At 42.4% G+C, this 144,179-nt stretch overlaps 9 protein-coding genes and 1 long non-coding RNA gene across 10 annotated transcripts; 5 read left to right on the plus strand and 5 right to left on the minus strand.

Moving 5' to 3' along the window:
• On the minus strand, positions 11,291-12,545 carry LOC110436747. Its single transcript, XR_002454571.1, has 3 exons — positions 12,264-12,545; positions 11,589-11,673; positions 11,291-11,515 (listed from the first exon to the last, which is right to left on the minus strand). It is a non-coding gene; the product is annotated as an uncharacterized LOC110436747 (long non-coding RNA).
• On the plus strand, positions 17,297-20,843 carry LOC8071053 (nudix hydrolase 15, mitochondrial). Its single transcript, XM_002444213.2, has 4 exons — positions 17,297-17,633; positions 19,271-19,413; positions 20,097-20,216; positions 20,313-20,843. The coding sequence occupies exons 1-4, from the start codon at positions 17,387-17,389 to the stop codon at positions 20,553-20,555; spliced, it is 753 nt and encodes a 250-aa protein (XP_002444258.1). The 5' UTR covers positions 17,297-17,386; the 3' UTR covers positions 20,556-20,843.
• Positions 21,887-24,683, minus strand: LOC8069996. Its single transcript, XM_021465657.1, has 4 exons — positions 24,407-24,683; positions 22,710-24,281; positions 22,507-22,625; positions 21,887-22,414 (listed from the first exon to the last, which is right to left on the minus strand). Exons 1-4 carry the CDS (start codon positions 24,681-24,683, stop codon positions 21,887-21,889), a joined length of 2,496 nt encoding a protein of 831 aa, XP_021321332.1.
• On the plus strand, positions 25,882-31,016 carry LOC8071054 (nudix hydrolase 15, mitochondrial). The gene is made up of 4 exons (XM_002444214.2): positions 25,882-26,246; positions 28,508-28,650; positions 29,982-30,101; positions 30,470-31,016. The coding sequence occupies exons 1-4, from the start codon at positions 26,006-26,008 to the stop codon at positions 30,689-30,691; spliced, it is 726 nt and encodes a 241-aa protein (XP_002444259.1). The 5' UTR covers positions 25,882-26,005; the 3' UTR covers positions 30,692-31,016.
• LOC8069997 lies at positions 32,684-36,208 on the minus strand. The gene is made up of 6 exons (XM_021465349.1): positions 35,773-36,208; positions 34,721-35,585; positions 33,759-34,139; positions 33,475-33,679; positions 33,221-33,380; positions 32,684-33,128 (listed from the first exon to the last, which is right to left on the minus strand). Exons 2-5 carry the CDS (start codon positions 34,935-34,937, stop codon positions 33,305-33,307), a joined length of 879 nt encoding a protein of 292 aa, XP_021321024.1. The 5' UTR covers positions 34,938-35,585; positions 35,773-36,208; the 3' UTR covers positions 32,684-33,128; positions 33,221-33,304.
• Positions 40,046-40,831, plus strand: LOC8071055 (fasciclin-like arabinogalactan protein 15). Its single transcript, XM_002444215.2, has one exon. It carries the CDS (start codon positions 40,046-40,048, stop codon positions 40,829-40,831), a length of 786 nt encoding a protein of 261 aa, XP_002444260.2.
• On the minus strand, positions 44,348-47,785 carry LOC8069999 (receptor-like protein kinase HSL1). The gene is made up of 2 exons (XM_002445389.2): positions 45,119-47,785; positions 44,348-45,038 (listed from the first exon to the last, which is right to left on the minus strand). The coding sequence occupies exons 1-2, from the start codon at positions 47,757-47,759 to the stop codon at positions 44,671-44,673; spliced, it is 3,009 nt and encodes a 1,002-aa protein (XP_002445434.2). The 5' UTR covers positions 47,760-47,785; the 3' UTR covers positions 44,348-44,670.
• Positions 73,642-75,280, minus strand: LOC8070001 (protein FAR-RED IMPAIRED RESPONSE 1). The gene is made up of 3 exons (XM_021465658.1): positions 75,077-75,280; positions 74,858-74,938; positions 73,642-74,757 (listed from the first exon to the last, which is right to left on the minus strand). The coding sequence occupies exons 1-3, from the start codon at positions 75,278-75,280 to the stop codon at positions 73,642-73,644; spliced, it is 1,401 nt and encodes a 466-aa protein (XP_021321333.1).
• On the plus strand, positions 78,683-80,425 carry LOC8071057. Its single transcript, XM_002444219.2, has one exon. The coding sequence runs from the start codon at positions 78,888-78,890 to the stop codon at positions 80,262-80,264; it is 1,377 nt and encodes a 458-aa protein (XP_002444264.1). The 5' UTR covers positions 78,683-78,887; the 3' UTR covers positions 80,265-80,425.
• LOC110437272 (translation initiation factor IF-2-like) lies at positions 100,359-107,697 on the plus strand. The gene is made up of 2 exons (XM_021465659.1): positions 100,359-100,494; positions 107,237-107,697. The coding sequence occupies exons 1-2, from the start codon at positions 100,359-100,361 to the stop codon at positions 107,695-107,697; spliced, it is 597 nt and encodes a 198-aa protein (XP_021321334.1).

Here is a 144,179-nt window from a genome sequence, read left to right on the forward strand (position 1 = left end):
TTTGTCTATTTCTGCAGGGGGTTATCAGAAAATATGGAGAGAAGGCCCACATATCATGTTTACAACGAGATAATTACGTGCCGCGCAATTTTCCTTAATCTACAAGAGTCCAGAAGCCACAGGAACGAACGGGAGACCGGACGGGCTCGAGGGCAGGGCGCCCGCCCTCCCCCCTTGGGCGCCTGCCCTGGCCTCGGGGCCAATCAGGTTCAACTTCACGAATTATGCTCAACCGACCTAAAGGATCAAGGAAAACCGTGCGATCAATGTCGGTTTGATCCGACGGACAAATTCACTTGAGGGGACTATATAAGCAAGGCCTCTCCACCCCAGGGGAGAGAGGAGAAATCATTATCAGAGGAAGCCATCAAAGTTAGGGTTTTAGAACTTCTCTCCCACAGAGAATTAGAATTAGCTACTCCCTAATCCTTCAAGTTCTATATGATTGATTAGATAGAATTAGAGAAGTAGAGCCTAGTGCTCTGGATTCGGATCTTCATCAATAAAGATTGGTATTATTTCATATCTTTCTCTACAACTTTATTCTAATTGCATTATGTCTCTATTTATTATGTTCTTAGTTTGCTCTTGTTCTATATTTGATATTGTTATGATTGATAATGAGTTTATGTATAAGTTTGCAAAGCGCTTAGCTCTTGACGCGCGGGAGTTAAGTGGTAGATCACATGTGGGCGTGGTGCTTAGATGTTATTTACCTGCAAATGTATCCTATTGGCCGGGTCGTGTGGTAGTTCACGATAGTGACAGCTTCGTTGATTTTTATATAGTCCACCCTCCGTTGATAGGACAGGCAGAATTTGTATTGCGGAGTAAGTCTTGCGATGTTCTGATTTACTTTAGCAATGTTCCTTATACATAAATGAAGAGTCTTTTATGCTATATATGATCTTGTAGATAACTAGAGTAGATTATGACTTAGTTGATAGTAGATAACTTAGAATCCATTCTCTAGCTAATCTGACGTCACCTTACATATATGAGGAGTAGTCTATTTTCTAATCGCTGTGTTATTTACCCATGAGCTTATATTTCATTATCATTATTATTATGGCTTACCCCCTACCAAAGTAAGTGACTGTGTGACGAGTTCCTCATTAGTAATCATGTTCTTGCAAGTTTATCTCTAGTCTATGCCTTGATAGATTTTATCCTTATCTTCATCTCCACTGTCCTCTTAAGCAAACTTATAAATAACGATACCCGAAATACTTTCCTGGTGAAATGCTACAATGAGGTATTTTATCTGTGCGCTTGCGAATAGAATAGATTAGTTTCTAGAGAGCCTTTACATTCATAAATACCTTAGTACACTCTAGTGCCATGCTGGGGATGACAACCTAGTATTCAAGTGGTGTTAGCCAGTGTCAACAGCAGGCCAATCCTTCCTTGTGCCATCTCATTTCTGATGATGTGGTCTCCCTCATATATAATCTCTGTAGCCGAGGAATTAGTGGGAAACACCGTAAGATCTTACGTGGAACACACTTCTTTGTTGTACTACCAATGTCACTAGTATCGTCACTCTTTGCAGTACCATCATCCTTCCACCTAGACTCACCACATGTTGGCATATATCTAGTTTTTCATTTTCCTTCCAAAGTAGTACACAGTCATTCTCACAAGCGTGTATCTTTTCATAGTCCAGACCTAGGTCTTGAACTACCCTCTGAACTTTCTCCAATGTGTTTGGGACACAGTTGCCTTCGGGTAGCACAAGTGAGAACAAACTTAGTATGCTCCTCAAGGCAGTGTTACTAATACCATGCATGCACTTAATCTGAAACAATCTCACAATAAAAGAAACCTTGGTAGCCTCCTTGCAACCTGGATACAATTCCTGTCTTGCCTCCTCTAATAATTTATAGAATTTCTTAGCACGCTCATTTGGCTCTTCATCCGGACCTTGGATGATGTTTCCATGTATAGTCACCCTTATTAATGTTCCAATCAGCTCAGTCCCACGATCAACATCATCACCTCCTCCTTCATCGTCCTCTACTAATCCTCCAAGATTAGATGGTCCGCCTTCATCACTTGGACGTTCCCCTTTGGATATGCAACTTTCATCAAACCAAAAGTGAAGAATATGTCGATGAACGTCACGTTGTGTTTTGTAAACCATGCATCGACATTTAGCACATGGACATAGAGCAGTTGATGTGCCACTGAATGTGGTTTCAATAAATTTCTGGAATTTTTCTTGCCAAAACAGAGTAGACCTATCCATGCGCATCCAACTTCTATCATGAGGCTGAGACATTATATTATGCTTCAATTCCAATTAAATTCCTGCATGATGATTAATTCAAATAGAGATATACATAAGTACAATGCACAATATTCCATTCATTGAGTAATTAATCTATAGATGTACATAAGTACAATTCACAAATTTGGTTGCTTTGTTGATCAGCTGCTGCTGATATGTAATTGGCTAGCCTCTGTTTCAGGTTAGACTTTGAAAGAGGGAATTTGAAAGAGGGAATGCAGCAACTTTTCTGCAGGTAATAGACTTATTAAAGCAACTACAATTTGGGCCATGTTTGATTTTTAAAATGAATTAAATTGCTGCCTTGTAGATGGACAAGGTGCTGCTAGCCATGAGTTCCAACCCCTTGGTATAAATTGGGAAGCCATTGGGGACGAGAACCTTACCACAGCCAAGGTATTCAATGTATTGCCTCTGGTTAAACAGTGTAATTAGTTACTTATTGGCTACAATTCTTTGGAAGGTTGTTTTTTGATATCTCAGATAGATTTTTGGTCATTAATCATCGAGCATCTCACGGGACATCCAAACATGTTGCCATGGTCGGTGGTCAGTAACAAGTTGTGCTCTCAAGTAAAACATTAAGCGCACAGTCTGCATGCTCATGGATGAGGATCCAGGTACAGTACTCACTACTTAGCTAGCCATCTCCGATTTCGACAAATAGCAAACTGATGATATGTGCAGGTTTACATCACAAACTGTATAAGCTGAAAAGTATCTTGCATTCTACTACATACACAGTTCAAACAATAGATCTGGAATATCTGTGATTCTTGCAACTAGGATAACATAGCAAAGGACTAGGATGCTATATTGGAACTGCCTGTTGTGGAATCATCAAGGGTATTTAAAGAAGAAGCTCATTCAGATTTAGTTTGATTGATGTTGTGTTGTGGTTCAAATGTTAACCTTCAGAGAAGGGATAATTATTTTCATAGGAGTGATGACCTAGGGACATCTTGTATTTTCTGTAGATGTAACCAGAATATTATCCAATTACCTAGTAAGTAATTATGTAAGTTTTTGGAAAAAAAGAAATCTTGAATAATTGAATGCGGCTAACCTGGGCAAGGTCTTCACTATTTGAAAATATGTTATTCACTGTTCGAAAACGAGAGGACAGCCAGCCTCTCTTTGTTGTCTCGCCAAGTTTGTCGATGAGAGCTGTGTGCCGCCTGTTGTTGATCTGCACCTTGAACAGGAAGCCGAACGGGATCAAAGTTGAAGGACTTGATTGATCTCCTTTATATGAGTTGTCTACGTGACCAGGAGAGCCGGCCGGCCGTACGTGATCAGGAGAGCCGGACGTACGTGATCAAGAGTGCCCTGGTTACGTACGTGACACCATCCAAAACAAAAAGCCCTACCAAAACAAAAAAACCTACCTTTTTTGACTCCCTCTCGTTATAGGCTTGCAAAAAATTTGGATTGCCCCGGCCAAAAGTGGGCTCGCCAGGCTCAACCGTACAGGAGTCAACAGAGCTCAAACCGTAATGGGAGCCCGGCAAGCCACTTTAGGCCCAGCAGGCCCAAGATAGGAGCAGAGAGTTCAGTGTGGTAATCGTGACAAGGAGTTCGACTTGCCTCGCTTGCTTGAGCTTTTAAGTGCAGTATCGCCTCCTAGACTCACCGAGGTGGTACTAAAAAGGGGAGGCATTCACCAGTCGCGAAATGAGGTTTGCAAAACTCTTAACCCGACATAGCATGCCGTGCTGTTCCCCTTCCCCACCCATGCCCCCACCCACACTCCCACTAGCAAACTGCGCGGCGCGGCGGCGGTGACGGACACGGCAGTGACGGACGCAGCGGTGACGGTGATTACGGTGGCGGCGGCTGCGTCGGCACTGAAGATGGTAAGCCTAAAGCATCGGCACAACTCTCGGACCCAAGCGCAGAACACGCGTGGTCAGTTCGCCCCCAAGCAGATTGTCATCGACATCTACTCCGACTCGTCCTCTGACTCGGACTCCGACCCCGTCTTCAACCTCAAGCCGGCGACAAAGACAACCACGGAGAAGAAGATGGTAGGATTAAATCATGAGTACCATTTTTGGGATTTAGGGTTACTAACTAGAAACGAAGATGCGGTCGTTGCCGCGCCTGCCCCCAAGCATGTCTCCTAGGAATATGCAGTTCCTGCATATGGTTAAATCATCAGTAGGAGTATGCAGTTCCTGCATCGCCAGTCAAAGTTTGTGAAAACTTTGCCTTGAAATTCAAAAGACTTGCTAACTCGTATGGTCCACAATCAGACTACTTGTGTAGAAAGGAATCAGAGAATAAAAAATTCTATATGCAAATTACTAGGTCGAGGGTACTAGCATATATTCTGTAGATCAAGCATTAGAAATTTATCAGCTACGCTGTGTCTGCAAGATCAGAAATATCTGTCTAATCCTTTGAATATTAGTGAGCTGATCAAGCATATGCTGTGTCTGCAAAATCAGAAATTTCTTTGATCTGGATTACAAAGATATAAATACTATATCATTCATGTGCCTGCATATATTCAAATCAACACATACCATAGATTTGGAAATTAATTTCAGCCATTAATTTCAATTTGTAATTTAGTATTTTTAGTTCGAAGTTGCATGTGGCTGTTAATAAATAATTTTGGTCCACCAGATCACCACAGGAGAAGCATCCAGGGCCAAAAGGGCCTCTTCCAACAACTACAAGAAGGTAGCGGTTTCCGGTCTACAGTGTGCCAAAGGGGTGTTAACATTTTGTTCACATTGCACTCTATTCTTTTGCTGCAACAAAATTCAATTGCCATGTAGGCTAATATTAATTGTGGTCTATTCACTAATTTGTGTCCATCAGACCAGCGGGAAATTATCCACATTAGCGGTGTCTGGGGCCAAAAGAGCATCCTCTACTGCCAATAAGGCCCCGGTGTCTGCTATCAAGCGTGCCAAAGGGGGGCCTGCTTTCTCTAAGAAGATGGTAAGATTTCTTCTTGTACAATCTCATTTTTGTGACATAAACATAAGTGATCATTGGAATGAAGAACTGCTTTGTTCACAAATATAAGTGCATTTTTATTTGTAGGTTTCCAATTATGATCCGTATGAGGATGACAGTGGTGACGACTATTCCACCACTTGTTCCTTCACCGATGACAGTGATGTGGAACCCTCCAGCATGGACAGGCTGAAATTTGAAATTGATCTGGCTAAGGCCCATTGCCTTGGCTCCATGGATCACAATGCTAGCAAATTTATCAACGACACAAAGAGTGATGTTGAAAAGAGGTTTGATAAGCTCTACAAGAAGATCCAGAAGTACAAGCTGAAGAAGTAAAGTGCATGTTGATGTGCTACTTCTCTTTTGGTGTAGAATAAATAAATGTTGGTAGTGAAAGGCTTGTTGTGACTTGGTGCATGTTGATGCAGATACTGCACTGCTGGGAATCATCATAACTTTGTCGTTTTAATCTATTAGTTTCAAAGACCTAATGTACTGTTTGGCAACTGAGTTGCCTGTGACATGCCTATGACCTAATGGTGTTTGAAGTTATTATTAGATTACTAATTTTAGTTTGTCATGTGACTTTCCTGTGATATTGCCCTCTACAGCAAGGACATGATGAATCAGCGTCAATTTCAAGTTACTATGTGTGAATTGCAAGTCTGAAATAGTGGTCATCATTTGTAATGGCTGATTGTCAATTGAATGAGCCATTATGTAACTATGTGTGTGTTGTGGTTCTATAAACTAATGTATGTAGGTATATGTGTGTGTGCTATGGTTGTATGAAACAATGGATGCACTAGTATCTGCTGGTGGTTACAATGGAAATATGTGTGTGCTATGGTTGTATGAACCAATGACTGCAGTAATATATTGTCAAAAAAATGACTGCACTAATATCTACTAGTGGTTGCCATGGAAGCCACAATAAAAACCCAGTTCCTGTTAGAAGTCGAACATACTTCAGTAACCTAGTGCTAGATTAGTTTTAAGCTTTAACTCATACTCTTGGGTTCGAACCCCACTTGGAGTATTTTTTTTCATTTTAATTTCAATTATAACATTATCAATAATAACTTAAATCATGCACAATCATGGTGATAATAAATAAATTATAAATCATAAAAGTATTCAATTATAGAAAAATTGAAACTAATTTTGTTAGAAATATATAAATTAGGTTCCACCTTAGGATGGATATGTGGGGAAGAAGCTCCTAGCATCTTTCGGGATGACTTTCGTTTCCTATTATAGCCTTGCAAGATCCAAATAGGATTGTGATAGGCTATGAATGTCGAATGGTTCCACAGGAGTTTCGCCCGCCCCTGAAGCAGTAATGTGTGGGCGCGTTGGAACCATCCCGCTTTGGAAGCTCAATATATCTTCTACACATAAACCGACAAAAGGATCGTCTGTGTGACCATCCATGTGACCTAGCCATTCGCTCCTAGCTTACAGATGCGCCATCGTGCGCCACGTCGGTCAAGGCGTCCAGCATGCGTGGTCATTGATGTGGATTGGCAAATGTAAGAAATATTACAACCAAAGAAAAATCGTTGCAATAGCAACATATTATTGCATCACTTTAGATATTTAGTTGTAATAAGCAGTAACCTATTACAATGGTTGTAAAAAATATTACAACCAAACAAAACTGTGGCAATAGCAACATACTATTGCATCGCCTTAGAAATTAAGTTGCAATACATGGTCTACCTATTGCAATGTTCGTGAGAAATATTGCAACTCAACATAGTCGTGGCAACAGTTTGAAGCAATAGCAACACTAACATATATTGTTGCAAGAGAGCCACATAGTTGCAACACCAACCAATACTAATGCAACATAATGTCATCATGGCAATATTGTGAACCTATAACAACAATTTTCGAAGGGTTGCTATAGGTCCCACCTCTTGCAACCACAATCATAAATATTGCAATGCATAATGTGGTGGCAACACATTCCCTCTATTGCCACTTTTTTGGATAAATGTTGCAAAACACGCCTCTATTACAACACAATTTGTGGTGTTGCAAAGGGTGCCATGTGGCAATAGGGTCAAAATCTAGTAGTGACCCCGCGCCCAGAGTCACTGACGCCTCGGGTCCGCTCGTCAGTCGCCCTTCTCTTCTTCAACCCCGAGTCGGGTGCGGCCTGGACTGTGTCCCGGCTGATCCACCGAATCCGCCCTACAATCTTCTCATAATTCGGCTTGTCCCCCACGCCTATGCTCCTATAAAGCTTCAAGCGCCTTTCCCCGATCTCCTTTTCCCATCCCCGTGGCGTCGGTTTTCCCTAGCCCAGCTTGCAAGCGCCGCCACCACTCCATAGATTGAAGATGAACACGGATCAATGCTTCCTCCACGATTGTGCCCCCCGTAAGCTTGATGTCGGGCTTCATAACGAACTTGCGAAGTCCCCAGACCTCTTTCCCCTTGGTTCTTTGCTCCGGTTTGCTCAATCTTTGTTGCCGAACTATTGCAGAAGCTCGCTGCCCGCCCCATCTTGACGTCGGACCACCCCGAGCTCCCTCTGCCCGTAATAATCGTCTAGGTGAGTTCGTTGACCTCCCTTCTATCTCCCTGCGTTACTCCCGTCGAAAACCGAGGCCGGAAACATTTTCTAGCAAAGCTCTGGCGAGCCCCAGCCATGGCGCCGCCGTCGGTGCCCTCTGTTCCGGCCAGCCAGCCGTCCCCCACTCCCCGATCTAATCTGAGCCGTCCAACTGAGATCCAACGATCCTGATTAGAAAATACCCTTCACTGGGGATTTTTCTTAAAGAGTCCCTACGTTTTATTGAAACCAACCCGCGGTCCAAAGCGCCTCGCAGGAATACGCTTTCTCAGTTTTAAAAACGTATTCCGCACCGGTTTGAACTAAAATACGTTTTCTGACTTTACAAGTTTGCCACTGGAATTAAATAGCTTATAAAATATTCGTTTTGACTCCGTTTTGACCCATTCAAATTGTGTTGGTTTTGTTTTCAAGAGCTCTACATGTTAGTAATATTGTTTACTCAGTTTGAAACTTTTTAATTTCGTAACCCTATTTAATTAATTATTTTTCTATATAAAATCTTAGAAAATTCATAACTTATACGTTTTAATTCCGATTTTCGTGATCTTTACGTCTGTGAGATCGTAGCGATGCGTACAGTTATTTTATAAACTTTTCATATTGTTTTTATATGATTGGTGTACTGTTCTAATTATAACCTTGTTTGCTTTGTGTATGTTGTCTCTGATTGTTGTGTGTTGGTGATCGATGATCGAGTTTAGTGGGTGAGCAATTCGTGGTGATCAAGATCAGAGCCTTGGACAACTAGTAAGACCAGCAGGATCAACAAGAGCATTCGGATTAAGGCAAGTATAGTAATTTGGATTTTATTTCTATGACCATGATCCTGTGACTAGATTAATGTTAAGTAATAAACGATAAAAATGACTTTTTAGCAACTGGATGATTTATGTGTACGTGATCACCCGGGACAACAGTGCAACCATGAGGGCTATAATGGCTCTGGCTTTAGTTAAGTATGAGTAACTTTTCTAGCTTGTTAGCGGTTACCCATGTGATGCAATTGGGGAATAGCAGACCGTGGATTCCTACAGGTGGATCACACGGACTAACTAATGAAACCAAGTGGCCCTAACTTGTTAGACGAATCTTTGAAAGACTTCATAGTGATCCCTGCCGACCTTCCTTGGTAGTGGGTTAAGAGGCTGATCACCTCGGGCGAAAGGGTAAATCATGACTCATGGGTAAAGATGTATGACCTCTGCAGAGTGTTAAAACTAGTATACTAGTCGAGCTCACTATCAGGAGCGGCCTTGGGGACAACTACATTAAGGGTGATGATTCCTATGTGTTAAATATGCTCATTGTTTATTATTTAATGCTTTACATTATTTATGTCACATTGATCATGAGATTGTGGGATCTATACAATCTAGTTGCTATGCTTGTGGAGTTTGATATGGACTCACTCTTGCTATTTCCCCCACACCTCAGGAGAAGTTTTGGGCTTGTGATCAACCAGTCAGTTGGATCGTATAGAGTGAAGTTAATACCCGAAGTTTGGAGTTGTCTATCCGTTGTTTGCTATCAAAGGTTATCTCTTTTATACTAAGTACGTTATATATTTATGCATTGTCTTTTGATATTACCCCTTATTTGTAGCTATATGTGAGATTTGGCTTCTAAGACTCACATATGATGCGTATCTGGTTTTGTTCTTAAAATTGGGTATTACAAACAAGAGAAAGGGTTGTCTGTTAGTCAAAGTTGACGATGAAGCAATTGGAAGACTGTCTGATGTTGAAATACTACAGAGCCCTAATAGTCCATGCAAGAGGAAAAAATACCATCAAACTTCTGTAGCATGCTCTCCTGATGGAGCTATGGACCCATTTTTATTGTGCGGCCTTTCCACATTTGACATGCCAACGACCAAGGAAGATTTGATAGACATGTTGTGTGACTATCTCATGATAATTGATGATGCTGAGACATTGGAGTAAGTTTCTTGTAATTTTGTCCATGCAGTAATATATATTATTCAAATGATCATATTATGGGTCATAACTTATTCTCTTATAGGACCAGTTGGGTACGAAGCTTCCAACCTTACAATATCTCCCTAACCATTCGTCAACTCCAAGCATCACTAAGGATGAATCAACCGATGCCCACGGAATGTTTCAACATGGGTGTGCGGCTACTTGCGTACAATGAGAATAAAAGGTTGACAAGTGCTAATGTGATGGTTTCAAAGCATTACATGGACCTGAGATTCAGTGTGAGTAAACTGTTTTTATTATAATATAAGTATACTCTTGTGCATTTTCTTAATTAAGTAGTATATCCATAGTAAGTCGTCTTTCTCATGTTTCTAAATATATTTGTTTTCTGTAGACAACGTACGAATCTGCGCTAAAGCCACAATCAGAGAAGCTTAATGTTCAAGAGTTGGCTAAATCATTAGAAACTTGGCCATATATGAAATATGATGCCTCACGTTGCAGATTTGTAAGGATATTTCTCTATGATTATTGTGAACCCCTTTTTGAAATTCTAATTCCAATCATTGTGCAGCTTCTTATGCCATGGAAAAGAGGAGGCCTTAACCTTTTTGTGTTCGACCGTGAGGAAAAAACTCTCACTGTGCTTGATCCTACTCCTATTCCTGATTGGTGTAAAGATATGCCATACAAGCGCTATGTGCATAGAATTATCAATGTTTCCAAAAGTTATAGACGTGCAATGGGTGTGGATGTCTTTGCGTGGAAACATATACTCCCAAGTGGCATTCCAGTCATAGAAGATAGGTAACTTCATTTGAACCACCTTTTATTATGCTATATATAGAGAAATGGACCATTAAGTTGAACATTTATTATGCTATAGGGATTTAAATGCCTTCATCCTTCTGCAATACATGTCTGCATGGAACAATGAAAAAATCATGCCAATCTCTACGGTGAGCACAATACTTTTATGTTTGTGGTCATCTCTCTCTCTCTCTCTCTCTCTATATATATATATATATATATATATCCAACTTGTTATGTATGTTTGTCTTGTGCACAGGATGGCCAAAGACTGCGGAAGGAAATTGTGATCAACCTATTGACGTATGATGGGAATTCATGGCAGTGCATGATTTCTCTATCCGTACGAGAATATCTTAGCCGCATCACGGGCATAAGACAATAAAAGAGATAGTTGTGAAAGCCTTATCTATCTATCATGCACTTATTTTGATATTGTTATTAAATCTGACGCTTATTTATTTGAATCTGGCTCGAAACATTATGTTGCTAAGCCAAGTTAAAATTCATTTGTCTTCATTTTGACCTACTACTTTTTTGTACTCTGACCGTGTTAAAAATTTGAGTTCTTAATCTACTATTTTTTCTTACTTTTATTGTGTTGAATTGAATTGAAAATTTTAAGATTCCCATAGCAACGCACAGGCATTTACCTATATCAGAATAATAATGAAAAAGACATGGTGATTCAGGGATTCAGGCAATTAGACAATATTATCATAACATTTAGTAGTAGTACCAATATAAAAGGCATTCAGGCAAGAGGAAATATTTGCAGACTAGCAGTACTGAGGATGCAAGCTAATACAACAGCTGAGCAAGAGAGAGCAGATCCAATCACCCAGTGCTTACCTGCATATGCAGCTGCTCGGCCGGATGGGAGCGTCCGCTGGGAACAGGCCCTGAGAGAACCTGGATTGCTTTTGCTGTGAATGAACATCAAGGCAAATTTTACTTTAACTTTGTTGATGGACATAACAGCTACCTTCAACTGCTCTGTAGATCCAAACCTATCTTTAAAGCTCTGTAGATCCAAACCTATCTTTAACGAGGGTAGCCATATGCTTGTCCTGTCAACAAAAAAGAATGGAACATGATGATGCAGATTATGGATCCTTAATAGAAATAATTTCTAGACTTCAACCATTAAAGGTCCCAAAATGAGAAGAAAATAACTACTTTCTCCGGCCCAAAAAGGCATCACATCTGGAATATCAGCGGAGCCACAAATGCAACTCAAGTTCACCTTTGACTTATGCTCATATTTGAATCTATAATGAGTGTTTAAAGGAACCAAAAAACTAATATTAGTAAGATAACTTTCTTCATATCACACCCAAGTAACTGAATCAGTATCAGCAGATCATTCATAACTCAGTCTCAGGTCAGTCTATATAAAAGTCTCGAGGACTTGCATAATCTCAAGGTCCCGAATGACACTTAATAGAAGGAAAAACTACTTAGGCAATAGCCATTCCCACAGAGCTACTACAAATTATATGTCCTAAAGCCATTGAATAATTGGAATGGCAGGGAGTATAGCCTGTAACAAGGAAGAGAGGTAGAGCCGCACGTGTTTTTTTGGAAGAGAACAGAAATATACAATTAGTCATAATCGTGGTTATTAAGAAATTATTCAAGTGTTGCTTAAGCGTCAGACCGGTCTAGGATCGCCACAGAGGCCCTTCGCCTTGCTCGTATGCGTTCACCCCATCGATTCCACCGTATCCCCCTCAATTCTGCTGCTGGCCCATTCGATTTTGCTTCTAGCCCTGCTTGGCTCTGCTGCAGCTATCTTGATTTCACTGTCTCACACCTGTCAATCCCTTGATTTGGAAGGGGATTGTTAGCAGCACTCGATCTGAGGGGCGCAGAGTGGTTTGGTAAAGGAGGGCAAGCAACAGAAAGTTGGAGAGAGGAAAGTGAGTGAGAGGGGCAGAGGTGCAATTGCGGCGCTGAAGATTGGGAGAGAGGGAATTGGAGACTTCATATACAGGTTCACACCAGGAGGGGAGGGGCACATGGGCTGGTCTAGCACACATTTTACTCCTCCTCCTTACTTTTTTCCTTATTTTTCTTTTTCTCCATCCTCCGAGGCTCTACCCTGCTATTTTGCATTTTACTTCGAGTGGTAAGGCACCACCTCGGCTCACCTCATACCTTAGCTGCTTACGCGTAAGGCAGTATTCAGTCACCATGCCTTGTCTTACCACCTCGATAACCATGGTTCTAACTTCTAACAAAATGGTGTGTGCACCTTCGTCAAGTTACTCTCCAAATTTAAAATGCTTGAATAATTTGGATAGTAGCTAAGACAAAAACATATGAAAATCATATAATGCGGACAAGTGTGCCAATTGGGACAACACATAAATGATCTTAAGAATATGAGATCTAGATTCTTGTTATTTTTTCAGTTAAAGCTTGCCTCTGACTCTAATGAACCCAATTCATGCTACCAGAATATGAATGCATATCACAACTCAATGGTCCTTCCAAGATTTTATAAAACTTCATAAAAACTAATCTACTGTTCATACTTGATGCATGAAATCACACTCCGGCACTTGTTGAAGGGCTGCATACGAGGATGGTTGGAGCTTAGAGTGACCGACAAGAATCACTCATTGCAGCATTACGATGGACATGATTTAATTCTATCATGTAAGGTTATACAACCTGGCAACCAATCTCTTTAAAAGGCTGACTGTTTAGAGAGAAGTGCACAACAGGGGATCACACTTAGGTCTCAATAGCATTTTCTCATTTCTAATTGCTAGATAAAACAATACTCTTCACTTACGCTGAGCAGTTAAGAGACCCTAAATGTGCGGATTTCAAGGTTAAGGAACTATGATGCAGTTCAATTGGAAGGTCTACCCATTGCTAAACAGTAACTAAATTTAGGAGGTCACCTTTACTGTGATGCGATTAGCATAGCGTGGGAGCTTCCCAGTGGTGGCGTCACCGAAGAGTGTCCCCAAGTCGTCATTCGGGCCAAAACTGGACGACTCACTGCCCCTCCTCTTCCTTTTCCCCTTACCCTTCTTCCCCTCCCTCTTGAAATCCTGCTCCGCCTCCGCGCGAGCCTCTGCCATCTCATCCTTGCTCAGGAGGCTGCGTCCCCCTGCGCACCACCCACCCCAAACGCACAACACCACATCAGTGCAAAACAAAATTGACAGGGAGTAGGTAGGGAGAAGGGGGTATTGCGGGACTGCGCAGCTCGACGCTTACCTCTCGGGAAGTCAGCTTCGTCAGGAGCTACATCGAGGAGGGCAGCAGAGACCGGTGCTGCCGACTGCTGCCGCTCTCCGTCGCCATCCCCCTGCTCAGCGGCTGCGTCCTCCTTGCGCTGCCCTATGAACTGATTTTGGTCGGGGCGCAGGTCGGTCTTCCCGCCGGCGCCCTTCCCCTTCTTCCAGTTGCCGCGCGGCGGCGCCACTCGGCGCCCTTCCCTTCGCGCGGTGCCATAGCGGCGAGCGCTCTAACCTCCTAATAGACTCGCCTAGTACTCCCATGACACAACGCGGGCTGCCTGCTCGTCGTCCGCGCAGCTCGCCGTCAGCAACTCGGTACAGAGTCGCCGCCAGGCAGGTAAAGAATGAGGCCGCTGCCTCCGCTGGTGGTTCCTTCTTGGGGGTTAGGGTTTTAGTAAGTCATGGGCTGGGCTAGGGTTTTTCAAAGCTGTGGGCTCAATGTTTAGGACTTTTTTTAAACATGTTTAGGCCATTTGCTGCCTGTCGTAGAGCCGGCCCAAGTTGCGTTGGTCCAAATAGCTGAAGCTCTATTTTTTTCTTCTTTCTTATTATTAGAATAGAAGAATTTCCCTCGAAAAAATAGAATAGGAGAATCGCCTCAAAATGAGTTTAGAGTTTCAGACCCTTATGCATTTTTATCAGGCATTTTATTAGAGCAATCATAGTGGAAGTTTTATGTTTCTGTTTCCAAGACTCTGAGATGTTCAAAACAGTGTAAATAAGTTTCATACTCATGAAACTCATTTCATCCTCTAAAATTTTTATCATCTCTCTGGTGAGACCATACCAGGGCAATCAACATTCAAGCAGCATCTACTCAAGGTGAAAGCTAAACTTAATTCCAAATCATTTAGGTTTCCACATACAAGGCTACTACTTGGTTTATATGATTATAGATTCAAACACCTTGCTATCATGGAACAAGGAGATTGCGATGTTATCACAATATTACAAACCGATGGCCTAGCACAACTCTTTGGATCAGAAGAGTTAGAGTCGAGGACGACTCCTTTTCAAGAGGGGGAGGATGATGAGGACATGCCAACTCATCATATGATGGAACATAATGAGCATTCACCATGCAAAACAAGAGCAGGTGAATTTGTTCCAAACTAAACTTGAGATTGAAATATTTAAGGATGTTATACTACCTAAAATCTTCTACTTATACCTTGATAAGGTTTACACAAGAAGGAGCTACTTCTGTACCAAAGGAGAGAAGATAGTTTTACATAGAAGCTGAACCAACACGCCATCTAGCTAACAGCAAAAACGGACGAGTACAGTGCAGAAATGGACCAGTGCAAGCAATCTTCATAACTTTCGATTTCCAAATGATATGAAGGCCTATGAGGACATTTTTGAAAGCTCATAAAGTCTGCTTTCCAATGCCTCAAGTCTCATCTTATTTGGACGTCGCAATCAAGAGTTATGCTTGGATTAGTCAAGACTGCTCAAAAGGTCAACAGTCTGTCGTGACATAATGTTGGTACAACTTGCCGTGCAAAACTATACCAATCTACAACGTTTCGTGGTGCATGGAATACATTTCTGGAAAGCTCTTGGATTCTAGTTTCACACCCAAGAAATAGTTCGTCATTTGGACTTTTCAATAAAGAGTTATAGTTAGTTTATTAGAAACTGATCTGGAGGCCACTAGTCACGCGAAACCACTTCGGGACTTCATTCCGAGGGGACCTTTCACATTGCCTTCCTTTAGAAATTCCATTTCGTTTTCATCCCCATGTAGCAGGGTTGTTGCTAGTATAAATATCCCCTACCTCTAAGCTATTAGGAACCTTTGATCATTTTGATAAACTACATAATATTGCAGCCGCGCTACTATGTGTCTTACTCAACCTTTGTTCTTCCTTGTTCTTCATGGACTTGTGAAGTGAATCCTCTGGGTTTCCCTACTTCGTGCTCTATGGCTTCCGTTCGGCTGCGCCGTATTGTGTGGATTAGTTCTGGATTATGGTTCTGCGGCCGTTCATTCGGAGATCGAGTCGAAGTCTTCGCGGTTTCGGTGCCTCTCTCCCAGTCGCTTGGTCGCATCCAACCTTTGTCAGGTATAAAGCTAGTTATCCGCTGTTCGCAGCAAGTTATCCTTATTCTTTTGATCTACTGTCGTGAAGATCGGGCCACCCTTGTACCGATTATATCGGTAACCTATCAACTTGGAACATGATGAGTTGGCATGTCCTCATCACTCTCTCTTCATTCTTATATCATGCCAGCTTATTTAATGTATATAAAACTCTCATAATTTCTTTTATTTTTAAAACTGGTATTAGGAAAATACCTCTAACATGTTGGGACGTTTGAGTTATTATTAGTTTTTATTAATATCTATTCCCTCTGTGCCATTAAAAGTGTCGTTTTTCACTTTTAGATTTTATTGTTTGACCGTTCGTCTTATTCAATTTTTTATGCAAATAGTAAAATAAATAAAACATGGTTAAAGTATTTTTATTGACTAAACAAGTAATAACAAAATAAATAATATTTATAACAAATTTTGAATAAGATGAATGGTCAAATAAGAAGAAAAAAAGTCAAAAATGACACTTTTAATGGGACAGAGGTTGTGTTAGAGGATACAATGGGGAGATAATGAAAAAATGGAGAGAGAAGAGAATAAATTAGAAAAGAAAACAAGAAATGAAAATAAGAGGGGTATTTTTTTCTAGCTCAAGCTACATTATCAGAGCAGAACGAATGTGTTGATATGATTAATATACAAAGATGATAAGTCGTTTCCATGAGAATGAGATGGTGTACCGTCATATGTGCTGGTCATAATGCTTGGAAACATTGATCTTACAAATAGACTTTATAATGGTACCAGACTTATTATACAGGGTTCCAAAAAATACTATAGATACAGAAATTGTGTTAGAACATGCTTGAAAGAGATTTTTTCTACTTCATATAGCCTTATGCCCATCGAACGATGAGATGTTGCCATTCCAATTTAAAAGAAAATAGTTTCGATGAATTGATGTTAAATTTGCATGCCAAGAAAATTTTTTAAAAAAGTACATATTGATGAATACATATGACGAATTGATGATTTTTCTTAGAAATTGAGCTTTTTTATTTGCAAGTGGATAAGAATAGTATGTTTGTCTATATATTTTGATGGCACAGAGTTTTTATATTATTGTTGCATTGAAATTTTACTTCTGTAGCAACGCACGGGCATATGCTAGTATAGACAAAAATAAGAACTAGTGATTGGATAATATTTGTCAAATACAAATGAAAGCGCTACAATATTTATTTTGCAAAAAAAAATTGCAACTAAACAAGCCGCAAATATAGCCATCAAAGTCATGTTTTGGAACATGGATTTTTTTTCCGAATTTAGTATTTAAATTTAAATTATACTCACACGGAGTACTTAGAATTTCTGTTAAATTCCGCGGTCGACGGGCACCGTAGTCCAACGAGAAGGTGGTGACCGCCATTGTGCAGACCAAACCCCCTCCGCCACTTCCACCAACTCCCTCCGATCTCGGCCATGGCAAGGGAGGACTGCAGCTCCGGCGCTGAAATGGACGCGCTCGTCCGACGCCTGAGGCTCCACCGGCCGCCCCCTTCCCCCTACGACCCCGAGCCAGACGCGGCCCCCGTCCCCGCCACCGCCGGCGACGGCCAGCTGTTCCGGCCGCGGAGGGCCGCCGTGCTCGTCTGCCTCTTCCGGGGCGACGGCGGCGAGCTCCGCGTCATCCTCACCAAACGCTCGTCCTCCCTCTCCACCCACTCCGGTGAGCAGTTGGCAGTTGATTAGTTTTTATTGTGAATTTCGGCTAAAGAAAATAAGCTAAAGAATTGGGCAAATGTTGTAGGAGTACATGTGAACTTCTTTTTAGAGTTGCAGGGCACAACAACACCTGTCCACATGCATTAAGTAACAGGACAAATAGGTTTTGGTTTAATACTCAATCCTTTCCAAATTATAACGTTTTGGCTTTTCTCGATTCATGATTTTTGCTACGTACTTAGGTATACACTATGTCTAGATGTATAGTGAAAACAGTTGTATCTAGAAAAAGTCAAAATATCTTATAATTTAGAACGGAGGGAGTGACATTGCTCTCAGAGCTCCCCTGGCTTCCAATTTCGGGGACACCCAATTTTGATGTAGCACACACATGGAATCCAAAATCAAAGCTTGTACTAGGTTCAGATTACATAAACATCTCAGAATGTTGAAAATGAACTATCGAAACATGGGCAATTGGAGTACTCTAAACTTCAGGTGTGCAGCTTCAAGCTCACAATGTCATCCTTCAGGTCAGGTTTGATCTCAACAGGCATCTCCTCCCTGTGATCTTTAGCATTCAATGCTCCTTGGCCATCTTCAGCTTGTCCTGGTCCCTCCAGCTCTTATCATATTTCCCAGTGTCAAGTTTCCATGATAAAAAGGTACTGTTCCCCAGCTTGATCCTCTCTGGTCTTGAGCCTATCACCTGCAAACTGGACACGCATGACGTAAGCTTGTCCAGGCAACTCATCTGCAGACCAGAGACCACTTCTTGAGCATTTGTATTAGCTTTCGCCACAGCTGCGACATATTCCTCCACATTCCAGTCTGAAAACACATGTTATTCTCAGTTCCCACAATCCCCACATTATAGCTGAGCTGAACATATTAAAAACTGCATGGTTTTTACTATCAACTAAAGTTTGGCCATAGATTCAAAGCCTACTACACTCTGAATGCTAGTCAGTTCAGCTAGTGAATCCCAGGCTCTCCATGCCACAACACACCCAAATAATAGGTGATGGATGCTCCCAGACTCACTGCAAAATAGGCATCCAGGTCTGAGACATCTCTTCTCTTGGCCAAGTTTTCCCTGGTGAGAAGCTTGTTCATTGACAGAGGCATGTGATAGGCTGAATGGGCCAAACTATCTTTCTTCTGTGCTCAAATTTGCTTCCAATACAATATCTTTTACAATTGGATGATCAAGAATACAAAATGGAGCACAAGCTACTACCTTCATCTCAGACATGAGTGAATTTGTCTTATCTTTCTTTTTAAAGGCAAATGGCAGGTGCCCTGCCTTTCTGTTTTAGTAGAGGAAACATAATGTCTTATGATAGTTTTAGTAGAAGAAGGAAGGACAAAACAGAAATAGAAATGAAATAAAAGAAAAAGAAGTGTCACCAAAAGCCAACAAAGGAACAACGGGAGCTTAGTCACTGATCTGTTGCTATAGAGAACTTTGTCATGTATGTCTGGTTGTCCTAAAGATCTTGCTCAACTCAAATCAGCCCCTACATTTGAGCTTAGCATTCTATGAAAACATGTAGAATATAGGTCAATACTTGATTAAGTTTGCGGGACAACTTTTGTGCATTGGTTTATAACTCAGTTCGCTCCATCTGGGATTTTCAGGTGAAGTTTCATTGCCGGGAGGAAAGGTCGAGGAGGGTGATGCTGATGATGCAGCAACAGCATTAAGGGAGTCAAAGGAGGAGATTGGGCTTGATCCAGCTCTGGTTACAGTGGTTGCCTCTCTTGAACACTTTTTGTCCAAGGTGCATGCCTTTTCCCAACAGAAAATTCTCTCAAATTGGCTGCTCACTGAGTCATGATGCGTCAGTGGAAGAGTTCAAAACTCTCATCCTTTTGCTTTTCAGACTTTGTAAGCAAATGCATGTGCAGCCAAAACAATTTTACTCTGGATTTGCTTATAAATGTCTTGAGGATCATACATAGGTTGTTCTTTCTTTCCAGGCCACATTCAATAATCATTCCTTTTTCTTATAACTTCAGGATAGCAATCATTCTGCATCCAGCAGAAATTTGTATTACTATCCTTCCAGTATCTTGGATAACCATCGTGAGTTCAATTGAATGACTTGCATATCAAGTGATTTACTTATCTAAAATGTGGACAATTGATTTTGTAGTATGGTTTGGACCAAAACTGTGCTTCCATTGTGACATTGGAACTATTAAGCTTATTCAGATGGTGCACTTTGTCATTGCCTTTTAAGCAGTGATGCTATGATCATTTTCTTAGTTCCGGTGGTCTTGTTTAGGATTTGATTGCATTATAGATTTAGGATTTGGCTGCAGTATAGATAGGGAGGGAGAGTAATTTTTCCCCAGCATTTTAGTAAAGTGTACTATCACATTATTTGAAGTGATAAACTTTTGTTCTATAGTAATATAATCTCCGGATTCGTCACTAAAAAAATTCTCATGTCCTTGGCAGCACCTGCTGGTAGTTGTTCCTGTTGTTGGCATACTATTAGACAGACAAGCATTTAAACCTGCTCTTAATATTGCTGAGGTAGACGAAATATTTGATGTACCCCTGGAGATGTTCCTCAAGGTTAGTAACTTTGTGCTCGTACCATGCTAAGATCTGTCGTGTAGTTTCGGGTAATATGTAATTTATCCCATGGCCAATTTGCTATGAATGGCACAGGATGAGAACAGGACATCTGAGGAGCGAGAAAAGATGGGCCAGGCATTCACAGTCCATTACTTCACTTACGAGAAAGGAATCCAGAAGTACTTAATCTGGGGTCTGACAGCCCGCATCTTGATCCATGCTGCTTCAGTTGTATACCAGCGACCGCCGGACTTTACAGAGCGAAGTGCACATTTCAAATTACCAAAGTTCACAAAGGACTGCTCTTCAATGCTAGCAGGACCTGCTAAACACTAGTGCCTAGTACGCTGTTATCTCAACTATATATGTGCTATTTGGAGTACAGGATGTTGCACCAACAGAGTTTATAGAGTCAAAGAGGTGTCCAGATCACTTGATGTGATATTAATTTAGATTCTTTCCGCAATCTTTTACTTAACACATAGTGGCATTTATGTTTAGAACAATGTTCATATATATACCACAAATCGTCCATGTTGACGCTGTTGATGAGGTCGAGCACTTGCTCGGACGGATGCAATTGGATCATATATTCGTATGTATACATCAGATTGTTCTACTGAATCCATTGTTGTACAAGGACCAGAAGTTTCTGACTAAGGTCTTGTTTAGATGCGAAAAGATTTTGGATTTCGTTACTATAGCACTTTCGTTTGTTTATGATAAATATTTTCCAATCATGGACTAACGTAGGATCAAAAGATTCGTCTCACGATTTACAGTTAAACTATACAATTAGTTTTTATTTTTGTCTATATTTAATACTTAATGTATGTGTCGAAAGATTCGATGCGACAGTGAATCTTGAAAACTTTTTTGGTTTTTAGAGTGAACTAAACAAGGCCCAACTTTGATTTACCTGAATACCAGGTGCTATTGGCTGCCTTCGGCTCTGACGGTGTCTTTTTTTTTTTTACTCACTAGTCACTACAACCGAACCATGTGCCTTTCAATTCTCCATGGCCGTGGCTGCGGCTGTTCCTAGCGACAGTTACACGCAATCCGTCTGTCATTTTTACAATAAATTAGTGAGACTCAATGATTTCAGGTCGACTGGTCGAAGCTGGTCGCTCTAGGACCGACCAGGCGATTAATCGAGATTAATCGTCGACCAGGTCGATTAATCGCCCTGGTCGTCCACCTGGTCGTCCAGCTATTTCAGGGCATATATGCCTATATATATACCTCTATATATACTATATAATATACACAATCAAGCCAGCATCAAGACTACATTAGTGTTAGATAGTGAATTACTTGTGGGAGTTGGTTTCTTCTCTTTTCTGCACTGTCCAGAGGTCCATGTTGCTGTCCCAAACTCCATTTCCTTGCTGGCTTGCTGCTGGAAGCCTGGAACACCACAGAAAACCATAATTAGAAGTAATAGGTCAGCAGTCAACATTCTTGATCTTGACATACCTGAACAGCAGCATTGCTGCAGTAGCCAATAGTTAACATTTAGAAGACCATACACCATAGCAGTAGCCACACAACCACCATAAAACATAACCAAAGGTCCAAACTAGTTCGGTACAGAATAAAGTGTTCAACACAAAGTCACAAACTTTGAATTTAAATGGTTCAGCAAAACTAGGCAACTTTTCCATCTAATCAAGCAAATCATTAACCAAATCGAAGCCTCCATGTCCATCTTCATCTCCACCTCCACCTCCAGGTGCAGAACCTTCATCCTCCTCCACTACTGTTGCTGAATCTAATTCTGCATTATCTTCTTGGAGTTCATCGTCATCTTCTTCAATATCTTGGGTCACTGTATTCCTTGCACGCTTCCTGTGCCTAACATAAGTCTGAGTCGTCTGACCCACAGCACGAGCAGCAGCAGCCCTAGGCAGGCCACGTCCCTGTAGACTCTGAGTTGCACCAACAGCTTCATCCACTTGAGCCCAAGTGATATCATTGCCACTGCCACCACCTTCTTGAGCAACTTCACAATTGTCATTGACCCATTCATTTTCCCATTGGAATTCTTCAAGCAAAAGTGGGTTGCTTCTCTTTCCTTTAGAACCTAGCTCTCTAATTTTCCTAAATCTATTTTCCATCTTTCGGTTGTAGCTCACATAAACCAGCTTATTTAGCCTTTGATGCTCTAACCTGTTTCTTTTTTTTGTATGGACCTACACAAAAGACAATGTATATTCACATACCAATATTGCTTGCAACAACAGTACAGTAGCACCTAATTACTTGCAAGAACAGTAGCACTTACAGCTGAAAATTCACTCCAATTACGTTCGCATCCAGATGCACTACAACAAAGGCTAACAATCCTTTTTGCCAAGCATTGGAGCTCATATGTTAGGCCACTATATGCTCTCCACCAGAGAACTACAATTTCCATACCATATCATTAGTTCATTGTTGATTGCTTTCACAAATAGTAGTACATAAGGATCAAGAAGGATTACTTACTAGGATTTTTTCTCTCCCTGTCTCTTATTGCCATTGGCATTGAGAAGGATTCACCTTCAGCCCTCTCATAGTCATCTTCCTGCATGCTTATCTTGTTCTGTTCCTCCTCTTCACTCACCATCTTCCACAAAACTTTATTAAACATGATCCTCAGCCTGTGGGCTTGTCTCCTATCTTTTTCTTTTATGGCAAAAAACTTGTTTGGATTCAAGTATAGGGCTGCTCCATACAGGTCCTGCTCCATTTGGTTTTCCCATCGATTGTCATAGTATTTTAGTACTTCGTTGAGTAGAGTTGGTTTTCCTTTCAAAGATTCCTTAATTGTGGCCTTCGCCACTTCCATGGCTGCCATAATCTCAGGAGCTGCTGGTGTCTCATCTCCATTAGCTATCCTCAGAGCAATAAGAAGTGGTTGTGAAGCTTTTAGGCATAATTCCACTTTGCTCCAAAATGGCGCTGAAAGGATAATGTTCTCAACGCGCCGGCCTTCTTGAGTAGCTGAAAAGCTGAGGTTATGCCATTCATCACAAACCACTAAACTCCTCAATGCATTCTTATGCCTATGCATGCTTGCCAATGTGAGGAATGAAGTGGCAAAGCGAGTTACACCTGGCCTCACAAGATCTCCTCCAATTTTATCTCGCATTAGGTCTAGAACCCTCCCATGCTTGTACACGAATCTGGTCACCTTCTTTGCCATGTTTATGCAAGTGATGAATTCCTTGATCTTCCCAATATCCTCCAGCAACAAATCCAAGCAATGGGCTGCACATGGTGTCCAAAATAGATGAGGGATCCTCTCCATTAAAAGCCTCCCTGCTAGCTTAAAATTGGCTCCATTGTCAGTGACAAGTTGCACCACATGTTCTTTCCCAACCTTATCTATTTGCTTCTCTAACAAGTCAGCCAACATAGGTGCATTTGCTATCTCACTTGAAGCATCAACAGACCCTAGAAAGAAAGTCCCTGCTGGACTGTTAGCAAGGAAATTTATCAGATGGCGATGGCTTGTGTCAGTCCACCCATCAGACATTATGCTGTAGCCATATTCCTTCCAAGCCTGCTCATGCTTCTTCCTCAACTCCGATGTTCTATTCACAGCTTTTTCTAGCAGCGGATTCCTAATCTCATGATATGATGGTGAGCGGTAACCTGGACCGTATTGTCCAATTGACTCTAGCAAGACTTCCCAGCTTCTTGAATTAATCACATTCAATGGAAGGCGATTCTCATAAAAGAAGTCTGCAACATGATCATCAACAATTTGTTTGGCCTCCTTACTTCTCTTTGTGCAGTGCTCAAGTGTAGGTTGAGTTAGCTTGGATTTGTACCTCTCTGAAACTACCTCCTCTGGTGACTTGCAAAGCATGGAACTCACTGGCTTGGACTGTTTTTGAGTTGCAGGTTTTGCTGCAGCAGTAACAGTGAAAGTAGTGATGGGAGCTTGAGCAATCTTCTTCTTGGCTTGTTTACCTTTTGTTCCAGAACTTGGTACTGGTACAGCTGCAGCAGCAACGTCTTCCTCTGCAGCAGGAACATCTTCCTCTTCAACTTCACCATCTTCATCCGCTGCTGCCACAACCACAGTCCTTGAATTTTTTTTATGTAAGCAACCATCTCCCTCTTAACTACTTCTGGACTCTGAGGACAACCAATAGCATCTCCAAACCCCCTAGCAAGGTGTTGCTTAAACCTACTTATTCCAGAAGGGACTACCTTCTTGCAAAAAATGCATTGCACAAAATCTTTCTTGGAAGGATCTGGCCACCACCCATACTGCCATCCTGGATCTTGACTTCTTGCCTTCCTCTTTTTGTCAACAGCTTGAGCAGCAAGGTCTGGAGGTAGTTTTGCTATGGCTCTCTCAATTAGGGAGGGGATATCTATAGCAGATGAGGCTGAGGCAGCAGTAGCAGCACCTGACCCAACAGATTCTGGTTGTGGTTGAACTTCTTCAAGGTCAGGCACAGGCATTATCACTTCCACGTTTGCACATCGTCGATCCACATCTACAGATTACAGAAGCAGAGGGACATCACAAGCACTAGGAAAAGATGGGGGGAGGAGAGCACCGAAAACCACCAGGAGAGGGACATCACAATGACAGCAAGCATCTAGAGTGAGAGATGAGGGGAGGAGGGAAGAAGATGGAGAGGGGAAAAGCTTACCGTCGTCGGAGCTCATGGTGAAGACCAGCAGTGGAAGAGGGAAGACCAGAGAAGTGGAGTTGCAAGGAGAGGAGTCGTGAGGTGACCAGCCTGGAAGAAAATTGCGGCTGCTTCCAGGGGTATCCCCTGCAGCCTCTCTATTCTATCTAAACCCTAAACCCTAACAGGCCAAAAACTTAAAGCCCATTAGCCCAGTCCCAGTTAGAAAAGGCCCAACAGACAGAAACCTGGTCGTCCCTCTTACCTGGTCGTCCGATTAATCACGATTAATCGACGATTAATCGGACGACCAGCTTTCTGGTCGAACTAATCGAGTCGGACCTCCTAATCGAATCCTAGGAGCGACCTGGACGATTAATCGCGATTAATCGCGATTAATCGGACGATCTGAAATCATTGGTGAGACTTTGTTTGGATGTTGTCGGATTCTCATCAATCCACATGTTTGAAGTGGATTTGGGTGGAATTTAGTTCAAGTTTTACTCCAACCCACTTCAATATATAGATTAATGCGAATCCGACTACATTCAAACAATTTTTTACCATGACTCTTTAAGCGAACGAGCAGTTGCTGTTGTTTTCAGCCGTGCAGCGAGCAGAGTCAACGGGGTTGTGCTGGCGTGTTTCGGACCCTTGGGTCTTCATGGGGATGATGTCAGTCTTGGGCCTTGTTTAGTTCTTAAAAGTGAAAAGTTTTCGATACTGTAGCACTTTTGTTTGTTTGTGACAAATATTATCCAATTATGGACTAACTAGGATCAAAAGTTCTTGTGATTTACAGCTAAACTGTGTAATTAGTTTTTATTTTTGTCTATATTTAGGCCTTGTTTGGTTCCACCAACTAAATTTTAGCTAGCTAAACTTTAGTCACTTTAGTAGCTAAAGTTCTAAACACATTGACTAAAAGGGACTAAAATAGTTTAGTTCCATTAGTCACCTAAGAGTAGCTAAGCTAGCTAAAATTTAGCTAGTAGAACCAAACAGGGCCTTAATGTTTTATACATGTACCACAAGATTCGATGCGACAACTTTTTTGGTTTTCAGGGTCAGCCAAACCAAACCGGCAAATCCTCCGGCGACCGCCTGTCTCACCGGGGACCAGCTTCTTCGATCCCGGTTTCCGCCGCCATGGAAGAGGAGGTGGGCCCCGGCGCGGACATGGAGGCGCTCGTCCGCCGTCTGAGGCTCCACCGCCCGGCCCCCTCCCCGTACGAACTCTCAGCCGCGGTGGCCCCTGCCCCTGCTCCTGGCGCCGGCGAGCTGTTCCGGCCACGGAGGGCCGCCGTTCTGGTTTGCCTCTTCCGGGGCGCAGCCGGAGAGCTCCGAGTCATACTCACCAAGCGCTCCTCCTCACTCTCCACCCACTCCGGTGAGCACCTCGCTCTCTTCTTCGTCGCTTGCTTGCTTCTCCGCGAAATCGATCCCGATCTTAGTAACCTTGTTTAGTTCCAAAATTTTTGGCAAAACATGAATAGTACCATTTTCGTTTGTATTTGACAAATATTGTCCAATTATGGCCTAACTACGCTCAAAAGATTCGTCTGTTCAATTTCGACCAAACTGTATAATTAGTTTTTATTTTCGTCTATATTTAATACCTCTAAAGATTCGATGTGACGGGGAATCTGAAAAATTTTGCAAAATTTTCTGGGAACTAAACAAGGCCTAAAAGCGCTAGCGTCCTTAATGGGAAAAATATGTTACTATACCCGATGGGAATTGGTATGGAGCTTAGTTCTGAGCATTGAATTTGGGGTTCAGCCCAAAAATTGGGTGGGCTGGGTTTCCTGCCGAAAATTGGAGCAGAGCCGAGCAGAAATTTCGGGTTGTTTCAACTGATTGGCCCCCTGTTCCAGGCTTCCAGCCTATGTGGTATTAGCTGCTCAGTTATGCTACATTACGGTGTTAGAAAGTTAGATAATAATCTGTGAGGATGCTGTTTGTGATCATGTCCTGTACTTCCAAAAGCATCCAAGGACTACTTTTTTATTTTTTATTTTTTTAAAAAAAGAAGCATCCAAAGACTTGCAAAGTATTCGTGATCATTTCTTGTAATTCAGAATGATAGAGGCAACTGTTTTCTCATTAAATGTCACAAGATGATGCATTAGAAATGGAATCACAGCAATATATATATATATATATATTTTCCAGTGGTTTTTTCATGTATTAGTTAACCTGATCATCACACCACTTAATGAGTTGACTATCCTTAATACGTGCTACAAATAATGGCAATGTATCCCTATGTTTGGGTCTAACCCATAGTTATTAGGACCGGACCGGACATCGAACCGGTGAGACCTTCGGTTCGCTGGTTCACTGGTCCAACCGTTAAGAACCGGTTGAACCGCTGGTTCAATTATTTTGAACCGGATGAATTGAACTGCTCACAAATACTTTGAACCGGTGCAATTTAATGATATACAATGAATAATTAGCAACATATATTTAATCAATGCACACATAAAATGGTAAAACACACAATTATATAACCAATTCTAGAGTTGTTTTACAATATCTGTAAAAATTAAACATGAAAAAAGAACATACGGAGCACTTACAAATTGGTAAAAAAAGAACTTGAATAGTAATTTAAATATTCATCGTTATAAAAACAATCTTAGATGTTGATACTAATTTAAATATTCATCGTGATAAAAAACAATCTTTAGATGCTGAAATAGATTGCACTATTACGAGAAATAATTAAGATGAATATATTATTTGTCTAGTTCAAAGCTCATATTAAAAAGTTATTAAAATTTTGAAATTAAAAGAAAGCGTTGACGTCAGCTGCAGCGCCACCAAAGTCCAGTACGCATGGTCTTTAGCTAGCTAAAATTTACGAGAAATAATTTTAGCTAGCTAAAATTTAGCAAGGGGAACCAAACAGGGCCCAAGTGTCCAGTCCAAATCTCCAATCCAATCGCAAATCACCAGGAGCAGCGGCAACAGTAGATAGGTGGGCCCTGCATGGTCCACCCTCTCCCGCGGCAGGCGCAGCCGCGCAGGTGCACCGTGCACGCACGCCACCAGTCAGCAGCCAGAGGCCAGAGCACGCTGCCGCACACCAGCCTTTCGAGCCGCTCCGGTTTGAATGGAACCGGCCGGTTCAGTGGTTCTATAAAAAACCAGCCAGTTTCACCCGGTTTTTAGCGGTCCAATTGCGTAACTGATCTTTGAAGTGAACCGAACCGGTATAGTCGGTCAGACCACCGGTCCGGTTCGGTCCTAATAACATGGGTCTAACCGTGACATACCAATTAAATACTAAAATTAGGTGCTGCAGATGCTTACTAATTATATCTTCAAGCTACCAGGGCTCCAAGGCCTTATTTCCCTGGTCCAGGACGAGGTTTTCAGGAGTTGTGATTAACAGGTTTTCCCTGAGTGAAACAAAGTTGAGGCAACATTAATCCTGCCACAGCTAACCTTGATTTTTGCTCTGTTCATATTAGGCTTGCAATCACTTTTACATTTGGAAAATCAGGCTCACAAATGGACCCTTACTTTCTAAACCATCAAAACTTGTAGGTAAATATTTGTTGAGGTCATGAACATGACAGGTGACCACTTTTATCCATCCTTTCTTTTTCTGAATTTGTTTTCTCCATCTGTAATTTTCAGGGGAAGTTGCATTACCAGGTGGAAAGGCCGAGGAAGGTGATGCTGATGATGCAGCAACAGCATTAAGGGAGTCAAAAGAGGAGATTGGGCTTGATCCAGCTCTGGTCACAGTCGTTACATCGCTTGAACATGTCTTGTCCAAAGTATACTTCTGTTCTCACTCAAATCCCTATGGAATACTTTCTCACGTTTGGTAAACTATCAACATATCAATGGAGGAGCATAGGGGTTTTCCCTTTTTGTTGTTCAAATGTCAGAACCAAGTGCAGCTAAACTAACTTCACTCGCGATCTTGTTATAGGTTTATTAGAGAATTTCTATAAGCAGATCACAGTTTCTCTGTTAAAAATCTTTTGTGAACAGGACAGCAATCATTTTCCATCACATAGGAGCTCAAATTTTGATCCTTCCAGTGTCCAGGACTATCATCATAAGTTCTACTAGATGAATTGCACAGCAAGTGCTTTACCTATCAGAAATATGAAAATTATGTGTTGTAACATGATGTTAACCAAATTATGCTGCCATTCCTATGTTTCAACTATCCAGCTTGTCAAGACGGTACATATTGTCTTTGTTTTTAAGGAGGCGTGCTCGTATGCATGGCCATCTTCTTAATCATGATGGTCTTGTTTCATGATTAGATTATACTATGTACATGTTAGCCTTATCATTAATCTATCAACGCTTTGTTTCAGATCATGTGATAAATTTGGTCTTTAAAATGTACTTGTCAAATTTCTCTTAAGTCTCAAGATTACAGCGGTGCTTATCCACATCATCACATGATGATAAAATTCATATGAAATTCGTAGAAAATAATCACGCAGTTTTGTCGATCCATATCATTCAGATATAGAGCAGAAGCTAAGTTCCTAAAATTCAGCTGCCGAATTTATAATGTCTAATCAAGTAGGTCAGGATTCAGGTTCTCCTTTCTGTGCAAGACTCGCATACAAAATTTTTGCCACCCCAAAAAAATACATTTATCCCTTGTCTCACTAACATGTGACCCCATATTTAGTGACTCATGAAATGGCATATTTGTACTGAATCCTGAAGTGCCAGTCTTTGATGTAGCTGATGACTGATGCCCCAAACAAATTACGATACCTGACTTAGACTTTAATTCAATAGTAGTAGAGTAGTCGTAGACTCGTACTATTACATACTTGACTGTAAGAGTTCATTTTTAGGATTGATGTCAATTTTTTCCAACTTGAACGATTAATATATAAAAATTACTTCCTCAAAAAAAAATATAAATTAGATAGATTGATAATGTAAGATGCTTGTAGATTCCTCATGAAAATTCGTTACATAACATATAGTCTTGTTTATTTTAGGTATCATATTTTTATAGAGACTGCTAGTTTCACTTCCACCTTCAGCTATCCTCAATGACTTATATATGTGGTTGGAGAGAGCACTTAAGATTCATCATTATAAATACTGTCGTGCATGTCTTTGGCAGCATCTTCTGGTAGTTGTTCCTATTGTTGGCATACTTTCAGACATAAACACATTTAAGCCTGTTCCTAATGCTGCTGAGGTGGACAAAATTTTTGATGTGCCCCTGGAGATGTTCCTCAAGGTCAGTAAATTGGTGTCCTTACCATCCTAACTACAGATTGCATAGGATTACCATATAATTATTGTATTTGACATTGGTAATTTGAAGTGTGTTGCTGGCTTTGCCATGTACCAAGACATTATTAGATTACTGATTCAACATGTTAACCATATCCTCACAAAAAGATGTTAGTCATATGTTCTACCATACTGCTGCAATTTACAATGTTATATGATAACATGTACTGCTGTCTCTTACTTGGCAGAATAGCAAACTATGATGACATAAAGTAATTGGTTCCCAGAAAGACCAAAGGAATCTGTTCCATTTTCTGTGATACCTTGTATTATGCATTCATTCATCCTGTGATCTATTTGTGAATGGTGCAGGATGAGAACCGGACATCTAATGACCTAGAATGGATGGGGCAGGAGTTTACAATCCATCACTTCAGTTATGCGAAGGAGAACGAGAAGTACATGATTTGGGGTCTGACGGCTGGCATCCTGATCCATGCTGCTTCAGTTGTTTACCAGCGACCACCAGACTTTGCAGAGAAAAGGGCACAGTTCAACTTGCCAACGTACTTCAATGCCATGGCCAGAGCCTGAGCACTAATCTCGACAGTACCAGCTCAGCTATATCAATTGTAACATATATACTGCATACAACAGACTATACATTGAATTGAATTGTTGTAGAATCTAATGGAACTTCAAGTCATATGGTTCCAGACGATTCATATTCTTTTTCACAATCTTTCACATGATAAGAGTAATAGCATTAACATTTGGAACAATGTCAGTAACATCAGAGTGCATTGCCGATCGCATCTGTTGGTGCCACCAAACACTTTCTGTATTCTGTAAGTTACATGCTAGTCAGATTGTTCTGCTGAATGCATTGTCTAAAAAGGGTTGCACAGCTTTTCCAACACCTTTCACGTTGCTGATCTTACTGGCACTTTGGCTGGTGAATCTGTCTATGCTGAGGGGCTTTCAGTCTCCTTTTGACTATTTTGCTCACTGCATTCAGAACATGGTGTGCCTTTTTTCAGGTCCCCGTCAATCACACTATTGGTGTTGTGCTTCATGATGTTGATGTGTCACAAATTCTAATGGCCGAACCAAACTTGACCAGATGGCCTTTTTTGCAGGTGGTAACTTTTGTATGAGCTACTCCTATGTTAATTGGGCACACAAAAGCAGATGAACAACATAAAATGGTGCTTGATAATAGTGGCAGTGATAGTGTGTGCTTCTCCTGGTCTGCATGCAGATCGTAGCGGTTCTTTTGTGCAGCCGAAAGCAGAGTATGCGGTAGACACTTTTATCAGTTACGAGTACACCGCTGACAAAAGTTCACATCACATTTCTGTTGCCTTTTTGTTGTGCTGGCTTTGGCCATCATTGTTGCTAGCACACCACACTGGTGTATACATTCTGATTGGTGATGTTTAGACCTCAAGTGACACGTTTAAGCTTGCGTTACAGTGCTTGAGGCTGCTGTCCTTTTCCTTCACAAGTGAACACACACCCCTGTCTCAACCCTCAACGACAAGCTTCACTGTGGATTTCTAGCTCGATTGGCCATGTTTCGCGGGACCCATTTGTCTGAGCATGAATTTAGAGTATCTTCCAATCATAAGCAAACAACCACCGAAAAAGAGGAAGAGCATGCAAGCGCACTTGCTCGGATATTCATCATCTCTGATCTACTGACTACTACTAGTAATTCGCACACCTGTGGCCTTGTTTAGTTGCCAAAAAATTTCGGGAAACACTACTATAGTATTTTTATTTGTATTTGACAAACAATGTCTAATTATAGAGTAATTAGGCTCATAAGATTCGTCTCGCAAATTACAGAAAACTGTACAATTAGTTTTTATTTTTATCTATATTTAATGCAAATTACAGAAAACTGTACAATTAGTTTTTATTTTTATCTATATTTAATGCTTCATACATGTGGCGTAAGATTCAATATGACAGGAAATTTTGAAAAGTTTTTAATTTTTGAGGTGAACTAAACAAGGCTATGTCCTTGTTAAACTTTTGGTTACATCTACTGTGTAGGAGTAGAGAGCAGTAAAGCCACTTTGGCCAGGCAGGCGTGCTCCTGTACGCAGCGTCTAGTCCCATCCAGCTCGTTTCGTTTCGTTTCAGGGTGCCATGCCCCTCTGCTCCTCCCTCATCATCTGAAAAGACGCCGATGGAGCCCTCCCAGAACCACGAGAACAAAACAAGCAACCGGGCGAGAAAAAACTGCTGATGTGTCCTGTAGGACATCGCATCGCACGAAAAAAGGTATATATTTCGACAGGGTCTGGACTGTAAAGCATGTGGAGAGATCGTCCGGCTCCATGCATGAGCACTATAGTTAGTTATTAGGACCGGACTGGAAATCGAACCGGTGAGTCAATAGTTTATTGGTCCAACCGTTTTAAATCGGTTGAACCGCCGGTTCAATTAGTTCAGACCGGTCAAATCGAACCGGTCACAAATACTTTGAACCGGTATATATAAATATGATATAATTAAAAATTGAGCATAGAAACAGTATATATATATATGATATAATTTAATAATTGACATATGGAATGATATAATTTAATTGCACAACTGCAAGGTGCATACATCATGTAAATATAGAATGATATGGTCTCAAATTTAAAATACAAAGTGAGTGATAAACTGATAACATAAGGTTCACACTTCACTTCGCACATAGTTCGCACATCACAGAAATATAGAATCATAGTATTCAGTACTCACTACTGAGTATCAGACAGCTACATAGCCTCACAAGTTCATAACTCAAATATCAAGTGCGTGATAATAAGATAGAAACACATATAGCATGGTACTCAATAAAAGTTCAGTGGATCCCATTCATCTTGAACTGCAGCATCAGCACCACCAGGACTTGCTCTGCCAACATCAAGTGAAATACCACCATAATCAAATGCATCTTCCTGATGCCTTAGGCTTTGGTCCTCCATAATCTCATCGCTTTCCTCCAAGGCATCCAAGTTTAACACCAAATCTGAAATTTTATTTGTCAATTTATATGTGATGGTAATGGCATATAAGCAAAAACTTGTACATATGTTAAATTGATTTCACAAGAGATATTACCATCACTACATTGTATACTCAGTGTAGATAATTCAGTGCGAAAGGCTTCTAGCTCTTCTGAGTTAAGGCGAGGTGGATCATCTTCTAAAATCCAAGCTTCATTCCCTTTCCAATTTCTTCCAAACTTATTGGGTCATAATTTCTAGTAGAGGATTTGGACCTAATGTTTGAAATTTGAATTCAGTGAGATATTTTATTTATGCAAGCAGTTCAAACAAAAAGACAATGAATGTAAGAAACAAGAGAAGGGTTACCTTTGACGCAGTCTTAGGTTACAATGCACATACACAATATCATTAAACCTTTGATGCTCTAGTTTATTTCTCTTTTTAGAGTGCACATGCTCAAAGTAGCTCCAGCTCCTCTCACATCCAGATGCACTACAAGTTTGGCTCAACACACGCAGAGCTAGCTTCTGTAAATTTGGTGCACTGCAGCCATAAGTTTGCCACCACTCATCTGTGTGAAAAAATAGAGTTTAGTGCTGCTGATTTGTGTGAAAAACAGATTTTTAGTGCTGCTGAAATGTGTGACTTACCAGCAAGCATGTAACGGCGATCATTTTTAGCAGTTGAACGTCCAAAATCACCTTCTCCATTTCTAAAAGTCTTAATTTCTCTTGTCAAAGCACTTCTAAGGGCAATATCTTTGCCAGCATATTTCTCTATGACATCAAGAACTCTAGAAGTAGTGAAGTTGTACTTCTCTCTCAGGTCATTGTCATATTGGTTATTAGGATTGAACCAAAAGCCAGCAGCATGAAGATTTTTATCAAAGTGCCTATCCCACCGTGCATCTATGTATTTCAAGAAAGGCTTCACTAGTTCCTTCTTTCTCTGAAATCTCTTCACAATTTCCTCTCTTGAAGCATGGAATGCTCCAAATAGGTAGCCCATTGCAGGTCGCTCATCACTGTCCACTATTCGCAGCACCCGAACTATTGGTTTTGATATTTGACAAATAATAGCACAATCTTTCCAAAATTTTTGATCTAGCACAGCTTTAGTGAACTTTTTGGCTTTTGCTTCCTTATAGTATGCACAAGTTGTCCACTCATTGGAGACAACCATTGCTTGTAGATCAGTCTTGTGCTTATATATGCTTTTAATGCAATAAAATTAGTAGCAAAACGAGTTTGGGCTGGGCGGAGAATCTCATGACCTTTAGTGTACTTCCTCATTAGATACAATGGGAAACAATGGTTGTACACATATTTTGTAATGACTGATGCATGAGCAATGGTACTTTTCACTAAATCCTCCTTACCAAAGTCCGACAATATCAAATTCAAACAATGGGCAGCACAAGGGGACCAATAAATAGATGGAAATTTATCTTCTAACCTTCTACCAGCAGCAACCATGTTTGAGGCATTATCAGTGACAAAATGAACCACATTTTGAGGCCCAACATGATTAACTACATCTTTGAACATTATAAACAAAAAATCTCAAGTTTTGGAGCTATTAGTGACATCAACTGACTTGAGAAAGACAGTACCTTTGGGACAGTAGACCAAGAAGTTGATGAGCGTCCTTCTCTTTCTATCAGTCCATCCATCAGCCATAACAGTACAACCAGTTTCCCTCCAAGTTTGGCGAAATCCATCAACAAACTGCCTAGTCTCTTTAACACATTTTGCAAGAAATGTACCACGCAACTGATTAAAAAGTGGTGCCTTGTATCTAGAACCAAATGCACAAACAACATCAAACATTGGCTGATAAAAAACAGAATTGCTTGCATTAAATGGAATAGATGCATCAAGAAACCATCTTGTCACACACAAATCTGTCTTCTCTTTTACTACTTCTCCTTGAAGAACACTTTGTTGGTTGATCCCCTGGTCCAGTTCTAGGCTTAAAATATTTGCCAATGCTAGGAGTAGCAGTTGGTCTTTTTTTCCCTTTATCTAATGCAGCTGCAACACGACGTGATGGGGCTGCATTAGTATTGGAGACTTCAACAACATCTTCTTCTCCAGGTTCTGGCCCATATTGGTTCTCTTCCTCATATTCTTGTTGAATCTTCTTTTTCTTCGTATTCCAATCTTCAATATTTTGATACATTGCATGCTCTACCTCAGGATCAACCTTTTTACATGCAGCTACATTACCGGGGTATTTGGCCAAATGTTCCTTGAAACGATGGATTCCTCCTCCTTGAAAAGTCATTTCACAGAACATGCATTTGATCTTCTTTTTTCCTCCTTCCATAATCTGTGTACAATATCCCCATGTTGGATCAGTTTTTCTTCTTGTCTTTCCTTCTGTGGAAACCTCTTGGGATGGTGTTGAATTCTGGTTAGTATTATCAGTGCCAACTGGAGCAGAAGTCTGTGAAGAATCCACTATGTTGGAAACAACTGAAAACACAAAAACACAGTAAGACAAGTTATCATTTACCAATAGTCATATGATTGAAATTGTTAAACTTAAATATAAATTAATCAGATCTAGACACTCCTAATATTCTCCAGCACTAATAATACTAACAGAGATCTATAGAAAATCTAAAAATTATAATTTAAAAGCTCAGGCTCAGAAGCTCACCAGTAGCCATGTTCTTGTTATTGCTTCTAGTGGAGCCGTGTAACACTAGCAGTAAAGGAGCAGCAGTAGTGGAGCTGTCATGTTCTTGTTATTGCTCAGAGCCTCAGACGGAAGCCTGGATGACAGGTGCTGGAGCAGGGCCACGACCAGAGGAGCCGCCGCTACCGCCTGCCACACTACAGCTGTACCGCAGTGTCGCTCGGCGCCCGCACAGCTGCAGCCTGCAGCTACTGGTCGCCCAGCCGTCCCTAGCCGGACGCCGGAGCACGATGCGCTGTCGCTCGTCGGAGTGCTGTGAGTGTTGAGCTGACCCGCCCCTAGCCCCCTGCTCTGCTATGTGCCGCCGCTAACCAAGCAAGATGCGTCGCCGCTAGCCAAGCAAGATGCGCCGCCCAGATGCGTGACCCAGTCCATTAGCCCTAAGCCCTAAAGGAGTACATTGAGACACTTTTCCAATAATACCCTTGAATGGATGAGCTTCTCCTCAACACACAGAGGGAATTTTTTGATAACTTAAAAAACCGCCCCGGTTCACACAAAGCTGGCCGGTTCACCTCTTCTGTAAAAAACCAGCCGGTTTAACCGGTTTTTAGCGGTTCGATTGCATGAACGGTCTTTTAAGTGAACCAGACCGGTGAAGGCTCTGGTTCGGTCTTTTAGCGGTCCGACCGCCGGTCCGGTCCGGTTCAAATAACTATGATGAGCACCACCGGTGTCAGGCTCCAAGTGGTATTAGGCGTGTCCTTCGGCATAGAAATTTTGCGTTCTTGTATACCCGCAATTGAGGTCATTCAAAGCTAGTTTTCTAGAGGGAAATATTGGGGGATTATCATGATTAAAGTGCTAAGCTGAGGCCGCATTTGGATTATCATACTAAACTTTGGTCCAATGTACGGTAATGGGCTAAACATAGACTAATAAAACAATTTGAGTGAGTTCTAGACATTAATTAGCCTTTTTCAAGGAAGTGTCGAAGATAGAAGCCTGGTTGTTGATTGTGATACTTGCAAGTGTCCGCCTTGTTTGTTTGAGCTTATCAGCCGAATTTGCTTGCCATTCAGCAGTGTTTTGATTCCATAATAAATCAGTCAACAGTACTTTCTTCTTCTCTATGCTTTTCTTGACGTCATCTCATCATCATCACTATCATTTGAAGCAATAGAATCCCACAGAGCACGACCTTTCTTCTTCTTCTTCTTCTTCTTCTTCTTCTTCTTCTTCTTCTTCTTCCTCTTCTTCTTCTTCTTCTTCTTTCTTCTTCTTCTTCTTGAAAGTCATCTTCTTGCCTTCGTTGTCTTCTTTCTTGTCATTTTCATCATTGTGTGGATAATCGGCAATAAGATGATCTTTGCTTTCACACTTGTAGCATCTTCTTTCTTCCTTACTCTTCTTCTTCTTCTTCTTCTTCTTCCACATAGTATGTGTCTCATCTAGTACTTGGGTGGGCAACTCTTTTCAAGCCACCTCCTCATAATGATAGCGACCAATGTATCAAACCGGGGAGGCAAGCACCTTAGCAACTGGTGGGAGAAATCATCATCATCAACAACCTTGTATCCCAAATTCCTAAGCTCATTCACAATCACATTGAGTCTACTAAACATCTCAACATGAATAGATCCTTTCTTCTCCGTGCTTCCGTCTTCTCTTACGGCGACTGCATCTCATGGACAACTATGGCGTCAGACGGGCTGGGGTCGGCACGAGGGAAGAGGAAACCAAGGATCCATTCATATGAGAAGAGGGAAGGGAAGGCGTTAAATGTAAAAAATCATGCCATGTTGGCATGCTACATCAGCAAGAAACGTCTATGTGGCTGGTATGGACCCTATGCTGCACCACTTAACAAAGTTAGGGACCTAAAAATCTATTTTCAAAGTTGAAAGATCTAAGTGACACATCCTTACGAGTTTGAGGGCCGCTAGCATTTAACTCTATGATTTATATGCACATAATAATTATGGTCCTACCAAATTAGAACACCCTAATATAACTCCCTAATTTTGTCCTCCTCTCTCTTGCATGGCACACTAAGAATTGCACAATAAATGAGTCCTTCCACATTTAGGACAAATGAATATTACTTCGAATTTCCATAATACTTGAAACTCTTGTAAGCGAACACATTATTATTTCTTGGGTCACCTACAATCCTGAATTTTCATGGATATGTCCTCAGTGATGACGATGGCACAGTCCAACCTTGGAACACAGTTCGAATGATATTATACTGTGGACATTACGTAGTAGACTATACAAAAATAGCTTGTACAATTCTCACCTAATATGAACATAGTGTGTAGGGTATGCATATATAAATAAATTTATATAGCGGGAGGTACTTACTTCACATTTGCTTCTAGAAGGCAACGGCTTGTGGCAATCTTGGGCAAGATGAACAAGCTTAACCGCGCTAATTATCACAAGTTGAGTTTGTGACATATACAGACCATGTCTACTCGGCTGACATATTACTAACATAAGTCATTTGGAGAGACATAGGCACCACGAATTGTGATGGAATCCTTGCATATCCTCCCAACAACTTTTTTCTCCTTGTAACAATCCGTGTCACCCGCTGCTTGATGTGCAATGAACAAGATAAAAACTATAGCAAGGATTGACACGAGTTACACTTTTTCATTTTTGGCCACTATATGTTCATGTTTTATGTTCGCGGTTCTAAGATCAATTGTTGCTACGATGTTTTCCTTCAAAGGATAACAATATCTCCTTGTGTATGCCATGCTTCAAACGCACAATGCTATTTATAGAGTCCAAATATCGATGTTTAATTATTACAAATTATTGCCCAAGAATCCAATAACTTGTAGTTCAACATTAAATAAGGAATAGATAGATAGATACTCCATTCGTCCTAAAAAGAATAACGTTTTTTATTTTTAAACATCATGTTTGACCATTTATTTTATTTATTTTTTTCAAATTATAAAATAAATAAATTATTAGTAAAGTATCTCTAATAATAAAATAAGTCTTAACAAAATATATAATATTTATGAAATTTTTTTGAATAAGACGAATAATCAAACAAATAATAAAATAAGTCTTAACAAAATATATAATATTTATGCAAAAAATTTAAATAAGACAAATGATCAAATAAGTCTTAATAAAAATATAATATTTATGCAAAAAATTAAAATAAGACGAATAATCAAACAAGATATCTTAAATTCTAAAACGACATTTTTTGGGACGAAAGGAGTAGATAGATAGATAGATAGATAGATAGATAGATGGATAGATAGACACTCACTTTGTTCTAAAATAGAATTCATTTTCGTTTTTCGAGAAGTCAACTTTTTAAACTCTGACTAATTATATATACAAGAATAATATTTATAATATATAATTAGTATCATTAGATAGCTCGTTAAATATATTATCATAATAAATTTATTTTAAGATATAAATATTATATATATTTTCTATAAATTCAATTAAAGTTAAGAAAATTTAATATCTTATAACGTTATTTATTATGAGATAGAGGGATTAGATAGATAGATAGAGCCACGGCAGCCGCCGAAGCAGCGGCAGCAGTACTCAACAGTAACATGCAGTACTGGAGCCCTACCACCACCAGGGCTTGTTTAGATGCGAAAAGATTTTGGATTTCGCTACTGTAGCACTTTTGTTTGTTTGTGGTAAATATTATCCAATCATGGACTAACTAGGATCAAAAGATTCATCTCACGATTTACAGTTAAACTGTGCAATTAGTTTTTATTTTCGTCTATATTTAATGCTTCATGCATGTGTTGAAAGATTCGATGTGACAGAGAATCTTGAAAACTTTTTGGTTTTTGGGGTGAACTAAACAAGGCCCAGTACTCCTACGTCCTACTGTACACACCTGGCTGGCAGCCGAAGCTCCACGGAAGTGTCACTTGTCTAGCCTGTCCTTTATGTGGGCCTTTTCCCTGTGTGCCATTATAAAAGATGCTCGATTCCCCTGTGCCATTAAAAAGTTCGCTCGTCCCTGTGTGACCAGACACTAATTTCTTTTGTCCTGTGTGCCATTCCGTTGCCTTTCTGTTTGTTTTTGACCGTTTGGGTGCTCTGACGTGTGGGACCGGGCTGAGAAAAAGACCACACTGCCCTTTCGCTGGTGAGAAACAGGAGGAGCGCCTGGGCCTGGGCAAGCTCCATCTGGCTGCTGGAAGGCGGGACGCAAGCGGCGCGCCACGCTAAGCACACGCAATTATTAATATTGCACTGTTGTTATTATTATTTATTATTTATTATAATGAAAACGAAGAAAAGGAAAACGCTTGAGCCCCGGAACCTTCCTTCCCTCCAGTCGCTGCTCCTCTTCCACGTCCTCCCCGCCCGCCTCCACGCCGCCTCCTTCCTCTCCCGACGCCACCACCCCACGCTCGCCGGCGAGCCGCTGGAGCTCGGGCCCGCCGTGTCCCGCGCCGTGACGCGGCCCGACGCGGTAGTGCGCGCGGACGGCGTCATCCACGGCGTGGACCGCCTCCTGGTCCCGCGCTCCGTCCAGGACGCCTTCAACCGCCGCCGCAGCCTCGCGTCGTCCATCTCCGTCGCGCTCCCCACGGGCGCCCCCGAGGTGGACCCGCGCACGCACCGCCTCCTCAAAAAACCCGCCCCGCCGCTGGGTGCCCCGCCGGCGCTCCCTGTCTGGGACGCGATGGCACCCGGCCCATCCATCGCGCCGGCGCCGGCGCCGGGTCCAGGCACCGGGACGCACCGCTTCGACGGGCACGGGCAGGTGAAGGACTTCATCCAGACCCTCCTCCTCTACGGCGGGTACAACGAGCTGGCCGACATCCTCGTGAACCTCACCTCGCTCGCCACCGAGATGGGCCGCCTCGTCTCCGAGGGCTACGTCCTCACCGTGCTGGCCCCCAACGACGAGGCCATGGCGCGGCTCACCACGGACCAGCTCAGCGAGCCGGGGTCGCCGGAGTCCACGATGGCGCCGCCGGACCCCGCGGCGTTGGCCGCGAACGCCCGCGCCGGGAGCCGCACCGCCTTCCCGCCCACTGTCACGCCCGACAGCGCCAGGTAGTAGTAGACGGCGTACGACTGCTTGTCGCCCGCCGCGCTCTTCACCAGGGGCACGTACTGCATGGGCACGGACCACGAGGTAGCTGGCGCTGACCATGAGGACCCCCGACACGAGCGTCCAGAGGCAGGGCCCCATGCCGTAGCGGACGTGCGCGAGCTTGAGCTCCGCGATGGAGATGGAGAGCTGGCCCACGTCGGTGCCGACGAGCTTGAGCTCGGCGATGTAGCGCGGGGTGCGGAGCGGCGCCAGAGGATGAGCACAATGACGAGTTCATTTCAGACAATCCTATACCTATAGACTATAGTCATAGACATATACTAGAGCTAGCACGTACTGGACGCCATTGGAGAAGACGACGGCCGGTAGAGGGATCGGAGTGTGGCAGCACTGCTAGCTTAGCTAGTGCGTCTGTAGGATCAATGGCACCGGTGGTAGTAGAGCTGATGACGACGACGGCCAGGGACCTGCAGCTCGCTGATGACACGGCTGCTGCTACTCACCAGCAAGCACGCGTGCACCAGGTGGGAGACGACGACGAGGAAGGCATCAAGCTGGCCATGGCGGCGGCGCCAGCGGCCGAGGCGTTCGCGGTGCAGGAGCCACCGGCGAACGAGGAGGCCTTGGCGGAGCGGCAGGCGGAGGTGGCCCGGCTCCTGGCCGGGTTCCGGCGGCACCTCGAGGACCGGTCCGCGCACCACCTGGGGTACCCGTACAACCTGGACTTCGACTTCGCCTCGCTGGCGCCGTTCCTGCAGGGCCTCTGCATCAACAACCTCGGCGACCCCTTCGTGGAGAGCAACTACGGCGTGCACTCCCGGCCGCTGGAGGTGGCGGTGCTCGACTGGTTCGCCCGCCTCTGGGACCTCGTCCCCGGCGACTACTGGGGCTACGTCACCAGCTGCGGCACCGAGGAAGTCCGTGAGATGGCACAGAAGAAGTAAGCAATTTCATTTTCTATGGGCATCAGTGTCAAATGGTTTAGCCGTTATCCACCGTCAGAGGCAAAAGGCAACGGAATGGCACACAGGGCAAAAGAAATTAGTGTCTGGTCACACAGGGACGAGCGAACTTTTTAATGGCACAGGAGAATCGAGCATCTTTTATAATGGCACACAGGGAAAAGGCCCCCTTTATGTGGCCCTGTCCTCCATCCCCACGGACTGACCGACCCTCCGTGCTGGTGCTGTTCATCCAATAGGAGCAGCAAGGCCCTCAGGCATACGACCCGGATGCCCGGATGGAAGTAGACTACTTGTAATTAGTGTCCAATTATAAATTAATTAAATTTAAAAATTTATCTCGTAAAATATATAAAAAATATATAATTAATTTTTTTTAGTTTAGATTTAAGGGAACTGCTTCGGTACTTCTCTTTTCTAAAACTTACACAGATCTCAAAGTAGTATATTAAATTAATTATAAATACTATTTTCTTAATTACTTTTCACCTATGTTACGGATGGGCCAGGCCTGTTCGAACCCAGCCCATGTCCAGGCCGCGGCCACATTCGCATTGGCATTATCCGGCGCCGGCGACGAGATTGACCGCTGGTCCGCTGCCGTGTGTAATTGATCCAATAACCTCGCTGCAATCTACTAACTTCCTACTATGATTCTATCCTGCACTCGTAAACACTACTAGTACACTGCTGCTCGAGACTAGTCAAGGCAAAGTTTAGATGCCACACGCCCAGACCTGTTGCGAGGGAACAGAGAGCATTTGGACGATGCCGAGACGACACCGCTCCTCATGTGCGCGTGCAAGTGCAACAACCGCGGCGACAGACGTACAACGCAGCAACGCCCAGATCTCACGATGGCATGAAGTGGAGAATGGGGGTGCTATCTTGCTCGATAATTGGCTAATCTCCCGTCGTCTCCTTCATCGACGAGGAAATGAAACGAGTGGGGGATCTAGGAGCGATTACTTTGGATTTGGGTCAGGGCTAAACTCCCGCTAGGTTTAAACGGGCCAAACCCAGGAGAAAAAAATAATTAAGAAAAAGATAATTGACTAATAGATGGCTTTGAGATCCGTATATTTTTTTTAAAAAGAGAAGTATTGGAGCAAAAGCCTATATTTAATGCTTTATATCTATGTGATGGATCGAAAAACATTTTGGGAGAAAACTAAGGCTTTGTTTAGTTCCGAAAAAATTTCGGATTTCGCTATTATAGCATTTTTGTTTTTATTTGAAGAATATTGTCCAATCGTAAACTAACTAGAATCAAAAGATTCGTCTCACGATTTACACATAAACTGTATAATTAGTTTTTATTTTTATCAATATTTAATGCTTCATGCATGTGCCGCAAGATTTGATGTGACGGAGAATCTTGAAAACTTTTTGGATTTCGGGGTGAACTAAACAAGGCCTAAACAACCCGATCCACACCCACGCATATCCCTACACATCGTCCTATATACTATCATTGGCATCCGTAATCCGGTGTCGGCATCAATTTATTAGCAGGCCAAAAAAAATTAGGTGAGATACATTCCAACCTCCAAACCGCAAAGAATTTTTGTCACGGCTGCGAATGATTGATTGAGCACATTACTATTTGTTTTTCTGCTGTTTCTTTGAATCTCAATTCAGGGCCATGGTCCACTGCTGGCTGGCTCAACACATGGATCTGCAGGCTAAAAGCAAACACACCAACATCTCTCCATCCTTCTTTCGATCTCAACACTGCAGGCAATTCCAATACATATATAATACTTCTGAGAGGAAACATGAATTAGAAGACCACCACAGCTTCTGTACAGTACTGTCCTGTTCTGTTGTTGGCCTTTTTCACTACAACTGAATGTTTCCTGCTGAAGGGCACAAGGGGAAGAAATGCTGCAGCCAAATGCAGAAATGGCAATTGACACCAGTGCTAATCAGTAGCTAATCACACCCAATCCTTGCCATTCACCCCAAAATTCAAAAACTTTTCAAGATTTCTCGTCACATCAAATCGTGCGTTACATGCATGAAGCATTAAATATAGTCAAAAATAAAAACTAATTACACATTTTGTCTGTAAATCACGAGATGAATTTTTTAAGCCTAGTTAGTCTATAATTGAATAATATTTATCACAAACAAACGAAAGTGCTACGTAGCCGAAATTTTTTCATTTCAGCAATTAAACAAGGCCTAAGCCGAAATTGTAACCAATACCTATGGCCTATGGGTGCAAGTGCAGATCAAAGTAAGCTCAAAAGCTGAAGTACATCAGAAGCACTTTTCAGGAATTCAGGACCAGAGACTTGTTTAGTTCACCTGATAATCAAAAAGTTTTCAAAATTCCCCGTCACATCGAATCTTGTAGCACATGCATGAAACATTAAATATAGATGAAAACAAAAACTAATTATACAGTTTAGCTGTAAATCACGAGACCAATCTTTTGATTCTAGTTAGTCCATAATTGGATAATATTTGTCACAAACAAACGAAAGTGCTACAGTACCGAAAACTTTTCACATTTCGGAACTAAACAAGGCCCAGACATGAGCATGGAATATCCTAATGATCCACAAAGTCGAAGTAGGGTCATTTTCAAAACCAAATCTTAGCCATCAGATAGACTAATGTCCCTCTACAAAGTACAGTAAGACGGTACATGATGAGGAGACCCAAGTGAGCTATATATTATAATAAATAATGTGACGAAATGTGAGCCAAGCCCTGAAAAACTCAGGCTTGTGTTGAGTTCGTAGTACTAGATTCTGTACTGATGATATTTGGGAGCTATAGAAGATTGCGAAACGTTGATGCTACGGGAGGTTAGCGATTCACTGTCATTGATCCTTATTTCTGAGACATGGTAGATCTTGTCCGACAATGTCAGACATCAAGAGGCTTCTCCTCGGCGACCTTGGGTGGCTTGCTCTCAATGGCCAGTGGCTGCGGCGCAGCCTCGAGCAGCAGCTTGACGACGGTCCTCATGGATGGCCGGTTGATCGGGAGGCTGGACGTGCAGAGAAGCGCGACGTGGAGCGCCCTCACCATGTCGTCCCTGGACTCGCCGGCGAGCCTCGGGTCCAGCACCGACTCCACGCCGTCCTTCTCGATGCCGCCGTGCACCCACCGCACCAGGTCCTTGTCCCCGAGCTCCGCCCCGACGGGCTTCTTGCCGGTGACCAGCTCCAGCATCACCACGCCGAAGCTGTACACGTCGCTCTTCTCCGTCACGCGCAGGGTGTACGAGTACTCTGATCGCACGCACGCAACAAAATCAACATCAGCACACAAGCAACAAGTCATCAAGAAGGTGAAGTTATGTGTAGCTCACCGGGAGCGATGTAGCCGCAGGAGCCGGCGATGGCCGTGACGGCGGCCGGCCCTTCGCCGATGACCCTGGCGACGCCAAAGTCGGCGACCTTGGCGCCGAGCTGGGCGTCGAGGAGGATGTTGTTGGACTTGACGTCGCGGTGCACGATCGGCGGCGCGCAGTCGTGGTGCAGGTACGCGAGGCCCTCCGCGGCGTCGACCATGACCCGGTGCCGCGCCGCCCAGTCCAGGAGGCTTCCCTTGCCGCCGTGGAGGAGGTCGCCGAGGCTGCCGTTGGGCATGTACTCGTACACCAGCAGCCGGCAGTCGCCGCTGTGGAAGCAGCACCACAGCTTCACGATGTTCCTGTGCCGGATCTTGCCCAGCGTCGCCACCTCCACGTCGAAGCTGTCCTTGGCAGTGCCGTCCGTTGCCTTGCCGCCGCCGCCCCACAGCTTCTTGACAGCGACGGCGACGTCCTCGCCGCCGCGCCTCAGGACGGCCTTGTACACCTTGCCCGCCGCGCCCATGCCGACCACGTTGTCCTCGTCCAGGCAGCTCACGATGTCGTCCTCGTCGAACCCCACCTTGTGGAACGTCGTGAGCACCCACCTGGGCCTGCTGCCGCCGCCGGGCTCCGCGGCGTGTCCACTGTGGCGGCTCCGGTGGCACGTGTAGCAGAACCACCCGACGCCTAGGAGCAGGACGACGCTGGCCGCAGCGAGGATGGAGACGACGGTGCCCACGAGACCTCGACGGGCGGTTCTGGATTGGCCGCCGGTCGGGCACGTGCCGCGGCACAGCGCCGGGTTGCCCACGAAGCTGTCCCTGTACATGGAGCCGGAGAAGAGAGGAGGCAAGATGCCGGTGAGCCGGTTGTTGGATAGGTTGAACAGGCTCAGCTTGAGGTTCTCCAGCTGCACCGGCACATCGCCGGTGAGCTCGTTGTTCGACAGGTCAAGTGAGTTCAGCAAGGGCAGCTCGCCGAGCTCTGGCGGGATGGTTCCAGTGAGGTGGTTGTCGGCGAGGTCCAGCTGCGTCAGCTTCTGCCAGCGTCGAACACCTTGCGGCAGACCGCCGGACAGCGAGTTGTTCCTCAAATCGAGCCGGCCAAGCGTAGAAACCTCTGCTAGCGACGCCGGCAGCGTCCCGGAGAACATGTTGTTCGCGGCCGACAGCTCGAACAGAGCAGGCAGGGCGCCAATCTGCGCCGGCAGCGCGCCAGTGAAGCGGTTGTCGGAGATGAGCAGCTGCGACAGGTTCTTGGCCATGGCGATGGTGGGGTCCACGGTGCCGGACAGCATGTTCCCGGCGAGCTCCAGGAGGTACAGGTGCGGCAGGGCCCACAGGCCCTGCGGCACGGATCCGGACAGCCGGTTGTTCGGCAGTCGCACCCTCGTCAGTGTCCGGCATTGCCCGAGCTCTGCCGGGATGGGACCGACCAGCTCGTTGTTCAGTATCAAGAGCTGCTCCAGCTTCCCGGCGTCGCACAGAGCCGCTGGAATAAGGCCGGAGATCTGGTTGTCCGACAGGTCCAGGAACTCGAGCGGGCAGTTCTTCCCGAACTCCGGCGGCAGCTCCCCGACAAGACGGTTGCTGAACAGCCTCAGGTCTGCCAACGCAGGCGCCTGCCCCAACGTCGCGGGCAAGCGGCCGGAGAGTTGGTTCTGGTACAGGTGCAGGCTCTCCAGCCTGGGCGCGAGGAACACGTCCGCCGGTATCTCGCCGGAGAGGCGGTTCATGGAGGCGTCGAAGAACCGCAGCTTCTTGAGCGCCCCCAGCCCCTCCGGCACGCTCCCGGTGAGCCGATTCGAGTAGAGCTCGATCTGCATGGCGTTCTCCATCCTCCGGATGCTCGACGGGATCTCGCCGGTGAGGTTGTTCGTGGAGAGGTCGAGGTTGACGAGGCTGCCGAGCCTCCCGATCGACGGCGGGATCTCCCCGACGAGGCCGCACCCGGCGAGCCACAGCAGGCGGAGCCGCGTGGGGCGCGAGACGTCCTCCGGCAGCGGCGACGGCGCGAAGGGGTTGTACGCGAGGAGGACCTCCTCGAGCGCGGTGACGTTGAACAAGAACCCCGGGAATGCGCCGGAGAGGCCGTTGCCGGCGAGGCTGAGCGTGGCGAGGGAAGGGAACCCGGCGCCGTAGGCTGCTGGTACCTGGCCCGAGAACGCGTTGCCGGCGAGGTCGAGGTGCGTGAGCGACGGCAGCGCGGCGAGGCAGGACGGCAAGGGCCCGGTCAGGGAGTTGTAGGAGAGGTCGAGATGGACGAGCGACCCCAGCGAGCAGAGCGGCGGCGGGAACGCGCCGGCAAGGGAGAGGTTGGAGAGGAGGAGCGAGGCGACGACGGCCGGGTGTGCATCGGAGAAGGAGGAGCGGTTGGAGGAGCAGAGGAGGTGCGGCCAGCGGCAGGGCGACTTGGAGAGTCGCGGGTCGTCCCAGGCGACGAGCGCGGACGCGGGGTCAGAGAGGGAGGACTTGGCGGCGAGCAGCGCGGTGAAATCTGCGGGGAGCGCGGCTGCGGCGGCGGCGGCGAGGGGGAGGAGGCAGAGCAGGCGGAGGAGGAGCAGGGGAGTCATGGGGGTGGTGTGGAGGGAGACTCTGGAGAGTGGAGCGGCGGGCGATGTGGAGTGGAACGAGTGGGGTTTCCGCCTAACTGTCATCAAAGGGGTGTGGGGTTTTAGTTCGGCTCCCCTATGACTCGGCAGTTCGGCTCGGCACGTCGCAAGCATATGGATATATGGGAAGCAGAGCATCCCTGGCTCCCCGCGAATTCATAAAAGAAATGTATGTTTTGCACAATCATTACTTTACTAATTATTAAGTTATATTAGACTCTAACTATTATCAACCCAGTGAACAGCCCATAGCTATCGCTAACTCTGTCATTTTTTTAAAAATAAAACATAAATAAATTCATTGGTTGCATCGATTATCGACCTCTTCAATTATTAATTATATACCATATTCTAAAATAATTCTTGTTTTTTATTAGAAAACATTACTCACCCTTTACATTACGTGAGAGACCCCTTGAATTTATATTTAAATTAACTGCTTCTATTGTTCTTAAAAGTACACTAAATTATCTCTACAATTTTCTATCTGTAAACTACCAATTATATACTATGATAGAAAATTTCAAATAAGCATAAATTTAAACTATGGCTCTGTTTGGTTTCCCTTGCTAAATTTTAGCTAGCTAAACTTTAATCACTTTAGTAACTAAAGTTTCAAACACATTGACTAAAATAGACTAAAATAGTTTAGTTCTATTAGTCATCTAAGAGTAACTAAAATAATTTTAGCTACCTAAAATTAAATTTAGAAAGAGTAACCAAATAAGCCTTAAATATGTTCTCAAGATCATCGTCAGTAGATATGGCAAGTACTCCTAGATCCACTTGCTCCACACGCCACGAGCTCTGCTCTTCCACGCATCGGGTCTGCCTGCTCCAGCATCGGCGAGAGCTCTCCGCATGCACGTCGCGGATCTGTCCAATCCACACACACCGCCGAGCTCTATCCCTCAATGCCTAAGGCCTGATTTAGTTCATTCGCTAGGTTAATGTCCGTGCGTTGCTACGGGAACATAAAATACCACGATAAAGAATGATAGTTAACTCTAACTTTGAATGCGAAACTAAAACATCAACTTTAATTATGTATAATGTAAGAACCTATATTGCAATCGCGATAATTAAACATTAATATAATAATACATAAGTCTTTAAGAACAGGTTACAGTTATATATAAGGCGAATCTTTTGAGCCTAATTAAGGCCAGTTTAGATTTGAAATTTTTTGGCTCAAAGAGAAATTTTTTTTGTCGAATTGGGGTCTGGGAACTAAACGGGGCATAAAAATTTTGGGGCAAAAATTTTGGATTGCAACTGTGCACGCACTCCTATGGAAACGCACCAATGACAACTGCAAATGCATGCAGCCCAAGTTGTGTCAGAAATTCTTTTGCCAAACTAAACACCTAAATTTTTTCGCGTGTTCTGACCACAAAAATTTTTACCACTTTGGTCAAAAAATTTCAAATCTAAACAGGACGTCCATGGTTGAACAATAATTATTAAATACAAACAAAAGTGCTAAAATATCAATGAGCTATTTTTTGGGAATTTTTTGAATGTCTCAATTGCATTTTTTTCTTGGGACGGAGGGAGTATACAATAGTTGTTGTCCAGACTTTTTTTCTGTCAGCCATCACGTTGCTAGCACCATCATACCTGACGACGCTAGGTAGCAGCGGCAGGCCTCGACAGCAGTAGGGCCTTGTTTACTTCTAAAAAATTTTGCAAAATAGGAATAGTAGCACTTTCGTTTGTATTTGACAAATATTGTCTAATTATGGACTAACTAAGCTCAAAAGATTCGTCTCGTCAATTCCGACCAAACTGTACAATTAGTTTTAATTTTTATCTACATTTAGTATTTTATACATACGTATAAAGATTCGATGTAACGGAGAATCTGAAAAATTTTGCAAAATTTTTCAGGAACTAAACAAGGCCTAGCAGAAAGAGACCTAGGCGCTAGGCGGCAGCACGCAACAGGCAGGCTATTGGGCTGGCACCAGGGCCGAGAGCGAGCGAGCGACTACGATTTACTTTGACGCTTTTTAGTAGTAGAAAAACCAATTTTTTTAAGATTTTTTATTACATCGAATCTTACAGCACATGCATAAAACATTAAATATAGACGAAAACAAAAACTAATTGTATAGTTTATCTGTAAATCGTGAGATGAATCTTTTTAGCCTAGTTCGTCCATAATTTGATAATAATTACTAAATAAAAACAAAAATGCGATAATACCCAAAACAAAAAAAATCAAAACTAAACAAGGCCTAAGCTTTGCCTCCTCCACCCGATGGTGGGCTGTATTTCGCCTCCCCTTGCATGCCTAGGTGCCGATTCTAGCCAACACCAAACTTTTGTGGACTCTATTGGTAGTACGTTGCTTGATGCCGTGAAAAATACCATGTAGTGGATCGAATTCCAAGATCGGATTCCAAATCAAAACACATGGTATTGAAGATATAAAGTTCTAATTCCCTAATTCCAAGATTAAAACCAACACCAAACAAGATGTAATGGTTTTTTCATGCATATGTGCATGTTCTTTATCCAAAAATCCTCCCAAAATCCTAAAGTCTGACATGCTTTTAAACTTGTAATTAGAGGAAACATCAACAAAAATTCTTAGTCTTAAACCAACTATGAACATAAGAGAAATGGGTTCTAATAATAATTAACTACTTTTTTTAGGGCAATATAATAATTAACTACTAAAGCAAGGAATTATTCACATGGCGTGGGGCTGTTGTGAACGTGGCCCAAATCGGTATTCCGGTGACTGACCCGCTCCGGCCGTGCGTGGATCAAGTTGCCTTTCCTGCGAGCGCTGTGTGGCCTGGCCCAAGTAATGCCGAGAGCGGCTCGGGCTATCACGCAAAGAAGGCCCAAATACCCAATTGAGCGAGGGAATTGTTTTCCCAATACATACGACATGTTTGATTCATTCACGGGGATGATTACTTGATTAGTGAGCAAGTCTTCACAGTTTTGGTTACTGATATTGTTTTGGAAGTTGACAAACTACAACAAATAGCAAATAAAAAATACTAAACTATTGGAGATGCTCGAGAAAGTCTTCCATTGCCCTGATCACTTTGACTTGACATGTGATATGCCGATATAATTTAGCATGGTTTAGAAGACATATATTCACAGCCGTGGGCCTGTGGCCATCCAGAATAAAAGTTTTACTATTGATTTGAGTATAAACAGGTCAACTATATAGAAAACAAGCCCTGCTGAAACTTCATGAACGAAGTAAACTGGCGAATGAAATTCGCATGCATTTGTTTTCTTCTGAGGAAGATACTGCAATGGTGGATTTGGATAAAGCCGGTACTCGTTTGGAAGCTGCCATGGGAAGGGTGTCCCAGGTGCATTGGGGAAGTGCCGCTGTGCATCAGGTCCAATCCTTCCTGGAGGGAAAAAGGGAGAAAGGAGATGATACTGTAGATGTTCGGTTTGACCATTCCTGGACTCCAGAGGGAATTGGGCCTGGGCCGGGTTGGTATTGGATACCCAGAGGGGGCTTAAATATGGATACCTATTATCCAGCCCGGTTACTGGAGATAAAGCGTTCTGGGCATTTGGCTAGACGCATCCGCCGCCTTTCACCTCCAGTGCCTCTTCTACATAGCTTTGCTTGTGTTACTAAGAAAGGGATGGCAGATCGGGGACCTAATCGGCCCCTGAAACGAAGACAAGAAGGCTGGCAGGAGGATTGGATGGAGGAGGATGACCTGCTTGGAGAAGATCAAGATCTTCGGCGTCAGCTGCAGTGGGGAGCAAGAAACTTTGGGGGAGAAAGCAAAGGAGGGAGGATGGGGGCTGTAAACAACCAGGGCTTTGCAAAAGGGTTTCAAGGGCGTGGTAACCTAGGCAAGGGTGCCATGGGTGACCGTTCTGAAGCCTTCAAAGGTCCTATTCACCAGGGACAATGGAATCAAGGCCAAGGGGGCCGATCCAGAGAACAGCAAGGGAACTGGTCTCGTGCTGATCGACGTCCTGCTCCAGAGACTCGGCAGGAAGATACACGTGAGAGGGCTTTGGTTATTAGTGAAGGTAAGAAGGCTAATCCTAATCCAAATCCTGATGTTAAGTGTTTCCACTGTTTGGGGATTGGTCACTTTCAGGCTGATTGTACTAATGAACCAGTATGCTTCAAATGTAAAGAGAAAGGACACCTTGCTATTGATTGCTATTCATCAGGTTCTAAAAAGTTGAAGATGTTTGGCTTTGGAATTCCAGGGCAGGGTTTCTATGCTTTCAATTTTCCTGATTCAAAAATCAAAGTTTACCAAGCTACAGGGTTGTTGACCATTTTAGCGGGGGATGCTTCTGAAGAAAAGGTTGATAAGGAATTAAGAAATCTGGTTAAGGAAAATTGGGATTTTAAAGTCAAGCAGATTCATATTCAAGAGTATTTGGTGATTTTTCCTGACAAAGGGTCTTTGGAAACTTTCTCTAAACTTTCTGAGTTCCAAATGCCTTTGTATGGTCTTAAAGGGAAAATTGAGAAGACTGCAAGAGACTATGCTACTTCATCCATGTTGCATACTATTTGGATCAAGGTGCATGGGGTTCCTGATTTGGCCAGAGAAGTGGATCATGTCAAGGAAATTGTTAGCCTGGTTGCTGAGCCTATAGCCGTGGATGAACTAAGTTTAATTAAAGAGGAACCTATTAGAGTACAAGGCAGGTGTAGAAATCCAGGGGCTATCAGGGGATCTATAGAAATCTTCTTCAATGGTGTGGGTAAGCAAATCAGTTTTGAGGTTGAAGGGGGTCTACAGGGTTCTTTCAAGGGAGGGAAAGGGGGTCCTCCTAGATCTGGTAAACCTGATGACCCAACAGATAGGGACAAAGATCATAACCACAAAGGGGATAAGCCTAGGAAGAGTACAGACAAGTTTTACAGGATTGGGAAAATTGACAAAGACAATGATTCTGGGCATGAAGAATCTATGGAAGAGGAGTTAGAGAGTGTAGTACAACAAACTTGTGCTCTTTCTGGTCCTATGCCTATTGCAGCTTACCATCCATCAACAGGCTTGGTGGTTGTCAAAAATGGTGAGCCGGGGGAGAAAGATATGGGGATTGGAAAGAAGGAGGATCAACAGATGACAAATCACAAGGAGATACCTAATACTCTTGAGTATGATCCTAATTTTTAGGTCATTGTTCATGGCCGTGATGGTCCTTATGTTATGAACAAAAACAAATGGCCCAACTTGATGCTGTCTGAGGAATTGCCAATGGAAAGCTTAACGCAGGAAGATACTTTGCTTATTGATCAGACTCTAGGGGGTTCCTTTTCCAAATCTGGTTACTTGACTGGGGTGTCGGGTGAACCTAGTGGAAAAGAAGAAAATGATGAGGATATCATGAATTCTTTCTCTGACATAAGCAAAGATTCTGAAAATGAGAAAGGGGATCTGAAATGGCAGTCGCCTAAACCAAAAAAATCCAAGAAAAAGTTGGGACCCAAACAGGTTATTGTTGCTACCAGGTCTAGCTCTAGGATTCCAAAAGATGGTCGCTCCATAGCTGAAAAAGCTACCTCGAGGGCTATGGCCAAGAACTCCATCATAGGTAATGTTCCTAAACTGGTGAATCCCTTTACTGTCCTTAATTCGTCTGAGGTTTCTTCTTTGCATGATGTTTTGGATGATTTGAATATTGTTGTTAGTAATGTGGAAGAACAATCTGGTGCGTTTAAAGCGGAGGAGCTAGCTAGGGTGGCTTTAGCTGAAGCCAACTATAAAGTATTCCTAGAAAAACAGAAGGAACGGGATAAACCTTTAGCAGATGATTTCTCTTCTGAATTAGCAATGGGGATCATTGGTAACTCTATAAGACTTGAGTCTAACAGTGATAGGGTAGTTGAGATAAGTACTATGGCCACAGAACATGTCTTGGGGGATAATGCTAGTTACTGCTCCAAGGGGGAACGAATTACTGAGCATCCTTCCAACCATGATGTGGTGGGAGTTGATACTTGTGCTATTGTTAATATGGAGCAGAATATCCATAAGTCTTCCAAGGGGGAAGATTATGGTGACTGCCCTCCAGGCATTGGGTCAATGGCAGTTGATCATGATGCTGGACACAAAAACAAAAAGAAGATGCCTGGTGTGGTTTCCAAAGGGGGGAAACACAGAGGGGGGGGGTTTCAAAAAATAGAAAATGAGAATTCTTTTTTGGAATATCAGGGGCTTAGGGAAATCATATAGGAGGAATTGGGTAAAAGAACATATACTTCTGGAAGATTTGGATACAGTAGCTTTGCAGGAAACAATGAAACATGATTTTTTCTGATTGTGAGTTAAAAGAGATGGCTGGTACCAATGACTTTCAGTGGCTGTGGGCTCCTGCTAGGGGGCATTCTGGGGGGCTTATTACTGGAGTCAAATCTGATGATTTTGAAATTGAGCAGACTAATATCTCCACTTTCTTCCTTGCTACCTTGCTTAGGGATAGGAAATCTAATCATAGATACTGGGTTATGAATGTTTATGGTCCTGCCCATCATGACATGTCTGAGGTTTTTCTTCAAGAGCTTAATGAGTTTTGTGTGGGGAATACTTTTCCCGTCCTCATGGGAGGGGATTTCAATCTGACCCGGAATAACAATGAGAGAAGCCAAGGTCAAGGGGACCCAAGATTAATGACTATGTTTAACAATTTTATCGGGGATCTCCAGTTAAAAGAGATTTTTATTAGTGGGGTAAAATTCACTTGGTCAAATAAACAACGCAACCCTACCCTGATTAAATTGGATAGGATTCTAGTGTCTACGTATTGGGATATACGTTACTCAAGGTGCTTTGCGTGGTCTAAAGCAAGGGTTGGGTCTGACCACTCTCCTTTACTCCTTGATTCGGGTGAGAAAAAAGAAAATAAATTGAAATATTTTTATTTTCAAGAAAAATGGCTTCAGGGAGAGGAGTTTGTGTCCATGGTTAGGGATAAATGGAATTTAGTCAAATCTTCCTTCCCTGATTCTTGCTATTCTCTAGATATCTGGCATGGGTGCCTTCAGTCTTTGAGGAAATTCCTAAGGGGTTGGAACCTCAATGAAATAGGGAAACAAAAGATTGTCAAACTTGAGATGTCCAAGAGAGTTGAAATTATTGATTCTTTTGCAGAACAAAGGCTTTTATCCATGGATGAGTGGGAAGAGAGAATTAACTTGGAAAAGAATCTGGAAGAGATGGATAGGTTAGAGGATATGCAATGGAAACAAAAAGCTAGCAAGAACTGGGTCTTGCAAGGGGATGCTAACACACACTTTTTTCACCAATTTATGAATGGGCGCAGAAGGAAAAAACAAATTTCCTTTCTAGATTCTGATAATGGGGAGATCAGAGGACAGAAGAATATTACCAATCATATTGTGGAATACTATAAACAACTTTTTAGGCATAATTCTCCTTGTTCGATGTTCCTTGGGGAAAACTTTTGGCCATCTGATTTGAATCTTGAGGAGACAGATAAGGCTCAACTGATTAGACCTTTTAGTTTGGATGAGATCAAGGAAGTGGTTATGAGTTTGAAAGAAAATTCTGCTCCGGGGCCCAATGGGTTCAGTGTTAGCTTCTTTAAGAAGTTTTGGGAGCTTGTTAAGGGTGATATGTTGAAAATGTTCCAGGATCTTTGGAATCACCAGCTAGACATTAAAAGATTAAATTTTGGGGTCATTACTTTGGTGCCAAAAATTAGAGAGGCTACTACCATTAAACATTTTAGGCCCATTTGTCTTCTCAATGTTGATTACAAATGTTTTACCAAAGTTCTTACTAACAGGCTTGTTCTAGTGGTTAGGAAAATTATAAGCAAAAGTCAGACTGGTTTCATTATAGGTAGGAATATTCTGGAAGGGGTGGTTGTGCTTCATGAGGTTCTACACGAATTACATAGATCAAAGGCTAGGGGCCTGGTTCTTAAGATTGATTTTGAAAAAGCATATGATAGAGTTCGTTGGGATTTCTTAGAAGAGACCATGAGAGGCAGAGGGTTTCCTCATAAATGGATCTCTTGGGTTATGCAAACTGTTAGGGAGGGTCAGGTCTGTATTGATATTAATGGAGAGAGGAGTGCATACTTCAGGACTTTTAGAGGGCTCCGACAAGGTGACCCTTTGTCGCCCTTACTGTTTAACTTAGTTGCAGATGCTCTTGGGGTCATGCTGGATTCAGCGGTAAGGCAAGGCCACATTTCGGGGGTTCTTAATAATCTCATTCCATGTGGGATTTCCCATATACAGTATGCTGATGATACTGTTATAATGGTGGATACTACAGTTCAGTCAATTAGGAACCTTAAGCTCATTTTATATTGCTTTGAGTGGCTCTCAGGTCTCAAAATTAACTATCATAAGAGTGAGATTTTTGTTTTTGGAGTAACTCAAGGGGAGAAGGAGAATCTAGCTAATATGCTTAACTGTGTGTTAGGGGACTTTCCTATGAAGTACCTAGGTATTCCTATTAGCTACAAACATTTGAACATGAGTGCGTTCAGAACCATCACGCAGAAGATGATTACTAGATTGGATCCTTGGAAGGGGAAGTTTATGACTTCAGGGGGCAGACAAATTTTAACCAATACTTACTTAAGTTCGATTCCTCTTTACTGCATGGGTTTTTATCTTCTAACAGATGGTTTCCATAGTGACATGGATAGTATTAGAGCTAAGTTCCTCTGGCAAGGGGCTGGAGAAAAATTTAGATATCATATGGCTAAATGGGAGATGGTTAGTAGACCTAAAGACCAAGGGGGTTTAGGCATCATTAATACTAAGATAATGAATGAAAGTCTTCTAGTCAAATGGATTTGGAAGATCCACTTACAACCTGATGATCTTTGGTATAAAATTTTGAAAGCTAAATACTTGGGGGACAATGGTTTCTTTGGCTCTACAGGGGCTGGAGGGTCTCAGTTTTGGAAAGGGCTACATAAAGTCAAACATCTCTTTAAATGGGGGGGGGCTACTTTTACTATTGGGAATGGTAAACTTTGTCGGTTCTGGGAAGATTGTTGGCTACATGTGGTCCCTCTTAAAATCCTTTATGAGGATTTATATCATTTGGTCAGGGATCCCAATGTTTTTGTCAATGAATGTTGGAATGATGGAATTTGGTTTGTGGATTTTAAGAGATGCTTATCTGTACATGACTATGATAGATGGCTGGGTCTGCTGAACATGCTAAATGATTGTGCTCTAACTGACAACAGGGCTGATGTAGTTCATTGGGCTTTGGATAAAAAGAAGCAATTTACTACTAAATCTCTATACAGGTTCCTTACTGACAGGGGTGTCAGTAGTAGAGTGGCGGGCTATATTTGGAGAAGCAAAGTTCTGTTAAAGATCAAATTTTTTCTTTGGCAAATCCTTAATAACAAATTGCAAGTTGCTGCTAATCTGGTGAAAAGGGGTTGGAAAGGGCCTTCTTCTTGTTGTCTTTGTGGCTGTTTAGAAGATGTAGATCATATTTTCTTCAAATGTCACTTAGCTAAACTTGTGTGGGCAATGATTGTGGAGATGTTTGATTTACTGTCTTACCCTACTTCTTGGGATGATTTCTGTGGGTCCTGGCTAAGAGGCAAAGGGCCTATTCCGATTAGGTTAATCATCTTTATTTTCGCAGGTTTTGCGTGGGCCCTTTGGACAACTAGGAATAAGATTGCTATTTAAAAGAAGATTCCAAAGGCGCCAACTGATGTTCTATACATTGCTCTTTCACTGATGCAGAAATGGAGCGTGAAGCTTAAAGGGGAAGATCAGGAACGTATCATGCAGATTAAAGCTTCAATCACTCGCTGGCTCAAGTCCTTCAAGCCTAATGAGATCCTCATGTCTGATGTGTTGGAAATTTAGTCTTGTATTAGGCTGGTTTTTTCTGGGAGTGTCTTTTTTGCTTTCTTGTTAAACTGGTGTTCCCAGTCTGTGAACTGCTACCTTGCTTTCTTAAAAGCAGAGGCTTTGCCTCTTTTTTTTTTAAAAAAAAACAAGCCCTGCCAGTATGGGGAAATAAGGATATATATATTTATTGCCATAGAAAATGTCTCAAATTTACTCATAGAAGATGTCCCTGAAATTTACTATCAAGAGAGCCATCACAACCAGAATCTGCAACTTCTCCTTGGGGTTCTACTAATATTTTAGTATTTAATATTTAGTATAAACTTTCTCTATCAAGTGTCTCCTAGTGAAGATTCACATGTTCTATGACTAGCGGTACGGTATTGTTTTATTACTACTTAAAAATATTAGGAGAACTCTACTATTTTGGCAATTAATGCTTCACACTTGGAGGTTAGTGCCGGTGTCCACGTTAATGAAATTTCTATTGTACATTCGATCTTTTTTTTAACAAACCAGCATGAGACGGTGTCCATTTCTATTGACAGAGAAGAAAGGTACAAGCCCTAGGGGCAAAGCAAAATAAAAAAAATAAAGATAATTACAACAAAGATGGCCAAAAGCAATGGCAGAGCAATGAATTATGCTTAGGAAGGGGGAGTGGTTCGAAGAGTTTCAACATATAAGAATTGTGTGTAGGTTATTTGTTTAGTTTTTTTCACCGGAGCTAGGCTTTGATTTTTCTAAATTTATCCAGTGTGATGATTGAACCGTGCACTCTATTCTTCCCTTGGAAGACCGCCGTGTTTGCCAACAGCGGAGCCAGTAATTGTCCATAAGGGGCTTGCTCGAAGAGATTCAATATATACGAACGGAGTCTAGCTCATATGTTTGGTTTTTATGTTGGAATATGATCACTCAAGTTAGCCGCCATTGATACACTTACTCCTATTTTCCTAAATTTATTCTAATATTTGATGATTTAATAATATTGTTCATCTCGTTATATGTGACCTATCGATAACAAGGTGCATGTGGTGACTCGTGAATCTCGAAGGCTACCGGCTTAGTATTTCGGAGATACTCGTAGTGGAGTAGAAAGCAAAATATAATATATGAATTTGTATAATTTTGTTGCCCACCGAATTACTACTACTAGTTAAGCATGCATTTAGTAAAATGTACAATATAATAAAACATAAGTACAAATTTATGTGATTTAAATACTAGTATAATGCATGTGCTAACACTATGGTTTCATCTTTGGAATGCTCATAAAAAACAACCAATATTTCTTTTACATAGTTTAACTTTTATACAATATTTGAGCATGTATACAATTCGGTTACCCTTTTGCACATAAGACATAGTAAAGTTATTTCTCGTATTAACTATGTAAGTTACATTCTGCCTAACTCTAAAATATCGGCCAAGAATCCATCCTCAGTGAAGTTGATAGCTGTGCATGGTAGATAATAAGTTAAGTTATTAATTCCCAACCATGTAGTGTATGGAATATATTGGCGTAGAGAGTGAAGGTCTCGTTGGCCACGGGTAGAAAAAGGACCTCTGGCCCGTCAAGGCGGAGGATTGGCGCTGGGATGGGAGAGGGGCGTCCTTGCTCTGTGCTGCAATGACACCGTACGTTGTGAATGAAGGTAGACATTGGGCAACGAGAATGGATCAAAAGCTTTCAACTAACTCCTGAGAACGCATTTACAGTCCCTTTTATAGGGCTCAGATTCCGATTACAACGTGTTACCACAATGTCCCATGACGGTGGTAGAATATGCCGACATATTCCACCACCCGAGCAACTACTTTCAGAGCTATCTGAGTAATTGATCCCTACGACTATTTTACAAGTTCATGGGCCGGAATCTAAGCCCCATTACGGCCTAGGAGTGGCTCGCTATAAGTTCAGGACAGTTCGGACCTCCGTCTCTGCTTCGCCGATGGTGCTCGACCCTTCGCCATCTCCGCTCCAAAGGATCCGAGCTCGGCTTGTGTGGTCTCCCACTTCTGACTGGTCCTCTCCTGAGCCCACAACCTATAGGATCCGGTCGAGTTAGCATCAGCCGTCCTCTGATCCTTCACCCTATCGACGACTGAAGGATCTGCGCCTGGCTCCAGGAATCCTCTACGTCGTGCTTGTCCTCTCATGTACCTGCATCTCACAGTGTCCGACCGAGTTAGCATAAACCGTCCTCCAAACCTCCGCCCTGTCAATGTCTGAAGCAGCGACGAAGCTACTGGCCGGGCAAGCCGGGCTTCAGCCCGACCTACCGATCTAGGTAACGTGAAGCCCCCTTAGCCCTGCCTTGATTTTTTATGCACAATTATGTAGATTAGGAGGGGCTAATTGGTTTAGATTTATTAGAGATGACCCTTTTAATTATTGGGCCTTGAACATCACAAGCACAAAGGCAAATCCCAACTGTCCAAGCCCAATCGTGAAACAAACAAACCCTATTGCTTGTTGGCTCCTGGCTTGCTGCATCTCGTAACCCATCGAGCAGAAGTTCTAGCGACGGCGGCTTCATGTTAGCGACGGCTAGCGGGCAACGGCTCCCTGTTCGTGGTGGCGGTTGGCAGCGGGCGGGCGCCGGAGGCCAGGGCGCTTACCACAGCGGCATGCGCGACTGCTGGACGGCAGCGGCGGCGGCGCCGCGCAGCTGCTGGAATGCGAGTTGGGCGGCAGCAAAGCAGGCAGGCCGCAGGGCGCAGGCGAGCATCAAGCCATTGCCATCAGCCATCAGACAAGCAAAGGAGCAGGCAAGTAATTTTTTAAGGATCATTTTTTAGGCAGCCCGATGTGTGATTCAATGTTTGATTTATGATAGATTTCAGTTTTTGGATTTTCACTTTCAGTATGTCAAAAAGAACTTTGATGAACTACTATTCAAGTTCAAGTGGCGGTGACATTGGCTCAACTGTAGTTACTCCACATACTAATGAGAGAACAATTCAACCAAAGAAACCAAGGGAAGAGTTTAGTCATTCAAACCTAACTGCTCACCGTGGACAGTGCAAACCAATTGCTTCTTATGAACCAGCAATTGGAGATCAATTAAAGAGAGCATATGTTTATCATCTCATTGAGCTAATCTTGATACTACCAGTGGCAACAACTTCAGTTGAGAGGATATTTTCAGCCTTGAACATTATAAAGACAGATTTGCGCAATAAAATGGGTGATGAATGGCTCAATGACTTGATGATATGTTATACTGAGAAGGACTGAAGGAGATATTTAGAAAGATTGATAATGAAAAGATTAAAAATCGGTTTCAAGAGATGAAAAAGCGACATATGTTATTGCCTAACAAAGTAGTGGTACACTCCATTCTCTTCTAAATTTACAATTTAGAGGTCTATAAATGTATGACTAATAAATTAAGTATATTTGTGTAGGTTGCTACTTCGGACGAATAATGTGGAGCAACGTGGGGTTGTTTATTTGTTTCACAATCGGTCAGTATGAATGAACTTCATTTCTTTTCCTGATGTATTTTGTGAATTTCGTCGTTGGTCGACATTTTCAATATAAGATTGATACTACCTATTATATATATGTCTATTATGAATTTGTGAGGGACCATAGTAGAGATAAATCGTCGTCGACTTTTGTTCAGCCCGACCTAAAACTGTTGATAGCTGATGTTGTTGCCCCTGGTTTGTTCTTTGTCTTCTAGTGGGATTCATGTTTTCTTATTGCTAAAATATTGGGCGGTGCTTCGTGTGTATAGTCATGTAACGCCTAAACTGTCGCGTTAAATGGAGATGTCTTTGGGCTATCTTGCTTGGAGTTACTCGCTTCAGTCTGGTTTATAAGGCGTGTGAGAGAGTTTTGGAAGAAGTCCACTACGTAGGGTGGATGGGGAATCTGATGGATATTAGGCAGAGTATTAATGCGTCATGGGAGCTTAACTATTCTTTGCTTGGCACCATGCAAACTACTATGAGGTGGCACTATATAGTTCATTTATTGGGGTATGCTTGAGTGCTCTGGACGGATCCAATACAAGGCTTCGACATGGCATGTAAAGGACCATGGGAGCTTAGCATTTGGCGCTGGTTTAATACAATTCCTCGGTCTCTTGGCGCTCCTTGTTATATGGAATTTGAGCCCCTGTGCCTTACAAACAGGACTGGATGGACTAGTAACTTAGTATAGTTTTGATTTTGATGGTTTCGGGTTGGTGAACTATGACAGTCCAGTTGTTGGAAATGTTGCATCATGTTGGTTCTTGTTGTGGCTTGGTATATGAAATCTCTTCTGTAAATTGTATGGCTGTTTGTGATAACATAGGAAAAGAGGGCTTTGTTTCATAATTTGATATGTTTTTTCATATATTGTGGATTATACTTAGAATGTTTGATGACTATTATTATATAATAGTAAGTATTGGGGTATCTTTTAATTAATGTCATACCATGAAATGTGAATGAACAATTATATGGAGTTACAACTATGCTAATATGATGTTTTTCCAAATTAGTGCTATGTGATTTGAATAAAGTTCCTTGAACCTGGATGGGAGCAGATCATCAATTGACGTCATTTTGTTTGCAGTGTGTTTAAAATCTTGTACTAATTGAACTTTCTGCTTTGTGTTTTAGCAACAATGTTTAAGATAATTAAGGAGATGCTTCCTCCTGATGTTCGAGTGGCAAGAGATGCACAGGATCTTCTTGTTGAATGCTGCCGACTTCTTTATGGCAAAGATCTTGGCGAGGTGCGAAGGTCGGATCTTTGCCATGAAGAAGTCGGCAGCATTATACTAGCTGGATTAAAACGAGTTTGCATAAACAAAGAGCCAAAGATGTACTCCATTTATTTAGGCCTTGTTTAGTTTTTTAAAAAAATTTATAAAATTTTTCAGATTTCTCATTACATCGATTTTTTTGGCAAATGCATGGAGCATTAAATATAGATAAAAGAAATAACTAATTGTACAGTTTATCTGTAATTTACGAGACGAATATTTTGAGCCTAGTTAGTTTATAGTTAGACAATATTTGTCAAATACAAATGAAATTGCTACGGTGTTCATTTTGTAAAAATTTTTAGAACTAAACAAGACCTTAGAAGCCACTGGAACATCTGCAGACCCATTGAAACATGCTTGGCGCATTGAAAACCTTTCTAACCAGAGACTTTAGTTCCTTGACTTGGGGTCAACTCAATTATTAGGCCAGTGCACAAATTGGATAGACGCATTTCTAGTGAGGCCTTGTTTAGTTTACCTGAAAACCAAAAAATTTTCAAAATTCCCTATCACACCGAATCTTGTAATACATGCATGAAACATTAAATATAGACAAAAACAAAAACTAATTACATAGTTTAGCTGTAAATCACGAGACAAATCTTTTGATCCTAGTTAGTCCATAATTGGATAATATTTGTCACAAACAAACAAAAGTACTACAGTATCGAAAACTTTTCACTTTTCTGTTTCGTGCACATGTACCGTGGTTCACGCAATCGCCTAAGCCTTGTTTAGATACACTCAGAAACCCAAAACTTTACAAGATTTCCCGTCACATCGAATCTTGCGGCACATGCATGAAGTACTAAATATAGATAAAAAGAATAACTAATTACACAGTTTATCTGTAAATTACGAGACGAATCTTTTAAGCCTAGTTACTCTATAATTAGACAATGTTTGTCAAATAAAAACGAAAATGCTATAGTGTCAAAATCCAAAAACTTTTTGCATCTAAACAAAGCCTAAGCTCAGAAAGTAGAAAGCGACAGAATGACCTTCGTCGTTCCTGCGCCCCTCTCCAAAAGCTAAAGACTAAAGAGCCAAAGAGGAGACCTGTAGTGGTTGACTGAGGCCCTGTTTAGTTCTATTTTTTGTCCTATCACATTAAATTTTTAGATGTATATATAAAACATTAAGTATAAATAAAAAATTAACTAATTGTATAATTTATATATAATTTACGAGACGAATCTTTTGAGTCTAATTAATATATGATTGGACATTAATTGTTAAATGAAACGAAAATGCTATCGTAGTGAAATTCAAAAAATTTCGCAAGCTAAACAAGCTTGACTTGTGAGCTCTAAGACCATCTTTTTTTTTCCAAATTTTGTCAATATGGTACCTTTCAAAAGTCCCCTTTCAAAATCACATAAAATCATGAACCTCGGCCTTATTCACAGAGGGTTAAATCATTATTATATATACGTAGATACTCACAGAGTCACAGGTGTATCCAAACACTCACACTGAGGCCTTGTTTAGTTCTCAAAATTTTTTGTTTTAGATTACTGTAGCATTTCATTTTTATTTGGCAAATATTATTTAATCATGAATTAACTAAGTTTAAAAGATATTTCTCGCGATTTACAGGCAAACTGTGACGAGGAATCTTAAAAAAAATGGTTTTTGGATGAACTAAACAAGGCTCGAGAGAAGTGTGAACAATGGCATGAGAGAGAGAGCGAGCTGCCAGGGGGAGCTCTAGGTTCATAGGAAGATCGGCTTTGTTTAGATTCGAAAAGTTTTTAGATTTGGATACTATAGCACTTTCGATTTTATTTGACAAATATTGTCCAATTATAGAGTAACTAGGTTTAAAAAATTCGTCTCGCGATTTATAGATAAACTGTATAATTAGTTTTTATTTTCATCTATATTTAATACTCCATATATGTGCTGTAAGATTCTATGTGACGAAAAATCTTGAATAGTTTTTAATTCGGTAATGATGTGGAGCGGGCGTACAACGCTCCCGCAACCGTCCGGACGCGCCGTACGTGGGTTTCAGGCCGTTCGGAGCGCGGGCGGCCCACTTCAACCGCAATCGGCCGCTTTCATTTCTGGACCGGTCGGTTTCTCCCTCGCGTTTCTCCCTTCATTCATTCCGACACACGCCGCACACCGATTCAGACAACCGTATCCACCGCGCCTGCCTCCGCCGCGCCTCCCGTCTCCAGCGCGTCGCCGGCCGTGGGCGCGCGGCCAGCCTCGAGCGCGCGGCCAGCCTCCACCTCGGCGCGACCGCGTCGCGCAGCGCCTCCACCGCGCCATCCTCCCACCGTGCCGATCTACACCGCGACGCTCGTCTCCACCACGCCGGCCGTGTTCACCGCGGCGCTCGTCTCCACCGCGCCTCCAACCTTCCAGCGTGCCGCGCCGTACGCCCCCACCGTGGCGTCTGCGTGCTGCCCTTTGTCACCGCAACCCTAGCCGTGAAGGTACGAAGCCCGTTGCGTGGTCCACTCCGATCCGATCCGCTCAGCGTCGACCATCGCATCCTCGCCACCGTGAGGAATCGCATTCGCGCGGCCCGCGCTTCACAAGGATTGCGACGGTTACTCGTCTCCCCCAACCCTAGCAGCGCAGGTAACACTCAGTGCTCCTTCTAATCACTTGCTGAAGCTAGATTTAGGCGAAAGTGTGCCATGGCTCCCCTTGCTGCGGGAGAAATTGGGGAGAAATTAGAGCTACTACTCTACTCACGCTTGACTGCATGTATGCATGTCTCATATTGTTGCACTTCTTCCTGAGTTAGCTATATTCACTCCTAGGTATGCATGTCATGTACAAATTATTACCCGAATTATTATAGATTTTTGTTTTTGTTTTTGTTGAGACCTTCACATATTTGATTGATTTTTGTATTAGTTATGAGATATTTTTCATGTAGTTAAATTGTGCTGACATTACATAGCGCTTGAATTAGTTGTTGTTCATGATTATGATGAAATTGGCCTCCTCTTCATCCTAATCCTACCTCCGCCACTGCTTATAATCCATACCTGTTATGTATTTCTCCTTGTCATCGGCTTCTCATCGGTAACTGTTGTTTGTTTTTTTAGCGATGCATACCAGATCAGGCCTAAATGCTTCACCCGGCAGAGTTGATTCGCCTAGCAGCAGCGATGATGAGGCAGATGCTGGGCGGGATGCTGGGCGGGGTCGTGGTCGCCAACGTCAGGCAGTGAGGAAGATTTCCAACACCAGGGCCCGAGCGGCTGTTGCAGTGAGCAGGGCTCGAACGACTGTTGTAGTGGGCAGAGGCAAGGGTAACACCGCCAAGAAGACAGGTCAAGCATCTTCGAGCAATCCACGATCCAACCTCTCTGTGAAAAAATCTCCAATGAAAAATGTCAACAAGCAGCAAGGTATGATTATTGTGTAATGTTTGGATTTGTGATCAGTCGCCCATGCTCTATATAATTTCTGGATCTATCACAATAATCAACTTTTGAACATGTTTCATTAACCATTATTTCTTTGTTTCACCATGACATTATTAGTGTTTCATACCTTTTTGTACATATATATTTTGCAACAATCAACAACATGGCATCTATATATTGGCATGTTTCATTTTTTACAATTTACAATGTGATTTGTACAGAGCATGTATGTTGTCCACCTGTGTGTTTGATACATATATCACCTTGTGTGTATTTTTTAAAGTGTTACAAGCTATATACCCCAATTTTTGGATTTAATTTTAATATGTTGTTTTCTCTATCTTTTTTTACACAGCAATTAATGTTCCCAAAACCAAAAGCAGTGGCGATGCCTTCAAAACCAGATTTTCGTTGCACAGGATCCGTGACTGCAAGTTCAATCAGGAACAAATAGGTTGGATAAATGAGGCTGGTTTAGGTGCTTTACTTGGCATGTCTGACTTTTCCGTGCCTGTGAATCTTGTTGCATGGATCATGAAGCACATTGACCCTGATTTGAGAGAGTTTAGGCGCAAAGATAAAGTTATCGTATTTGACAAGCAGCTTATTTGCAACATTCTTGGTGTGCCAAGTGGAGATGAGCCTGTTAAGCTTACTTGCAATGCGGATGAATATGAAGCATTCCTGAAGATTCGTGAGCCTTTTATGGTTGCAGTGCGAGGAAAATTGTCCCAATGCATTGATGTGTTGAAAACAGCTAATGACAAGACCACTTTTCTGAGGGCATTCATGTTGCTTGCCTTGGGGTCTGTACTCTGCCCAGGCACAGACAATGCCATCACCCCACGGTACTTGCACAACTTAAAGGATGTATCTCTAATCAGATCATTTGATTGGGCTGGGCACATTCTTGATAATATGATGAATGAAGTTCGAAAATACCAATCCTTTTCAAAACAAGATGAAGGTGCTACCGAATGTCCTTACCTTGGCTCTTGCCTTGTGGTTTTTGCGGTATGTTCATTATCCCTTCTATGTTGTACCCATCCGTATTTCCATTGCAATGACTTTGCTGATCTGTTTCAATGGTGCTACCTTATATGTTGCATTAGCTATCTATATTTGTTTGATTACGTAAGTTTCCACATACTGCAGCCGCGATTTCCTAATGTTGGGCCTTCATGATTTTTTGTACCATTTGTAATGTAGATTGCATACATGGACTGTCTTGACATACCTGCTGACCGGGCTACTCACAAAATCAACTATTCTGTCCCACGCATTTGCCATGTCACCAAGAAAGACTTTGAATTCATTTCAAATGTTGACAGGAGTAGGGTTCAGCTTAATGCATATGGGCAGCAACCTGTGAGTTTGATGTTTTTTTTTCCATCTTCATTCATCTTTAGTCATTCCTTTTAGCCATTGCATTATTTATTTCTTTGTTATAATATATCTTCATTCACTGTTAGTTCCGAAAGAAAAGCCCCTATCCTATCCCAGTTCCCATGACTGGTTACACTCCGTCTCCATTGTCTGGACAAGATGAAGATCCAGTGCAGCCAAGCCTTAATGACTGGATGGATTCCCAAGGCACTTCCTCCCGCCATCCAGATGGTACTCATGCAGTTTCCATTGAGGTGATTTTGTCAAAACCAACTTGTAAATTCCAGACATGTTGCACAATTTGCATTCATATGTTGCACTGTACTTTTCCCAATGTTTCATTCTCTCCACTTCATATATTGCATTATTTATTGCAGTCTCTTCCTGAAGAATACCAAGTTCTATTGGCGGAGCATAATTCTTTGTTAGAGAGAGATTTTGATGAGCTTGCAAATACAATGAAAGAGCAAGGAAAGGCGATTATGGCAAAGCGTGGTGCTGAGTTGGCTTCTAAATTTATTCATTTGAACAAACGTTTGAATGATGTTGCTGATATGTCAAATAAGATGAGCCACCTAAAGAAACCTACCAATGACAATGTCAACATGCATCCTCCACCAGATCCAACAGGTTCAGCTGCTGTGTCCCCCAAAAAACCATCTAACCCATTAGAGAGTACAACACATGCAAGTACTTCTAGTGCAACAATCGCACCGGAGGAGAGTACAAAAGTTCCATTTCCTTGCCCTCCACCAATTGCACCGGATGTGAGTAGAAAAGGTCCAGTTCCTTCATCTCCACCAATCCCACCAGCAGATAGCACTAAATATGGAGTTCCTTCCCCTCCACTGATCTTACCAGATGAGAGTACTAAAGGTCCAATTCCTTCCCCTCTAGCAATCCCAGAAAAGGATATCAGAAAAGATCCAGTTCCTTGCAAGCCATCAAGCCCTTCCGCTTCATATATAGATCCGTATATAGATGATATCCCTTCATTTGACCTATTCCAACTTGAGGACCCAGAGTACAAAGATGTCTGTGGAGAAAGATCAAGAAGCCCTACGCCTACCGGTAAACACTCCTAATCTGTATATGTGTTCAAATGTGGCTTATTTTTCCCTTTTTTTCTATACCCATTGCAATAACTTTCCTAATCTGTTTCATTTGTACCATCTCATGTGTTGCAGTATATCTGTCTACATGTTTCAGTATTTATATTTTCTAAATACTGCAGCCTTGATTTCATATTGTTTCATTAGTACTGGCTTATGTGTTGCAACAACCATTCATATATGTTTCAGTGATACTACCAAATGTGTTGCAGTATATCTGTCTATATGTTTTATTAGTTATATTTTCTAAATACTGCAGCCTTGATTTCATATTGTTTCATTAGTACTGGCTTATGTGTTGCAACAACAATTCATATATGTTTCAGTGATACCACCAAATGTGTTGCAGTATATCTGTCTATATGTTTTATTAGTTATATTTTCTAAATACTGCAGCCTTGATTTCATATTGTTTCATTAGTACTGGCTTATTTGTTGCAACAATCATTCATATAGGTTTCACTGATACTACCACATGTGTTGCAGTATATCTGTCTATATGTTTTAGTACACTTGTTTCCATATACTTTATCCCATACTTTTTGTGTCCAGCATACACAACCATTGATGCTTCCAAGGACAATCAACCAGGCTCAAGCACAATTGATAAAAGGAATAGAAAGAAGAGGAAAAGAATTGATGTTGGGCTTGCGCCGAAGCAAACAAGACCGAAGAGTGATGATGCTGATATCAAAGAAATTTGGAACAACCTTTTAGCTAAAAGAGCCTTCGATCAGGGATTCATGTTAGAGGGTGAATGCCAACCGTGAGTTTACCGACTCCCCACTCCTCATATCTTCGATCAGGGGATACAACTTTGAATTGTCCTACACTTTGTGTGTTGTTTAATGTGCTACCCATATTTTGTTGCACCAGACTTATTTACTTCTTGTGAATGTAGTATGCATGTGTTGAAACTAGCTATTTTTTGTTTCTATACTTCATTCATACTTGTTGAAACAAGCTTCTTTTGGTGTAGCACTTCGCTCATCTTTCTTGTAGTAAGTTTTGATTATATCTCCTTTCCTTTTTCTACAAGGCCACCTTTCATTGAGATTGATCACTTTCACATTACGTACGATGAGTTCTATGATTCCTTCAAGGCAAGGGAATTGGTTGGTAACAATGTAATGGCTTTGTGGAGTTATGAGTTCAATCTTGACCAGCTTCAAATGCTTAAAGAGAATAAAACAAGAGATATTAAATTTGCTTTCCCCCAGTTGGCCACGGTAATGATACAATACCTGTGACTTTCTATTTCTAAATGAATTCCTCGAAGTCATCTTTTATTTAGCTTTTTTCATTTCTTATTTTTCCAACCTTTTTTTTGTGTGTTTGCTGCACAGTCATTCTTGAGTGTGGATCCAGCTTCTTTCAGTAATGATGGGACTCTCAAGAAAATTTACACCAAGATAAATGAAACATGGACTATCGCCAAGATGGATCTGGTATGTGAGGTGTATATACATTGTTTCATTCCAATGAGAAAGGCCATAAACGAAGCAAGATACACTCATTTCAAATGTTTCCATACATGTTGCACAATGTGCATTCATATGTTGCACTGTACTTTTCCCAATGTTTCATTCTCTCCACTTCATATATTGCATTGTCATTTGCTGCATGTGTCAATGACTGAAAGGTGTATGCAGATGTTCTTTCCGATAATTTTTCAAGACCACTGGGTGCTTCTTTGTGTTAGTATGTTCATGAAGCAAATTGGCTTCTTTGACTCTTTAAGCGCCTCTAAGGAGAGCTCATGTTTGAAGTGTGCCCAGAACTTGGTAAGTGGATCGGTGGATTCCTTGCTATTCATTCTGCTTTTGTTAAAATAGATCTCGATTTCATGTTGCATCATTCTTTCTTTAGATGTTGAAGTAGCTCTTGATTCTTGGTTGCATTTGTATTCCTGAATTGTTTCATTTATTTTCAGATTCAGAATTTTGCAGCCACCACACTGAAACATGGGGTACTCAGAACTGATGTGTCTCGTTTTGAGTGGATCTACCCCGAGGGATATCCTAAACAAAAGAATGTGTATGTTGCACTTTTAGCATGTCCTTCCTAGTCATCATTGCCTAATGATTTGTATGTTCACATGTTTTATTTTCCTTTTTCTTTAAAAGGTATGACTGCGGGATATTTACAATGGTTTATATGGATGCATGGGATGGCAAGAAGATTGTGGATCCATCACTTGTGAAAGTATGTGTTTTGATTCTAAAATATTCTTATTTTTATAGCTCTTATTTTTTGTCTCTAAATATGCTTGCTCAGTCTTGCTTTGCTTTCTTTTTTTCATTATGTCTCTGCCTAGGATTCGGTGCTAGACTTCAGGAAGCATGCTGCTGCACTACTCCTTGGATCAGAACACAATGTGGTTAAGCTAGATGAATTTGTGAAGAAGTACAATGCTAGGAAGACCTGATGAAGTTGACGCTATGTAGATAGGAGGTGTTAGGAGAGCGATGTGCCATGAAACATCATATCTTGTAATATGGAGTTGATTCATGATACGCTACGTTATCTATCGGTCCATGCTTGTTAATGTTTGTTCAGTGTTGCCGTAATTTGAGATGTAACAAAAGTTGATAACTGTTTCCTTGGAGAATTACAGATGTAACAGTGTTGAACCATTGCTGTTTCACTAGAGTAATTCAGATGTAACAATAGTGCTACTATGCTGTTGCAATAGAAGATTTCAGATGTAACAGTGTTGAACCATTGCTATTTCACTAGAGTAATTTAGATGTAACAATAGTGCTACTATGTTGTTGCAATAGAAGATTTCAGATGTAACAGTGTTTAACCATTGTTGTTTCACTAGAGTAATTCAGATGTAACAATAGTGCTACTATGCTGTTGCAATAGAAGATTACATATGTAACAGTGTTCAACCTTTGCTGTTTCACTAGAGTAATTCAGATGTAACAATAGTGCTACTATGCTGTTGCAATAGAAGATTACATATGTAACAGTGTTCAACCTTTCGAATGTACACAGTAGATACAACTGTTTCATTAGGATATCTTCATATGTAACAGTATTGAAACTTTGCTGTTTCAGTAGAGTAACTCAGATGTAACATTAGTACTGCCCATTTGAAATGAGTGCCCTTGCTTCGTTTATGGCCTTTCTTATTGGAATGAAATAATGTATATACACCTCACGTACCAGATCCATCTTGGCGATAGTCCATGTTTCATTTATCTTGGTGTAAATTTTTCTTGAGAGTCCCATCATTACTGAAAGAAGCTGGATCCACACTCAAGAATGACTGTGCAGCACACACACAAAAAAAAGGTTGGAAAAATAAGAAATGAAAAAAGCTAAATAAAAGATGAGTTCGAGGAATTCATTTAGAAATAGAAAGTCACAGGTATTGTATCATTACCGTGGCCAACTGGGGGAAAGCAAATTTAATATCTCTTGTTTTATTCTCTTTAAGCATTTGAAGCTGGTCAAGATTGAACTCATAACTCCACAAAGCCATTACATTGTTACCAACCAATCCCCTTGCCTTGAAGGAATCATAGAACTCATCGTACGTAATGTGAAAGTGATCAATCTCAATGAAAGGTGGCCTTGTAGAAAAAGGAAAGGAGATATAATCAAAACTTACTTCAAGAAAGATGAGCGAAGTGCTACACCAAAAGAAGCTTCAGTTCGTATATAAAACTAAATTGGTTTATAATTTATAAATCAATGAGTGCCTCATATATACACTTATTTTTGTTCAAGGAATATAAATCTACAGCTTTAACTCTGTGTCCCTTAGGCACTGTTCGCCTAAACGTCCGTTTAGACCGTTTAAACACCGTGTAAACGCTACACAATGATACACCGTTTCCGTTTAATCATCTGTTTAGTCCGTTTAATTGACCGTTTAGCCCGTTTAATGGACTGTTTAGCCCGAATAGTGGCTAAATGGCAGGTGACCGACTGTTTACCGTTTAGCGTTTAGGAAAACATTGCCCTTAGGTGCATTGCTGCCGATAAGAACTTGCACGTCTCCACACCGTGGCCTTCTTCGTGGCATACCAAGCACACCGACTCTTTGGCTTTGTCTTTCTTAGCCTTAGACTTGTTCTTCTTTATTGCTTTTTCTTTCACTTGTTGTACAATGGTCTTCTTACGGTCAACCTTGTTCCTAGGCCTCCCTTGTGGATCTTTTGCTGGAGGGTTCTTGAACTTTGTTTGTTTCACCCCTCTCTCCACCTCCTTTGCACCCTCAACTACATTTGGGGGATCATTTTGTCTTGAAATCAATGCTTTCGTGGTTTCCTTCACCTTTTCCCTCAAATGATCGATCCCTTGTGAACCCACCATGTACTCTTCTGGACCCACACAAGCATCAGCAGCCAGCTGTGTCATTTTCCTACACAATGCATTGTACCTCAGCTTATTTGTCGCTGGAACACCAAACACTGGTTCAGGACCTGACAAATGTTGAGGAACTTTCAGCGTAGCTTCTTCAGACCACCTGTCCAGCAGATACTTCTATGGTACATGTTGCACATCAAGTGTAGTAAAGACTTTCAGGATGTGAGGACATAGGAGACCATCTTGGTCAAACATGTTGCAAGAGCAAGTGTATGTTTCAGACCCCTGATTCGCAGCAACATTGTATGTTTTCAATGTCACCTCACCTTCCTTGTATACTCGTTTCAACACCTACAACATAAGTACAAAATAGGGGTACCATCAATTTACAAAGTCACCCAGAATTATTGTTTCAATGGACTCTAGATTCTGTTTCACTAGTAATGAATAGCATGTTTCAGTATTTTTGTAAAACAGAACATCTATGTATGCTGCAACAGAAATGTGCAGTCTGTATGTACACCTTACCTGCACTGTCATTTGGCTTCCCTCTTTAGCAATCGAATCTATAGTTAATGCCGTGGAATCACGCAGCAACTCTTGAAACTTGAAGAAAATACTTCTAGTGTAGAACTTAGATACTTGCTTCTCAATTTGAGACCTCTCCCACAGCGGTGGATTTGTCGTTTCACCTTTTGCTGCTTCTCGATACTCCTTCTCAATCCTTGTTTCCATTATGTACTCATATTGGGTAAGGAACTGCAACACTGAGTCCTGTGGGTGCACCATTGTCTTGAATAATGCATTCATACTCTCAGATCTTCCTGTTGTGCTTGTGAAGGGAAAGAAGCATTTCTTGAAATATGTAGGTGCCCACATAGACTTGGTTGAAGACATGTTCTGAAAATGATCATTGCTATGCATATCATACTTCACCCCTATGTTATGCCACAACGTCTCAAACTCCTCTGGAGACTCGGTGAAGTTGATGCAATAGTCAAACTCATCTGCAAATTCTTGGTTGTTTCTAATTAACCAACCAAACTTCTCACAAGCTTTGCTGACCACATGAAACTTGCAGCACCTATGTGCTGTAGAAGGGAATACCTATGCTATTGCAGCTTTCATAGCCCTATCTTGGTCAGTCATGATGTTGGTTGGTGCTATTCCACCCATTGCATCCTTGAGCGTTTGAAGCACCCACACAAATGTTTCAGTAGTCTCATCCGGAAGCAGAGCACAACCTAGTAGGATGCTTTGGGCATGATTGTTGATCCCAACAATTGGTGCAAAGGGCATGTTGTACCGGTTAGTGTAGAATGTCGTGTCAAAGAATATGCAATCCCTGAAGCACTTGTACAACTCCCTTGATCTGCCATCAACCCAAAACAACCCCCTTACAGCATTCTCAGCATCTAGCTTGATAGCATAGAAGAAGCTAGGGCTCTCGGCTTGCAACTTCTGAAAATACTCTAGGACAGCATCCATGTCTCTGTACCGTAGTCCTGCCCTCAAGTGTGTCCTCATATTGGAGACATCCTTACTGTTGAAGGTTAGGTTTCCCACGCCTCCATGGAAGTCTCCTAGCACTGCCATGATTTGCATGGTGGATATGTTTCGATGGTGCAGTGTCTTCAATAGCTCATAATCTGCCCATGATATTCGTCTGTGCGACCACAGCTGCATTACCCTGCCCTTTATCTTCACCAAAGGGTGTCTATGCTCTACTTGAAACACCACAACCCTCCACCTTCCGTTATGTAGACCCACAGCCATATGTGCCTTACAATCTGCCTTCTTTAACGTGCTTCGTTTCCTTGTTGCAATGGTCATTACTGCTGTTGCACTCTTCTTCTTGGATGTAGCTGCTGCCGATGATGATGCATTACTCGATGCACTTTCTTCCTTTTCACCAGGTGTAATCCTTGCATGCGAACATTCAAACTCCTTCCTTATCAATTGTTTAGTCACACGACTACTTCTTGATGAGCCTATCCTGATACTGAATCCCATCTTGAATGCATAAGCGTTGTACACCCTCCTTGCTTCATCTATTGTATCAAACTCCATCCCTTCAAATGGAACAATTGGTTGGGAGCTAACAACGTCCTGTTCTTCTTCATACACCAACTCATCATCAGTTATCTCCACATCAACACCCTCAAACGGCTGAACTGCTGCCCCGTTAGAAAGACTCTGATCAAGAATAGGGTCAATGGAACCCTATGTTACAAATACGTTGTCAGATTACACACGCAGTCAACAACAAATAATTATTTTGAAGGAAATAAACAATTTTAGTTAGAGTTTCCCAAAAACATACTTCTAAAACATAGGCAGCCCTATTAGCGCTTGAAGTTGCAACAATCTGGTGATGTCCACTAACAGAATCGTCATCAACCTCCTGCACGTTTCAAAGTGTCATCATAGAACACACAGCAGAACACACAGACAACCAAAATTCTTGTTGCAGTGGACTCTGGTAAATATTTGAGTACTATTGTAACACAAGTTTCAGTAGCAAAACAGAGGATCTAATTACATGCTGATTGGGTTGATTTGAAGAAGAAGGGTTCGTCTCCACCATCTCCTTGCCCCTGGTGATTGCAACAGGCACTCCATCCCTTGAGCCCCAGTTTGAGCCCTCCTTGCGCCCGTCTACCCATAGATCTGTCTCACGGCCCTCAACAATCGTCGGGGGACGGCAGCCCGTGGGGATCTCGGCGTTGGCCAGCAGATGAGACATGAAGCGGTGAAGGCGACGGAGGAACGGGGTGTGCCAGCTGAAGGGTCGAGATGGCGGACTAGAGGGGGGGTGAATAGTCCTTTCTAAAACTTATCGCACCGGCTAACCGAAACAAATGCGGAATTAAAACTATCGGTCTAGCCAAGACTACACCCCTCTATCTAAGTTCTCTAGCACCTTGTAAAAGATCCTAAACAAGCAAACAAGGTGCTACCTTAGCAAGAGCTCACCTAATCAATTCTAGGAGCAAGGTCACACAAACCTATGCAACTAGTACTTTACAAACCGAGGGAGCTCCTACACAAACTAGTGAGGCAAGGCGCACAAAGCCTAAGCTCACTAGCAAACTCAAAAACAAGGCAACTAATGCCAAATTAGAGAGCGCAACTTACTTAGCTACACAAACTAAGCAATGTGACTAACAAGGTTACACAAACCAAATTAGTCACGCAAGGGAACTACTTCTAGCTACACAAGCAAGAAGGTAACTAGCAAGGTACACAAGCTAACTAATTACAAGAGCAACTACACAAGAACAAAAATATGAATGTAAATACAAGCTTGTGTTAGGGACTTGCAAACCAACGGGAAGAACAAAGTTGACACAATGATTTTCTCCCGAGGTTCACTTGGTTGCCACCAAGCTACGTCCCCGTTGTGTCGACCAACACTTGGTGGTTCGGCGGCTAAGAGGTGTTACACGAACCTCGTCCCCACTAGGACACCGCAAGAACCTACCCATAAGTGAGGTAGCTCAATGACACGCACGATCCAATAGAGTTGCTCTTCGCGATCCCCGCGGGGTGAGCACCGTACCCCTCACAATCTCTTGTCCGGAGCACCGCACAATCTCCTTGCGTGCTTCGACGGAGTCACAAGCCACCAAGCCGTCTAGGAGGTGGCAACCTCCAAGAGTAACAAGCACCACCGGCTTGCAACACGAACACCTAGTGCCACTCGATGCAATCTCTCAATGCAACGCACTAGAATCACTCACTCGCTATTGATTCGCACTCTTGTAAGCACAAGTGAGTTAGAGGCTTTCCTAGCACTCCCCAAGCATGGACACTAAGTCCCAAGGGTGCTCAGCACCAGCCAAGGCTGGCCACCACTTCTATTTATAGCCCCAAGGGCTAAACTAGCCGTTGCCCCTTCACTGGGCAAAACACGTGGGCACCGGACGCTCACAGGGAGCCACCGGACGCTCAACTCCCAGCGTCCGGTGCTCAGGCGTCAGCCACGTGTCACTAGCCATTTAAACTCGACCGTTACCGCCAACGGCTACCGCGCGCCCGCGCCTGACACAGCACCACCGGACGCTCAACTAGTCCACACCGGACGCGTTCGGTGCTCACCGGACTCGTGCGCAGAGAGCTCCACAAACTCGCACGGTCACCGGACGCAAGCCACCGGACGCACCCTGAGCGTCCGGTGCTCACCGGACTCATGCGCAGAGAGGGTCGCCAAACCGCCCGCACACCAGACGCTGAGCACCGGACTCTCTCCGGTGCGTCCGGTGCACTCTGCTGCACCCGACAGCACACCGGACGCTAAAGGCCAGCGTCCGGTGCCTCCGCGTAGAGCGTCCGGTGAGTGTTTCCAACTGAGAAACACTCCCGCGACTTCTCCAAATTTCCCACCGGCGCAATAGAAAATATGCACTTAATTTTCTCAAAAGCGCCGAGGAACACCACCTCCTTTGTAAATGTGCCAACACTACCAAGTGTACACCACCAAGTGCATGTGTGTTAGCATTTTCACAAACATTTTCCCAAAGGAGTTAGCCTCTCAAACTTGCCACGCCACTCGATCCTAACACGTATGCAAAGTTAGATCGCTCAAGTGGCACTAGATGACCGATATGCAAACAAGTTTGCCCCTCTTGATAGTACGGCCATCTATCCTAAATCCGGTCATAAACTTCTCTACACACCTATGACCGGTGAAATGGAAATGCCCTAGGTTATACCTTTGCCTTGCGCATTCCATTCCATCTCCTCCAATGTTGATGCAACACATGCACCAACCAATCACCAAATGATATGATCCACTTCATATCATCACGTGACCGTATTGGTTCATCGATCTTGACCTCACTTGCTCTTCACCGTTGCCTCGGTCCATCGGGCCAAGTCTTGCTCAAGCTTCACCGTCACACGTGGTCCCTCGCTTCAAAGCCTCCGACTTGCCCTTCACTCTTGCAACCGGTCCATCAAGCCAAGCCTCATCTTGATCTTCTCCACCTTGGTCACATGACTCCATGTCATGTCTCATATGCAATGAGCTCCTCCATCATCACATCATCACCTGTGGACTAATCTCCTGTGTATCTCACATAAACACTATTAGTCCACCTAAGTTGTCACTCAATTACCAAAACCAAACAAGGACCTTTCACCAGCGCGGGGAGGACCTTTGCGGAGGGGAACACGGAGGAGGGGAACGGCGGGAGGATGGGCGGCGTGGCGAGACGGGCGGCGCGGCGGGATGGCTTCGCGGGGCCACGCGGACGGCGGCGCGGCGGGATGGCTGTGCGGGGCTACGCGGACGGCGGCGCGGCGGGATGGTTGCGCGGGGCCGCACGCGAGCGCGCCGCGAGTTGGGGACGCACGCTCGCACGCGAGTCTGTCCGGATTGGTTGGGTCTCTGTCCGGATCGGTATGGTCGGGTATTTGCGTCCGGACACACACCTACGAGCCGGACGTCCGGGCGCTAGGTGGACCGTTTTTAATTTTATAGGTGAACTAAACAAGGCCGAAAGGAGACCGAGAGGAAGGAAGGTTAGAAGCCAACACTAGCATGTGGCCTTCGGGCGTCCTCAACGGTGGACTGAAATCACCGGCATGCGGACGCAAGATTAAAAAAAAACAAACACAAGTGTGCTCCGTGTGCATGTCCTCGTGGAACGGCAGAAACGTAGTTTTTCTTGGAAGGTGAGCGAGACTAGCGTTTTGTTGATCGCTAGTGAGAAGGTTTTCCATGCTCTCTCTCTGCCACGTCGGATACATTTGGACATAAGCCGACGAGTTCGACAACAACCGATGGGGCCACCCTTACCCTAAACCCTAAACCTGAGGCACCATGGACCCGTGCTGGGTTGGCATGACGAGTGAGGCAGAGGTGCTAGTTTGGGTATTGTTATGGGCAGAGTTGCAGGGGAGACCGGAGCCGAAACCAAAACAAAAAAAGTTGTTTGATTGATAAAACTGTATTAGAGAGGGGGGTGGCGTTTTTGTTAGGCTAGTCTCAATAGGAGTTTCATGGTATCAAATGAGCTGACATGACATAAAATAGATAAAAAGAGATGATAAAAGTTTTATAGGATGAAATAAGTTTCACGACGGATAAAACTCATCTACCTTGTTTCTAACATATTGAGCCTTGAAAAACTGGGAGATGAAACTGCCACCGACACTGCCCTTATCACCTTGTAGCCTTTTATTACGTGTCAAAACTACCTGCCATGTAGGCTTTAAGCGCATAGTAAAATATGCATATTTGGAAAAACTTAAGACGTCTTGTCATTTGGACTGACTACCTACCTATAAATGATGGCGGCAGTGCTTAGCAGGCAGGCAGAGGGTGAGCTAGGAAGTCTACTTGACAAATGGATGCTGCGCATGCTGTGGACATCGCTTCCCTGGCCCGGGAACTGAGGGAGGACCTAGCCACCGCGGACGCGCCGGCGGCGCGGTCCGCCAGCGGCTGGCCCGTCGTCATCGCCGAGGTCTCCGCGCTCACCCGCAACGTCAGCCCGGAGGCGTACGACCCGTACCACGTCTCCATTGGCCCGTACCACCACATCAGGAACCCAGACCTCGCCAGGCACGAGGACAAGATCAGGAGCCTCAGCGCCGTCCTGTCGGCGGCGAGCGGCGGCGTGACGCTAGAAGCCTACCTCGATGTGGTCGCCCGCATGGAGGCCCAAGCCAGGAGCTGCTACGCCCACAACTTCAACCTGGAGAGCAACGCCTTTGTGCGCATGCTGCTGCTCGACGCGTGCTACGTGCTAGTCCATTTCGGCGGCGTCGGCGTCGGCGTCGGCGTCGGAGGGCGCCGCGGGAGCGGCCGCGACATGATGGAGGCCGTCGGGGTGGTGCGCGACGTGATCTACCTCGCGGAGAACCAGATACCGTTCTTCGTCGTCGACGAGATCCACAAGCTCACCACTCCGGACGGCGGCGGCGTTCCTGCGGCTGAAGCGATCGCGGGCTACGTCCGGGAGCTCCTGCGAGGGCAGCAGTACTCGGTGGCGATGCCGGCGGTGGCTGGGCCTCCGGGTCCAGGCAACCTTCTGCATCTGCTGCACATGCACCTGACGCCCACAGCGACAGCGGTACTCGTCTCGTCGTCACGCGCGACGACCGGCAGCAGAGTCGCCGCCAGCCAGCGTCGGTTCGGCCGGTGGCGCTCGGCGACGGAGTACTACTGCGCCGGCGTGGGGTTCAGGAGCCGGGCTCTCGTCGGCAAAGGAGCTCGCTCGATCCTCGACGTGAGGCTGGACGGCCGCGGCGGCACGCTGGAGATCCCGCGCCTGAGGATCGACGCCGAGACGTCGCGGCTGCTGCGGAACCTGATGGCGCTGGAGCAGAGCAACCCGGCGGAGGCCGGGAGCCACGTGACGGCGTACTGCGTCTTCCTGTCGCAGATGGCCGGCACGGTGCGGGACGTGGAGCTGCTGTCGAGGCGCGGGATCATCGCGCACGGCCTCGGCAGCCACGACGAGGTCGCTGCGTGCCTGGCGGGCCTCTGCAAGGGCGTCGCGTTCGGGGGTGACGACCCCGGCGGCAACTACCTGCGCGCGACGTGGCAGGGGCTGGAGGAGAGCTTCCGAAGCCGGCCGCGCCGGTGGGCGGCGTGGCTCATGCTCAAGTACTTCAGGAACCCGTGGCTCGCCGTCGGGCTCGCGGCGGCCGGCGTGGGGCTGGTTTGTACCGTGGTGCAGGCGGTGTACGCCGTCATGGCTTACACACCAGATGCTTAAGTCAATGAGTCAAACACTGTGTGGCTGTGCCTGTGAAAAGTCAATATAGGTGTGCGTAGTAGGTCCAGCATGTCCTTTGTTTTCTCCTTTATTTTTTTAGCAGAAGAAAGGAAGGATTTTGTTACTAATCATCAGTATATTAAGTAATAACTAGTGGTTAACCCGTGCATCAAGAAAATTTTGGCTGAGATGCAAATAAGTATTTGTTCAATATGATAAACACATGATTGTTGACTAGACAGGCTCTTTGGTTTCCTCCACTAATTGATCTGTTTACCCAAATCTTGGTTGAAGCTCAATTAAAACGCTAATCCACCTGTGGAAGAGCTACAATACAAGACGCGAGTGATTTGAATGTTGTAAGTTCTATGTATTTTAGATTTAGATGATGTAAAAGATTCTAGACTTTTAGTATATACGAAGCATCCTGCTATTCACTTATTATAAAAGTTCGTCATCAAGTTGGATTCATCACGTATCCATGATGTGGACTAAAGGTAATGGAAGACATTGCAATTGTGTGAAAGGAAACATTATGTAAGGCCATGTAAAAACCCAAAACTTTATAAGATTTCCCATCACATCGAATCTTGCGGCACATGCGTGGAACATTAAATATAGATAAAAAAGATAACTAATTGCACAGTTTACCTGTAAATCACGAGACGAATCTTTTAAGCCTAGTTGCTCCATGATTGGATAATGTTTGTCAAATAAAAACGAAAGTGCTACAGTGTCAAAATCCAAAAAGTTTTTGGATCAAAACAAGGCCTAAGTATCTCGCTTGATAGAACACCAAATCACTGAAACACCAACACACACTACTACAGAATGAGGCATTGGTCGATGTCCAAAATGACCAAAAACTTCGGCCTTTTTGCGGCCCGGGGTTAAAGACCCCTTTAGCACCGGCCAGCGCCACGGGCCAAGGCAAAGCCTTTAGCACCTGTTTGTAACGGTGCTAAAGGGTCACCCTTTAGCACCGGTTTTTGCCCTGAACCGGTGCTAAAGGTCCGGTTTATAGGCCGGATCCCTCCTCCTCTCTGCCCATTTGAAACCGAGAGCACCATTCATCATTGTTGTTCTTGGAGCTTCTTCTTCCTTGTTCTTCATTTGTTCTTTATCTCCGACGCCCATCGTTGATCTTCTTCGACTCCGTCATCGTTTCTTCGTGTTTGGAGGTGACTAACTTTTGTCTTTCTTGTCTTTTTCATGTTGTTTTTGGCTTGTGATGTTCCCATTATTTTTAGCTCAAATCCACTTTGTTATTTTGAATCATTCACATGAATTAGTATCCATATATATATATATATATATATATATATATATATATATATATATATATATATATATATATATATATATATATATATATATATCATATTTCATGGTTGACCTAGTATTAATGTAGTTTGCAAGAATGAATTATAGTATCTTTTTATGATCTTAGAAAGTAGAATAGTTCAAATTAATTGGTTTGTTAATATCACTTGATTTATTTTTATTACTACATAATGTCCATTGTATAATTTAGAAGATTTGTTGAAGTAACTAGACAAATAAAGGATATTATTAGGTTCTTCTTTAATCATACTTGTTTACTAGTAAATGTGGAATTTATAATTGTTTAAAAGTTGAGTATGGATAGTAGATGGCAACCATGACCGGGTCTTCGGTCTCTCAACGGGTTCAAAAGCGATACCGGCCGGAACTCTCTCTCATTACTTGTGGCAAGTGTGGGCAGAAGATAGTGATGGAGTACAAAGTGTCGAAAGAGGGAGTAAACAAGGGTCGTATATTCTACAAGCGTCCGGATCGTAATGTGAGTTATTTCCAGACATTTGCTTATATATGTGCATATTTTTTTAAATGATATTAATTAAACTTTTGATTCTCTCTTTTAATTTCAGTGGGACGATACCGGCGGATGTACAGGTTAGTACTGGGAGGAAGAATACATTGAACACATTAAGAAATCTTTTGCACAGGTGGTTGAGGCTGAAGGTGGCGAGGCAGTGAGCCGACGAAAGGAGTTCAATGATGTTGATCAAGCGAATGATCTATCTATTATAGTTGGGATCGGACGCGAACTAATTATGTTGCTTAAGTGCATTTTAGTTTTGGTTTTTTTAGTGCTAGTTACGATTGTATTTGTTGTAGCCAAGCTTTCCTGAATTAATCAACTATGTATCTTAGACATGTTGTGTAATAAGATGAGAAACTATATGTGTGCATGGTTTTCATAATATATATGTTATATTTAATGCAGATGGTAACACGTAATTGGATGTATAATACCGATCGGCGCTCCGAAGAGTTCATTAATGGCGCACACTATTTTCTTAAGTGTGGCCGAGACAAATAAAAGGGACGGTTTCATGTGCTGTCCATGTGTCGTGTGCAAGAATTTGACGGAATATTCTAACTCAAGAACTCTTCATTCGCACTTATTAAAGTCTGGTTTCGTACCAAACTATATTTGTTGGACCAAACATGGAGAAAGCGGGATTGTAATGGATGAAGGTGAAGAAGAAGAAGAAGAATTGGACCATGCCAATATTATTGTTCAGTACGGTGGCTTCAATGATGTTGCAATGGGGGGAGATAATGAAGAACAGGTAGCGGCAGAAGATGATCGGGGCGATGATGCTTTTGGTGATGCCATCCGTGATGCGCAAAGAGAATGTGAAAGTGATAAAGAGAAAGCCAAGTTCGAGCGCATGCTAGAGGACCACAGGAAATCGCTATATCCCACCGCTGAAGAGGGGCAAAAAAAAGCTGGGTACCACACTGGAATTGCTGCAATGGAAGGCAAAGAATGGTACATCTGACAAGGCATTTGGGTAGTTATTGAAGATCATAAAAAAGATGCTTTCGAAAGGCAACGAATTGCCCACCACTACGTATGAAGCAAAACAGGTTGTCTGCCCTTTGGGATTAGAAATCTAGAAGATACACACATGTCCTAATGACTGCATCCTCTACCGTGGGGAGGAATACGAGATTTTGGATGCATGTCCAGTATGTAAGGCATCATGGTATAAGATTAGACGAGATGATCCTGGCGATGTTGAGGGTGAAGAACGTCATAGGAAGAAAATTCCTGCCAAGGTTATGTGGTATGCTCCTATAATACCACGATTAAAACGTCTGTTCAGAAATAAGGACAATGCAAAGTTGTTGCGGTGGCATAAAGAAGACCGTAAGATAGACTATATGTTGAGACACCCTGCCGATGGATCCCAGTGGAGAGCGATAGACAGAGAATTCCCAGATTTTGCAGATGATGCTAGAAACTTGCGGTTCGCCTTAAGTACAGATGGTATGAATCCTTTCGGTGAGCAGAGCAGTAGTCACAGCACTTGGCCAGTTACTCTATGTATCTACAACCTTCCTCCATGGCTATGCATGAAGCGGAAGTTTATTATGATATCGTTGCTTAGCCAAGGACCGAAGCAACCTGGCAATGACATAGATGTCTACCTAAGGCCATTAGTTGAGGAACTTCAACTTTTATGGAGCAAACCAGGAGTTCGCATGTGGGATGAGTACAAACAAGAGCACTTTGACCTACGAGCATTGCTGTTTGTAACAATCAATGATTGGCCAGCTCTGAGTAATCTTTCAGGCCAGTCAAACAAGGGATATAATGCATGCACACATTGTTATGAAGACCTTGACTGTGTATTTTTGAAAAAATGTCGAAAGGTCGTGTACCTTGGCCACCGTCGGTTTCTTCCTGTGAACCACCCAGTACGAAAGAAAGGCAAGCATTTTAAAGGCAAGGCAGACCACCGGACCAAACCTCTCAATCGAACCGGGGATGATGTACTCGAAATGGTCAAGGATATAAAAGTGGTATTTGGAAAGGGACGAGGCAGCGAACCTATTCCCAAGGATGCTAAGGGACACGTACCCATGTGGAAGAAGAAATCCATATTTTGGGAGCTACCTTACTAGAATGTCCTAGAGGTCTGCAACACGATCGACATGATGCATCTGACAAAGAATCTTTGTGTGAACTTGCTTGGATTCATGGGTGTCCACGGAAAGTCTAAGGATTCACTTGAAGCACGACAAGACTTGCAGCGCATGAAAGAACGAGACAACCTGCATCTAGAAAACTGAGATGATGGACATCATTACTTAAGCCCTGCTAGCTACACTCTGAGCAAAGAAGAGAAGGAAAGCATGTTTGAATGTCTTAGCAGCATCAAGGTCCCATCTGGATTCTCCTCCAATATCAAGGGAATAATTAATGTGCCAGAGAAGAAATTCCTGAACTTGAAGTCCCATGACTGTCACGTTCTAATGACGCAATTGCTGCCGGTGGTTTTAAGAGGAATTTTACCTCCACACGTACGTCTAGCCACCGTAAAGCTATGTGCATTCCTCAATGCAATTTCTCATAAGGCAATCAATCCAGAGCAACTAGCTACTCTGCAGAACGATGTCGTTCAATGTCTCGTCAGCTTTGAGTTGGTGTTCCCTCCATCGTTCTTCGATATCATGACACACCTCCTAGTTCATCTGATCAAAGAGATTCGTATTCTGGGTCCTGTGTTCCTACACAACATGTTCCCCTTCGAGAGATTTATGGGTGTCCTAAAGAAATATGTCCATAGTCGTTCCCGGCCAGAAGGAAGCATTGCCAAGGGCTACGGAACAGAGGAGGTCATAGAGTTCTGTGTTGACTTTATTCCAGACCTTGACCCAATTGGCATTCCTAAATCTCGACACGAGGGAAGACTCAGCGGAAAGGGAACACTTGGGAAGAAAACATATATTGGTATGGGAGACGATTACTTCAATAAAGCACACTACACAGTTCTCCAGAACTCTTCATTGGTGGAACCATATGTTGAGGTACACAAAGATTTCCTACGATCCCAGTGGCCCGGGAAGAATGAAGCTTGGATAATGCGTCAGCACATGGAAACTTTTGGCGATTGGTTGTGCAAAAAATGTCAAGGTGATGAAAACATTGATGAGCAGCTTTATTTGTTGGCCAGGCAACCATCATGGCATGTCCTCACGTACAAAGGGTACGAGATAAATGGTAACACAGTTTACACAGTTGGCCAAGATAAAAGGAGCACGAACCAAAATAGTGGTGTACGCGTGGATGCCACGGATCCAAATGGGAACAGACAAACATATTATGGACGCATAGAAGACATATGGGAACTAGTCTATGCAGCTAATTTTAAAGTTCCTTTGTTCCGGTGCCAATGGGTGAAGATGACCGGAGGTGGGGTAACAGTCGACAAGGAGTATGAGATGACAACCGTGGACCTTAACAATAGTGGGTTCAAATACGAACCATTCGTCCTTGCTGCAGACGTGAGTTAGGTGTTCTATGTCAAAGATATGTCTACGAAACCAAAGAGAGGAAAAAATAATGACCACTCAATCATCAATGAGCCAAAGCGCCACATTGTCCTTTCTGGGAAAAGAAACATTGTCGGAATTGAGGACAAGTCAGACATGTCAGGCGATTACGAAAGGGATGATCGAATTCCGCCCTTCATAGTCAACAAAGACCCAAGCATTCTGTTAAACAATGAGGATACTCCATGGTTACGGCAGGATCATAACCAAGGGTCATACGTCAAGAAGAAGTTCACTGTTGTGTCGGCTTGACTTTGTATGAAACTATATTTGAGAATTGTGAATTTTGATGAGTGTAACAAACTTTGTATTCATGACTTTTCCAATTGGGACCATCTAGAGTTCGGTCAAAGAGTGTTTTTCTAAAATACCATTGCTTTGACTTTGGTCAAACTTGGTCAAATGACAAAATAAATTACTTAAAATGAAAAAATTTTGAACACCAAGTTGTTAGATATCATCAAGATCTAAACTTTTTATATACACAATTTTTCCATTTGAAAAAGTGTAAGTTAACAATACCCACCAAATCTTGAATCTCACACAAACTATATGAAACTATATGTGTTAATTGTGGATTTTCAACTACACCTTCGCAAAACTTTGTCAAATGCAAAAATGGTCTATATATGAAATGTACATTTTGATGAGTGGAACAATATTGGTATTCATGACTTTTCCATTCGAGACCATCTAGGGTCCCGAAACCGCTGCGTGGCTATGAATTCTCTGAAAATTTAAAATTCAGTGGTTCAAACTTTTCCAAAAGAAAAGTTGACCATTAGACAAAATGTAGAACTTGATCAGTATAGCAAACTTTGTATTCATAACTTTTCCATTTGGAACAATCTAGGGTTCGATCAAAGGGTGTGTTCATTAAGATATATATTTTTATATGATAAATAGATTTTTTATTTGATGAAAACAATACCCTACTAGCATTCCGAGTAATAAATAACAAAATTAAAAATTTTAACGTCAATATGATGTGAAAATAGATTTCCAGTTGATTGGATATAGTTTTTGTAAATTTATTGGAATAATATATTTTTGCATTAACAAAATACTAAACATTTCTTACAAAATCATTGCAAATTATAAAAATATAGTAAGATATTTAAGGTTAAAAATTTTCTTGTGTACATTAAAAAATTACAATATATGTCACTGTTTAAAAAATATTATGTAAAATATTTAATTTACTATACAATTTATAATATAAACTGTATATATAAATAATTGAAAAACCCTAAAGTAAAAAACAGGGCCTTTAGCACCGGCCCATAGTGGGAACCGGTGCTAAAGGGTCCTGAAAATTTTCAGGACCCGCCCGAGCCCGCCTAGGACCCTTTAGCACCGGTCCGTGGCTGGAACCGGTGCTAAAGGGTCCCTTTAACACCGACTGGTGTTACGCGCCGGTGTTAAAGGCCCTTTAGCACCGGTTCCAGCCACGAACCGGTGCTAAAGGGTCCGCCCCTATTTAAGTCATGGGCGCCCTGGATCTGAGCAGTTCATCTTCGTCTTCGTCGAGTTCATCGTCTCCGGCGCCGCCGCCCGTTCGTCTGCCCGCGCGCGACCTCGCCGATCTCCACCGCCGCCGCGGCCAGCTCCGGCCACCAGCGCCGCCATCTACGCCTCTCCACGCCCGGCCCCGCGCGTCCATACACACCATGTATAATCCAAAACCGAGATCGATATATATATATATAAATTAAATACTCCACTGCAGTTTATATATATAATAAATAAATGTTATGAATTATATGCCAAGCACTTTGCAATTTTAGTGATTTGTATATATTTTTACACTAAAAATAATAATTAATGAATGCTAGCTAGTATATATATTAAGTATATATATATATACACTAAAAAATAATGCATGATGTTAGTATATTATTCTAGTAATAGTTTTTAGTATATTAGTATAAGTGTAGTGCTGACCTGTTATAAATTATATTATGCTAGTATATATTTGTAATATATTAATATTATTCTTGTATTATTTTGTAGTATTATTTTTTTAGTATATTATTTGTAGTAGTATTTTTTAGTATATGTTTGTAGTATATTATATGTATTATTCTTGTATCATATTTTATTTTCTAGTGTTTTGTATATATTATTGTTTGTACTATTATTCTAGTATTATTCTTTTAGTATTTGTATTACTTGGCTTAAAAGATTCTAATATTATTTTTGGAGCACTCCAGCACTTTCATTTCTAATATATATTTTATTTTCTAGTGTTTTGTATATATTATTGTTTGTACTATTATTGTAGTATTATTCTTTTAGTATATTATTCTAGTATATTACTAGGCTTAAAACATTCTAGTATTATTTTTTAGAGCACTCCAGCACTTTCATTTGTAGTAGTACTAGTAGTATATAAGTCTCTAATATATATTTTATTTTCTAGTGTTTTGTATATATTATTGTTTGTATTATTATTCTAGTATTGTTTTTTATATATTATTCTAGTGTATTACTTGGCTTAAAAGATTCTAGTATTATTTTTAGAGTACTCCAACACTTTCATTTGTAGTAGTACTAGTAGTAGTATATAAGACCAAATTATTCTAGTAGTGTTTTGTATATATTATTGTTTGTACTATTATTCTAGTATTGTTTTCTAGTATATTATTCTAGTGTATTTCTTATCTTATATAGAATATATATATATATATATATATGTATGGTTGCAGACATAGAAATGGCTGACCGTCCTCATGATGATCCTGATTATATGAAAGATGCCATTCAAAATATGATCGACGACGGTAGTCAGTACTTTATTGATTACCACGAGATCATGCAAGGCGAGCGACTGAGCAACAAGAGGGCAATGCCCCGGAGCAACAAGAGGGCAATGCGCCTGAGCAACAACTTGTCGTGCAACAAGAAGAAAATACTGGCGAGGTATGTAAATGTAAACATATATAATTAATACATCTCTTACATTAGGTTTTAGACTTACTTGGTTATTAATTTAGTATTTTTGTTTCTATATCTACGTGTAGCCTTCTGGATCGACCTCTACGGGGAGAAGCGTACCTCCACGAGGGCCAAAGAAGCCGTTGGAGGGCCGCTATGTAATCTCTGAGTTTGAGATAGCTACAGGCAGACCACTTGGTGAACATGCAAATAAATATGTTAGTCACTGTGGATATCTTGTGAGAGATCAAATACCGATTAGTGCTCATGAATGGAGAGAGAAGCGAGGTGCTCCTGAGATCAGTTTTGTCTCTGATCGTGACAAGGACTTAGTTTGGAAAGCCGTCACAGACGTTTTCACCTTCGACACCAACGATGAAGAGTTGAAGGTGCGAATTTATGACTGGACTATGAAGAAGATGGCAGTACTGTTCCAGAATTGGAAGAAGACTTTGTACAATAAATTTGTCAAGAAAAACGAGACTCCAAATTTCAACCTCAAGCAATATGTAAAGCGGAGGGCCTTCTGGAATGACTTCGTGCAGTACAAAACATCAGAAGAGGGCGAGGAACGAGCCATTAGAAACAAAGAGAATGCAAGTAAAAAGACATACCACCATCATATGGGATCAGATGGTTATAAGAGTGTTGTTTCCAAGTGGGACCGAATGGAACAGGAGATGCTTGCTAGGGGTCACACTCGAGACAATAGCAAAGAATTGGAGCGAGCGCTCCAAGCATTGGTTCTACGGTCATGGGGGAAGCGTGGACCCAGACACCGGGGCGCTAGTTTGGGGCCAAGAAATCTCTAGAGCAGCAGAGAGACTAGTCCGTGCACGAGAGGCGGTTCAGTCTGGTGAGTTCAGGCCTAACAGGGAGAAGGATGAACTCACCTATGCGCTTGAAAATCCTGAGCACGGTGGGCGTACGAGAGGCTATGGGGCAGTTCCGTGGCTGCAATCATTCCAAGCCGATCAAGATACCTACAGAAGCCGCTAGAGAAAGAAGGATGAGGAGGCAGAGTGGATCCGCCGCCTGGAAGCTTTTGTTCTATAGTCAGAAGGGCGCGAGAAAGCTCGTGAAGAATGGATGCAGGCGGAGATTCAAAGGGAAGTGCAAGCAGCACTTAGTCAAATGACGAAAGGGCAAGGTACATCACAGCCTGAGGTCAATGTTAGCACCCCAGGCCAGTTGAAAAGCAGCTGCGCATCCACGGAAGTACCAACCATTCAGGATGACACGAAGCTAGACTTCCCCGTGGATGATGTCACAGAGGCTTTTACTACCTGTGAGCTGCATGTACCAGATGGGAATGCAACAAAAAAGTTGGCTATCGCTGTTGTCAACCCTATCGACCAAACGAGAACTCCAAGAATCCATAATCGACCAGTACCTGGTGGATATGCTAGCGTCTCGGTTGATAGGGTTGAGAAAGGTTGTGGCAATGTGTCTCTAGACATAGAAGGGGGAGACGGAGAGAAGACCTTAGGTGAAGCTGAGAAGACATTTATTTGTTGGTGCAAGCGCTTCATAATTATTCCTCAACATAGGCTTGTGTGTGATTTTACTTCTTATATTATTTCTTATGTATTGAAATTAAAAAAAAGTTTGCTCACAAAACTTGTAATTGTTTTCTTTACAGGGACTCCTCCAACCTAAGTCCAGTTCTCTCCCCAGCGCATCATAGTGCTGCGGGCGGTGACAATGCTGGATCTCCTCCAACACCTGCGGCAGCCACACCGACCCCGCCACCGCCACCACCACGGTCTCCACCTCCTCCACCGAGGTCTCCAACTCCTCCACCGTGTTCTCCAACACCGAAAAGATCAGCCCCACCACCTCCACCGCCTGCACCGCCCTCTCCAAAGAGTGCACGGTCGGTCCCCTCACCTCCAAAACGAGGTAGTCAGAAGCGGTCCGCCCAAGAACGACCGAAGTCATCGGTTCCACCTCCAAAGAAGGCTGCCTCAGCAAAGAGAGCTAAGACACCAGAAAAATTATCTTATGAAAAGAGTGAAGATGAGGTAATTGCTGCATCCAAAGCTGAGGTGAAACAATTTTTTGATAAATTGAAGGAGGATAGAAAAAAGCGGCTAAACCCAGAAAAGCCGTACTTTTATGTAAAGCTATCGGAACTGAGGCAGAAGGTGGCGGACCAGCAAAAGAAGCAACGCGAAGCTCAGAAAAAGCCAGCACTTTCGGACTATGAGCGGTCTCTGGTCAAGTCTTCACAGCCTAGGAAGAGAGTAGGAAAGGGGGTCCCACAGCTCGGAGAAGTATCAAAACCGGTGCCCCCTTTGATTGTGCCAAATCAATACGGCTCAAATGAAGACTTGATGCCAAAGAAATCCTTAGCGTTGTCTGAGCTAGACTCGCTTGAGCGTTACTTTGGACAGAGCGGTTTAAATATGGAAGAAATTGCCGCCATTCTTGGATGCCAAACATTTGAAAAAGCTGAGGTAGTTGATCAATGGAGGGTAAGATATGAACCGGGCAGGAGTCTATTCGACCCTCAGCGTTTACATGAGCTCGGCACACAAATGTTTGCAATAAACAAATGGTGCATTGAGGCATCTAAAAGGGGAGAGAATTGGATTTCTGTTCGTATTAGACAACATCACTACTTCCATAGAGATGACCTCATATACGTGCAGTTCGAAGAATTGCACCAATTATGCCACCTCGACGCTCTCGACAAATCTCTTGTCAGCTGCTTTTATCTGTAAGTATTTTTTTCTTTTTATTATACTTCTAACTTCTTTAATTATATGTATATAATCCTTACACACTTAGGATTTGTATGTATATATGCAGGCACCAAATGAGAGAGCTCAGAATGAGAAATGACAATAGTATTGGGTTCGTTGACCCTTATATTGTTTTCAAGGCTCCGCAGGCAGTGTGGACAACAGCTCATGAAACAGAAGTCAACACCAATCTTATGAGGTTCTTTGTGAACCAAAAAGAAAAACAAAAATACTCTTCCCCTTCAACTTCGAGTGAGTTATATAGTTATTAAGTGCATGCATATTTTATTTTAATAATTATTACTCGAGACAAGTTTTATATAGTTATATATAGGCCTGACTATATATATGTGTGTAAACAGCTTTCACTGGATACTCATAGTCATTGAAATTCCCAAGAACCGGTTGATAATCTTTGACTCAATGAGAAAACCACAAGAAAATTATCAACAAATGGTAAACATTATTCAAAAGTACGTAATGTCGATCTCATCTAGAAGAATATCATAATATGACTCTGTAATTATTAGTTCACGATCCACAATGGCTATGTGTAGGGTTTGGGAAAGATTCATTGACCGTGAACATCTCAGTGGATGTAAAGCGCCGCTTAACATAATACATCCACAAGTAAGTTCTACTAGCTAGCAAACTTTCGCTAACTTTTAGCCTTCTTATTGTCGTGGTCGTGAATATTATATATATATATCGTACAGTGGTGTTTAAGACAAGAAGAGGGGAACAATCTATGTGCATATTACGTGTGCAAATTCATGATGGCACAAGTCAATCAAACACCCACAGAGACGCTCAGAGTACGTTACATGTCTCTTTTCATTATCTCCTGAATTATATTGAATAACTTAGATAACTAATACTTTTTTTATTTATTTCAAATTAAAGACGGAATGGTTGAGGGAAAAGGTCATACAAAAAGACCGAATCAAAGCTATCCAAGAGATGATAGCAGGATTTCTCCGCGAGCAAGTGATCAATCCAAACGGCGAGTTTCACTTCAACGGCAACGAAACTCTTATTCCAAACAACGATGATCATTTGTATCGTTTGTAGACATTGGGAGAAAAAACTCTATATATATATGTGTTACGAATTTTGTACATATAAAACTATATATATATATATATATAAAGCTTTTTACATACCTATTTAATTTTTGATGCGGCCTATTCATTTTATTATAGGCAAAGCTTAATTATTAAGCTAAGCCTATAATTTTCATTTATATATGCTTAATATGCGTGTAATATAAATATATTATTGTATCAGCAAAAACATGTATTGAAAAACCTATTATTATTATTATATAAAAACAATAAACAGAACCGAAGAAGTGAACCAAAAAAAGAAACCCTTTAACAACGGTTGGTAATACCAACCGGTGTTAAAGGGTCCTGCAACGTGGCAGCCCTGGCAGAACCCTTTAACACCGGTTGATATTACCAACCGGTGTTAAAGGGGGGGGGGGGGGGCTTTAGCCCCGGTTCTCCGAACCGGGACTAAAGGGTGGGCCTTTAGTCCCGGAAGGACAGCACCGGCTCGGGAACCGGGGTAACAGGTCCTTCCCGACCGGTGCTAATGCCCCGTCCTGCACCAGTGACGATCAAGAGCTAGTGGTAGTATAATACAAAGAGAGATGGAGTCTCCTTATCGAAACAAAAGAGAGATGGAGTAGGTAGGGAGCAAGCAGGGGGAATCGATGATAGGAAGAAGATGCTAGAAGGTTCTGGAAGATACTAAAGCTGGGGGCGAAAAATAGAACAGTACAGAGAATTGTGTGTTACGCTCTTGATCTCCTTCTTCAATGGTCCGGCAGCATGGCCCATGACACATCACTTGGAACATATATATATATATATATATATATATATATATATATATATATATATATATATATATGGAAATTTCTTTGCGCACACATACTCTAGTTGTTGTATCACGTTAACCATATGGACGAATGAAACTGGCCAAGAAACCGAGATTCAAGCCGAAGGAGTAGCATGGGTACAATATTTAAAAGTAGTAGGGTTTCTTAATTGCTTAATGGGTCATGCCGCATGCAAATCCGATAAGACTCAACTCCCATCCACATGCCACGACGTCCGCTCCTAACCCTCGCATGCGTGTATCTCAGGTCGGAGTAGTTCCTCGTGCGTGTAGAAGAAACGCACCCTATATAGGGAAATTCCTTTCTACACCCTATATATATGGAAATTATTTTGTACTCCCAGGAGTAGTTACTCCCATATCTATATCTCTAGATTTAGAGTATATATATACCCACACAAGGAATAAAGAATATCTACGCAGGAGAATTACCAGGCGTCATCAGCTCTAAGCAAGCATCAGCACTAATGGTGCATCTATGCATGCGGAGAGTGTACGGGATCAGGCGTTGACGCGCTGAGTCCCGAGGCGGTGCGCGCAGCTGTAACATACAAGACGCCGCGACAACAGTGTGCTAGAGACAGACTGGAGAGCACGAAGACGGCGGTGCGCTGGCGTCGCTGCAGCTCGCAGGCTATCCCCTACGTGTCCAATAAAGAGCGTCGTGTCGCTCCTATAAAAGGTGGAGGCTGAAGCATCAAGGAGGGATCAGGCATCATGCATCGAAGTCCAGCAGCCATCCACGAGCAGTGAGCGAGCGAGAGCTCTAGTCCTTTGTACACCTTGTAAGTGAGTGGTAGTCCCCAGCAGGAGCGGGTGCCTCGCCTGTGCCGAGGTAAGCCGGCTCTTGTCGTTCCTATGTTCGGGGCCTCTCGAAAGGGAAAGCCATATGTAATCCTGTCTGTACACCTTGTGAATATGGAGTGAGTTCGTCCTTGTGTTTCCCTGATGTTCTTTGGTCCGATCGCTGTTGGCATTTCATAGCGTCATCACAAAAGATAGACTAAAAGTCTATCCCTACAACAGCTCTAGAAAGCCTGTTGACTCTAGAAGTGGCAAACGGAAATACCGCAAGCGTATGGTAGTCAATGTAGCTTTCACTAGGAGTATTCTAGGTATCATATTTTCCATGGGGAACGTGAAGTGAACTAACTAGGCTCAAGGTCATCCAAAGGGTCAAGGATAGGTAAGTGATCTCACACAGATCCTAATCTAAAGATAAATGGTAGAGAGCTAGCTAGGTGGGAGGACAACGAGTGAGAAAAGACTCCTATGACTCTAACTTTACTCTTGTGAACCAATCTAATCTAGTAGCGGAGACACACTAACGTCGCTAAACTTAACTGCTTGTTTGTTGGAAGTCGACTGCAATAGGAGGACAAAACTCCTATCCAAGCGGACTCATTTCTTATGGGCGCCTACAGACCGTACCCGACGTGAATAGAACCTATTGGAAAGCAGAGGCCTGTCACGCTTCGCCGCCGCCCGCTATCACATTTGATACGGTGGTATTCAAGGGTAGGCTTTAGTCTAAGCACCACGCTTATGCTAACTCCTACTACTCAGACTAAGTATACGAACTAGTCCAAGTACCGTGTTACCGGCAGAGAAAACAACCCAAGCACTTAAGACTAACTTAGCTAGTATATAACTACTATAAGACAGACTAGGACACTACAATAGAATATTGCACTAAGTAAATACTGAAAGTAAATACTTAGAAAAGTAAAGGAAAAGTAAATATATTAAATACTCAAAGTCTTACAAAAGAAAAGGTAAAGAGGAATACCAAACTCTCTAGAATACGACTCTAGAGACTCTGAGCTTCGCTCGACTCAACTCTAACTCCCACACTAGACTAACTACTACTACCCTACATTGTAACAAGTGGATCTTGAAGTGTGAGATATGGAAGATGAAGGCCTATAGGGGGTATTTATAGCAGGAGGTGGAGTAGGGGCTACTCCAGTGCCACATCAGCAATCCGCGTGACCTCCAGCATGCACCATTAGACAAACCGACCTTGGAACCGCCATATGATCAGCGGTTGGGGATTTCCATCACATGTTCATCATGGGGACGTCAGCGGGAGTGAACCGACTCAAGATGGGGCCCACATGTAGGTCGACCGACCTGCCATCTAGATGATAGTGGGTCCCACTGACCTTCTGGAAGGTCCTTAGGTCGGTGGGAGGCTGGGCCAGGTGGCATGACCCAATTGGTCGGTCGACCGATCGACCTTTGGGGCCCCTAGCCCACCATTGGCCTCCTGGTGGTGTCCCCACTTGTCATGTGAAGTGTTGTCTAAAGTTGAGTCTAGTTACACACTTGCTTGCTTCCATGTGAGCCCAAGGATCCATGTGCTAAGTGTTTGAACCGTTGAGGGCAAGCACACTTGGATCCAAGGGTTGGGATTGACTCCTTGGAGTATGCCATGGCTCATGCTGTGGAAGGGAGCCCCTGGTGGGCCCAAACCATGGTCGGCCAACCAAGGTTATGGGGCCCTTAGGGCTCATTTCCTTCTTCCTTGCATTGAACAAGCTAAGAGTACAAGTGGAACTTTATTAGTGATAAATATGTTCATGTGATGCTTATCTTTCTTCAGTCGAGGACTGTTGACCGGCTTTTGATTCTATAGAATTGGGTCTTATTTCCCGTCAACAAGAACCCCCACACTTAAGTCTTTGCTCGTCCTCGAGCAAAGGTTAGAGAAAGATAACCTATGATTATGACACTTTTAAGATATAAGCAAACACAAAGACTACTCAAGACATATCTTATACAAGTGGGTTATGTGGCACTGTCTAACATATATCCTTAGGATGTTGAAAAATGGAACAATTCTCAAAGCAAAGTCATCTTCCCATTTTCATATCCTTAGTACTTAGAGTTTTTGATAAATGTTTTAAAAGAAAGCACATAGTTCATCCTTACTCCTCTAATAGTACTCTCAAGTCACTCAGTAAGTATAGGATTCCTCACCAAGGCATAGCATAGGATTGCCTTCTTTTGTTTCATCCTACATCTATTAGGCTTATGGGGCTTAGGTTGGGAGAAACAAGATAGCATACTTGTATTGTATCTATTGTAAAGTCAAAACAAGGATCCAAGAAGAAGAATGTCATAGTCCTAGATCAAGATGTGTAAGTGTTGACGGGAAATAAGACCCAGTTCTATATACTCAAAAGCCCGTCAATAGTCCTCGACTGAAGGAAGATAAGCATCATATGAACATATTTATCACTAATAAAGTTCCACTTGTACTCTTAGCTTGTTCAATGTAGGGAAGAAGGAAATGAGCCCTGCGGGCCCCATAACCTAGGTCGGCCGACCAGGGTTTGGGCCCACCAGGGGCTCCCCTCCATGGCATGAGCCATGGCATACTCCAAGGAGTCAACCTCAACCCTTGGATCCAAGTGTGCTTGCCCTCAACGGTTTAAACAGTTAGCACATGGATCCTTAGGCCTACATGGAAGCAAGCAAGTGTGCAACTAGACTCAATTTTGGACAACACTTCACAAGACAAGTGGGGACACCACTAGGAGGCCAGTGGTGGGCCAAGGGCCCCAAAGGTTGGTTGGCCGACCGTCCAATTGGGTGATGCCACCTGGCCTAGCCTCCCACCGACTTAAGGACCTTCCAGGAGGTCAGTGGGACCCACTATCAGCCACAGGGCAGGTCAACCGACCTACATGTGAGCCCCATCTGGAGTCGGTTCACTCCCACCGACCTTCCTCATGTGTGCCAATGCTCCAACCGTCCATCTAAGGCGGTTGGGAGGTCGGTGCATCCAAGGGTGGAGAAGGAAGGATCACGCGGATCGCTGATGTGGCACCCCCTCTCTCACCCCTATATAAGGAGGGGCCCCCATCTCCCATCTTCCATCTCTCATCTTCATTTCCAAATCCCACTTGGGAGATCAAGTGTAGTCTAGTCTAGTCTAGAGTGGGAGTTAGAGTCGAGTCGAGCGAAGCTCGGGTCTCCGGAGCTATCTTTTGGAGAGTCTGATATAGCTCTTGTACCTTTTCTCTTGTATTACATTCTTTATATCAATATAGTCTTTCTTTACTTTACTAAGTATTTACTTCAAGTCTTTACTTTGAGTATTGCTTAGTGCATTACTATACTTGTAGTAGTGTTGTGTCTTAGTATTATTAGTGTAGCTGCCTTAGTTAGATTAGTGTCTTCAACACCTTGTGTGTGCTCCACTACCATTAGGGGCTTTGGCTAGTTACGTGATAGTTGAAGTTATAAGACTAGTGTAAGCGAGGTGCTTAGGCTAGCGCTTATTAGTCGATGCCACCGTATCAAACGTGTTAGCGGGCGGCGGCAAAGCATGATAGGCCTCTACTTCCTAGTAGGTTCTATTCATGTCGAGTTCGGTCTGTAGACGCCCATAAGACAAAAGTCCGCTTGGATAGGAGTTTCGTCCTCCTATTGCAGTCAACTTCCACCACACAAGACTGTTCGGATACTAGTCTAGTTGAGTCGTTTACATTAATTAGGATTAGAATACAGAAGTAGAGTTAGATACATAGGAGTCCTTACTCACTCGTTGTCCTCCCACCTAGCTAGCTCACTACCAGTTATCTTTACTTACCTTTATCTGACTTATCTATTATTCTATCTTGCTATTCTTACCCCCCTATTAGCACTAGTGAACTTAGATTGAGTAGACACAAATCATGGATATCCATCCATATATTTATTAAGAGAGTCTTAGTCCGCTTCCCGTGAGCGAACTATAAATTATGATACCATAGATACTCACCATGGTTGAAGTGCTACAGCGGTACCTGTGCGTCTGAAGAGTTACCCTTGGTACGTCTTGCGTCACCGCTAGAGTTTAGCGTTGCTTAACATTTCTAGAGCCGTTGCTCAGGGTAGCCTGACACCCTATCCTAGTAACAGCTCAGGCATGCATTTAAGCAGTGCCAGTTAGGTGCCACTATTTCTAGATACTTGTCACATCTTACTCTAGCTGGTGTGCGTTAAGATTTGCCAACAAGCATTTCTGGCACCGTTGCTGAGGAAGCATCATACTAGGAATCTCAAATAAATTGGAATCCGTGATCTACTCTAAAATCTGAGTATCCATTAGTGTTAGGGCCTGTTTAGATTGGAGATGAAAATTTTTTGGGTGTCACATCGGATGTGTCGGAAGGATGTCGGGAGAGGTTTTTAGATACTAATAAAAAAACAAATTACATAGCTGGTCAGAAAACTGAAAGGCAAATCTATTAAGTATAATTAATCTGTCATTAGCACATGTGGGTTACTGTAGCACATAAGGCTAATCATAGAGTAACTAGGCTTAAAAGATTCGTCTCGTGATTTTCAACCAAACTGTGTAATTAGTTTATTTTTTATGTACATTTAATGTTCCATGCATGTGTCCAAAGATTCGATGGGATGGATGAAAAAATTTTGGGCAGAGAACTAAACAGGGCCTTAGGGGCTTACCCTTCACTTGTCTTGTTTCTCGTTATCGTGAATCTAGACAGTGCATGAGCGGTTTTCAATTGCTGCCAAACTTCGTTGAAGCTCATGAGCAATTGTTGAGGAGAACTAGATGCCGTTAGGTTTCTCCTCAAAGGTTCATCTCAGAGACCCAACCGCTTGTGGAAGGAAGTCCCGCACCAGTTGTTGAGGTAGTCATTGTTGTGTATTCTTAACATCATTACCAAAAGTAGACTTAGTTTTCTAATTCTGATAACGGTGCCAAAAATGCCAAACCTATCCCTCACACCACTTAAGCCAAGTTGTCATCCCCAACATGATATAAGAGACGCGGTATTGAAATATGCAAATGCTCTTCTAAAGAAATAACAAATGAGATCTGCAAACGCACAGATTAATACCGATGTAGCATTTTAACCGGGAAGTATTCCAGTATAACACTCCAAAATTTTTAATTTTGGATTGTTATTAGAAAACACTAAATTAAACAAGGATTTAAAATTTTTGTAAAATATTCCAATATTTTATTCATTATTGTTTTTATAAAATGAGAAGAAATGTGGAATTTTATAACTTTTATAAAGTTAAGTGATGAGTGTTTTGTTATTGTGTGCTTTGTGCCCTAGCTTTGTTTGGCTTGTCTCGCAAAAATGAATTTCTAAAATTTTCTAGCGAGCCACGTTTGGGTCCTGTTGGTTTTCGAAAAAATAAAACTCCAAAAGTCCTATTTGAAAACAAATTCAAATTCGAGTTGGAAAAACAATTTAGAAATGTGTCTAAACTAAAATATATTTGGATTTCAAAATAGTCTAAAAACAAGTTCCAAATGATCCCAGGTTTTGTTTGGATTCAAAATGGTTAGAAATTTGTTTTGCAAAATAGTTTGTAAATCACTCTTTATAAAAAAAGGAGAAAGGGAGTTTCCTTCTCTCTGCAAATTTTGGCCCAACCCTGCAGCAGCACAAGCCCAGCCCCCGTCCTTTCCCCCCCACCGCACGCGCATCGCCCGCGTGGGCCGCGGCCCATCTCGCGCCCCCGCCGCTGGCCTGCTGCACCCCAGCGCCCACGCCTGCGGGCCTGCCTGCCAGCCCGCGCCCAAGCTACTGACGGCCCGGCCCCACTCGTCAGCGAGACGGGGCCATCGTCCCCAACCTCTCGCCCGATTCGGACGGGAGAGCCCGCCGCCGCCCTGCCCGATCTTGCCCAGTGCGCGCCCCGAGGTTGGCCGTAGCCTATAAAAACCCTCGGCTGCACCCCGCGCCCCCTTTGGAAGCCCTAGCCGCGCCACTGCCCTGCCCTAAGTCGCGCTGCCACCAAAACCGCGCCCGCTGCCGTGTGAAGGTGCCTGCCGCCGTCGATCCCATCGGCCGTCGCGTCCCAGACGACGCGAACCGCCCCTAGAGCTCCGCACGGAGGTGAGCTACACGCCGGACCCTCCCCCACCTTCTCTCTCGCTTCTCTCGCGTGCGCGCCCTCGTCGGAGATGACCGCCGCCGAGACGCCGCCCCGCCGTGAAACCCACTCGCCGCGGCCTCTCTTCCGCGCGACCAGCCTACGCACCGTACCCGCCGCGCCGCGCGCGACGCGTTCTTGCTCTCGGCACGGCCTCCCGTGCACCGTAGCACCGCGCAGCGAGCTCGCCGCGAGGCCGGCCATGGCGTCGCCGCGGCCAAGCCCCCCCGCTCACCGCGCACTCGCCCGATCCGGCCCCGGTCCACCATGGACCGGTGGACCACGCCCCTCGCCCCGGTCCACCATGGACCGCCCAGCCCCGTCGCGCCACGTGGCCGGTCAGCTGGCCACACACGCGCCGCCCCTGGCCGTTTTGCGAAAAAGCCCCTGCAGTTTTCGGTATTCAACCCGCGCTCCGCTGTAGTTCAAAAGTATTTCGAATTAGGCCCTAGTGTTAGCAGTTTAGCCCCTGGATCCATTGGTATTCGTAGATTTAGTCCAAAATGCTTTTAAAATTCAGTTTTTAATTATTTAAAATATAAAAAATAGTTCTCTTTATTCACAGTTTTGCCACTGACCTAGTTTTGGCCATAGAATCTGCGTTTTAATTCCGATTGAGCCCGTTCTTGTCGCGTTAGTTTTGTATCGACGTAAACTACGCGTTAGCCATGACTTTTTCCATGTTTGGTACTTTACATTCTTCACCATGAATATAAAATGATTAATGTCTAATTAAATGCATTTTCTAATCTATATAAGTAATTTAAGTTTATAACTTTAGTTTTTCTTAAACAAATATTAATATGATTAATGTCAATGTGAATTGTCTTTTCAAGTGTGACTTACTTAGTCTAACCTCCTTTCATAAATGCTTTGTATAAGTTATGTCACCAATTATATGTTTTCAAGCTATTAAAAGATAAAGTGACTTAAATGGTATATAATTGTTTATAATTAGAATATGACTAACATTTAGTCCTAACCTTTGTAATTCTTCATAAATTTGGTCAACTCAACTTTCAAATATTTCTTTGAATAATCCATCACCTGTTTTCATGAAATATGACCAACATATAGTCGTCTTCTTCGTTACACTTCGAGCCTCGATAGTCGTGTCTATTTAATGATAGCTCTGTTCTTAATCGTTCTTGTGTTGTCACGATCGTAGCAACAAGCCATGATGTTTAGTGCGCTCTTTCTAAGCTTTTCTTTTGATTGATGCTTGTTCTTAGTTGTGATTGTTGTTTGTCTGTTTGTGTTGCTTGTTTGCTTCGAGTAGAAGAAGTGTGGTTCGTCAACAGTGAAGACCAGAAGCTAAGGACCGATAGTCGAAGCAGAAGTTGGAGATTAGAAGAAGGAAGTCAAAGATTTCTGAGCAAATATACACTGGGAATAAAGGCAAGTGCAGGCACCCTTTGATCATATTGTACCTATGAACCTTAAATACATTTACTTTTCATTGCATGTGTCTTAATACTGTAAACCCTAAGGACATGACTAGTTTTCTACTATATTCCTTGTACTCCTGGGTTTTATACATGGGTAGAATAGTGAACAGTAGTTATGCTTAGCTGTTCTACTCATCAATTCCATATAATAAATAAAAGTAAATAATCTTGCCCAATAAATTCCTCAATGATGAATAATGTTTAAATGATGAACAATGGTCACTTCAGTGACGGAGATGTTGCGGTGCTTGTGAGCATCGTGGTTTGGTGGTGACAGGGGGAGCGGGTACTGTTGGTGGTCCGGTTTGTCGGGCGTACCCGTCTCTGCTCTCCGTAAGGACTTAGTCAGGGAGCGCCCCCCTTGGACTTACAGTGCAGCTCCAAGCTATATGGCTCTGGCTTAACTAATTATCAGGACCTCCGCTTGTAGGGTGTTACTTTCCGGGTAGGCGTAAGGAAGTAGCTTGGGTATTCATATTAAGAGGTCGGTCAGTTCGGGGTCCCATTGCTATGGGCACGGCTACCGCGCGCCCCGGCAAAAACTTACGAGTGGCATCCTATTATTTGGACCCTGTGAAAGGTCTCGTAGTGAAACCCTGCCTGCTCACCTTGGTAGTGTTTTGGGGAGTGGCGACCCCGGGCAAATGGGAATCACGACTTGGAGTGAACGTGCACACCTCTGCAGAGTGTAAAATTGATATATCAGTCGTGCTCACGGTCACGAGCGGCCCAGACCCTCACTTGATGAGCCAATTGGAATCACATGGAACTTGGAGGCGGAACTTGGTTGAGGTTGCTACCTCGTGCTTTGGCGGAATGGCTATTCCGTGTTGGCAGGATTGCTATCCTGTGCTCTTTATTGGGATTGTTATCCCATGATCTTAATGGGGTTGCTACCCTGAGTTACTATCCGAGGTTGCTACCTCGGTGATCTTAATAATAATAGTAATTATAATGATGACTAATAATATTGCTAATTAACCTTCATCTAAATAAGGGTTGGAATGCTCTACTCACAACTAGTAATAGGTTGTTTAATAATAAAATTGTAATAAAAGTTTACCAACTAAAAAGCTCACCTGCAGTCAAACAGTGTCAGCTTTTCCTTTGATTAAGCCTTGCATGTCATTATACTTTCTGCCTATACTTGTTGAGTTCGACATGAACTCACCCTTGCTATTACCCCCACACCCAGCGTGTAGTAAAGTGCTGCTCAGAAGAGGAATGGAGATGCTATGGAGTTTTCTAGAAGCTTATCAGAAGTGCTTGGCGTACGGAGCCCCCAGTCAACCGTCCCTGAGAAGAATGGAGCCTAAGAAGTTTAGCTACTATTTCCGCGTACTCTGATGTTTGTAAGTGTTAATATAAATATGTTTTCCGCTATATATAATATTGTTTATGATATTTCTATTCTTTGTTGTATGTGTGGACTTCCTGGGCACACATATGACGACTCTGGTCTTATTTTAAAAGCCAGGGTGTGACAGGAATGGTATCAGAGCAATGTTGACTGTAGGATGTATGCCTAGATAGCACTGGTTGATTTCTAAAGCTTATTTTGCTATAAAACTATTTTCTTATACCTTGACCCTTTGATTCTGACTATTTCTTCATCCTTGTCATGTTGTATCCCCTCCTTGAATAGCTTCCTTTGAGCTAGTTCTATTTATCTCCTTGGCTTTTGTTTAGTTGATTTCCTGAAGTTTTCAAAACTTGCTTTATTTCCAAATTCGATGGCCCTTCATCATCTTGAACTTACCTTTTAGGATGACCACCACTGTTGAAGAAGTACGTGTAGTATCATGGGTGTGTTGTGTGCTTGTCTTGCTTGGTTTGTTGCTTTGTGTGTCATCTTTGTCCTAGTGTTTTAAAGGAGGCCTGGAAGAAATCATTTGAGGGTTAGCTCGATCCTTGCTAAGTGGGGTAGTGATCTCTCTTATCCTATCCATCTATTGTCAATCTTGATCCTCTCCACCTATTTTCTCTCACTTCATATCATGCTCTTTGTCCATACTACTCTAGCTCATTCTACTATTGCCTAATGTTAGATGGTCGACACCAGTGATGACATCAAAGGAAAGAAAACCAGTAATCAGAGTCAACAAATGCCTTGTACAACACAACTAAGTAGTGAACAAGTGATAGCCTGGCAAGCTCAGATCCTAGAGATGGCAGCAGATCATATGACAAGACTACAGAATCTTATGACAGTACAAGCTCTACTTCTCCAAGGTGGCATTGAGGAAGCTTACATCAAATGTCAGGAAGACCCAACCATGCTACCCTTGTCTCTTGTAAACAAGGAGAAGCCCTTGTTTACACAGGATCAAGTACTAAGTGGAGTGGGACCACAGAAAGATTCTCAGCTACCTTTAGAGAAGACCGTGACCAAAACTCAGGAAGAAGCAATAAAGCGACAAGTAGTAGAAGCCTGGAAGAACATGAAAGCTAAGAATGATGGTATTAATGAGGCACTTGGGATTCAAGAGCCGTGTAATTGCTGCAGATATTATGGTTTACCGTGTTGTCAGAAAAAGTCAAGCGAAGGAAAGGTAGAAGTACCCCAGGATCAAGAGACTGAAGGTAACAAGAAAAGGAAGGCAATCTCCCTAGAGCCACTATTAAGAGTTGAGTCAAATTTGAGTTCTACATTGCAGTTACCTTTAGTCCCAAACTCTCATCAGCACATACATATCCTGAAGAGTTAGATGCCCCTTCAGCTACACTTGCTGCGCCAGAGATATGCCTAGATGGATGGACCATCACCTATACAGAATTTCAGCCTCGAAAGAGTAATCCAGCTAAGAAGCAAATAAGTGAAGAGACTCCATTGAAGGTGAACCCTCAAAACCAACAAGTAAGTAGTACTTTAGTTACTCCTGGCACATCAATTCAAGGAGCTCAACGTCAGGATAGCACCTACGGTAAAACTGTTAGCAGTGCTTGTTACCAGTGTCACGAAGAGGGACATCACAAGAAGCATTGTCCAAAGAAGTACCCAGTTCATGACTATGTTAATGGTAGATTGAACCATGTGGATATGTGTACTGCTTGCGAAGCACAAAATGTGGTGTTTGGATTGATTCTAGTCAACTCAACTCCTGCCACTGTTTTGTTTGACTCAGGTTCCTCACATTCTTTCATCTCAAACAAATGTGTTGTCGATCGTAAGATGCTTATGGTTGAAATGAAGAAACCCATACTGGTCAAATCACCAAGAGGGAAGATAAGAGCAACCCGCATGTGTCCAAAAGTTAGACTCGGTATAAAAGGTGTAAATTTTGAGGTAAATCTTATAGTCCTAGAATCATTGGATATTGATGTCATTCTTGGAAGAGGGTGGTTAACTGCTTGTCATGGAGAGATTGATTGTACCCAACACTCAGTATCCCTAACCACCCCATCGGGAGACAGGTTTGTGTATGAAGGCACTCAACCTCACCCCAAGGTTTAAAGGACTAATGGAATGATTGTATCGACAACGAGGCAGTTTAAAAAATGTGGAACTTATACAAAGGCGATATATTCTCAACATCTGATGTGAAGGAAGTTATATTAAGGGACCTAGATAGATTTGAGCTAGTCAATGATGGTCTATGAAATCTGAAGTCAGTTAGGTCTATCAGCTTATAAAGATTTTGTATTCAAGTCACTTGTAATCTTCTTTGTAAAATGAGATGTCTTGTTCATTGGACCTTATCATTATTAAGCTTCCAATATGAGTAATGAGTTGTTTGACCAGATGTTCAGTCTATTTATGGTAAGTGATGGAACCTTGGGCGAAGCACCTGGTGTTGTCCCAACATCAAGTGGTAGTGCTTACCTATGAAGTGATCTTAAACATTCCATGTAGAATGAATTGACAACCTTTGTGCAGTTCTCTCTCGCAATATTTCCCCAACACTGCAAGTGGTATGAGAAATCTGCTTAGGATCCATCTATGGAGACCATAGAGAAGCATCAAGTGTCCTAGGAAGAGTGGTGCTTGTTGACCTATCAAAGCAAGACATAAGAAACCAAAGTCCTAAGATAAGACTTATTTTTCACCCTAGGCCTTGTTTACTTTCCAGAAAATTTTGCAAAATTTTTCACATTCCCTGTCACATCGAATCTTTAAACGCATATATAGAGTATTAAATATAGACGAAAATAAAAACTAATTGCACAGTTTGGTCGAAATTGACGAGACGAATCTTTTGAGCCTAGTTAGTGCATGATTGGACAATACTTGTCAAATACAAACGAAAATGCTACAGTGCCTATTTTGCAAAATTTTTTGGAACTAAACAAGGCCCTAGAATATATGATGGACTATCACGTGACCAAATTCAGAACCTGAAGGTCCGATATACCACCCTACCATTATGGTCAATTTCTCATGACCCCTTGCATTGCTTTCTCAGGTGGTGTTCAAGAATTTTCTCCTAGATAAATCTTTTGTCTTTTAGCTTAAGTCTCACACTTTTACTGAGATAACTAGGGTTATTCTTAATCTATCCTTAAAAATCGGAATCTCCAAAAGTGCAGCGTGTTATCAGCGTGTTATCAGAATGTTGATTCTCTCCTTGTTCCTCGGAATCTCCAAAAGTGCAGCGTGTTATCAGAATGGTAATCTTTGAAGGAAGATCTCTAAAGATCGTTCTGATCTGGCAAGATGAAGCTCTTAAATAGGAGTTTTGAAGATGAGCAAACACTTGGTCTAAGTGGGGCAACATTCACTACGATCATCACTCTCAAAAATCTCTAATCAGAAAGACATGGAGAACTATAAATTGATCCTTATCATTCTTGCGACGAACCCTTATCTTGTTTGCCGATCGATGGCCTTGATCTTACATCTCATAAGACTACAAATGATTAAGCGCGAAGACTTGAAAATAAATCTAAGTCTCTCTCATCAAATTTTTACTAATTCTTTATCCTTTCATCTTGTATCTCATAAATCTTGAATCATGGACTTGTGAGCACCATAATACGGATCTTTATCTTTCTATAATCTGTTATCTTATCTTGCCGAAAGTTTCGAAACAACTTTGATGATCTACTTTATCTTTCTCTCTAGTTTCCTCAAATCTCGGGACGAGATTTCTGTTAAGTGGGGTAGATCTATAACACTCCAAAATTTTTAATTTTGGATTGTTATTAGAAAACACTAAATTAAACAAGGATTTAAAATTTTTGTAAAATATTCCAATATTTTATTCATTATTGTTTTTATAAAATGAGAAGAAATGTGGAATTTTAAAACTTTTATAAAGTTAAGTGATTTGTGTTTTGTTATTGTGTGCTTTGTGCCCTAGCTTTGTTTGGCTTGTCTCGGAAGAATGAATTTCTAAAATGTTCTAGCGAGCCACGTTTGGGTCTTGTTGGTTTTCGAAAAAATAAAACTCCAAAAGTCCTATTTGAAAACTAATTCAAATTCGAGTTGGAAAAACAATTTAGAAATGTGTTTAAACTAAAATATATTTGGATTTCAAAATAGTCTAAAAACAAGTTCCAAATGATCCCAGGTTTTGTTTGGATTCAAAAAGGTTAGAAATTTGTTTTGCAAAATAGTTTGTAAATCACTCTTTATAAAAAAAAGGAGAAAGGGAGTTTCCTTCTCTCTGCAAATTTTGGCCCAACCCTGCAGCAGCACCAGCCCAGCCCCCTCCTTTCCCCCCCCACCGCACGCGCATCGCCCGCGTGGGCCGCGGCCCATCTCGCGCCCCCGCCGCTGGCCTGCTGCACCCCAGCGCCCACGCCTGCGGGCCCGCCTGCCAGCCCGCGCCCAAGCCACTGACGGCCCGGCCCCACTCGTCAGCAAGACGGGGCCTCGTCCCCAACCTCCCGCCTGATTCGGACGGGAGAGCCCGCCGCCGCCCCGCCCGATCTTGCCTAGCGCGCGCCCCGAGGTTGGCCGTAGCCTATAAAAACCCTCGGCTGCACCCCGCGCCCCCTTTGGAAGCCCTAGCCGCGCCGCTGCCCTGCCCTAAGTCGCGCTGCCACCAAAACCGCGCCCGCTGCCGTGTGAAGGTGCCCGCCGCCGTCGATCCCATCGGCCGTCGCGTCCCAGACGACGCGAACCGCCCCCGGAGCTCCGCACGGAGGTGAGCTACACGCCGGACCCTCCCCCACCTTCTCTCTCGCTCTCTCTCGCGTGCGCGCCCTTGTCGGAGATGACCGCCGCCGAGACGCCGCCCCGCCGCGAAACCCACTCGCCGCGGCCTCTCTTCCGCGCGACCAGCCTGCGCACCGTACCCGCCGCGCCGCAGGCGACGCGTTCTTGCCCTCGGCACGGCCTCCCGTGCACCGCAGCACCGCGCAGCGAGCTCAACGCGAGGCCGGCCAAAGCGCCGCCGCGGCCAGGCCCCCCCGCTCACCGTGCGCTCGCCCGATCCGGCCCCGGTCCACCATGGACCGGTGGACCACGCCCCTCGCCCCGGTCCACCGTGGACCGCCCAGCCCCGTCGCGCCACGTGGCCGGTCAGCTGGCCACACACGCGCCGCCCCTAGCCGTTTTGCGAAAAAGCCCCTGCAGTTTTCGGTATTCAACCCGCGCTCCGCTGTAGTTCAAAAGTATTTCGAATTCGGCCCTAGTGTTAGTAGTTTAGCTCCTGGATCCGTTGGTATTCGTAGATTTAGTCCAAAATGCTTTTAAAATTCAGTTTTTAATTATTTAAAATATGAAAATAGTTCTCTTTATTCATAGTTTTGCCACTGACCTAGTTTTGGCCATAGAATCCGCGTTTTAATTCCGATTGAGCCCGTTCTTGTCGCGTTAGTTTTGTATCGACGTAAACTACGTGTTAGCCATGACTTTTTCCATGTTTGGTACTTTACATTCTTCACCATGAATATAAAATGATTAATGTCTAATTAAATGCATTTTCTAATCTATATAAGTAATTTAAGTTTATAACTTTAGTTTTTCTTAAACAAATATTAATATGATTAATGTCAATGTGAATTGTCTTTTCAAGTGTGACTTACTTAGTCTAACCTCCTTTCATAAATGCTTTGTATAAGTTATGTCACCAATTATATGTTTTCAAGCTATAAAAGATAAAGTGACTTAAATGGTATATAATTGTTTATAATTAGAATATGACTAACATTTAGTCCTAACCTTTGTAATTCTTTATAAATTTGGTCAACTCAACTTTCAAATATTTCATTGAATAATCCATCACCTATTTTCATGAAATACGACCAACAGATAGTCGTCTTCTTCGTTACACTTCGAGCCTCGATAGTCGTGTCTATTTAATGATAGCTCTGTTCTTAATCGTTCTTTTGTTGTCACGATCGTAGCAACAAGCCGTGATGTTTAGTGCGCTCTTTCTAAGCTTTTCTTTTGATTGATGCTTGTTCTTAGTTGTGATTGTTGTTTGTCTGTTTGTGTTGCTTGTTTGCTTCGAGTAGAAGAAGTGTGGTTCGTCAACATTGAAGACCAGAAGCTAAGGACCGACAGTCGAAGCAGAAGTTGGAGATTAGAAGAAGGAAGTCAAAGATTTCTGAGCAGATATACACTGGGAATAAAGGCAAGTGCAGGCACCCTTTGATCATATTGTACCTATGAACCTTAAATACATTTACTTTTCATTGCATGTGTCTTAATACTGTAAACCCTAAGGACATGACTAGTTTTCTACTATATTCCTTGTACTCCTGGGTTTTATACATGGGTAGAATAGTGAACAGTAGTTATGCTTAGCTGCTCTACTCATCAATTCCATATAATAAATAAAAGTAAATAATCTTGCCCAATAAATTCCTCAATGATGAATAATGTTTAAATGATGAACAATGGTCACTTCAGTGACGGAGATGTTGCGGTACTTGTGAGCATCGTGGTTTGGTGGTGACAGGGGGAGCGGGTACTGTTGGTGGTCCGGTTTGCCGGGCGTACCCGTCTCTGCTCTTCGTAAGGACTTAGTCAGGGAGCGGCCCCCTGGGACTTACAGTGCAGCTCCAAGCTATATGGCTCTGGCTTGACTAATTATCAAGACCTCCGCTGGTAGGGTGTTACTTTCCGGGTAGGCGTAAGGAAGTAGCTTAAGTATTCATATTAAGAGGTCGGTCAGTTCGGGGTCCCATTGCTATGGGCACGGCTGCCGCGTGCCCCGGCAAAAACTTACAAGTGGCATCCTATTAGTTGGACCCTGTGAAAGGTCTCGTAGTGAAACCCTGCCTGCTCACCTTGGTAGTGTTTTGGGGAGTCACGACCCCGGGCGAATGGGAATCACGACTTGGAGTGAACGTGCACACCTCTACAGAGTGTAAAACTGATATATTAGCCGTGCTCACGGTCACGAGCGGCCCAGACCCTCACTTGATGAGCAAATTGGAATCACATGGAACTTGGAGGCGGAACTTGGTTGAGGTTGCTACCTCGTGCTTTGGCGGAATGGCTATTCTGTGTTGGCAGGATTGCTATCCTGTGCTCTTTATTGGGATTGTTATCCCATGATCTTAATGGGGTTGCTACCCTGAGTTACTATCCGAGATTGCTACCTCGGTGATCTTAATAATAATAGTAATTATAATGATGACTAATAATATTGCTAATTAACCTTCATCTAAATAAGGGTTGGGATGCTCTACTCACAACTAGTAATAGGTTGTTTAATAATAAAATTGTAATAAAAGTTTACCAACTAAAAAGCTCACCTGCAGCCAAATAGTGTCAGCTTTTCCTTTGATTAAGCCTTGCATGTCATTATACTTTCCGCCTGTACTTGTTGAGTTCGACATGAACTCACCCTTGCTATTACCCCCACACCCCAGCGTGTAGTAAAGTGCTGCTCAGAAGAGGAATGGAGATGCTATGGAGTTTTCTAGAAGCTTATCAGAAGTGCTTGGCGTACGGAGCCCCCAGTCAACCGTCCCTGAGAAGAATGGAGCCTAAGAAGTTTAGCTACTGTTTCCACGTACTCTGATGTTTGTAAGTGTTAATATAAATATGTTTTCCGCTATATATAATATTGTTTATGATATTTCTATTCTTTGTTGTATGTGTGGACTTCCTGGGCACACATATGACGACTCTGGTCTTATTTTAAAAGCCAGGGTGTGACACCCAGGTATCGTTATTTATATTTTTACCACTGGGAAGGGATTAGCAACCATCAATATTGATTATAGAATGGAATATGAGATTGAGTATCTATCATTGCATGTATAATTGAGAACATTTATCTAACTCTTTCATACAGAGATAAGTGTCACATAAAAGATATATAAAGTAATGAATAGTGACAAAGATAATTAATCTGATCAGCATAACTTAGCCACATATTAAATATGATAAGCACCTCAATTAGATATTCTAGAAAGTCATTAGCATGGAATTAGAACGAACTACAAGAATATTTCCTAAGTTATTCTCAACTATATAGTCCAGTATTATCATAGTTTAGTGCAAGCATACTTAGCAATCATTGTGAGACAAGACTACGCCCATGCATAGTGATATTATCAAGAAATAAGAGAAACATCGTAATCACTCCCCTGTAATAATGTTGCTCTGCCAGCCCAATACACGAGAGGGGGACTATATAAGAATCAATGAAGTTGTCACTATCACGAACTCCCCCACGATGTGGCATATTGGGTACAATCGTATATAAATACGGTATAAGCACCACGCCTACACAATATCTATCATTTACCCATAGATCCGATGGATAAATGCTATACGATCCTAAACATGTATATAGATCCAATCAAACTAAGCCAAGTATATAACTATGATAGACTAAGAACAATATAATCTTGAATATAAACAAGTAGAGCAAAGTCATAAGCAATATATTGAAGTAGAACAAAATCATATTCATAATATTGAAGAACAAAGATGAAAAATTAGAAGAACAATTAGAGAATTACCAAGAATCCTCTTGACAGATCCGAAAACCAATCGAAGATTGACTCCTTCTAGTTCTAATCCTATGTAGCTATGCTAATCTAGATGTCTAATTGATGTGGTGGTGGCTCTAGGCTTGATCAGAGGCTTCTTCTCCCTTGAAGAATAATGAATGCGGGTTGAGAGGCTCTCTCCTCCAGGGGCTAGGGGGTCTAGTTTTATAGTCCCTTCAAGTGAATATGGGCCGTTGGATCAAACCAACATTGATTGAACGGTTATCCTTGATCCTTTAGGTCGGTGGAGATTGATCCCGAAAGAGAGTCCTGTTTGGACTCTAGGAGGGGGTGGGCGCCCAGGCCTGGCTCCGTTCGGCCTCCGCTTCCTTCCCGTGGCTTCTAGAGTTTTCTAGACGTAAGATAATTGCGCGGCACGTTGATATCTCTATGTAATCACGACGTGTGGGCCTTTCTTCCGAATTTCCTGATAACCCCCTGTAGAAATAGTCAAACACCAAAACTCGTGGAATTCTGTCAGATAAAACCCTAAGTCTAGATGTTGGTTTTATTTGGATCCTTTTCTTTGTTTATTTGATAATTAAATTTGATACTTAAGGACCGTCAACAGACTCCCCCAAGCTTACCTCTTGCTCGTCCCTGAGCAAGTATAATCTCAGTGATGGATTAGAAGTTGTTGCAATATCTTTAAAAGTTGACGGTGCACATGCTTCTAAATAAGATCTCATCTTTGAGTTAGAGTAAACTGTCAAGACTTAAAAACTTATTTACTTTAACTTTCACCATGGGACTTGTAACCGTCACTTCTGTCTTGAGTAGTTAAAAGATAGAACAGTCTAGTCAAGTGCCATGTCTCTTATTCTTAATCAGCTATAGCTCTGAAGTTTTTTGCAGATTTTCAAATAAAACTCAGAGATTCCTAGTATGACTCTCTCATATCTCTCTTTTGTGGTATTTTTGGATCCTTACCAAGGGAGTGATGGTATATGCCCTTCTCTCAAGATATGTAGTATTTGTGGTATAGGGCATAGTGACATTGCCTTCTCTCTCACCCTACTCTAATAAGGCTTTAATATCTGGAGCTCATAGTGGGAGATAAAATATACATACTCACAAGACATTTATTGCATAGTCAAACCATGGATCTAAAGAAACAAGCCAATAAGTCAAATCAAGATGTGCATGTGTGGCGAATGAATGGTGCATGGTGATGATGGTGATAACAATGGTGGAAGTCTAATTCACTTTTGCTCTTTGAGGGGATACATACCTTTCTTGCTTTTTTGAAACTTTGTGAGGAGAATGAGATGCTCTTCTTCTTATTTTTATTTCCTCTTAGGCGGGTATCTTGTACCCCTAATTCTACTGTCGGACACTTGTCCATTTTTACCTCTCGTCTCACTTTTTCTTTCTTTCGAGGTTCCGGGCACTTGCCCCTTTTTATTTCCTCGTATACTTTTTTTTCTCTTTTTTATTTTTTTAGAGCACTCATCTCTTGAAATAATATAGCAAGGGGTAGCAACAAGATAACTTGAGCATTTATTTCACAGGGGAAAAATAGAAATATTTTTGGCCATTCTCTCCCGAATTAGGAGTAGAATATTTTTGGATGGTTCTGGAGATGGAAATGAGTGGATATATGTGGATGGTACTTCCAGAGTAGAAGTAGCATGTGTGAGTGAACGTGCAAGTGAATCTTGATTTTAACCACATAACAAGCTCCTAAGGGTCTACACAGCTTGACCACACTCAATGCTCATAAGCAGTAAATAGTAAATGTGTGGCTCAAAGTCTAGTAAGCATGTATATATGGCTGTGGTAGGAATTTAAACTCTCATCATACAAGAACTCATCATGCAATATTTTAAAGATTTTCAAAGATAAAATTCTCCAGAATTCTAGTATCTCTAGGAACAGATAAACAGCAGCTCAACCTTCCCATATCATATCCGTTAAAAACTTAGACTTCCGATCAAGTTTTCTTCCACAAGTTTAGGTTTAGAGCAAGCTTTAAATTATAACAGTTATGTCTAAACTAGAGAGAAAACTCAAATTTAAAAATTAGGCAGAGCAACTATTTATCATATCCATGCTAGAGTTTTATTATTAAGATTCAGATTAGCATAGCCACTTTATTTATTTATTAAACTAAGGAAAGATATATATATATATAAGCATAAAATCTTTATTTGGTTTTTTATGGTTATGTATATTTAATATAGTAAAAGTATAAAGATAGATAGAAATACTTAGCGAGATAAATAGGGGTGCTCTCACCCAAGCTGAATTTTGACGTAATTTCTCTTGATGTAGCTAGCAGGTGGCAGAGGTGTATTTGAAAGTCGGCAGTATCTTGACAGCGATTAGAATGTCCTCTGTCTGCTAGTCTTCCTGATTCTTAGATTCTGTGGAGCTCAAATAGACAACAAAGCTTTGTGGAACTGATTAAGTGTTAGCATAAATATCTAGCCTTTATCATGTTGAGCCTCCTCAATAAATCTTACTCTCTATTTTTATATTTTCGTTTTATAAAACAGAAAAATATTTATTTTATTTTTATTCCACCACAATGAATGTACTTATGGGTTTTTATGCCACTCGTATACTCACATGGGGCTTACTGTTTTTTAACCTTTTTATTTTCTTTTTAGGATAGTATTAACATAATTAACTAAGCAAACTATTTTAAATAATTGAAAGGAAAAAAAAGATAACTACCAAGTTTACCTCTTAGCAAGGCGTTCGGTATTTTTAAGTCCTCCAAACGGGACTCTCTGTTTTCTAGTTGTTCTGGGATTCGTTGGGTGGCGGAGTCGGTACTTCTGGCGGCGCCTCCTCTTCATGTATAGTTATCTTCTCTTTCCATACCTGAACTCAGTGCTACGGTCTCCTCTGGATAATTCTGTTTAAACGGAATGTCTTCTGACCTTACCACTTCTCCTTCATAGTCTACCCATCCATCCTTGATAATTTCCCTCCTCTGGTTGCGGTTGCATCGTTTTCTGACCTGCTTAGAGTCTTCAACGATATAGTTAGGGTCAGTGAAATAGCGGTGTACCTTCTCTAAGGGGAAGTGCATATGGACTTCTCCAGTTCCAATGTAGATGATTGCTTTAACGGTGCTGAGGAACGATCTTCCAAGGATGATGGGTGGATCGTATTCGTCTTCTCCCATGTCAATAACCTGAAAGTCTGTGTAGACAAAATGATCGTCTATTTTGATAGGGACATCAGTTACTATTCCTTTAACCTCTCGAAATGTCTGATCTGCCATCTGGAGCTGAATGTATGTTAGCTTTAGGGGCATGGTTCCGAACAAGAGCCGATAGGTGACTGCGGCCATTATGTTGACTCCCGATCCGGTGTCGCAAGTCGTCTTGTAGAAGTTGTACCCATTGATGGAGCAATAGATGCTTGGCATTCCTAGGTCATCCTTCTTGGTTAGAAACGGTGACTTAAGTTGATGATCTTGACCTCCATGAACTGCAGTGATCATCTTAGCTGACTCGGTCTACACTTGCTTGTTCCTGTTCCTCCTGTTGGTCCTCTTCCTTGATTCACGTCTAGATTGATCTGGGAGTTGTGTAGTCTTGTTTTTGAAGGAAAAGGTCTCCTTCCTCCCTTTGATGTAGAAACTGATCTTGGCAGCACTAGCATAGATGACAGCTCCCAAGGTGTTTAAGAATGGCCTCCCTAAGATGATGGGTGCCCTCTCATCATTACCGGTCTCTATCACCACGAAGTTTGCTAGGGCATATATGGTACCAACTCGGACACAAAGGTTCTTCAATATTCCTTTTGGAAAACTTATCGTCTAATCTGCAAACTGCAAACACATGGTTGTTTCTAATAAAGGATATGTAAAGAATTTTTCATAGAGTACACGAGGTATAATGTTGACGCTGGAGCCAAAGTCGCAGAGTACTTTTGGGACGTCCACCATGCCGATGGAGATCGGGATGACGGGGCGTCCTGGATCGCCTCTCTTGACCGGCAGAAGGTCAGTAGTAACTTCAGTGACGGGGTTACTCCAGTTACCTGCATCAAACATGTCTACAAGATTTGCATATTCTAATCCTTCCGGTTGTGATGGTATACCGGGGTTAGTAGTGTTGATATTTGGGAACACAATAAGGAATTGATCCGCAAGCGCACGGATATCGGTGAGCACTTCACCCGGGAGGTTATCCAGAGTATCGTATTTATTTTTTTACCACTAGGAGAAAGAGTGCATCTGACTAACCCGGTCTATTACTACTAACCCTTTAGGCAACAAAGAATGTTTCTCGATGTGAGTGATAAATAGAGAAGACTACAATCGTAATCTCCTTCTAACCTTGGTAAGGATGATCTATTGTTCTATTGGGGAGGCTAACGGAATCTAGACACCACAGAGGATGTTCAACCCGCACCTATAAACCCTATCCTTCCTGCTAACGAGATATGGTCTGCAAAGGTAACTCGGAAATGTCACGTTCCTCGCTACTACCACGGTCTAGCTAGTCAGGGAATATCTATGAGTATCCTAGCTTAAACACCACGTCTACGCTAGAGATGATTACTCTAAACTCTACGCGAAGAGATTAAAGTAAACTCGTAAACCAAAAGAACAATAAAACAAGAACTTACTAGAATTTAGAAGTCAAAATACTGAAGAATCCTAGGAGCAAGCCTCGGGTTAGGAGAACTTGATCCCGCAGGTACAAGCTCGGAGTAGACACCGACAGGCCGGGCTTCCTCCGATCTACACCTCCACTCTATCTCTCTCAATCTACTAGAAACTAGAAGATCTATTTCTACTCACATTGGATGCTAAGCCTAAAAAGAAATTTTATTTAGAGAAGAGGTTTTCCTTCGAGGGCTCCCCTCAACTCTATGATAAACTTGTCTCCTCCAGGGGCCAGGGGGTCTAGTTTTATAGTCCCCTCAAGTGAACGTGAGCCATTGGATCAAACCGACATTGATTGGACGGTTATCCTTGATCCTTTAGGTCGGTGGAACGTCGTCCACGAAAAGAGTCCCGAACCAAGTCTAGGAGGGGGCGGGCGCTCTGGTCCTCAGGGCGGGCGCCCTAGGCCAGACCCCTTTCGGCCTCCGCTTTGTTCCCGTGGCTTCTGGAGTCTTCTAGATGGTAGAAAATTGTGCGGTGCGTTGATATCTTTATGTTATCCCGACATGTGGGCCTTTATTCCTTATTTCCTGATAACCCCCTGCAGAAACAGATAAACAACAAAACTCGTGGAATTCTGTCAGATCAAACCCTAATTCTAGGTGTTGTTTGCATATTGGTCCTTTCTCTTGTTTATTTGATAATTAAAATTGATACTTAAGAACCGTCAACAAATACCCTCATACTTAGGCTTTTACTCGAACTCGAGAAAAGGATGGTTAAGATCAATATCTGGGGTAAAACATTTTAAAACATTCTTCATATCTGTAGGGTGTAAAAATTCACTGTGTACCATAGTCAGGGAAGTATATGGTTAATAGTAGAGATCCTTTCTTCTCAATCCTATCACTTGGAGTTTTTTTTGTATATTTTTGAAAGAAAGTTAGCATACCTTTTATCCTCATAGGTCTTCTCAGATCACTCATTATCTTTTATATATCTCACTGAGGCTGTTTTAATTTGCAAAAATTCTCAAGCATACTTACTTTGCATTTATTGCCCGATCAAAACGGGATCCGAGGAGGGGAATGTCATACTCTTAGATCAAAGACTTTAGAAATTAAAATCTTTGTCAACTCTTGCTGGCATATTGCTTATTAGAGGGACCATGGGCTATCATTTTCTTTTTCTTCTCTCTTTTTTTAAGTGGATACCGACGTACCCCTAATTCTACTGCCGGACACTCGTCCATTTTTCTGCGAGGTTATTGAGCACTTGCTCCTTTTTATTTCCTCGAAATATTTTTATTTTTGCATAGCCCATGCCTCTAATGCAATAATACTTCGGAAGAGTGAATCTTTCTGAATAAATGTCTTGATCTTAGGAGCATGATAAATCTCTCAACAAGGGTCTAACTCATTTTGAACAAACTCAATACAGAGTAGATAGCTTTTATAATCATAATTAATATTTTTAGTTTTTATCAGGCTTATAAAACACTGAGGATGGTAGCTAGAATTTTGAAGATTTTGAAATAAATTCTCCAAGCAACAATGATATCAAGAATAAGAAACTCATACTCTACCATCTCACATTCCATACTATCTTAAGTAACACAGGGTTTTAAAATGATTTTATAATAGTTGCAAGTTTTCAGGAAATATCACAGAGTGAGATTAATTATGATTAGAAACATTTTAATCTTTATCATGTCGGAAACAATATTCTGCATAATCCAAGATATGTGTGTATGTGTAAAGTGTGCAGAGTGTGTACCTGTATTGTGGAGTGGTGTAGTCGAAGTGTGTTTGGCGTGTCGAGGGATCTCCCCCATACTTGTTTTCTGCTTTCTTGCACAAAAATAAAGTAGAGACACACAAGACATAATAATAATAATAATAATAATAATAATAATAATACTCTTTGTTAATCTTGAGGCATTTATTACAAATAACTAGTAGCAAACTGACGATAAAAGTAAACTTAATCTGAATTTAAAGATAAATGACTAAGATGCATTGCCTCAAGGTCTAATCTAGATAACTTAGCGGCGCTCTAATTTCTTAATCTTCTTATTGGCACTGGCAAGATCCTGTCTAAGGCCTAGTATAACGGTGTTGTGGTTAGAGAGCTGCCTAGTGAGGGAATTAATCGAGGACTGGAGGTCTATGATAACTCTGTCTAGCCTGCGAACGTCCCCATCAATATCTACTATAGTGTTGCGACGCTTGGGAGGTGTCTCAAAAGCATTGAGAGCATGCTTCGGGGCTGCCTTTGGAGGGATGAAACGGACTTTGGCTGCTCTAATCCCTTCAAAATAAGGCCTTTCCTCCTCCGTAGTGTAGCGTATGCTACTGATCTCGCCGCTCCGGTTGGTCTTGACTCCAACGACCCTCTCATTGGGTCTAGGTGGAAGGATCCTTGTGCGGTTGGCACCTCGATGGTGGTCTTCGTCTTGGATGATGAACCCTTGAGAAGTAGGGGTTGTGGTGGTGCGGTGAGAACTGGTTGAGCATGGTAGGATTGGGCGGAGCTGCGTTGGCGTAATGGCATGGCTTCTAGCTGTCGCTCTGTGTTGGCCGAGACGAGAGCACGGGCGTCGGGGTCTTCCGCAAGCTCCATGTTGAGGTTGAAGGGGACGACTTCCCAATCATCATGGAACTTCTCGGCCATTGGAGCAGCAAGGAACTAATCAAGCTCTAATTGAAGAAGAAGAGAAGGCTTGGTGGTTTGGTGTTTGAAAACTGATGTCAGGGGTCTGTTTATATAGGGGTCAAAAAGTGTCTCTAGGGGTTGTTCGGGTTGCTCCCGTCGATGTGCGTGCAAAACTTTCCATCTGAGGGATTATTCGGATTACCATAAGTGCATTTTCTATAACAGAGAAAATCAGGACCGAGGGGGAACAGGAGCTAGGCGCCCGCCCACCTGATCTGAGCGCCCGCCCTCTCTCTGTCTCCTCTGTGGGCCCGCTTCCTCGAGCGTGTTTCTAGATGCAGACTTAATTAGGAATATATATATATGACCCAAAAATGTCAGACTAAAAAGGTCGGGCTCTAATTCTCCATGGGAAGGAAAAAATGGATTACGTCTATTTCTTCTAATTCTTTATTGGGCTCTAAAAACAATTTAAGACGTTGACCATTTACCTTGAATAACGTACCTTCATTATTTTGAAGTGTGATAGCTCCGTGGGATGATGAATTAATTACCTTGAATGGTCCTTCTCGTTTACTCTGGAGTTTTCCATGCCCGAAAAGCTTCACCCTAGAATTAAAAAGTAATACCTTATCTCCGGGTGTGAACTTCTTCTTGATTCTCTTGTCATGCCACCTTTTGACTCTTTCTTTGTAGATCTTTGAATTGTGATATGCTTTCTCTCGCCATTCTTCCAATTCTGATAGTTGCATTCTTCTATGATCTCCAGCAACATCTAGGTCCATATTCCATCTCTTTATGGCCCAGTGTGCTTTGAACTCTAGTTCAACAGGTAGGTGGCAAGTCTTCCCGTACACCAATTGGTATGGAGACATTCCAATTGGGGTCTTGTATGCTGTCTAGTATGCCCAGAGTGCATCAGGTAACTTGTCTTTCCACGCTGTTCCCATTTCATTTACTGTCTTCTGAAGAATATTCTTGATTTGCTTGTTGGAAGTCTCTGCTTGGCCACTTGTCTGGGGATGATAGGGGGTAGCGACGTTGTGACGGATTCCATGTTTTGATAGATATTGCTTGAAGCGTTTATCGATGAAGTGTGCTCCTCCATCACTTATCACTACTCTGGGGACTCCAAATCTTGGAAATATAATTTCTTCAAACATCCTTTTTGAACTGATGTTGTCGGCATGCTTGCAAGGTAATGCCTCTACCCACTTGGAGACGTAGTCAACTTCCACCAAGATGTACTCACACTTCTTTGATGGAGGAAATGGACCCATATAGTCTATTCCCCAAACATCAAAGAGCTCAATCTGAAGGTTGTTGGTGAGTGGCATTGCATCCCTTGTATTTATGTTTCCGTGCCTTTGACATGGCCCACATCTTCTGATATATTGCTTCGTGTCTTCATACATTGTTGGCCAGTAGAATCCACACTGCCAGATCTTCGAATGTGTACGGAATGCTCCATAGTGACCTCCATATGGTGATGAATGACATCTGTTGATGATCTTCCATCCTTCCTCAGTGGTGACACATTTCCTGAGTAAGCCATCAGAGCATACTCGGAAGAGGAATGGCTCATCCCATATATGTGAACAACTTTCTTGAATAAGCTTCTTCTTATTTGCTCCTGGCGGTACATACCCTGAAACCATAAAATTAACAATATCTGCATACCAGGGGTCAGACCTGTTAATCCCGTAGAGCATGTCATCCCGGAGTGAATCATTGATGGGGGTTTCCTGTGGGACTCTTAAAATACATTCTAGACAAGTGATCTGCAACAGAATTTTCTACTCCCTTTTTATCTTTTATTTCTAAGTCAAATTCTTAGAGTAATTAGATCCATCTGATCAGGCGAGGTTTAGCATCTTTTTTAGTGAGCAAATATTTTAGTGCAGCATGATCAGTATAAACAATTATTTTAGCTCCAACTAAATAAGATCTAAATTTATCAATGGCAAAGACAACGGCCAGAAGCTCTTTTTTAGTTGTTGCATAGTTAAGTTGAGCTCCTGTCATAGTTTTACTGGCATAAGCAATTGCATGATGCTTCTTATTTTTAGTTTGTCCCAATATTGCCCCCACAGCATAATCACTAGCATCACACATAATTTCAAAAGGCAACGACCAATCAGGGGGTTGAATGATTGGTGCAGAGATGAGTGCTTTCTTTAATAAATTGAAAGATGTTAGACATGCATCATCAAATTCGAAAGGAGCATCCTTGGCTAGCAAAAGAGTAAGTGGTCTAGCAATGAATGAAAAATCTTAATCTACGATAAAAACCAGCATGGCCAAGAAAGCTTCGAATTCCTTTTATATTCACAGGTGGAGGTAGTTGTTCAATTACTTCAATTTTAGCTTTGTCTACCTCAATACCTCTTTCAGACACTAGGTGTCCCATCACTATTCCTTCCCTAACCATGAAATGACATTTTTTCCAATTAAGGACTAACTGCTTTTCTTCACATCTTTGCAAAACCTTGTCTAAGTTTTCAAGACAACTATCAAAACTTTTTCCATAAACAGAGAAATCATCCATGAAAACTTCCATAATCTCTTCAATCATATCAGAAAATATAGACATCATGCATCTTTGAAAAGAAGCTGGTGCATTACATAACCCAAAAGACATTCTACGGTAAGCATAAGTTCCATATGGGCATGTAAAAGTGGTTTTGCTTTGATCATCAGGATGGATCGGGATCTGATGATACCCTGAATATCCATCTAAGAAATAGAAGAACGAATGGTTTGCTAATCGCTCTAGCATCTCATCTATGAAAGGTAAAGGAAAGTGATCCTTTCTCGTGGCTTTGTTTAGTTTTCTATAGTCTATGCACATCCGCCATCCTGTGACGATGTGTTGCAGAATTAGCTCGTTCTTTTCATTCATAATAACAGTCATGCCTCCCTTTTTAGGCATAACTTGAACTGGGCTCACCCACTCACTGTGCGGCACAGGATATATAATCCCTGCATGCAGTAACTTTATAACTTCCTTTTTAACTACCTCTCTCATAGTGTTATTAAGTCTATGTTGGGGCTCTTGAGAAGGTGAAACAGAAGGATCTGTTGGAATACGATGGGTACAAATCATAGGACTGATTCCTGTAAGATCTTGGAGTGAGTAGCTGAAAACTGAGTGATGTTTCTCAAGAATGGTCATTAATCGTAGAGTTTGCTCCTGAGTGAGTTTATCGCTAATGATCACAGGAAACTCTGGATTATTGTTTATGAAAGCATAGATAAGACCGGGTGGTAAAGTTTTAAGCTCTATGGGAGGTCTAGGTGTTTCTGCAAACTCATCTAAGGTTTCAGGTTCAGAAGGTTCGGCTTCTTCTTCTATGAAGAAAGGAGTTTCGTCTTCTATGTCTGATTCTTCTAAAAGTTCAAGAGATGCAGCCTTTACCTCCTCCATAGGATCAGGCAAAAGATATGACTCGGCCTTATTATTCAGAGAGTGTGAAATTGTTATTGGGATTTTAAAAGCTTTTCCAAAACAAATGTGTAGCTTTCTAGTATGACCCTCATAAAGGAGTCTTCTAAAAGGTTGTCCTATCAACAGGTCGAAGTCCCATGTATCAAAGATATAGAAGTTCAAATGAACCATGGAGCCTTCTACCGTAAGAGGTAGGACATTAATAATTCCAAGACTGGGGACTAATCGTCCCGAAGATTCCATTATGACCTTTGTTGTGGGGGTTAAAAACAAGTTTTTAAATAGTTTAAGTGCAAAAGATTCAGCCATGATGTTGATCCCCACAACAGGATTATAAAGAACATTAAATCGATCAGAATTATAAGCACAGCGTATAGTTATAGAGGGTGTGTCCAAACGGATCACATCAGAGGAAAGCTCTGATTCCTCCAACCACTCGCTACTCATGACTGAGATAAGCTCTCTCAATTGATATTCACTTGGCAAATAAATGCTAAATTGGCCATTTTGGGGTTTGTCAATAGAATGGTAGTTTGAAATGTTTCCAAAATCGAGAAAAAGATCGGATTCTATATCCAGCATGAAGTCCAATGGTGGAATTTCTTCCTCTTGTGGCTTAGAACCTGGGATAGCTAAAGTAGATGAAGAATTTGGCAGAGTGTCTACTTTGGCTTCGTAGATTTCATCATGAAGGGTATTATCCATCTCAACTTCTAAGATTCTATCTAGGATCACTCTAGCTTCATCAGTAGGGATGCGAAAGAAAGAACCTCTAGACATTGTATGTAGCATTTGTTTGTGATCTTTCTGAAGACCTCGAAAAAAGTGAAAAAAAAGAACAGGGTCTTCAAGATTAAGGTTTGGACCAGATTCTAAAAGATTAGAAAAACGTTTCTAGGATTTTCTCAAAGTTTCATTATCTTTTTGTTTAAAAGATAGGACTTCGAGTCTAAGGTCGCCGATACGGTCGAGGGAATAAAAATCTAGACAAAAGTTGGCTCTTAAAACTCCCCATTCACCTCGTGGTTGACTTACCTTCTGACTGTACCATTGTCTAGCTTCTCCCCTTAAGGAAAAAGGAAAAAGCTTCCAACGTAAAGTTTTATCAGAAATGCCTTCAATGCGAAGACAATCACATGTTTGCTCAAAATCTCTAATATGAAGGTAAGGGTTTTCGTCTTCCTTTCCTGAAAAAGATAGGTTTTGTATCATGGCAATCAACTTAGAACTTAACTTATACTGGGTTGTTTGGATAGGCTGTGATGACTCCCATGGTAAAAGGTCAGTTACTGAAGGTGTTGCAAATTGGTAGATTGATTTAGAATATTGGTTTTCCATAAGGTAAGAGTAAAGAAAATAAATACAGAATATAAAAGATAAGAAAAGATAAAAGTATAGATACAAGCTAATAGTAAGACTCAAGGTTATCTCAGCAAACCGTCTTTCTCCCCGGCAACGGCGCTAGAAATGCTTGTTGATATTTGGGAACGCAATAAGGAATTGATCCGCAAGCGCACGGATATCAGTGAGCACTTCACCCGGGAGGTTATCCAGAGTATCGTATTTATTTTTTACCACTAGGAGAAAGAGTGCATCTGACTAACCCGGTCTATTCCTACTAACCCTTTAGGCAACAAAGAATGTTTCTCGATGTGAGTGATAAATAGAGAAGACTACAACCGTAATCTCCTTCTAACCTTGGTAAGGATGATCTACTGTTCTATTGGGGAGGCTAACGGAATCTAGACACCACAGAGGATGTTCAACCCGCTCCTATAAACCCTATCCTTCCTACTAACGAGATATGGTCTGCAAAGGTAACTCGGAAATGTCACGTTCCTCGCTACTACCACGGTCTAGCTAGTCAGGGAATATCTATGAGTATCCTAGCTTAAACACCACGTCTACGCTAGAGATGATTACTCTAAACTCTACGCGAAGAGATTAAAGTAAACTCATAAACCAAAAGAACAATAAAACAAGAACTTACTAGAATTTAGAAGTCGAAATACTGAAGAATCCTAGGAGCAAGCCTCGGGTTAGGAGAACTTGATCCCGCAGGTACAAGCTCGGAGTAGACACCGACAGGCCGGGCTTCCTCCGATCTACACCTCCACTCTATCTCTCTCAATCTAGTAGAAACTAGAAGATCTATTTCTACTCACATTGGATGCTAAGCCTAAAAAGAAATTTTATTTAGAGAAGAGGTTTTCCTTCGAGGGCTCCCCTCAACTCTATGATAAACTTGTCTCCTCCAGGGGCCAGGGGGTCTAGTTTTATAGTCCTCTCAAGTGAATGTGAGCCATTGGATCAAACCGACATTGATTGGATGGTTATCCTTGATCCTTTAGGTCGGTGGAACGTCGTCCGCGAAAAGAGTCCCGAACCAAGTCTAGGAGGGGGCGGGCGCCCTGGTCCTCAGGGCGGGCGCCCTGGGCCAGGCCCCTTTCGGCCTTCGCTTTGTTCCCGTGGCTTCTAGAGTCTTCTAGATGGTAAAAAATTGCGCAGTGCGTTGATATCTCTATGTAATCCCGACATGTGGGCCTTTCTTCCTTATTTCCTGATAACCCCCTGCAGAAACAGGTAAACAACAAAACTCGTGGAATTCTGTCAGATCAAACCCTAATTCTAGGTGTTGTTTGCATATTGGTCCTTTCACTCGTTTATTTGATAATTAAAATTGATACTTAAGAACCTTCAACAAGTAGCAGGAACAGCAGTAGCTATTTGATTTAACTGAGATTCAATCATTTTATTAAAGCTAATTTGATTCTTGATGGCAGTAGAGAAATTATCCATTCTATTATTTATATTTTCTAGCATTTTATCATTAGATGCCAATTTCTTAGATAGGTTATCCATTAGCTTTCCTTGATTAGACACCAACTCTCTCAGAGGTGGAAAATTATTATTATTGTTGTAAAAATTATTACCTTGATAATTACCTGAGTAGTTAGGCCTCTGTTGATTCCAACCTTGATTTTGTTGAGGACGGTTGTAGTAGTAGTTGTTGTTGTTGTTGATGTAGTTCACATCCTCAAGCATCTCAGGGCAGTGATTGCCTGAGTGTCCAGTATCTCCACACTCCTCACAAGTCATGTGAGAGTCGTAGATGTGCATAACTTCTTTCTTATCTCCAGCTTTATCATCAAGCTTCTTCATGAGCAGGTCAAGCTTTGTAGACAGCATGTCTACTTCCTTGAGCTGATGCATACCTCCACCTCTCTTGCGTGTCTGGGTCCTTTTTCATTCCAGCTTTGGTTGGACGCCATCTTCTCCACAAGAGCTGTGGCTTGTGATATAGTAAGTGATAGGAATGCTCCTCCAGCTACAGCATCCATGGTTTCTCGGGCATTGTTGCCGAGCCCATGATAAAACATCTGCATTAGTAGCAAACTCTCCATTCCATGATGGGGACATTCTAGGATGTAGTCTTGGAAGCACTCCCATGCTTCTGGAATAGATTCATCATTTTGTTGCTGAAAACTTGTATATAGATCCAATCTAACTAAGCCAAGTATATAACTATGATAGACTAAGAACAATATAATCTTGAATATAAACAAGTCGAGCAAAGTCATAAGCAATATATTGAAGTAGAACAAAATCATATTCATAATATTGAAGAACAATGATGAACAATTAGAAGAACAATTAGAGAATTACCAAGAATCCTCTTGACAGATCTGGAAACCAATCGAAGATTCACTCCTTCTAGTTCTAATCCTATGTAGCTATGCTAATCTAGATGTCTATTTGATGTGGTGGCTCTAGGCTTGATCAGAGGCTTCTTCTCCCTTGAAGAATAATGAATGAGGGTTGAGAGGCTCTCTCCTCCAGGGGCTAGGGGGTCTAGTTTTATAGTCTCTTCAAGTAAATATGGGTCGTTTGATCAAACCGACATTGATTGAACGGTTATCCTTGATCCTTTAGGTCGGTGGAGATTGATCCCGAACGAGAGTCCTGTTTGGACTCCAGGAGGGGCGGGCGCCCAGGGCCTGGCTCCGTTCGGCCTCCGCTTCCTTCCCGTGGCTTCTGGAGTCTTCTAGATGTAAGATAATTGCACGACACGTTGAGATCTCTATGTAATCCCGATGTGTGGGCCTTTCTTCCGTATTTCCTGATAACCCCCTGCAGAAATAGTCAAACACCAAAACTCATGGAATTCTGTCAGATAAAACCCTAAGTCTAGATGTTGGTTTCATTTGGATCCTTTTCTTTGTTTATTTGATAATTAAATTTGATACTTAAGGACCGTCAACAGTCATGGCCCAGAAGACCATCGCTGAGTTCTCGTCCCCGTCAGCTGACTTTGTCGCTACGGGCCCAAACCTGAACTTGGGTGATGCGACCTTTGAGCTCAAGCCTGCACTAATCAACATGGTGCAAGCCAATCCATTCTGTGGGAAGCCACACGAGGATGCCAATGAACACCTTCAACACTTTTTGGAGGTGTGCAATACTTTCACCGTCAAGAATGTCATGGCGGACGCCATCTGCCTTTGCCTTTTCCCATTCACTCTTGGGGAAGGCGAAGCAGTGGTTCTACGCCAACAAGAGCGAAGTGACAACTTGGGACAAGTGTGCCAATGCTTTCCTCAAGAAGTTCTTCCAGCAGGCAAGACCAGTGCCCTGCTTGGGAAGATTTCGAGCTTCTAGCAACAGTCTGACGAGACGATTCCTGAAGCATGGGAATGTCTCAATGAGTACATTCGCGCCTATCCTCATCATGGGATAGACGAATGGCTCATTATTCAAGGTTTCTACCATGGGCTGACCGGCATGGCCCGTAGTCACCTTGATGCCTTAGCTGGAGGGGCATTCTTACAGAATAATGTCAAGGATGCCAAGGACCTCATTGAAAAGATGGTCATCAACCAAGGATGAAATGAGGAGCGCCTCCATCCCAAGAAGAGAGGTGTCCACGCCCTCAATGAGGTGGACATGATCTCTGCCAAGATGGACCTCCTTATGAAGAAAATAGAGGAATCTTCCTCTAAAAAGGGAATTGAGGCCATCCAGATCCCTGCCGCTGTTCATGCAACCTCTGGTCCGTTCAAATTGGGGATATCTCCTTGATCCCCCGTTCATCACAAAGAAGGACGACCCAGGCATGCCGACAATCACTTGCGATATCGGACCATAGCTCTTCCACAATGTCTTCTACGACCTTGGATCAAGCGTCAACATCATGTCCAAGGTAATTTATGAAAATCTATTAGGGGGCGCTTTGCTCCCTACCTTTATGAGATTGCAGATGGCGGGCCAAACCATTCGGTTCCCAGAGGGAGTCGCTAAGGACATCTTGGTTAAAATCCAAGATGAATATGAACCTACCGATTTCGTCATCCTCGACATGGTGGCAAACATCGATGTCCCCGTCATCCTAGGATGGCCATTCCTAAACACGGTGAACGCTGTCATCTACGTCGGGTCTGGCCAGATCCATCTACAGTTTGCAGGTAAGAGGATCAAATGTCCTTTCAATGGCTATAAAACTAACATGCAGCCGAAGTACATGAAACCGGAGGACAAACCTCGCGGCAAATCCCACCGGAGGTACAACAAAGGCAAGTCGGCCAAAAAGGCTGAACAAAAGGAGGAACCCACCAAGCAAGCAGAACATTCCAAAAAGGAATGGCGGGAGAAGGAGATGCCTGCACGGTCCCCGTCTCCGGGACCAACCGAGGCGTCCACAGAATGAAACCCGACGGAGAGGTCCTCCTCTATGGACCTAAAACATGGAGCCCTCCGCTGACCAGGTATGTTAGTAGTTATCTCATATTTATTTTCTACATTTAAATTTTGCTTTTCAATTGCATGCTTACTTAAAAAATGCATTTTTTATTTCATCCAAATAACTTAGATATAAATAACTAAACTTGAGAAGAGTGATTAGAGAAAAGTTGAGCTAGTGGGGCCACCACTGCCAGGTCGGCCGACCTGGCTTTGTGAGTCCACCACCTCTCCCTCCACTCTGGCTAGAAGCTGGAATCCTAAGAGTGGCATTGGATGCCCTGGGGCTCCCAAGGGCAGGTCGATTGACCTGGCCCTGGTGCCACCAGGCATCCTGCTACCTCCGAATGATGATGTTAAAGGATCCCATGCTCAACACACTAGCCAGAATTCGAGGTGAGATGGTCCAATGCTCATGACTTTAGCTTAGGATGCTACTTTAAGCATTTTGACGCTTTAGGGAACATTCCAACAGCCAAAGCTAGCATAGGGAGTAACAATGCATGATTAAGGGTCCCCATGGTCCATGGGAATCACTTTGGTGCTTGTCCTCTCTTTTGCTTTCTCCTTTTCTCTTTCACCAAACACTATAAACATGGGGATCTGAGGCAACCAGCAGCAACTTTAGGTCAGCACCACCACCATCTTTATCAGACAACCCAACACATCATGATTAAAGTGGTGGGGGGCAAAAGTCATGGTCGCTCAACCATGCTTTTGGTCCCACTTGGTGAATTTTTGCAAGCACGAGGCTAGGTTCCCTGTCCAAAGTTGAAGGCATGCTTCAAAGGGGGTGAACCCCGGTCGGCCGACCAGCCCTATGGAGGGTCTTGCCATGCCCTTTCACCCCTATAAATAGCACCCCAATGAGAGCTCAATTCCACACCACAACTAGCAGAATCATCTCGAGCTCACTTGGCCTTCTCTCTTCTCTTTAGTGTTCCAAGCCTTCTCAAGCTTAGTGTAGTAGTAGATATAAATCCAAAAACATTTCCCTTCTGCATAGTAGTATAGTAGGAAGCTTGGTCTTGTTTGTTCACTTGTGAAGCTAGCATGAAGAAATTTATCTCCACCAAGCTCACCAAGAAGAGGAAGGGTGATGGCTCATCCTCGAGCTCTCACCACTCCGAGAGTAGGAGCCATGAGAGAGTGGAGGAGGAACAACTGCACACACACTTGTTCCCATCATCCCCGTTGATAGGATACTGGAGCCCCACGACAACCTCTTGCTCACTCATGAAGAGCTAGGGAAGCTCTACACCCTTCACACTTGCGGCTGTTGACGGTCCTTAAGTATCAAATTTAATTATCAAATAAATAAAGAAAAGGATCCAAATGGAAGCAACATCCAGACTTAGGGTTTTATCTGACAGAATTCCACGAGTTTTGGTGTTTGTCTATTTCTGCAGGGGGTTATCAGGAAATATAGAAGAAAGGCCCACATGTCAGGATTACGTAAAGGTATTAACGTGCTGCGCAATTATCTTACATCTAGAAGACTCCAGAAGCCAAGAGACCGAAGCGGAGGCGAAACGGGGCCAGACCCTGGGCGGCCGCCCAGTTGGTCAGGGCGCCCGCCCACCTCCTGAGTCCAATCAGGACTCTGCTTTGCGGGAGATCTCCACCGAGCTAAAGGATGAATCTAAACCATACAATCTATGTCGGTTTGATCCAAGGGCCCATATTCACTTGGAGGGACTATAAAACCAGACCCCCTGGCCCCTGGAGGAGAGAGCCTCTCAACCCTAATTCATTGTTCCATCAAGGGAGAAGAAGCCTCTGATCAAGATTAGAGCCACCACATCAATTAGATATCTAGATTAGCATAGCTACATAGGATTAGAACTAGAAGGAGTCAATCTTCGATTGGTTTCCGGATCTGTCAAGAGGATTCTTGGTAATTCTCTAATTGTGTTTCTAATTGCTTTCTAATTATCTTTGTTCTTCAATATTATGAATATGACTTTGTTCTACTTCAATATATTGCTTATGACTTTGCTCTACTTGCTTATATTCAAGATTATATTGTTCTTAGTTTATCATAGTTATGTACTTGGCTTAGTTAGATACGATCTATATACATGCTTAGGATCGTATAGCGTTTATCCATCGGATCCATGGGTAAATGATAGATATTGTGTAGGCGTGGTGCTTATACCGTATTTATCTGCGATTGTACCCAATATGCCAGATCGTGGTGTGGTTCGTGATAGTGACAGCTTCATTGATTCTTATATAGTCCCCCTCTCGTGTATTGGGCTGGCAGAGCAACATTATTACAGGGGAGTGATTGCTATGTTTCTCATATTCCTTGCTAATATCACTATGCATGGGCGTACTCTTGTCTCGCAATGATTGCTAAGTATGCTTGCACTAATTATGATAATGCTAGACTATATAGTTAAGAATAACTTAGGGAATATTCTTGTAGTTCGTTCTAATACCATGCTAATGACTTTCTAGAGTATCTAATTGAGGTGCTTATCATATTTATTATGTGGCTAGATCAGATTAGTTATTCTTGTCACTATTATTATTTCATATATCTCTTATGTGACACTTATCCCTGTATGATGAGTTAGATATAATGTTCTCAATTATACATGCAATGATAGATGCTCAATCTCATATTCTATTCTGTAATCATTAGTGATGATTTCTAATCCCTTCCCAGTGGTAAAAATATAAATAACGATATCTGGAATACTTCCCGGTTAAAATGCTACATCGGTATTAATCTGTGCGCTTGCAGATCCCATTCATTATTTATTTAGAAGAGCAATTGCATATTTCAATACCGCGTCTCTTATATCATGCTGGGGATGACAACTTGGCTTAAGTGGTGTAAGGGATAGGTTTGGCATTTTTGGCACCGTTGCTAGATTTAGAGAACTTAGTCTACTTTTAGTAATGATGTTAAGAATACCCAACAAGCATTTTTGGCGCCGTTGCCGGGGAAGGTTGATTACTAATCAGGAATAGAATAAAAGATTTAGAGTAATCATTCGCATCACTAATATGATTGAGCTTATCTATTCTCTCATACAGTTTTACCCCGATATTTTTCTATTTTATCTTATGCAGGGGAATGTATGAATAGAAGACATCTTCCAGGGAATTTTGTTGACGATCCTGAAGCATTATTCAAGAAGACGAGAGCCAAGCTAAAGAAATCATAAACACTTCACGAAGAAGCTTCATCCAATCAAGAAGATCACCGGAACTTGTCTTCAGAGTTCGAAGCCATGGCGAACAAATCAATCCGCGAGTTCTCAGCTCCCACTACGGACAACATCCGCACTGGACCTGCTGCAGAGATCGATGGCAACTTTGAGCTCAAGCCTGGACTTATCAACATGGTCAATCCAACCAGTTCTGTGGGAAGGCACACGAAGATGCTAGTGCTCATTTACAACACTTCCTGGAGATTTGCAACACATTCACCATAGCAGGAGTTTCCAAAGATGCTATACTACTTCGCCTCTTCCCATTCTCACTGTTAGGAAGAGCGAAACAGTGGTTCTACGCTACAAAGGAGAAGAATACTACGTGGGCACTCTGCTCAACAAACTTCCAGGCTAAGTTCTTTCCCATGGGCAAGACCAATGCTCTCCGTGGGAAGATTACAAGTTTTTAGCAACCAAATGATGAATCTGTTCCAGAAGCATGGGAGCGCTTTCAAGACTACATCCTAGAATGTCCCCATCATGGAATGGAGAGTTGGTTATTGATGCAGACATTCTATCATGGGCTCAGCAACAGTGCCCGAGAGACCATGGATGCTGCAGCCGGAGGAGCATTCTTATCACTTACTATACCACAAGCCACAGCTCTTGTGGAGAAGATGGCGTCCAATCAAAGCTGGAATGAAGAGAGGACCCAGACATGCAAGAGAGGTGGAGGTATGCATCAGCTGAAGGAGGTAGACATGCTGTCTACAAAGCTAGACCTGCTCATGAAGAAGCTCGATAATAGAGCTGGAGACAAGAAAGAAGTTATGCACATCTACAACTCTCACATGACTTGTGAGGAGTGTGGAGACACTGGACACTCAGGCAACCAATGCCCTGAGATACTTGAGGATGTGAACTACATCAAAAACAACAACTACTACTACTACAACCGTCCTCAACAAAATCAAGGTTGGAATCAACAGAGGCCGAACTACTCAGGTAATTATCAAGGTAACAATTCTTACAACAATAATAATTTTCCACCTTTGAGAGAGTTAGTGTCTAATCAAGGAAAGCTAATGGATAACCTATCTAAGAAATTGGCATCTAATGATAAAATACTAGAAAATATAAATAATAGAATGGATAATTTCTCTACTGCCATCAAGAATCAAATTAGCTTTAATAAAATGATTGAATCTCAGTTAAATCAAATAGCTGCTGTTGTTCCTACTACTAACCCCGGTATACCATCATAACCGGAAGGATTAGAATCTGCAAATCTTGTAGACATGTTTGATGCAGGTAATTGGAGTAACCCCGTCACTGAATTTTCTACTGACCGTCTGCCGGTCAAGAGAGGCGATCCAGGACGCCCCGTCATCCCGATCTCCATCGGCATGGTGGACTTCCCAGAAGCACTCTGTGACTTTGGCTCCAGTGTCAACATTATACCCAGGGTACTCTATGAAAAATTCTTTACATATCCTTTATTAGAGACAACCATGTGTTTGCAGTTTGTAGATCAGACGATAACTTTTCCAAAAGGAATAGTGAGGAACCTTTGTGTCCGAGTTGGTACCTTGTATGCACCAGCAGACTTCGTAGTGGTAGAGACCGGAAATGATGAGAGAGCACCTATCATCTTAGGGAGGCCATTCTTGAACACCACGGGAGCTATCATCTACGCCAGTGCTGCCAAGATCAGTTTCTATGTCAAAGGGAAGAAGGAGACATTTTTCTTCAAGAACAAGACTACACAAATTCCAAATCAATCCAGACGTGAATCAAGGAAGATGACCAACAGGAGGAACAGGAACAAGCAAGTGTGGACCGAGTCAGCTAAGATGGTCACTGTAGTCCATGGAGGCCAAGATCACCAACTGAAGTCACCGTTTTTGACCAAGAAGGACGACCCAGGAATGCCAAGCATTTACTGCTCCATAAATGGATATAACTTCTACAAGACGATTTGCGACACCGGATCAGGCGTCAACATAATGGCCGCAGTCACCTATCGGCTATTGTTCGGGACCATGCCACTAAGACCAACATACATTCAGCTCCAGATGGCAGATCAGACATTTCGAGAAGTTCAAGGAATAGTATCTGATGTCCCAGTCAAAATAGACGATCACTTTGTCTACACAGACTTTCAAGTTGTTGACATGGGAGAAGACGAGTATGATCCACCCATCATCCTTGGAAGGCCGTTCCTCAGCACCGTTAAAGCAATTATCTATATTGGAACCGGAGAAGTCCATATGCACTTCCCCTTAGAGAAGGTACGCCGTTATTTTACTGACCCTGACTATATCGTTGAAGAATCTAAGCAGGTCAGAAAGAGACGCAACCGCAACCAGAGAAGGCAGATCATCAAGGACGGATGGGCAGACTATGAAGGAGAAGTTGTAAGGTCAGAAGACGTAGAGTTTAAACAGAATTATCCAGAGGAGATTGAAGCACCGAGTCAGGTATGGAAAATGAAGATAACTATACAAGAAGAGGAGGCGCTGCCGGAAATACCGACTACGCCACCCAACGAACCTCAGGACGATTAAGAAATTGGAGAGTCCCGTTCGGAGGACTTAAAAACACCGAACGCCTTGCCAAGAGGTAAACTTGGTAGTTATCCTTTCCTTCTCAATTATTTCAAATAGTTTATTTAGTTAAACATGTTCATGCTATCCTAAAAAGAAAATAAAAATATGAAAAACAGTAAGCCCCATGTGAGTATACGAGTGGCATAAAACCCATACATACATTCACTGTGGTGGTATAAAAATAAAATAAATATTTTTCTGCTTTATAAAATAAAAATATAAAAACAGGGAGTAATAATTATTAAGGAGTCTCAAGATGATAAAGGCTATATATTTATGCTAACACTTAATTAGTTCCACAAGCTTTGTTGTCTATTTGAGCTCCACAGAATTCAAGAAGACCAGCAGACGGAGGACATTCTAATCGCTGTCAGAATGCTGCTGACTTTCAACTACACCTCTGCCACCTGCTAGCTACATCAAGAGAAATTACGTCAAAATTCAGCTTGGGGGAGAGCACCCCCATTTATTCCGATAAGTATTTTTATCTATCTTTATACTTATATTATTTTAGAATATTAAAATACATAACTATGGGAAAACCAAATAAAGATTTTATGCTTATATATATATGTCTTTTCCTTAGTGTGTTTAATAAATAAATAAAGTGGCTATGCTAATCTGTATCTAAATAAAACTTAAGCATGGATATGATGAAAAGTTGCTCTGCCTAATTTGCAAATTTTAAGTTCTCTCTCAAGTTTAGATATAACTGTTATAATTTAAAGCTTGCTCTAGACCTAAACTTGTGGGATGAAAACTTGATCTAAAGTCTAAGTTGTTAACAGATACGATATGGGAAGGTTGAGCTGCTGTTTATCTGTTCCTAGAGATGCTAGAATTCTGGAGAATTTTATCTTTGAAAATCTTTAAAATGTTGCATGATGAGTTCCTGTATGATGAGAGCTTAAAATTCCTACCACAGCCATATATACATGCTTGCTAGACTTTGAGCCACACATTTATTATTTACTGCTTATGAGCATTGAGTGTGGTCAAGCTGTGTAGGCGCTTAGGAGCTTGTCATGTGGTTAAATCAAGATTTCACTTACACGTTCACTCATATATGCTACTTCTACTCCGGAAGTACCATCCACATATATCCACCCATTCCATCTCCAGAATCACCCAAAAATATTCTACTCCTAATCCGGGAGAGAATAACCAAAAATATTTTCTGTTTTCCCCTTGTAAAATAAATGCTCAAGATATCTTGTTACTACCACTTGCTATATTATCTCAAGAGATGAGTGCTCTAAAAAAAGAGAAAATAATACGAGGAAATAAAAAGGAGCAAGTGCTCGGAACCTCGAAAGAAAATAAAAAGTGAGACGAGAGGTAAAAATGGACAAGTGTCCGATAGTAGAATTAGGGGTGCAAGATACCCACCTGAGAGAAAAGAAAAAGAAGAGCATCTCATTCTCCTCATAAAGTTTCAAAAGCAAGGAAGGTATGTATCCCCTCAAAAGAGCAAAGTAGAATTAGACTTCCACCACCATTGTTTTCACCATTGTTATCACCATCATCACCATATACCATTCATTCGCCACACATGCACATCTTGATTAAACTTATTGACTTGTTACTTTGGATCCATGGTTTGACTATGCAATAAATGTCTTATAAGTATGTATACTTTATCTCCCACCTATGAGCTCCAGATATTAAAGCCTTATTAGAGTAGGGTGAGAGAGAAGGCAATATCACTATGCCTCATACCACAAATACCACATATCTTGAGAGAAGGCATATACCATCAATGCCTTGGTAAGGATCCAAAAATACCACAAAAGAGAGACCTGAGAGAATCATACAAGGAATCTCTGAGTTTTAATTGAAAATCTGCAAAAATCCCAGAGCTATAGCTGATCAAGAATAAGAGACATGGCACTTGGCTAGACTGTTCTATCTTTTAACCACTCAAGACAGAAGTGACAGTTACAAGTCCCATGGTGGAGGTAAAGTAAGTAAGTTTTAAGTCTTGACAGTTTACTCTAACTTAGAGATGAGATCTTATTTAAAAGCATGTGTACCGCCAATTTTTAAAAAAATATTGCAGCAACTTCTGATCCATAGCTGAGTCTATCCTTGCTCAGGGACGAGCAAGAGGTAAGCTTGGGGGAGTTTGTTGACGGTCCTTAAGTATCAAATTTAATTATCAAATAAATAAAGAAAAGGATCCAAATGGAAGCAACATCCAGACTTAGGGTTTTATCTGACAGAATTCCACGAGTTTTGGTGTTTGTCTATTTCTGCAGGGGGTTATCAGGAAATATGGAAGAAAGGCCCACATGTCAGGATTACGTAAAGGTATTAACGTGCTGCGCAATTATCTTACATCTAGAAGACTCCAGAAGCCAAGAGACCGAAGCGGAGGCGAAACGGGGCCAGACCCTGGGCGGCCGCCCAGTTGGTCAGGTCGCCCGCCCACCTCCTGAGTCCAATCAGGACTCTGCTTTGCGGGAGATCTCCACCGACCTAAAGGATGAATCTAAACCATACAATCTATGTCGGTTTGATCCAAGGGCCCATATTCACTTGGAGGGACTATAAAACCAGACCCCCTGGCCCCTGGAGGAGAGAGCCTCTCAACCCTAATTCATTGTTCCATCAAGGGAGAAGAAGCCTCTGATCAAGATTAGAGCCACCACATCAATTAGATATCTAGATTAGCATAGCTACATAGGATTAGAACTAGAAGGAGTCAATCTTCGATTGGTTTCCAGATCTGTCAAGAGGATTCTTGGTAATTCTCTAATTGTGTTTCTAATTGCTTTCTAATTATCTTTGTTCTTCAATATTATGAATATGACTTTGTTCTACTTCAATATATTGCTTATGACTTTGCTCTACTTGCTTATATTCAAGATTATATTGTTCTTAGTTTATCATAGTTATGTACTTGGCTTAGTTAGATACGATCTATATACATGCTTAGGATCGTATAGCGTTTATCCATCGGATCCATGGGTAAATGATAGATATTGTGTAGGCGTGGTGCTTATACCGTATTTATCTGCGATTGTACCCAATATGCCAGATCGTGGGGTGGTTCGTGATAGTGACAGCTTCATTGATTCTTATATAGTCCCCCTCTCGTGTATTGGGCTGGCAGAGCAACATTATTACAGGGGAGTGATTGCTATGTTTCTCATATTCCTTGCTAATATCACTATGCATGGGCGTAGTCTTGTCTCGCAATGATTGCTAAGTATGCTTGCACTAATTATGATAATGCTAGACTATATAGTTAAGAATAACTTAGGGAATATTCTTGTAGTTCGTTCTAATACCATGCTAATGACTTTCTAGAGTATCTAATTGAGGTGCTTATCATATTTATTATGTGGCTAGATCAGATTAGTTATTCTTGTCACTATTATTATTTCATATATCTCTTATGTGACACTTATCCCTGTATGATGAGTTAGATATAATGTTCTCAATTATACATGCAATGATAGATGCTCAATCTCATATTCTATTCTGTAATCATTAGTGATGATTTCTAATCCCTTCCCAGTGGTAAAAATATAAATAACGATACCTGGAATACTTCCCGGTTAAAATGCTACATCGGTATTAATCTGTGCGCTTGCAGATCCCATTCATTATTTATTTAGAAGAGCAATTGCATATTTCAATACCGCGTCTCTTATATCATGCTGGGGATGACAACTTGGCTTAAGTGGTGTAAGGGATAGGTTTGGCATTTTTGGCACCGTTGCTAGATTTAGAGAACTTAGTCTACTTTTAGTAATGATGTTAAGAATACCCAACAGCGGCTTCAACCACACCGCTGCCTTTGACGAGCAACTCTTGGACCAATTAGGTATGAGCACCGACTTTCCTACCGTCTTTTATACCATTGGTTGGGGTGGATTTTGGCAAGTTCCTAAATTTGGTGTAAAATTACTCTCTCAAGAATTTCTTGCCACACTAAAATCAAATGACACAGGAGTAACTTTTCACATGTTCAACAAAGATTACAGTTTAACTTGGAGTGAACTGAGCACATGTCTAGGCTTTGATCAAGATTGTGAGCTAGACATAGATCATGCTTTGCAAAATTTTGACTTAGCTAAGTTCTGGAAGTTGATTACTTGCACCAATAATCTCTCTGTTCGTAGACCTATCCAAATCCATAACCCAACCTTAAGATTCATGTACTTTTGGATCGTAGTCACTCTCTTCCCTGGTACTAGTGTGGATGATATAGGCTTTAAAGAATTGCAAATCCTTTATGCCATGGTAAATAAAATCAGATTTTCACCTGTCAAGTGGCTAGTACCTTTCTGGATTTCTTCCATTGCACCTAGCATGCACCTATGCTTTACTTCACTTATCACCAGAATTGCTGAATCTATGGGTTTGCTTGAAAAAAATGAAGTAGAGTACATCCAGGATGATAGATCTATCTTAGGTGAGCAAATGTTTAGGAGTGCTAATTTGATTAAGAGAGATCTCAAAAATGGGCTTAAAATGATTTATGGGAACCATCCTATTGAGGTCTCTCTCCCCGATGAGGACCTTTGGTTGTATAATGCTTCATCACTAACCCTGAGGCTAAGAAGAGAGAATAGAGCCAACCCTATTCCAGGGACAGACAGGATGATGAGAGCACGGTCCCGTGCTGCTCAACAGCAGGCTGGTCCCTCTTATGCTGCACCACAAGAGGAGGATGTGGTGAACTCCATGGAAACAACTCATCACTCTAGGACGTCTTCAGCAGCACGCACCCCTCGCCCTCGTGGTAGGGGGAGGCGCCAACCAGCGTCTGAAATGGAGACACTCATCAGCGATATGGAGAACATCAACATCGGACAGCAGACCACCTTGCAACTCATGCAAGAGAACTTGGACATGGCCCAAAGCCTCCAAGCTGAGAGTGAGTACCGATGGGACCAGTGGTTTGGGTATCAACCACCCCAGTGAGCAAGAAGGCAAGCTTGGGGGAGATTCTCTCCCCCCACTAAGGTAAGTTTATCCAAGGTAAGTTTCCAAACCACCTAATTTAATTCTTGCTTTACTGCATTTTGTTTGTTTCCTTCTTGCATAAAAAAATCCAAAATTTTTTTAGCTTTATTTCCTTTTTGTATATATGCTTCATGTGTGCTATCCTTCCTATGGAAATGATGATGAAATTGCTAGTTAATGTCTTTCTAGTATTTGTTTACAACTTAGCATTTCTCTAAGTAGGGATTACTTAGCATTCTTAACTATCATGAACTTGAACACTTAGTGGGTTGCAAGTGCTAAAACAAAGTCTAAGTTGTTGTGAGGCATGATATAGCTAAGATAAGAGATTTATACTATTGTTCTAAGCATGCATGATTGCCAGAGAATTTATTTTTTTAAAAAAAAAGATGAATAAAAACTTAATTGTTCCTCAATGATGTTAAATTCCTACCACAAGCCATATATGCTCTACATGATAAAAACCCAGCACATAGGCTGCTTGCTTGTGTTGGGAGTTGTCAGCTCTTGTCGACCCTTGGTTTAGAGTTTTGTCATGCTCAGTGAGATCAAGATCCACACCATCCACATACATTTGCTGCTCCTACACTGGGAGTATGCAACATTCCATACCATTCCATTCCATTCCACCAAATATAGATGCTCCATGTTCTAAGTGTAGAATCTCTCTCTCTCTAATAGCTAAATGTTAGATGAGACACAAAGCAAAGGCTATAGAAAAATAATCATCTTGTTAGGAAGGACATCGTCAAGTCCTTGAAAAAAAGAAAGAAAATAAGAAGAGAAAAATGCTAGCCTTGTCTCAATAGAAATAGAGAGAGCACAATCAAATAAAGGAGCCATCTAGCCATCATACTCAAATCACCTTTCCACATATATATCTTGATCTCGAGCATGACACTACTCTTCCTCCGAGGATCCTAGGTTTGACTTCACAACATATGCAATGTAAGTACGCCATCCCCTTGTTCCTACCTTGAGCTCCACATAAGCCCTTATTATAGTAGGATTACATAGAGAAGGCAACTTACTCATATGCCTCGGTAAGGATTTATACACCACTTGACTTGAGAGAAATCATATGAGGAACATTAAGATTTCTTTCAAAAAAACTTAGCAAAAACCTGATATGACCACGACACCAAGCAAGATGTCACAAGCCCCAAGTCAAGCTACACCCACTCAAGTTTCACCAATACTGACACCAGCCCAAGTCATCGATGGACCGATTACACGTAGTCGTGCAAAGAAGCTACAACAAGAGGTCCACGTGCTACTTTGTGAGATTCATTTTAACATTAATGAGAATTATATACTACCTAAGTGTTGTACCTTGATTGTACTCAGGTATATAGAAGAAGAGATGGATGAAGCGGACCCTGAAGAATGGACCAGTGAAAGTCAAGAACGGACCAGTGCAAAACAATCTTCATAATTTTTTACTCACAAAAGCTATGAAGGTCCATGAGGACTTGTTAGAAAGCTTGTCGAGTCTAATTTCCAATAAATCTAGTGGCGATCAGTTTGGATACTCCATATTGCCTGCAGACTAGAATTAGTATAGACTGCTCAGAAGGTCAACAGTCTATCGTGACAGAATGTTGGTAAAACTTGCCAAGTAAAACTGTACCAATCTAAAATGTATCGTGCTGGTTGGCATACATTGCTGGAAAGCCCTTTGAGTCTAGTTTCACACCCAAGAAACGGTTCATCATTTGGACTTCCCAGTAAGAAGTTATGGTCAGTTTATTGGAAACTGCTCTGGAGGTCAACAGTCACGCGAAGCCACTTCGGGAATCCATTCCGAGGGGACCTTTCACATTGCCTTCCCTCAGAAACTCTATTTCGTTTTCATACCTATCTAACAGGGCTGTTGCTAGTATAAATACCCCTAAGACTCATTGTAATCAAAGACTTTTGATAATTGAAATACAGAACCCCTTTTGTTTAGTTGTGTGCTAACAAATATTCAGAGAGTGATCTCTATCCCTTTGCTCTTGTGATTTCCTCACGGGATTACATAGGCGGCGGCTTCATCCGCTCACAATTGGTGCTCCTACTCCCTTCAAGGTATTCCTTGATTGATTGTAGGCTGTGTTGGTTGGTTCTTTGAGAGTGTGGTTGGGCGAATCCTCGATTCAGGTTGCCGGTTAAAGACGGTGGTTGGCTTCGAGTTTTATTTGCCAGGTTGCACTAGTTATCGCTGCTTGCTGCAAGTTATCCAGCTGTTCTTCAGCTAGTTATCGGTGTTCTTCCTACGTCGTGAAGATCGTGACAACATGTCACATCATCTGGTATCAAAGCTTTCGTTACCACGGTAGGAATTTTATCCCTAGCTACATATATATTTTTGCTTCGTCCTATCCACCAAAAAGCCAGGAAAATATATTGCTTAGACATTTGTTTCAATCTGTTATTTTAGTGAGTTCGGTTAAGTTGCAGTCCATTAGAGTCTTTGTTTTAGTTGCTGATCATTTCTCCTTTGCGTATTCTTTGTGCCTCTTTTATATCTAAAAATCTCCACAAAAAAATCTCTATAGCCTATATCATCCTTTGTGTTATTTTTGATCCTATCAAGTTATAGCTACTGGTTGTTGTTTTATTTAAGTCTTTAGTTGTGCAAGTGTCATAATCTGATCCCTGTGTTTAGTTCTATATAAAAAGAAAAAAGTGTGCCAAAAAAAAGAAAAGAAAGTGTAAAAAAAGTGAAGTGAAAAAAAAGTTGAGAAAGGTTGAGAGAGAAAGTCTGAAAGATTAGTTGGTTTATGTGCACAAGTGCTGAAAGTTTCATATCAAGTTCTTCAGCTAGTTTGCTATTTTTGTTTGGTGCAAAACTTTGGTTGGGTCTGATTGCAACACTTGCATCCCAATCATACTCCTTATTTGCATCAAATCTGAATTTTCTTTGCGCGTGTGTGTGATCATTTACTTCATTCATATCTTGTGGTCAGCACTAGGCAAAGAACTTCTAGTTTGGATCGTTACTTAACTTTACAACAACTAGAATTTAGATTGCATTCCTTGTTAATTTTTCCCCACCAAGCTCCACATAAAAACCATCGTAATCGATACTCTCTGTTCTTGTATTCGCCTCGCCATCACTTTCAGTTGCCACCACACATTTATTTTCTTTGTAACCGCAGCAGAGGAATTCATAAGAGTTTTGGTGGTTAGAGAGGTGAGTTGTGAGAGCCACCAAATTTTCATATTCCACAAATACAAATTATTTGTATTCAGCTAACCTTACAGGAAGATGGGTCGAGTGGACATCAAAGATCGTGTTACCATAGCACAATTTAATAAACTCCGACAAAGCATGAAAGAAAAGCAAGAGAGGTTGACACAAGATCTTCAGAATCTTATGACTGAAATCAGAAGGCATCGTCCACCTCATGATGGTGCAAGCAACCATAGTGGAGATAGAGAAGACAGTGATGGAAGAAGAGGAGATCGGAGGAACCAGAGGGCTACACATGGTAGAGGAAGAAGACATAGTCAAAGAAATGATGATGAATCTGAAGATGAGGCTGATGACAACCGCTTCCAACTCAGTTTTTGTCGCCAATATCATAGAAGAGGCAACCATGAAGAAAGATTTGGCAAACTAAAATTTACCCTTCCAAAATTTGAAGGAGAAAGCAAATCAATCACAAAGTATGCTGCTAAACCGTCCACGGTGAAAGGCTCAACTGGAGGCTCACGGTCTAATTTTTAGGGCACTTTTAGTGGAAAGAACACTGCTGTCCCAAGTTCAAAATCAGCAGCATCAACCACTACTTCAGTGGGTTCTACTTCTAGGAGTAGTGGAATTCAGAGCTTCAAGTGTGGAGGCCTTGGGCATATAAGTAAGGAGTGCCCTAATACTCAGGTGATCATTGTGAATGATGATGGATAATTTGAATCAGCTAGTGAAGAGAGAATTGAGGAGGAAGCCCATGTAGATGAGGACCTTACTGGCTGTGAGTTTGAGCAAGGAGCTGCTCTTGAGGTGACTCAAATCTTGAGTGTTCAGGCAAATGAAGCTGAAAATGGGCAGCGACACAAATTATTTCAAACTAGACCAAAGGTGCATGATAAAGTGGTGAAGGTAATTATCGATGGAGGGAGCTGCCATAATCTTGCTAGTTGTGAGATGGGTGATAAACTTGGCTTGAAGCTGCTACGACACCCTTATCCATATCATGTACAGTGGCTCAATGATTCAAGAGATATCAAGATTGGATATAAAGAGAACATTCCATTCAAGATTGGTGAATATGTTGACATAGTAGAGTGTGATGTGGCACCTATGTCGATGTGTCACTTGCTGCTTGGAAGGCCATGGCAATATGATCGATATAGCCAACATTATGGGAGAACAAATCAGTTCAATATCAATCTAAAGGGGAAGAAGTTTGTTCTCAAGCCTATGACACCCCAACAAATCATGGTTGAACATTTACAAAAGAAATCTAAAATTGTTCCAGTGAGTAGAGAGGAAGGAGAGCTAAAGAAATTGAGTGCCATCCACAATTCGGTGAGTGAGTGCCACAAGCCAAATGTGAGGGAGAAAAAGAAAGGAGAGGGAGAGCATTTAGTCATGCTAGCCACAAAATCTGAAATGAGAGAAGTGAGAAACAACCCCAAACAAGTGCTCTTTGTACTTGTGTACAAAGACATTTTAATTTCAACTAACGACATGACCACTCTCCCTAGTGTTGTGTCTCATCTTTTGCAGGACAATGGAGATGTCTTTCTAGAAGAAACACCGGCGGGACTACCTCCAATTCATGGGATCGAGCATCAAGTTGATCTAATTCCAGGGGCTGCACTACCTAATCGACCACCATACCAAACCAATCTAGAAGAAACAAGGAGATACAAAGGCAAGTGCAAGAGCTTCTTGATAAAGGTTTTGTTCATGAAAGTTTAAGTCCTTGTGCTGTTCCTGTAATTTTAGTGCCTAAGAAAGATGGTTCTTGGAGGATGTGTGTTGACTGTAGAGCTATAAATAATATCACTATTCGCTATCACCATCCTATTCCACGTTTAGATGATATGCTTGATGAATTAAGTGGTTCCACCATATTCACTAAAATTGATTTGAGAAGTGGATACCATCAGATAAGAATGAAAACAGGGGATGAATGGAAAACTGCATTTAAAACAAAATTTAGGCTGTATGAATGGTTAGTTATGCCTTTTGGTTTGACTAATGCTCCTAGTACTTTCATTAGATTAATGAACCATGTCTTGAGAGCTTTCATTGGAAAATTTGTTGTTGTCTACTTTGATGATATCTTAATTTACAGCAAGTCTTTTGAGGAACATGTGAATCATATTCGACAAGTCTTGGAAGTGCTTAGAAAGGAGAAATTATTTGCTAATCTTGAGAAGTGCAGTTTTTGCACAGACCATGTTGTGTTTCTTGGCTTTGTTGTTTCAGGAAAAGGCATAGAAGTGGATGAAAGCAAGGTGAAAGCCATCAAGAATAGGCCAACTCCAATGAATGTAAGTCAAGTAAGAAATTTTCA

The sequence above is a fragment of the Sorghum bicolor genome, chromosome 7 (assembly GCF_000003195.3).
Source record: "Sorghum bicolor cultivar BTx623 chromosome 7, Sorghum_bicolor_NCBIv3, whole genome shotgun sequence".
In the NCBI taxonomy this organism is placed as follows: domain Eukaryota; kingdom Viridiplantae; phylum Streptophyta; class Magnoliopsida; order Poales; family Poaceae; genus Sorghum; species Sorghum bicolor.

Coding starts and splice junctions, on each gene's coding strand:
- LOC8071053 (XM_002444213.2), top strand. CDS start 17,387: ATGGCAAGGGAGGACTGCAGCTCCGGCGCTGAAATGGACGCGCTCGTC. Junction 17,634..19,270: donor CTCCCTCTCCACCCACTCCG/GTGAGCAGTTGG, acceptor TGGGATTTTCAG/GTGAAGTTTCATTGCCGGGA. Junction 20,217..20,312: donor CCCTGGAGATGTTCCTCAAG/GTTAGTAACTTT, acceptor TGAATGGCACAG/GATGAGAACAGGACATCTGA.
- LOC8069996 (XM_021465657.1), bottom strand. CDS start 24,683: ATGCCTGTGCCTGACCTTGAAGAAGTTCAACCACAACCAGAATCTGTT. Junction 22,626..22,709: donor CAGGGAGAGAAAAAATCCTA/GTAAGTAATCCT, acceptor TGGAAATTGTAG/TTCTCTGGTGGAGAGCATAT. Junction 22,415..22,506: donor ATTGGAGTGAATTTTCAGCT/GTAAGTGCTACT, acceptor TCTTTTGTGTAG/GTCCATACAAAAAAAAGAAA.
- LOC8071054 (XM_002444214.2), top strand. CDS start 26,006: ATGGAAGAGGAGGTGGGCCCCGGCGCGGACATGGAGGCGCTCGTCCGC. Junction 26,247..28,507: donor CTCACTCTCCACCCACTCCG/GTGAGCACCTCG, acceptor TGTAATTTTCAG/GGGAAGTTGCATTACCAGGT. Junction 30,102..30,469: donor CCCTGGAGATGTTCCTCAAG/GTCAGTAAATTG, acceptor TGAATGGTGCAG/GATGAGAACCGGACATCTAA.
- LOC8069997 (XM_021465349.1), bottom strand. CDS start 34,937: ATGTTTGATGTTGTTTGTGCATTTGGTTCTAGATACAAGGCACCACTT. Junction 34,140..34,720: donor CTTGGTCTACTGTCCCAAAG/GTACTGTCTTTC, acceptor TGCTGCGAATAG/TGGACAGTGATGAGCGACCT. Junction 33,381..33,474: donor AACCTAAGACTGCGTCAAAG/GTAACCCTTCTC, acceptor TTCAAACATTAG/GTCCAAATCCTCTACTAGAA.
- LOC8071055 (XM_002444215.2), top strand. CDS start 40,046: ATGAAAACGAAGAAAAGGAAAACGCTTGAGCCCCGGAACCTTCCTTCC.
- LOC8069999 (XM_002445389.2), bottom strand. CDS start 47,759: ATGACAGTTAGGCGGAAACCCCACTCGTTCCACTCCACATCGCCCGCC. Junction 45,039..45,118: donor CTGCGGCTACATCGCTCCCG/GTGAGCTACACA, acceptor GCGTGCGATCAG/AGTACTCGTACACCCTGCGC.
- LOC8070001 (XM_021465658.1), bottom strand. CDS start 75,280: ATGTCTCATCTGCTGGCCAACGCCGAGATCCCCACGGGCTGCCGTCCC. Junction 74,939..75,076: donor CAAATCAACCCAATCAGCAT/GTAATTAGATCC, acceptor TGAAACGTGCAG/GAGGTTGATGACGATTCTGT. Junction 74,758..74,857: donor GGGCTGCCTATGTTTTAGAA/GTATGTTTTTGG, acceptor TTTGTAACATAG/GGTTCCATTGACCCTATTCT.
- LOC8071057 (XM_002444219.2), top strand. CDS start 78,888: ATGGATGCTGCGCATGCTGTGGACATCGCTTCCCTGGCCCGGGAACTG.
- LOC110437272 (XM_021465659.1), top strand. CDS start 100,359: ATGGCGTCGCCGCGGCCAAGCCCCCCCGCTCACCGCGCACTCGCCCGA. Junction 100,495..107,236: donor CCCGTCGCGCCACGTGGCCG/GTCAGCTGGCCA, acceptor CCAACCCTGCAG/CAGCACCAGCCCAGCCCCCT.